We start from the raw sequence: 123977 nt of genomic DNA on the forward strand, positions 1-123977 counted from the left end.
GAATTCATTTCTGTGGTAGCCATATGCATATGCTGCTATAGTACCAATTCACCTAGGAGTATACGTCATAGGCACTGTCCTGTTAGCATGGGTTTGATCACCGACAAATAGATACATGGTTGCAATTCAGTTCCATGTGAACTCTGTTGTATTCTAGTTTGCTTGTACCAACTTTTGTGCATCCTACTTGTTAATTATGGTTTATCAGCTAATCCTACTTAATGCAGTATTACTATTTATCATATTTTGACCAAGTTAATTGATTTGGTTTCTGCATTTCCTGTATATAATGAAAATGTTCAAGTGTGGTTTGTTAGAAACTAAATAGATGCTAAAGTATATAGCTAAAGCCAAAATTAGAAGTCTTTTTGTCTTTCTTCATCTGGATCATGTTCTTATAATCAATACACTTTGGCGTGTGAATGTTGTCTTCCATGTTCTTTTACTCAAGTGGCTTCAATTAGCTTGCCACTTTCATTTGGAACAAACTTCCTTCTACAAATAGATTTAAAAAACCCAAACCACCACCATTGAATACAGAAATTACAAACGGTTTTTTACTCATGAAGAATGCATGTGTGTTTGAATATCAGTTGAACTCAATGCCATTCACGTTGAAGCTAAAGTGACAAAATTCTACATCGTTTTATGTGTTGGTATGTGTGTTTTTCTTTTGTATTAGACAAAAGGAAAACCAAACTCACATTTCATCATGGCTTGATGACTTGCATTACATTGATGTAAAGTGGAGTTTTTTTTTACTTCTTAGCTTGCCTCTATTCATTTGCATTATTGCCCTATTTTCTGCTCCTTTCTCCATTCCTGCCTCCACTTAACGCTTTCGATAATAACAAATTTCACTGCAATGAACATGAGACAGCGTTGTGATACTCCATGATTTCCTTTCTGGTAAGGTAAACAGAGAGAAGACGTATAAATAAGAACAATATTTTGTCTTATTTCTGGCATTTCCGTACACTGAAAATAATGCAGATGTTGGTGCTGATATAAATAATGGTTGGAATGGCAAGGAATTGTGTGGATAATGCTACTTTAATTTCGTGCTATGCACGGGTTTGTCAATTCTTAAGTATTTATCCAAGTTTATTTTGTAAACAATCTGTATTTCTAGTGTTTAAATTAGTTCTGCAAAATTTAGTCTTAACTAATTTCAAACTAGAATGATATTCATTCTATTATTTTTTTTGACAATGATATTGATACACAACATAAAAAAAGTGATATTTTGTACATAAGCTTACCAATATCACATGATGATCGAAAGGCATCTTATAAGTAACCAATTACTTAATTTACAAAATCTCTTCTTGCATGATGCTACTCAAGTCTCCCAAAAAAGAATGTAACCATTCTTTATCTTACTTCCTCAATTCACAGTAAAAAAAGTGGTCATTGAATCATTAACCGATCCGATTCAACCACCAAACATATAGATCAACTGATATAGGATTGTTCACCTCCCGCACTCTATAAAGAAACCTGACCGAGCTATCTTAGGAAAATAGTGGAACTACACTCTGTAAGAACTAGATTACTGGTGATGATTTATAAACAATTTATTGGGGTAGTGCATTCAACTTTGTGCACTATGCTAATGCTATGTATAGTTTTCCCTTTAAACAAGGCTCTTCACTCTTTTTATGAAGAGAATGTTAAACGTGAGGATTAGTTTGATAATACACATTGAATCTAGCATTATGGTGCATAAAATATTAACAAAGAATTGGGGAAAACAAATCATATTCCTGCCTGGTGCCGCATATGTTAATGCTATACATTGAGTTACTTTTTTGCCGCCTCTACTTTTTTTCATATAGCAATGAGGCTGTTCCAATGTGCTTACTTAGCACCATTTTTAGTTGCACCAAGTTATCTACACAATGACAATTTTGAGATTAATCCTCTTAAAGTTTTAAGATCACATTAAGTAAATAGACATTTTCAACGAATTCTTCTCCATACACACTATTTAGAAATTGAACATTTCACTAAATACTTGCAGCATTTTAGAATTAGCACTTTGTGCAGCCCCAAAAAATAAAAGCATTTTAACACTTCGCCACTAACTACAAAATACTGTTTTCCGCATGCAATTAAGCTGCTTACTGGTATGACTGCACTTTTTAGTTGATGAGTATCCCCCCACATTCTCTTTGTAAATTGGCGTGCTTGATATTTTAATTATCATGTAAAACACACTCATACTGATTATGATTATTGTGCATGTTTGAATCCATAGTGAAAAATTACGACTAAACTAAAATCACAATGGACAGTTACAAAAATTAATGGAAGTTGTTTCTATTCACCATAATTTTCCATTGTGTCCAAAGATGCACCTAAATGATCAAGGCCTTGTAAACAAAGGATTTACTAAGTGGATTGGGCTAAGCCTTATCTCTTGTTAACCGAACTTAATCAAAGTCTGAACTTGCACATGTGGCCTAGTTAATAAATCCACAAATCAGGATAGACTTGATATTTTGTCAGAATTTAGGCTAGACTTAACTCTATTCCAAAAGCTCAAGGTTCAGAATTGTTCTAGCTTTTATAACAAAACTTATATTTTACTCATATCTCTGTGGTTAATACGAGACTTTTAAAAAAACACAAGCCAAACAGAGGAATCATATGAACATTGCCAAGATGTCCCCTATACCAATACACTATAAACTCTTAATCGATTCAACTCTATACACATGACATGTATACTAGTTAAAATTATGTTTCAAGATTATCTGCAAAGGATAAAGGATGTGGCATTAATTGGATTCCTAAGAAGAAATTACCAACAAACCAGAATAGATCATCGGCAAAGATGTATACATATCTAAAAGTGTTTTATTAGATCAATTCTTCGGTTTCCAGAAGCAAAATCTTTCTTACAACTAAATATCAATAGTCTCTATTGACATCATGGTATACAGAAGATTCACTCAAACACTATATACTTTGTTACACAACACTGCTACATTCTGTTCTTTCAAATCATCAAGGTGCGCTTATTCAGAACATGTTGGCCTGAATGGAATGTCATATCCTGCATGAACACCAATGGAATTAAGTTGATTAATTACTTGGCTGGAAAATGATATTGATGACATTGAAGAATGAAGTAGAAGACATGCTTACTGAGTGTATTCAATGTTGATTTTTGCATTAGGGAAACGTGAGATGGCTGCAAAGGCATCATTTGACAAGAGCAGGGTGTTTGAGCATGACGACCCTGCAGCACAAGAATCAACCACTTTAACATCAACACTACCACCTTTGCATGGCTTGTTGTGTCCACTCACACACCTTACTCTGTATCTTCTTCCACATGCTGCCCCGTTATCCCACAATCCTTCATTTACAGCCGCAAAGATATTCCCTGGAGGAAACTGTTCTCTCCTATTTCCATCACAAGCAGTAGCTACATACCAAACCAAACAAACAGGAGAAATTAAGCAAATTAAGTGCACGTTCGAAAGTCCCTCAATCAAAATCAATTAAGGAATTTATGCGAGAGCCTGGATGTTAGAATTAATTCTGACCAAAGAAAAATTGATCCAAATATGCAACGCGTTCACTTTTGTACTTGAATCATGTCTTGTAATAATAATAATAATGATTTGTCTACACTGGTTTTTTGGAGACACCAACCCATGCAACTCTGCAGTTTGTAGCTCAAAAACTACTACAAACTGCAGATGTCGCTCAAAAACTCGTGTAAACGAATCAGTGCTCATGTAATGAGCATCTAAATAAGCAGAAATTCAGACACCCTTTTAACACATTAACAATAGTCTTTTATCTCCTTAAATGTGTGCATAGGTTAAAACCGATGCTAATGCGTATATCAGAACGATGTTCAAATAAAAGTGAATGTCCACGCATCATGTAAATTAATTGTACACTTACGTATGTAAGGGGGTCCATAAGCTGCAGCAGTGCCAACTTCTCCATGAACCTGCAGGCTCATTTGTTTGAGCAAAAGGCTAAATATGATAGCAAAGGTAAAGAGCCTTATCATTATTCCAGCCAAATGATGAGTTGCTAGATAGTAGATGGTTTTTTGGTTGATGGTACCAGACCTTTCGTGTTCTCACTTCTCAATTTATAACCATCAATTTGAAAGCCGGTAGCTAAATGTATCAAGCTGTCATGCTTATCTTTTTATAAATAATACTTAAATACTAATTAATTTTAGGGAATGCATATCATGTGTCATGTTCATCGTTAAGTTAAAAATATTGATTAAAGAAACTTTTTTTATGAGCTTAATGGGATTTTTATGGCTGAGAATTTTCTCTCATGACGCGCGTTACATTTTTAGCAAGAAGTGTTAGAGAGAATTTTGAACTACCTCAATATAAAAGGGCGGCAGACCTAGATCTTAATGGAATGTGACAAAGCAATACCCCTTTTTAGTGCAAGAACTCCATCGTGCGGTTTAGATTCAATTCTATGGATTGTACTATTGTAGCACCTTATGTTTAATTATCAAAGATATATATAGCTTTAGCCAGTTACTTTAACGTTTGATCATCATTTCTCTTGCAATAACGTAATTATGCGTCATCAATGACATTTTGGCGTTAGTAAGCCAACTAAATCACTCATGAGAGTGTTTTGATAAGTACAAAACAATGGTGAATGCAGTGACCCTTCGTGCTGATCAGGGTTGAGGCGTTGAACCTTTGTTGTGTAATGTGTTGGTGGTGGCACATGCAAAAACAATAAGACGCTCAAATTAAAACATGAGTGAGATGCGGAGAAGATGATATAAGAGTGTACCTTATAAGCTTTTTTTGCCTTTTCTATATAGGCTCGGGCCGTTTGAGGAATCCAAGGTAAGGTTTTTATCAGTCGGAGAACGAGGTACAACGTTAGTTTTGGGAGACCGTTCGATTATTGTAAAGGAAGTTGGCGGGGGAGGCAGGGGAGTTCATGGGTGAGAAGAAGACTTTATAAGAAATGTGACTCATAAACCTAATGCCTTAAAGTTTTGGGTTAAGATGTGGCGTTGATATCTCTTGGTGTCTTATTCCTCGACCAATAGACTCCCTTATCTCCCCCAACAAAAGTACATGACATCGTTGGTCAAACAATGTGTAGAGGCTTGCATGTTGCTTTGATTTCTTGTGCGTTGTGATCATTTCTACACGGAAGCGATTGTTGACCTTGGGAGCCCGCACTGAGGTGACACAATGGGAGCTAGAAAGACGCCAGACACGTTAAGTCCCTTCATGCAAGTTGATAGTAAGTGATCGTCCATGTGCTCAAATAAGTATGTTTCATCAGCCATGGTCGCGGGCAACATGTTGCCATCAACGTATGTTGAAGTCGGATTTTAGTAGTTGACCTATGGACGAGGTGTCAGACATGCTCGGTAATAGTCGAATATACATGTGCGGTCATGGTCAGATGTTATGCTTGAGGCAACCTGTGTAAACCATCTCGATAATCATGGAAATCAACGGTCATAGCCTGACAAGATCTCGGGAGCCATAAGTCATACCTCAGAGAGAGCTCAAAATTCGACAGGTTTGTGACTTCTTGATGAGATCTTGATCCTCAAAAGGGATTTTAAACTTGTTCGATGAGGATCATGTCCTTGGATGGATTTTTAGCCTTGTTCGACGAGGAACTCGACCCTCGTAGGATTTTTTTATACTTTCTCGACGAGGAACTTGGTCCTCATAAATTTTTTTAAACTTATTCGACAAGGAACTCAATCCTTATACTAATTTTCAAACTTGCTCGGCGAAAAACTTGATCCTTTGAGGATTTTTTCAAACTTGCTCGACGAAGAATTTGGTTCTCAAATTAATTTCAAACTTAGCTTAACGAAAAACTTCATCTTCTTCATAGGATTTGTTCTACTTTGATCAGTGAGGAATTTGATCCTCCAATGCTTTTTCAAACTTATGAATGCAAAGGAACAACAGAAGAAAAGAAGTCAAAGCACTTCAAAAATATGCAACACCTTTGATGAAAGTGAGGTTTTTATTTCATTATTTAATTGGGTAAATATTTAAAGTAGAAGATTTAGATTCGGTGGCACTGCAACAACGCTAAACAAAACAAGAGGAGAATACCTAACTTCTCACCACACCAAGAGGCAGCAGCAGCAACAGCAACAGCAACAGCAACAGCAACAACAACAACAACAGTTCCAAAACCATACCTTAAAATTTATGTTCGATTTCGTCTAGGTTCAGAATGACAACGTTGTTGTCTCCCTGAATCCATCACTGTAACATAGTAGTAGCTATGTGTGTTGTTATTCACTAAGCCAAGCTTTATCACACATCACAAGCTCACAAGCTCTATCTGGTTGATGGGTAGGAACAAAATCCAACTATTTGATGACAAACGAGATGGGTTTTTCTCTGTCTGCGATTTGGGGTACCATCATCCCGGAGGCTTGTTCGCCAGCGTTGGTCAAAGGGGAATGGGGTTCGGTGATGTGCAACCCAACAACCCTTCTGATTCCCGGAACAACAATGGTGGATTGAAACTTCCCTTTAACGATTTGTATGCAAAGTATGTTCAGTCACTGGGGAAAGTTGAGATTGTTGATGATGATGGAGTTAAGGTTAAGAAGAAAAAGGGTGGCTTTGCTCTCAGAATTAAGATCAGGAATCCTTCTATCAGGAGGTTGTTTAGTGGGGCCGTTGCTGGGGCGATTTCGCGGACCGCGGTGGCGCCTTTGGAGACTATAAGGACTCATTTGATGGTGGGAAGTAGTGGCAGTTCTACCTCTGAGGTGTTCCAGAATATTATGAAGATTGATGGTTGGAAGGGGTTGTTTAGGGGTAATCTTGTTAATGTCATTCGGGTTGCGCCTAGCAAGGCCATTGAGGTAATAGATTATACTGCTTCTCAAGCCTTTTTAGTTTCATTTATACTTGGTTGTTCTTCAAGTAATTTATCTCATTGGGTTTCTTTATTGCTTCCCTGATATCATTTTGTGCAAATTCTGCACTTATAAATCTATTTGCTTTTTGATGAATGATTTATTGGATAGGAGTAGATGATACCATATTTTCTAGACCATATACAGCTTTATATACAAATCTTTTTAGAAGAGGTCACTGGAATTAGTGAATTATATACTTTCTGTTCTGCATAACAGGAATTCAAATGAACATTTTGAAGTGCTAAAATGAATTTAGTGCATCATAAGTCATAACCGGGGATACTTTATAGTTTGGAGGTAGGAGAGAATCATTGATTTAAGCAGGCTTTGCTGGACGCTGATTGTCTTGTTGATTTAGAGATGATTGAACACGGGTTTGATGTTAATCACAGTTTTAATCTTCTTCTAGAGCCATTCACTACATCCTCGGGCAGTGATGGTGATGGTGTCTGGAGCTTTGTCATGCTATTAGAGAAGCAAATAGAGCTTCAGATTGGCTAGACCGATTCTCTCAATCTAAGGTACTTTGGTATCTACTTCACCAAGCTACTCCAAAGGGACTGTGTAAGATTCTGCTTGATGACCTTGCAAGAGTAGCATCTCCTACATTAGTTTCTGTTTCATTCACTTGATTTTTGAACCTTTTCATGTGAGCCAAAAAATTCAATATAATGCACATTCCTATATGAAGAGAGAAATTGGGTGTATGTGCTGATTAACTACGGTATATGATTGTGAAGTTTATCACGAAACAGAAGTACAATGCGTCTTGATTGCTAGTCTATGTCAATTCTGCGCTCACCCTTTTCTGTTATAATGTTTTCAGATTCAGGTAGTTATAGGTTCTCTGCGTGGAAACAACTGCCACTTTGTTGGAAGCCTCATCCTCTAGACCACCCTTATAACATTTTCATCAATAGATATACTCACAGAAAATTTGTGCTTCCATTTCTTTAGATGATATTGTCTACCTTTGACTGTTGACTCCAATATATTTTCTTGTCTTAGTCTGTTTTTTTTTTTTTTTCTTTATTGAAAAGATTTTTTTTAAGATAAAGTCCCTTCAAAATGAGCTTGTCCATAAAGTTCACATGGATGCTAGCTGGTTAATACCATGATGTACCTTATAATAAACCAAGGGTGGATATGCCTTACTTGTGCACTTTAAAGACAAGTTACTTTAGGTTTGGTACTTTATTCTACCATTTGGTCATGCTCCTTTCCCTGTAATGACAAATAGTTGGGTTTATTGCTTTCAGAACTCAATTACTTTTAAGTCTTAATTTGGAGTTTTCCACTTTCCTTAAAACTGTAGCCGTTTTAAGTCTTAAATTGCTTTAATTTTTGTATCTAATGAACGTTAATACAATAATAGTGTTTTGTTCTTATTTTCTTATTTTCTAGGTATTAGACTTAGTGCGTGTTTGGATACACTTTCAACCCACATTAGCACACATTCCAATGCAAACAAGTATGTTTTGTTCTAAGTTTCACAATTTTGTGCATGTGAATTCAGTTTCTATAAGTCAGCCAAATCTCTCTACTCAAATCAATTTGATTCCCAGACATAGTGTTTATAAGTTATAACATTTAAAAATAGGGAAAGATATGATTCAAATTAGAAATTGAATTCTATGTTTGAAACTATTATAAAACTGAAATATGAACGTATTTAGAAATCAAAACATACGTCTGGATCTCACTGAATGTGAAATTTGTTGGAGAATAATGTTTCTAAATGTGAAGAGCATTATTTTATGTGTCAGACGGTGATAAACTAAATGTAAACTGTAGATTTTATGTATCTCAATATATTTTCACCTGTTCCTGCAGCTATTTGCTTTCGATACAGTAAACAAGAACTTATCACCTAAGCTTGGGGAGCAGTCCAAATTCCCAATTCCTGCATCATTGATTGCAGGTGCCTGTGCTGGAGTGAGTTCAACTATATGCACATATCCTCTTGAATTACTTAAGACTCGACTAACTATCCAGGTATGTACGTTAAAAATATACAGAATTTTGCTCTCGCATACTTGTGTTTTAGCATTATACCTGAAAATTAAAGGGAAAACTCAGGCTTGATTATTGATTATTGATTATTTGATTCTGCAGAGAGATGTTTACAATGGTCTACTTGATGCCTTTGTGAAAATAATTCGAGAAGAGGGTCCTTCAGAACTTTACAGAGGCCTCACTCCTAGTCTTATTGGAGTCATTCCATATGCTGCCACCAATTACTTCGCGTACGACACTTTGCGAAAAACATACCGGAAAGTTTTCAAACAAGAGAAGATTGGTAACTTTGAGACCCTTTTGATTGGTTCAGCAGCTGGTGCTATTTCAAGCACTGCAACTTTTCCGCTCGAGGTGGCTCGCAAGCATATGCAAGTGGGAGCTCTCAGTGGAAGACAGATTTATAAAAATGTGGTTCATGCACTTGTAAGCATACTAGAACAAGAAGGGATCCAAGGGTTATATAGAGGGCTGGGACCTAGTTGCATGAAGTTGGTGCCGGCCGCCGGAATCTCTTTCATGTGTTATGAAGCATGCAAGAGCATTTTGATAGATGATGATGAGAAGCAATAGGATGATGAGTCAAGTGCTTGCTTTCCGATGAAGCCTGCTACATACTCTGTTTATTGATATTCTGTTAACTTATTTTGGAATTCTTTTATATTACTGGATTTTTGGCCCCCCACAAATCACATTTTGTTGGTATCAATTGTGAAAATATAATAATCTTATTTGCAATTAAATTTCAGATTGATTGAGAACTATACTTTGTAAAATGGTAGTTTGAGTGCTGGTTGATTCTTTTTGAAGAGTAATGTGTAGTAGTGAAAGATTTTGAATGCAGGTCCTTAAAGATGGCTGGCTTCCTTCTTCCCACTCTATTCATCCCTTTCCTTAGAATTTCTCTGCCGGCTTGATAACAAACCACAAGATAGACTCTATTTGAATTTCCGTGGGGATTTGCATCCTCTTCTTGAAACATAAAATAAAAAAAGGATTGTCCTCTCATCATGTTATTGGTTGGAGAGAATATCTATTCAAGAGGTACTAAATTTGTATTGACAAGATAACTCTATTTGAATTTCTGTTAAGAACGCCTCCAATGTACATTTACACAAATTACGTGGCAAAAAAAGCTAAGGAAATAAACAATTGGATTGAATGAATGTACTTACACTTCTTTCCAACTTTTAAATAAACATACTAAAAATGTTACGTTAATATGAAAAAATGTCAAACCCAATCCTCTAGATTTTTTAATTTATCATAAAAATAATTAAGTCAGTTTAATTCCAAGTATTTGAATTGAAAAAATTATTAAAAGTTTCTCTATGGAAAATAGTATATAAATACCAAAACATACAAAAAAGTTAGAAAAAATTGTATACGATATGTGATGTGATAGTAACAAAAAAAAGATAAGAATAAAAATTAAGTAAAAATGAGACCAAGATAAATTGATATGAGTTTGTCAAAATTGAATTTAGGGAATCCATAAATTCACACAACCAGGTGTTAAAATAAATTGTGATACCAAATCCCATCCATGTGTCAACTTAATTTAAGGGCTTAGATTTTTCATTTCCCCCCAAATCCTAATACTCTCAGGCACCGACCTGATGCTCTGTCTCATCTCTCGTTTTCGCTCTCATTGTTAATCACAGGTATGCATGCTTTGTTCTCTCATTATGCATTATAGTACAACAATGAAGCTGAGAATTTCCCATGAATTTACTACTGCCACTTCTCTGTATGATTAGGTTTGCTAGCTTCTACCTAGTCATAGGCATACAATTTTCAATTTTGTTTAGACTAGGTAATAGTTACCTTTGGTATATGATGTAGTGGGGTAGGGTTTTAAATCGCGGTTGTGGTCGCGGTTGCTGCTGCGTGGAATTTTGTACAAGGGTGATGCGACTACAATTGCGGCCGCGATGCCGATGCAGGCACTCCAAAAACTCGTTATGTTGCGGTCGCAATTGCGGTTTTGACTTTTGAAACCCTAGGTGCTATAATGAATTCTTTTGCTTTGACTCTAATATACCTTTTAAAAACTGTTTCAGGAAAAACTAGGACCGGACTTGTCTTTAGATCAAAGGAATGGTAATTCAGAAACCGGACTAGGTGAGTGTTGCTCATGTTTTTTTATTATGTTCTTACTTCTTAGTATAACTTATTGTGTGCATGATTTTGATGAGGAAGCCTCAGGTACTTATCACTCTAGCCGACAATCTCCTTCATATGTAGATTCAGCGAATGCAGTTGACCGAAGTTCCCTGACTAATTGAGAGCTCCATCTAAGAGGCAAGTCTCTCCCGAAAAGCTTCACCGCGCAGCCTTATTAAGAAGCAGATTTGCTGATACTTAAAGCTCAAGAAAAGGCACTTCAATCTATGATGGATGCAACACAAACCGCAGAAAATGAGATCCATAATATTGAGGTATTGTAATTATTTCCTAAGCTCTCTGACTTTGGTCTCTCTGACTTGCTTTAAAATCTTGTTGTATCATACCTTTTCATTTTAAATTTCTTTTTCTTGGGTGCACAGCATATGGGAAATTCTGAGAATAACGTCGTAGAAGATGCTAATCTAGAAACAAGCTTAGATAATGCTTCACCGGATGATGTTCCTAATGTGAATGAGCATCATGACCTTTATCCTCGTATTGGATTAGAATTCGACTCTCTTGATGATGTTAAAAAGTTCTACAAAGCATTTGCTAAGAAAGAGGGCTTTGGATTTCGTATCCGTTCAAGTAAGCCTAATTCATGCATACTTGTATGTTCTAATGAAGGTCAACATGTAAGCAAGAGTAATGATGCTGAAGAAAGTAATGCTACCATGAAGAAAGTCAGGAAAAGGTGCTCAACTTCAAGAACCGATTGTAAGGCTTCGCTTGTAGTTTCAAAGGCGAGAAAGAGACATAATTGGGCTATCGTTAGTTTTAATAATGATCATAATCATATTATGGTTAGCCCTAAGAGTGTGAAGTATCTGAGGTGTCATAAAGAAGGGATGAGTGTAGCGGCAAAGAACCTTGTTGAAAAGTTTCATCAAGATGGATTACCTACTGGGAAAGTTGCTACAATGTTTAACAATGGAAGCTCATCCTTTTCTAAAAGGGATTGTTGGAATCATCTTAGAAATGTTCGATCTCGGAAGCTAGAGGTTGGGGATGCTAATAAGAATGTTGGATTTGTTGGAGGTGAAACAAATCTTGTATCGGAGCGTGATGATTTAGCAACTTTGCGTGGTATGCATGTCCATAGGCTACTAATGTCATTAGCTGATCTTGCTGCAAAATCTGAAAAAATAGACAAGTTTATATCATCACAGTTAGAAGAAATTTACAAAAAGGCTTCAATGATGGTTTCTGAAATGCAAAGCAGTAAGGATATACTTCTTTCAGAAACAAGCTGTCAAGGTTTTATCATGGATGAGCAAGTAAATGAAGAGCCTGAGTTAAATATTAAAGATCCAATTATGTCACAAACCAGAAGAACCAAAAGTAGTCTAGAGTTGTCAATGAATCGACCATCAGTAAACAAAGATCATGCCAAATATGTGGAGAACATGGACACAATCGATGAAGTTGCAAGCAAAAGTTAAGTGATGAATCAAGCTATCAGATGGCTTAGTTGAGGTAAGAGCTATAAAGTGTTTCCGAATATATTTCACATTATTTTCTATTGATACAGATCTGTTTGATGATTATAGGTAGACTCTTACAAAAAAAAATTGAGGATGCTTGCTTTGGAACTGCTTTTGATAATTTCATTGTTCATTTTCATAGGTTAACTGGTTTTGTGGTGTACTTACATAAATTTTAAAGTATAGTTTTTTTTTTAAAATGTATTTTAAGTTATAGTTTATACTGCTGCATAATTTCCATGATGTCATGTTGTAATTTCTCAGTATATATACTGCTGCATAATTTCTGTGCATATATACTGAAACACTCTTCCCTTTCTTCCTTCTTGAGTGAACCAGCCTCTGACATGGTCTTTCTTCAATAGATTTGGCTTGCATCACTTAGAATTAGGTTGACCTGTTTTCTTTTAAATGTTGCTAATAATTCTACTTACATGATTTACTTTGTATCTGTGCTTTTAATTTTCAGATGCTGTTACAGGATTTAGTGCTTCTATTTTACTTAGGTGTTGTAAAGAGATGAGTGCAGCGGCGAAGAACTCGAGCAAAAAGGGGCTTGTTTCAAGTTTTTCTGCATAAGCTTCCAAGCCAGTTTCAATGCTGGCGGAATAATGCTCTTCAATTGTAAAATTGAAACTTATTTGTTTTGTTTTTCATTTCAACAAAAAAAAAATCCAATATTGTAATTTCACTGCATTTATATATTGCTGCCGTACTTTTAGTTTCTGTTGGCAAATAGTTAGTGCCAGAACCTTTGCCCATTAAGAGACATCAGATGAACACATAGGTTTGGTTTTTCATCTTTAGAATCCAATCAAACACAAATTTCAATTTTTTCAGAGTTTTTATTGACTTGAATCGGTATGAATATGATCACTCTTAGTCTAATAGATTAGAGGATATAAAAAATGACATATTCAGACAAAGTACATATATTATGCGGACAAAATTACATCGATTGACATACATCTCAACACAAGTATTCTTGTAGGACCAAAAAAAGGTACAAGTAAAATAAATAAATGAACAATAGAAACACAAATGGTACAAACAGGATTTTCTGTCATCTACTTCTTGCTTGTTTTCTAAAGGGGTCACCAATCCTCCACACTGAACTTTTGCTATATACACATGACTGCAATCTTGTGTCTCCAAGAGAAGTGGAAGGTAAAAAAGAAAATGAATCACTGAGAGAACTAACAGTTGATGCCACATTGACCATTGCTTTTGCTGGAATCTGTGGTGAAGGGGTCAATCCTCACCCACAGCAAGGAGAATATTGAAGCAAGAAGAATGGACCAAACAATAACAATGGTGGGGGTACGATTTTGCCTACCCAAGAGACCCTTCAAGAATGGGTATAAATGTGCAATGACCCAGATAGCAAAGAATAGCTTACCAAATAGTGGACCCCAAGATTGGTAACCACTGTTTATGGCAAAGGACACACCAGCCACTATCCCTACCAAATTCACAATAAGCACTGTTGTAGGAGGGATGAGAAGTGATGTCCATTTGAATATATATAGCTCTTGAAAGTCGCCATCTTCATCATTTGCCTTAGATGTAACAGTGAAATTTGTATCAATCCCAGCAAGCACTTTAAGAAGCCCTTGGAACACTGCAAAGAGATGTGCTGATGTTCCTCCAATAACCCAGAACTGTTCATTTCTCCACCAATCTTCTATACCGACCCCACTCCACCTGAGCTCAAGAATTGCAGTAGTGAAAATGGAGACGAAAAGGAGAATGAACCACATGCTGGCAAAGTTACTTATCTGCATAAGATTCAGAAACCTCAGATCCACTATCAGAAGCTATAGATTTATCAACAAGAAATGAGATAGAAGAAATCACTTACCTCTGGAATAATAAATTTATTTGTGATGAGACAAAAAGCAGGGAGTGTACAGTAAGCAAGCAATGGGATTGAGGTGAAGGGGTAGACAACAGTGTTAATATAAGCAAGCCTCTGGAGGCCCTTCAACTTCCCGTTGTAGCCATACCACAAGGGACAATGCCTGCTCATAAAGATTTCAATAGAACCCAAGGCCCAACGAAGCACCTGATTGAGACGGTCAGAAAGATTGATGGGAGCAGAACCCTTGAATGCTGGGCGGGGTGGCATGCAATAAATGGAAATCCAACCACGAGCATGCATCTTAAACCCAGTCAAGATATCTTCCGTCACAGAACCATAGATCCATCCGATCTGGCGAAGTCAGAAAATGTTTAATTAATAACTAAACAAGCTTCCTATTAATCTCATAATCTCATATTTCTTTATACAAATCTCACCTCTTTGCCCCATTCTGTCTTGTCTTCATAACCACAACTGATGACATGAATTGCTTCCTTAAGAAGAGTTGCAGGGTTGGTTGAAGGTGGAATGCCACCCTGTTCCATGAAGGTGGCAGCAATAAAAACTGGAGATTGCCCAAAACGCTTCTCCAAGCTTTTCTGAGACATGAGAAGTGACCTTTCATCATCATAACCTGAAAGAGGAGGATATACATATCAACAAGGATACAAGATATTGTCATCTCAGTTTCCAGACAACACTATAAATGCCTGGCAAACAAGCTATGGCTAGTATAAATTACATATGGATTTGATCAGTGAAATGGGGGCACAATGAATCATGAAATTACACGGTAATCAACATGCAAAATTCTACATGCATAAACATCCATAAATAAGGGAGTTACCAGAGACTTTTTCATAATTGCATACCTTCAACACCCTCCTCTATATCTTCCATATTAAATATGGGAATGGTGGATTCGGTTCTTTTAACTGCTCTCTTCTTGTCAATGTACTTCTTATTACCACCCCTGCCCTTCTTTCTAGAACCCCAGCAACTCTTGACAATAATATTAGGTTCCAAATCTTCCTCAGTCAAAACAGGATCATAACCATACAAAGCCTGCCTATTGAAACAGCAACCAGTTCCCACATAGACTGGGCCTTGAATACCATCCTGACCTTTCATGTTGATCTAACAGGTAGAAAAAAGAAATGAAATTTAGCCAACGCAGTGGAGAGCAACGCAACAAAATAATTATTTTCTCTGTTGCTACTTAGAAAAATTATTAAATAAAGTAAGACCTACATCGAAGAACACAATGTTACGATTGGCATATCGATCGTGCAAGTCAATGCCATCGAACCTCTGAGGGAATTGCACATAGCATGTCTTCTTTCCATAAGCAGGGTCCATCATGAAACACATCGCTTCTTTAAGAGCTTTGCTGTTATTGAAATAGTGATCACAATCAACATTCAAAAGATATGCACCATTGGTCAAGACAGCTGAAACTCGGATCTGCATAACACAAGATAAACCAAGGTTAGATATGCCCAAAATTGCTTACTAGTAAAAAAGTGCGTAGCTATTATACCAATTATGGCACAGCAAGGAAATGCTCGATTGGTTGGCAGAAAGGAAGAATAATAATTCTTACATACAAAAAATCCACATATGATCAACTAGCAACATCATTGACATCCTAAAAAAGCTTTAGAATTTGCTACACTGTCTATAACACATCGTTGATCTATGTTGAATCACAGCATATGAGCAAAACATACAGCGACATAATAGCCATAAACTTGAAAGAAGCAAATCAAGACACAGCTTTAAAGAAAAAGAAAAGCATTAATCAGTAAAGCCATAAAACAAATAAAATTAGAAGTTTCAGCTTGACAAACCAAAGCATTCATAGCTCCAGCCTTCTTGTGATGTTGGAAGCCTGGTCTCTTTTCACGAGAAACATAAACAAGCCTAGGAAGCTCATTTCCATCTGTATCAAGCCCACCGCTATGACCTAAAAACACCTGCATAAAACAAAATATTAAACTACCTAGACAACATTACAAATGGTAGAGACTATATAAACTACGGAAAAAATGGTAAGACCTGAATCATTCCAGGATGATCCCTAGGATTATTTCCAGGCCAAGGAGTTCCATCCTGCATTGTCCAGCCTTCCTCTGGCACCTTCTGAGCTTTTGCTACAAGGGCATTGATTCGTATTTTGAACTCTTCATATTCTCTCTGTTAAACATTAGAATCTATAGTTAAATTTCTGGACCCACATACCCCAACAGGCCACCATAGAAGACTTCACAAGCCTTATTTTTACAAAAAAAATATTGATTTGTCAACACTCAATAAAGTTTCCACTTGGCACATTAAAACATGATATCTAGATATATTGAATTGGAAACAGAAACAATGCTTCAAGAACAACCTTCATTGCCCGTCGCTCTTTTACAAAAGAGGGTTGAATCTTGTCTTTTAAGTAATCAATCTTCTGGGAAAAATAAAACTCGGGGGCTCTTGGCTCAATATTGTGCTTTTTGCAAAAAGGCACCCACTTCTTCGCAAACTCAGCTGTTTCTGATAGGGCTTCAAAGGTCAACATAGCAGAACCATCATCTGATACATAGCAGGAAACCTTGTCCACAGGGTAATCAACAGCAAGTATAGACAAAACAGTGTTTGCAGTAATAAGAGGCGGCTCTTTGAGAGGATCCACTGTACTAACAAAAACGTCAACAGGATCCAGCTGCGATGGCTCTCCTTCACGATCATATCTAAACAAGAGAAACTAGGATTAGTGAAATAAATAAAAATGACATATCATAGGTAAATAAAGAAGCTAGGCCCAATAGAACATGGATAAGGAACAATGTAAACCTTAGAGCAAGCCTCTCAAGATATGTTTCACGATTAATGGGAGACCATTTTGGAAACTGATCCAAGAGCCAGGAGAAGGCAAACCAAATCTCACAGATAACTGATGTCATCCACAGCGGATATGCATCTTTTACCGGGTGAGTTACACGATATTGTAAGAAAAAGCCAAGAATAATCAGCCGGAGTATGATAACAACACGATAAGGGGTTATCTGAGTTGAAGAAATAGGCACTATACGACTCATAGGTTGTCGAGCATCATCAACCCTGTCAAGAATAAAATCAATTGACCGCTTAACATCAAATAAAAGCAATGTAATTCAAACTTCATGAATATTGAAAGCTTCTATATTCTACCTGTAAGTTATGAACAAAAAAAATCTAGACTTAGGAAGCCCAAAAAATAAATCAACATGGTGCAATACAACCATGAGCAACTAATAATATATCTGTTCAATAAAACAAGGAGACATAATGCAAGTTAAAATGTCTAACTTGCATACACAAAGATTCCATTTTAAATTACATTTTGTCTCCCAGAACAACAACTTAATTGTCTAACTTGAATACACAAAGATTGCTGCAATAATTCCATTCAGGATCATCTAGTCATTAAGAATCATCAAAATTGCATAACTGGCTTACATCTGAAGTTCTTCTCCATTAGAACCAGTCCCTTCAATGTCTCCTCCCTTCCCTTCAGGGTATTTACCAGTCATTTGTACCATATTTTTCTCCTGCTTGAGCTTCCAACCTTCAACTCTTTCTTTCCAGTCAACATTTCCCAGACCGTAAGAATTTAAGTCCTTTGATGGGTCCACAATTCGTACTGGAACTGTAATAATGAAGACATAGTCAATCGAAAATCCGTAAGAACTATGAAATATCTCGTTACAGCATCGCTTCAAGCTAACTACATACCTGGTTGCCTTGGATCCGTATAGTGAAGTGAGTGAGCTTTATCACCTGGGCCTAACGGACCTGAAGTAGTTCGGACAGATTGAGTATCGGGTGTAGCACATGGAATCTCGCCAGACACCTGACAATATCAAGAAACAATTAGTTACAGTATTGAAAGTTGAAACATGGAGTAGAAAATAGAAAGAGCAGATTATCAGTGAACAACTGAGCACTGGCAGTCAGTGAAAGACAAAAATAAAATACATGCACTATTTCATGAAATATACTCCCAGATAGGAACATATATAACATTAATTACATTGCATAAAGAAGTTCATCATAAAATATTTTGCTGTTTGTCATTCACTTCATCACAGCTCAAGACTACAGGCAATAACTTAGTAACAAGAGAAAGTGATAGAGAGATCTAGTTTAGGAAATAACTTTCTATGTCTCCCTGTAAAAACACGCAGACAAAATCTAACTTAAGATCTATAAATAGAAACCACATTGCAAAGACAACAACAGTTCAATAGATTACCGTTTGGCCATTGGTGAGAAGCGGAATCGGCTGCTGAGGATCACGTCTCGAAGATAAAGAAAGGTCAGAACCTTCTTCCCACTGCCTGCTAGCTTTAGCATTCCCTTGAACATAATTGAACTCATTTTCTAGATCATCAACATCATCTTCATCTTCATCTCCATCCACTCGTGCACTCCCTGAAATCCAGATTCAACTACTCTAGTCAATTTCAAAATTAAGATACAAAATCTGATCAATCAAAATGAAACAAGCTAACTAACTAACCGACCTCTTTGCCTCTTATACCGCGTCTTGCACTGAGGACAAGACTGATTCCCATCCTTCCGTTCGTATTCATAACACGGACGGCAAACCGGGAATCCACACTCATTGCAAGCAACAAAGACATCACCAGTAGCGGAAATTCCAACATTATCACCACATATTTGACAGATTTGTCCATTCAAATTCTTCAACGGTTTCGGCTGCAGCGATGCATATGCATTACATTAAACCAAATTAGAATCAAAAAACCTATCTATATATAAATTGACAATTAAGAAAGAAAAATTGAAGATCAACAGTGACCACATAGATCTGATCTGAACTTGAAAAGGCAGTGTAAGAAGAAATCGTAATCGTAATCGTAATCGATGATTGAGATTTGGTTTGAAAGACTAACTAACCCCACTGTCAGAAGAATCGTGACGAATCCGAACAAGCTCGTTCCGCTTGTGGGATCCAGCAACCATTCCGGCGTTTGCTTCCATCTTGTCTGTAGTGTCGCAGACGGCGGTGCAGATCACCGGAGTTCAGGACCTGAGATCTGGAAGCGACGCAATGCCTCTGTGAAAATCTTCGCCCATTCAATACGCCATCTCTCTCTCTCTCTCTTCACTCTGGTTCACTCTTCTTGTAGCTGTTTGTTTCTGTCTGTTTATGGCTATTACTACTACTTTACCGGATGAACTGGTTAACGGTGGTACTTGTAAGCTTTACCAACTACGGGTTAGATCGCGATTTTTATTGACTTTTTTAACAAACGTCCATTTAGGGGTGGACACGTGTCGTTATGGAAGGCGCGTGAGGATTTGCAAGGGGAATGGTTCTTGGAGTGGCACCAGCTGTAACACGAAATTCCGGGTGCTACCGGTTTGCTTTTTCAGTGGCTGTCGGTGCAACTCAGTTTAGTTCAGAATGGACTCTATAGTTGAGTAAATTACAGATCTATCCTTTTGCTTACTTGTAAGTTGTAATAATTGCACCGTTACACCTAATGCTGATTAATTTGTAGTTGATTTTTTTTTATTATGTGATAGGTAATGTCTAGCTAACACAAAAGTCAAAACGTTAAGTAGATAATTTCCTGTTAAACTTGCGAGGTGGATGTAATTAGAGCTTTGATATAGAACTAATCATAATACCAAAGTATTTATTCATTAAATGAGATTGGTATGGACATAAACAATTACTCATACAGTAAATGCTTATTGGAGTTTATTACTCTATATCCAAATACTAGATATTATACTCGTGCGTTGCACGGGTTTACTTACAATATAATTTAATATTATATATAAATTAATACATTTTAAATAAATAAAAATTAAAAATTAATATTTGGTCCTCTTGAAGAGGGTTATATTTCATAGTCACTTTCCTATTAAAATATCTTTTGGTTTTAAATTAAATACATAAAAATTCAAATAGTTTATATTTATAAATATAAAAATGTGTGTTAATAAATATGATTAGAGTTCTTTTTAGTGTAAATAATTAATATTACTCAAATTTAATTATTGATATTTAATTATTAGCATAGAAATAATTTTAACAATTTAAAATTTATTTATTTTATAATACGTAAAATTATGAAGTTAAGTTTTAAATTAGGTAAATAAAATGTTAAGTAATAAGAGTTTAATATCGTGAAATAAGTTTTAGTATAATCTTTTATAATTTTTATCGTAAAAGTCATCTGTTGTGACCCTTCAAGACCAAGAAAAAATAAATTAATTTTAACTTTTGAAATTGTAATAAGTTTAAACTTAAATAGCGTAAAATATTATCTAGCGAAATTTAAATTTATTCAAGTTATTTGATTCATGAATGTTTTAGTCATGAGACTGATCCCTCGAGATTCTACGATCATATTAAGTTGATAGGTCTCTCACAACAAAAATTTATACATCTTTGGTTATTATTATTTTTAAAGTATTATGCTTCCTCGAGTAATTTTTACTAATATATCATGGATAGAAAATAAATATTTAAATATTCTTTCGATAATGCATATATATGTTATAGTTAATATTAAATACTTATTAGCGGCATTTCTTAATTTTAAAACTATTTTATCTAAATTATTTATGAAAATATTATTGGTTACAAAGAAAATTTATTATTTTTTAATGTATTTCAATACAAAGGTATGAGAATTTTATGGTTTAATGTATTTAATGTAATACTCAAGTCTCATTCACATATACTCGTGCGTTGCATAAGTTTATTTGTAGTATTTTTAAATATTATATAAAAATTACTATAGTGTAATTATATAAATAATAAGTATTAAAATTATTTTCATATCTTGAAGAACTCTCAAACTCCTTAATTACAAAGGAAATTGATATATACAGTTTTTAATTTTTTTTTTGTTATTTGTATTTTAATATAAAGGTATGAGAGTTTCATGGTTTAATGTATTTGATGTAAAAAATCAAGTTACCTTTACATATAAAATAGTTTTTTAATTTGAAAACTATTTTATCTAAATTATTTGTTAATAAATATTATTCGTATTGAATTTAATTTTTAATATTTGTGAAATACAAAGCTCAAGTAAATTTTAAGTTTATGAATGTTGTTATTTAATGTAAGTAGTTGAATAGTTTTTTACAATGTAATTTTTTTTCAATTTTTATTTTATTATTTTTTAATATATTTATTAAAATTATTTTTGTTTAAATGTATTTAATAAAATGCAACACTTGAGTTTTACTTAAGTATTTAATGCTAAAACTCAAGTGTGCTTTATATATATATATATATATAGAAGATATGTTATCACTTGATAGAAGATTCATAATATCTCGAATTGACCATTTAATTTGTCATTTTCGTGCAAGTTGTCCTGAGTATTATTGGCTTTACTTTTAAAAAAATCATAAATCTTTTGAAAATATTCAATTTAAAAAGCATCGGTCTTAAGATTTTAAGAAAATAACCAATTAAAAAGTTGCATTCCAGAGTGTCAAAAGAAAAATTGTGTTAATCCCTCGTGTAATTATTTGATCCCTTAACTATTTTTATAGGACAGGACAACTTTTCCTTATTTATTTTGCCCGTAACATCTCCCATTTGTTAATTGCTATACTAGATGAGAGGTAACAATTACAGTAAAACTGAAAATGTTACTCTTCTTTCTTCTTTTTTAACACTGAAAATGCCACAACAATAGATGTTTAGAAATCGATACAAATTTCTAAATACGCCAACACAACTTTTCCAATCTATACTACTGAATTGTGGGATGAGGACCTCTTTCACTTGGAAACTCTCATGTTTTTTCATATTGAAATATGTCCATCTCTCTTTCATATGTATTAAATAGGTAAAACATTTTAAATATTCACCAAAAGAATGATTAACACAATGTTTCAATAAACTATGTCTAGTCCAAAAAAAAAATTAAAAAAAAAACTATGTCATGCGACATGTTAATTTTACACATTTGAGTGGATGTATCATGTGCCCTTTTGCGACATTGCGCAAACTTTAAGATTAAACTATGTTGGCATATATGGCATTGCCAATTTGCACTAAGGACTGCAAATTGAGCATGTGAGTATGTGACATTGGATGCAACCGACCGAAAATCCACTCTGTCGTGACCAGAAGAATAATCACCTACATCACCACATGTAATCTAACTTTGTCTCATAAGTCACCCCAAAAAACATGACCACTTGTTGAAACATAACTTTTTATACAGTTCTAAGGTTTGCCACAGCTTACATCATTAAAAATATATTGAAGACAGTAAACTCTTACGCAGTTTCTTCGGCAGTGGAACGCTGGTAAGGAAGACGGCGATCAGGAACTCCATCCTCGGCGCGTTTGTCTTCAAACCACTTAACAACTTTTCTTCTGGGAATGTTTGTTACATGCACAATACTACTGATCATTGTATTCTGCATTGTGATCCATGGCAGACAGATAAGGGTATCAAGTTAACAACTTATGTTATTAGAAATGAATATATAGGATTTAATGACTTTAAATAGAATATACACAGATAAAGTGAATGTTAAGTGTTAACCATATAGTCATAGATCTAATCTTCACCGTTTTTATATAATTTCATAGTTAAAATTAAATCCAAAGACCCTAATATATAATTATATATATATGGCATCTCTCCCTTTCTCTTGAAGTCTCTGTCCTCTCCTCTCTCAGGCTAAAATGAAACATTTAGCTTGAGAACTGAAAATGAGAACCATTGATTAACCATAAATCAGGCAGTTATAGTACAGGTCATGCATGGTTTTCCAACCAAAAGTACAAGTACAGCACACACATAATCATGAAACACAGACAAATGGAAATGGATATAACTAATTAACTAAGCTGTAAGTATCTTAATTGTTACTAGAAGAGAAAAATGGAGGAAACAAAACCAGAAGAACAAGTCTAAAGAGCCAATGAACATTGTACTAGTAATGATCACAGATGATCTTCAACCATAGAATTCATAATGTTGAAGCATGGGAAACTTTACTTACAGTGGGCCGTTTCGATCTCCTATAAACTCTCTCCAAAGTGTCAACATGGGCTTTTTTCAATCTCTTTTGAGCAGACCAACTGCGCTGCATGGTATGAATAGGTACTTGAGCCTTGGGTTCAGATTCCCCACTGTCCAGACTTGTTTCATTAATAATAGTCTCTCCGAGTTTCGATTCAACTACGGTCGCTGGGGGTTCATCAGGTACTGATAGACTCATCATTAGAAGATTTGGAGGAGGGTTGCGGAGCAATTCAAGAACAAGAGCCCTATCAAGACAAAGCTCAGCAGCCAAACTTTTTATCTGCAACAAATAAAAATGATGAATTCGAGGAAGGGAGTCCTGAAGTTAATTATAGAGACTGGACTAGCATAGGTCTATAATGTTAAGCATGCATGTCAAAACAAAGACCCCCTTCTTTCATTAGCATATGAACACAAAAAGACCACCTTCAAATCAAAAGCACTTTCAATGAAAATCCTAACCAAGTTCTTAATCTCAACATTTCAAAAACAAATAAATAAACACAAGTTGAAGTTAATGTGTTTGCAAATTAACTGAACATTATCTGCAGCAACTAGAATGAATTGCTTCCAATCGCGACTCCAGGTTATTCAGGAAGGAAGAAATCCAACCTGGCTAGTCCATCAAGTTCTTGCATCTACTTAACAATCAATCAGGCTATAGGAAACTTCTCACTGCCAACTACCACAACAGGGCTAGGCTCCGAGGGAAGAGTCCGAAGCTTCATCCTATTACTAACAGTATCAGATTAAAAGCCTTAAACAAATGGTTGACATTTTTCCAAACTGATTTTGATTTCTCAAACTAGTGTCTACTCCGGTATTATTCAAATCAAATGCAATGTCATACAAGCACTCAATGCAAGGAAGAAACCAGAACACTCAACCTCTGAAAATACAAAGTATAACTAACAAAACAATCCCATCATCTGTTACGCTAAGTTATATGGTCCAAAAAACACTGAAGTAAGTTATCCCATTTAGGATAGATAACTAGTTTAGTAATGCAAATGGAACAAAGTGAAAGATAAAACTGCAACAAGTGAACAAACAAGTTCTGCGGAAAATTCATAAACTACACGCCAAAGACACTTACACTAGTTTTACGGCGTCCAGTTTTTAAAGCTCTAGCCAATTTCTTCATTTGCCAAGTTCTAAGCTTCAGGGGGCTTTCATCTCCATCCTCATTGTCATTTTCCGGATCATCACCAGCTTCTTCATCATCACCAGTTTCTACATCAATTGCATCTGAGTTTAACAGCTCAGCATCACCATCATCATCATCATCATCTCCTAATGCATCAGCAAACACACTTTCTAACAAGGCCAATTCTTCTTCAGGAATGTCATCAAAGCTACCATCATCATCATCATCATCATCATCATCAATTGACAAATCATCGTTTTTGAGATCCTCTTCAAGTAACTTGAAGAGCAGCTCAACCGCGTCCTCTTCCCCCTCTTTACCTTGATTCTGAGACTGCAAAAGACAAATTCATGAAATCAGATATAATTTTTCAGCTTTGAGTTCCCAAATATTATCAAATTCCATCATAAATTAGAAAACCTTAATGAAAATAGAGAAGTATATCAGAAAGTGCTGCATTGAATTCGGAGAAGGGAAAATTGAGATGACCTTGTTTTTCTTCTTTCTGGAAGCGGCGGCGACGATGGAAGAAGAGAGGTTTCGGGGCCGAGAAGAAATGACGACGGAGGAGAAGAGAGGTTTCCGTTGTAATGGAAGAGATTGGCCTCCTGCAAGGAATCGAGCACAGGATAAGCACTGAACTGTTGCACTCATTCTTCTACAATATCTTCTTTCACTGAGCACAGGGAGCCTGAGAAGTAGAGGGAGTGAGGGTTTTGTTACTAATTTTCAGCTAAATTTATCCACTAAAAAATTAAAATTAATTTATTTTAGTTAAGGGTTAATCAACATTTTGGTTGTCTTAAAAAAAATCAATATTTTGGTTCTTTGGGGAATAATATTTCTTCTAGTCTAATTGTTAGGAATATCATTTCCTGACTAAGACTTAAGGACTTAAGGTGTGTTCGGTTAGGATTTAGGATTCCCGAGAATATTTTTAAATTTTATTTAATTTAAAAATTCAAAATGATAAAAAAAAAATGATGGAATATGTGAGTAGTGGAAAGTTACATTCACTATCTCATGGGAATGCAAGATTCCCAACCCATTTCATGGGAATCAAATGATGAAAATTATGTCATTCCCGGGAATGTTTTATGCCCGGACATCCAATTTCCAACCTTATAACAAACATGGAAATATGATTCCCTACCTTCACATTCCCGGGAATGTATTTCTCAACCTTGTACCAAACACTAAGACAGTTCAATTTTTGTCATATATATTTAGAGAAATGTTGAGATTAGTCATCATTGGAAGGCTTGTCTCGGGCGACGTCTAATTTCATGTAAGAGCTGATGTGACACGCTTATGTGTGTTAATGAATGATATGTAACTTTTTGTTTGTGTTTTAACATTTTCCACATGTGTGATGAACTAATCAACTACCTAGAAAATATGATTTCTCCATACTTTATCACTCATTTAGTTTAATGGATGATCTACACTTGACTACACAACATTTTTTGCATCTCCAAACATGTATAAAATCTATCAAATATTGGTTGTAATATAGGGTGAGCCTCTTCCAAAGGCTTGCAAGTATTGAACTACTACACAACAAGTCTCTAAAATAAAGAGTATTGTATATTAGTAGTAATGCATGCTTGCTTACAGAGGAATGACCTTGGATGATATCTCTCATCGAGAGCTTGTTGAAGTCGTCTCATCTTTCAAGACCTGATTTCAACCTTTGCTTGTGTAGCTAGTATTTTTCTTGTTTCCACTAAGTTATTTGTTTTTATGCTCATAATAAGTTGGGCTTTTGTTGGATTTTATGACTTGTATTTTGGCTCACATAAGGCTTTTAGGATTGGGCTTTCACCTTCAAGTCCAATGGGTAGACGACGAGAAAGAATATAGTAAGAGTGTTGGGTACGTTAGGTTAGGTTTGAGTCACTTGGGCTTGGCCCATAGCTCTTTTATGTCATGGCTCTCTTTACCTATATAAGGGGGAAAACCTTCGTTTTTTCCCAAACATTTGATCATAATTCAAGTTGTGAGTTGTTGAGCTTAGAATCTCCTACAAATTCTCTTAGAAAATTCTCTTGAGAATTATCAAAGATGCACCCATCTTAGTGGCGGCTCTTCACTTTTGACTTATCAAAACTCTTTCCCATGAGTGTTTGTGACGCCTTCCTACACCTTCATCTGCTTGTCTTCCACAAATTTCACCTTGTTCTTGAAGATTCAAGTTGTTGGATCCTGCTTTTAGTTGAAGATTCACTGAGAAAGAGCATAGATCTACATCAAGCAGCACCCTCAACCTCAGATTTGGCCAATACTCTCGCTTTACAGGCTGTATACCAAGTGATACAAGTGAAGTATGTTAGTTGATTCAAGGATCATGTTAGTGAATCAGTTCATTACTAACGTAGAAATGTTAAAACACTAAAACAAAAAATAACATAAGATTCATTCAACACATAAGCGTATCATGTCAGCTCTCTAACTTGCCCCTAAACAATGCCACATGAGACAAGTCTTCCGTGAAGAATAGTCCTAGCATTTTCCTACAGAAGGCAAAAACAAGTTTCAATTAAGGACGAATATTGAGCCGCTTACATTTATACGGACTAAAATGATGATTAACCCTTTAGTTAAGTATGGTATTTTTATTTCTGCATTAAAGTAATAAAAAATAGATTGAAAAAGAATACAAACAAAAATATACAGTTGTGAAATGGTTACTGGGAAGAGGTAGCAACAGCAGGATCGTCGAGAAGCATCGGATCTTCCCTCCCTCTCCATGGCGACGACCTCCAAGACCACGGTTTCCAAGACCACGGTATCACCTTCTTCTTCATCATCGAAGAGTTGGACGAAGAATGTTTCATCAATTGCAGCTCGCATCTACTTCCTCCTCATCCTCTTCCAGATCCCTCTTTTCAGGTACTCTCATCGATTGTAAACTCGTTCTATCAATTTTCGTTTTCTTCTACTTCAGATTGGTGTTAGATGTGGAATTTAGGTTTGAAATTGTGGTTTGGTTTGGTTTGCTTGTACAGGGTGACTTGCAGATCTGGTGTGTGTACAAATCCTTTACATGTAACATCGTCACAGTTGATTGCGAGTGAGATCTTCCCTGTTCCTGTTGTCAAGGGCCTTCTGTACCCTGGTGCTGTTGTGCATGGCCTCATCCACAATATGAGTGTTCCAAGTTGGGGAAATTTGTTGGAGTCGTATAACTTGACCGCTGTCAAGAATGCTTCTGCAGTCACTGATCTTCAACGATTGGAGGTTTGATAATTTGATCTGAATCATGCACCTTCTGTTTTTTCACCATTGATGTCTCTTATATTAGCATGTTTGGTTTCAGTTTCACAGTGAAATGGTTTAGAATTAATTCTATATAAAAGCTACCAGTGTGCATGATTGGAAATTTTTCTACAATTGATTTTGAAGCCAAAATCAGTTTCGGGGAAAAGCTACTTAAAAGAAGCTCATCTAAACATGCAGTAATCAGTTTCACACACTCCGATGCACATTTCATCTTAAGCTATAGTAATTGTTAGATTATGCATAGTAAATGACCGTTTTTACGTGATTCCGAATGACCTGTTAGCTTATGAGTAACAATAATGCCTCTTGGTACGAAAACGTAAGTTGCGAATAGTTTTCAAAGTAAAATGATTGGTTAGTAGTTCCTTAATTATAGGCAATTGAATGTGTTTTCTGTCAAATAGAAATATGTTTTGAAAACAAACTCTCATTCTTATCATTCGTTGAATTTTGTCCCGTAACAAATAGCATCACTCTATGAGTAAATGCATTATGGATTTTGTGCAAATTGATAAACCAATGGTTCACTATAGTGTGTTTGGATTCTCTGATAAGGAAAACTTTAAGACGGTTTATTGAGTGTGTGTTTGTTTGAGTGGTGGCACAAAAGAGAATGCACTTCCCAATCAATGGTTGTGATGACTTATTTTACCCTATAATGTGAGTCTCTCACTTTAGATGAGCCAAATTCACACTTCTATCCCAGAGCTACGATAGATTTGATTTTGGAACCTAATTTGGTTTGTAAAAGCTAAACCAAACACTAGGAAAAGCTATGTTGTGTATCTTCAAGATTGACACGCGAGTATGTGGTTATGCAAACACACTTTTATATTGGCTTAAAGTTGAGACTTGAGATCCGCTTCTTTTCCTGTGCTAAGAGGTTTTTTTCTCATTTTTTGGAGTTATCTGCTCTTATCTGAGTTAAGCCTTTCAGTTCCATTGCACAGATCTTTTCTAATTCGAGCCTTAGTCGTGTCAAGGATTTTGTGTGGAATATTTACTTGAAATGGTCGGTGTCTATGCCAAGTTTAACAACTAGACAATTGAATACTGGAGATTTCTCATGAGGAAGGAAAAAAAGCCACGGACTAATGAGAATACTCTTCTGACAAATTAAAAGAGACATTAATTCCTTTAAGTCACATATATTTTGTGCTACATAATTATTCTTGCCTATTCTGCTCAATTAATGTCATTGTAGCACATGATACAGTTTCTGTTGATACTTCTCATCTAAATACACAACAATTTTTAACCAGGTTCTTGCGGGAAGCTACTTCGCAGTGGCAGGAGCACTTGTTGGTATTCTAAAACCCGGGAGAATGAGCATGTTCGGGTCACTTCTGATAATTTGGGGACTGGTCAAAGAAGGCATTCTAGGAAAGCCTGCAAATACTGATCCTTCAAAAGCTGTCTATGTCTACCCGACAATGGTGCTCGCCTTAATATGTGCCTTCTCATCTGTAAAATACGATGTGAAGAAGGCTGTGAGACCAGCCCCAATCCGGTCCACTGCTAAACCTCTTAAGAGCTCATCCAAGTCTAAGCTCAAATGAGTGATTCACATGTTGACTAGTTCAGATTGTAAGCGTTTCTCCCAATTTCATTTTGAACATATAGTTCAGTTTTTTCCAGAGTTATTACCATTTAATTTTTCAAATGTGTTTGTTGATGTTTGAGCTTGTTAATCTGTTGAAAGAAATGACTGCTTAGCAAACTTTTTTAAAAAATAACAGATATTATCATTTCATGCCACTAATGAAAAGATAAAAAGATCATTCAATCCTGTTATATTAGAATAAGAAACTGATGAAGTGTTTTTTTAGTCTTAATTATAAATTATAAATAGTTTTATTGTGTTATGTAGATGGGCACACATGTAAAAGAAAAAAGAGAGATAGAGAAATAGAGTACTATCTGTTGAAAGATATAGAAGTTTTCTTAAGCTCTTGACCCGAGGTTAGTCTAATAGAGGACCCAACTAAACAAGATGATAAGATTAAAGATAGCTTCATAAACAGATAAGATCATATAGTAAGGACATGTTTGTATTTACTCTCCTTGTTTAGAGAGTAAAAACATCTTTTTTCAGTTAGCCACTAACATGATCTACAACTTGGAATTATTCAGGAAAAAATCAAAATGTATTTGAAGAGATATATGTAAGCATTTAATAAAGACATGACTACCCAAAATCCTAATCATAGCATATGGTTAAACATGTTACATTTTGATAAAATTAGAAGAAACACATGATCTGAGACTGAAATAGTAGTCATAATAACCGTTACAAAGATAGTCTACACATGATTCAGAGCATAATATAAGCAAATTTTAAAGATAGTTCATAAGTCATAGCAAATATCAGGTTCGCAAGATTCTTCCATCATTTCCATCTCAAAGTCTAGTATGAGAAGCAATTCATGTTGTTATATGATAACAACAATCATTAAACACGTTAAGTACTCCTTTTTTTTCTTTTTTTGAGCATAACGTACTCCCTCAAGTCACGTTAAGGATCTTTAGGCTTTTTTTGTCAAGTGTATATTTAGGCAGGCTTAGCGTGTTACCACTTCTTTTTGGGCTGTATAGTAGCCCTTTTGTAGTGATCATTGGGCCTTTAAACCTTCGACCAAAATAAGATTTCACAGAAAATTATATGTTGATGATGACAAAAATAAAATTCATGTTTGTATCAAAAAAAAAGAAAAAGAGAGAATATTTTATGCTGACTTATTGTCTAGCTCGAAATAGAGATGTTTTTCTAATCAAATTGATTAGAAAAACTCAATAATCCAAATCAAATCAATAGAATTGGTTCAAGTTGATTTAACCAATTGATTCATTTCATTTTTAACTTGAATTAAACAAATTGCACACAAGTTTTTCATTTTTTAATCTGAATCAACCTGATCATCTCAGCTGATTTTTTTTTTGGTATATGCTTTTAAACTTTAATATTTATTTTTTAACTTTATTAAAATCATTTGACCTTGTCATCTAAAGTGCCCACTATGTTTAATTATATTTACTAACCACTTTTATTATTATATTTTATGTGAAAACATTATGAGTTACATAAAGTTATAATTATAAAATTAATTGAAATTAAGACTAATGTCTGAAAAAGCCTTTCCATAAAATAGTGAAGAGCTCTCAACTCTCACTATCGTTATCTTATCAACATCTACTTTAAACCCTACTTTCCCACTTCATCTCCTACATACATTTCAAGATATGGGCAAGTAAATTTTCTTTCTCTTTGCCGATAAAAAGATTGTGTGCAACTTTGGGCGAGATAGTGTGTTTTACCTGTAAACTAAAGCTAAAACCATTTATTTCGAAGGAGGGAAAAGGAAACCTTTAAACATGTTGCTTGGGTTAAAAAGAAAGGAAAAGAGAAACATAAAGCTTTTGAAAAGAGAAACATATATCTCAATTTTTTCGTGCATTGAATTGGATAGAAAGTCCTCTTGTCTTTGGCTCTTTGCTAACCTTGACTACCACAGTGTATTAATGGTTTCAACCCTAGCTGGTTTAGTTTTGATGGTATCTCTGGGACCCAACTGACATTACAAATCCTCATGATTAAAGATGTTTTTGTTATGCTCTCATGAGCAAGGGTCTTTGTAGGCCTTGGATTTTTTAGATCAGCCCCAATACATATACAATTAAATAATGACATATCACTCTCACGTTAATCGTTTTTTTACTGTCACAAAGTAATAAATAAAAATGAATGTAACTTTTCCTCTTTGTTACTGAAAAAAACCGCCACAAAAGTGGATGTCAAAATGGTATACAACTACTATTTGGTTGTACATGTATCTTTTTCATTTTTAGATTTATTGACATGAATTACCAACAAGCTCACACACACACTCATCACACACAAAAAGCAACTAACTATAAAGAGCATTTGCATGCACACCACTTAAATAATAAGAAATAAAACCCTTAAATATTGCAGGCTTTGAAATAAAAATAAATTATAAAAATGCTCAATTAAATCTTCTCCTTTATAAACTACATTGAATGAATTTTTTGTGAGAACCAATAGTATTCATCAACAGATAGCCAGAGACTAATCCATTTTAAGGTGTAGAAGTTATGAGTGCATGCAGTCCCACACCAAATAATGATGGGGAATATACAATGTACTGAAAATGGCTCAAACCTCATCAATTGCTAGTTAGAACTCCAAAGCACATGATTGAGCAAGGAGGAGGTACTTCACTAAAGCACATGATTGAACAAAGCATATGAAGTAACATAAAGCTTAGACTAAAGTGAATTTAAAGAATCTTGTTAAAAGCTATATAATGGAGTGTAGTAGCAGACACTAATTAAACTGAGGCTACTTTTTTGCCAATGAATGTTGCTGTTAAACGTAACCAGGAGGTCAATGAGGATTGAGGAAACCCATGAAATGTATCATAAGCTCGTAAAGTTTTGGAATCCTATGTCAATTAATACTTAAAAAATTATTGATAAGCCTGACTTTGATTAAGCAAAGTGATTGAACCTTCTCCATTTGATATTGTTTATAGTTAACAATACAGATAAGCATTTCTGGTTCCTCCAATCAAAGTTCCTATATGCCTTTCTCTAAGTGTCTTAAAATTGAATCCTTTTTCACAGGGCAAAAGAAACTTTGAAGTTATTTCTGATGGATCTGTTAGGCAATTAGATCAATAACTTGTATTTGTATTTTGAATAAGATGATTAAAAACAATTAACATTTGTTGTGTTAACATGCATGTTCAATATATGCCATGGTTACTCTCATCCTTTTGCTGCTTCATCAATTGTAAGGCAATATTAGTAAGAGAATCGAAGGGACTGAGTACTCTCCCGAAATACTTGGATTAAAGACAGGATTGTAACCAATGTGCTAAATTGAGTATGTTTCTGATCATTTCGAATTTCTCCTGACCCTGAGGCAAAACTTGATTTCTAGGTGAAACCGGTGACATCACAGGGTTTGAATACACCATCAGAGATGTCCCTAGACCAGCCGTAAGTTCAAATGTCATTCCATATGGAGGATTTTGAATAATCTTTGATTCCATTTCAGGCTGTGATAAACTTGACACTACTTGGCTCTTCACATTGCAGCCAATATACTCTTTCATGAGCAGACAAAGCATATTGAGATAGATTGTCATATTATTGGTGAAAATCTAAACACTAGTCTTCTAATTATCTAATATATATATATACACACACGAAGAAAATACTTTCTCCTGCCACTTTTCAAGCAATTTACTCCAAGCTGGGAATGTCTAACATCCAATTTTCTCAGCATGCAGGGGTGGGGGTTCTTAGGTGACATGACATACATACAGAACTTGGCTAGTTAGGTATAGTTGGCAATTCTGTAACACTTATGGTTGTAGAAGCAGATAGTATAGAACAATATATATATTTGTACATATATATACAGTTCATAATACCCTTTGCTGATCATATACATACTGATTCTCTCTCAGTGTGTCTGTTTCATTTGTTAATAAGGTCTCTAAACTGCTTTAATTTGTGAACTTTGTTATGATAATTTACCCCGAATTAAGTGGTCCTTATATTAAAGAAATGCTTTGCGGATAATAGGGGCTATACTGACTATTTGCCAGTTACCACTGTGTCATGAATCATTAGAGCATCTCCAATGAAGTCCTTATTTTGAGATCTTAAAATAAGATCCGGATCTTATTAGATCCCACCATTGGAGCTATCATACATGGCATGAGATCTTAGCAAAAGCTAAGATCCGTGCTTTAGCTCAGGTACTCTCAAATGTGGAATCTTAAATAAAATAATATTTTTTTCTCTCTCCTCCAATACAATAATCAAAGTGAAAAATAAGGAGGGAAATAAATAATATAAATATATTGGGTATTGTGGGCCCGGCCAAAAGTAAAATAAGATCTCAACCACTAGAGTGAAATGTGCATAGAGACCTTATGAGTGTCTTAAATTCTATGTGGCAATCTGGGCCCACAAAAAATGAGTAAAGTCCCAAAATAAGTTCCTACCATTGGAGACGCTCTTATATATTCCTTGGACCACGTCTCCACTGTAATTCTATAAAGTTATATGTATATGTGTAGCTTTGAGAGTGAAAGAGAGAAAGACAGTGAATGCAGAATCTTTTTCTGAACATATCTCGCGGGGAGTACTAGATAAAGAACACCTTTGCACGAAATCATATATAGTGATGAGGCTCAAAACACATACTTAACAGTACTACTGATCATTAAATTAATGTTGATACTTGAAAAAAGTTACTACATGGGGTACGTAGCTAGCTGCTGAGCTATCAAGAGCCAGAAACACTCACTCAGTGCCAACAAACTCAAAATCATAATTCACCTAAAGCTTCCTAACTGGAAAAAACAAGGAAATTAAATAAGCAAAATTAAATATCCTCCGCATGAGATGATGAAGAAAGTAGCATATCGGTAGACCAAAAACGGGTAACTGTCTCTAGGAAGAGTATAGTGATAGCCTCTCAATTCTCTGCTTAGACCGCGCGCAAACCTGAGAATGAAAAAAGACGTATATGTTTGGAAATTTTTCTACAACTTATTCTGAAATTTAAAATTGACTTTGGTGAAAGAGAAACTAATGCAAACATACTACGTCAATATGGAGACCTGCCGCCATTAGAGTCTCTTGGTGCACTGCATCGGTAGCACTCCATTCTATTAGCAAAGTTATGCTCGTTGCACCCAGACCTGCACATTTTAGTCAGACACCCCCTTCCCCATTACTGTTTTATTTACCAACAATCACTTAAAACAAGACTTTCTCTGCTGTGAACCAAGAAAAATCTGATTCATAAGTTAAAAGAGTTTCTCTGCAAGATGGAAATTGAGAGTGGAGCGAACCAATTAACTTGTCATAATTTTAAATATCTCAAAGTCATAAATGGTGAAGAACTTACCTGGAGCATATCCAATCACCGGATTTCCAGCCGGGGCGAGCGGAGGTGCCGCCAAAGCTGCCACCACCACCACCGTAGGATCTCATCATGTCATATCCACCAGAAGAGGAGTCCTCCTTGGGTGCACCGCACTTGAAGCAGCCAGAGCGGCTAGCAAAGTTGTGAGCTCCACAGTTTCCCACATTGCAGTACCAGTCACCAGGGCGGACATCAGGGCCAGTGGTGAAGCCAAAAGAGGAGGAGCCGCCTCTGCCACCGCCAAAGCCGCCACTGTAGTCACCTCCTCCACTGCCAAAGGCGCCACCGTAGTCACCTCCTGCTCCAGCTCTTGGCTCCCCACATCGTTGGCACGATTCTCTTCTTTGGAAGTTGAGGTGGCTGCATGTCCTGCAGTTCCAATCTCCTGGTCGGCTCATTTTCCCTTCACAGGTTCCAAAATGTATAGTAGGATTGATTAGTAGTACTACATTTTATTTTCTATGCAATAATGATGATATATATTAGTACATGGAAAATTTACTGCATGTTTGAAAATTTACATTAAACTCAACTCATGTATAGCCTATAATCGCATAAACTAGGTAGAAGCTTGTTTTCCTCGTAACTAACAGCAGAAGCTACTCAGAGAAACTTGTTTACATAATCAGATATGCATCTATAACACATTTGGATCAGCATTTTTTTTCCACAATGTAAGCATAAGCTAATCCCATAAGATTTGTCTCCGGAATTCATTCTAACTTTAGAATTGGTTGTAAAAGAATTTCAAAACACATGTTATTATTTGATATATGAGATAAAAAAATGTGTGCATGGGAAGTCAATGAGAAAGAATGAATCAATAGATTAAGGGAAAGAATGATGTATATTCACCTCTTGAGTTTGGGGGCTGAAAATTGATGGTATACACAGTTAAGTAGAACTAGTTTAGTGTGTTGCGATTGTGGTGAAGAGGTTGGGGTGGTTTATATACTGCCAATGAAGGCCTCGAAAATCTCACAGATGGAAGTAACTAGTTAGCCAGAGTCTAACCAGTGCGCCAGGTAGGGTAAGGGGTTGTTCTTTTTGGGTTCCTTCAACCCATGACAGTGTGATATCATCAAAAACTATATTTGGATAAAGGGTAAAAGGAATTTTTAAAGTGTCACTCCTTGCAAACCATGTTTATATATAATTAATTGATAATTAAATAAATTAATGGTATGCCAGTTTTTGGCTGTGGCAATTACACATTCCACTAATTAGTACTATCACATTTGATTTTATATGTAAGGCACTAGTAGAAAATGTGGGATTTAGAGCGGTTGAAAAGCGCCAATTATATATAACCACGACTAACATTTGAACTTCACGCGGTTGCTTAACCGATGTTAAATTCTGGAGGTTTGTTTAACTTATTGGCAGTTCTCACCGCCAGGACTACGCATAAATTATTTTGTTCTCTCCTTTCATTTGCGCTTAATGTTCTTAGAATATTTAAAAGATTCTCGTCGTTTTCATCCTATCTCTTAATATACAATCACCTAAGAATCATTCCTCATTTTCATTTAACCCCAAGTCACCGGTGAAAATGGTGTTGCACGTTGTAAGCCTTCTTCTTATTTAACCCCAGGGCTCTAAAGAAACTTTATATGCTTGCAATTAGAGGTGCACACAAGTCTGCTTGAATCTCCTGGCCATTTTAGAATCCAAACAAAACCAAAGAGGTCGAGTTGGTTAATATCGGATTTGATAATTTTTTTCTTCGAATCTGAACCCAACCAATCAATAATTGGTCGGACCGGGTGTTTGGGTTATGATACCAAAAATACTAGAAAAATAAAAACGAGAAAAGGGTTAACAAATTTCTCAAATGGCCTCTTTCTCCAGAACCTTCTATGGTTGAAATTTCACAGCATGCTGAGATGTGCTGGAAAAGGTCATAAGAGTATGAAGAAGATATGGCTTTGGTGTTGGTCTAAGAAATCTCATATATGGACTAGGACAGGAATGTGATGGGCTAACGATCGATGCAGGAATAAGTTAATGATGGTAGCGACATCACCTTCGTTGATGACAATTGCAGCAAGTTAACTATTGTAGAAGGTTTGATGTCGATCATCCTTGAATATCTTTGAATCTTGGCCATAACAACAACGAGGTGATTCTTAGTAGAAGGAACATATGCTAGTTGCAACAAAGAACATAAGAAGAAGTAGGGTAAGGATGATGCAAGGAAGATAGGGTAGTTCTTCGTCAAAGATCTTGCTTTCGCTAAGGCATTCACTGTGGATGTGGTGTTTCAAACAATGAGTGACCAAAGTTCTTGCTATGGCATTCCTAGGGTTTCTTGCTCCAACAATGCAATGTTTTGAACGAAGCGAGGAGGCGATCATCGCAGTGATGTCCATAGAAGAGGTGTGGCCGCAACAGATGATGGTGGGAGAAGATCACAATTGAAAGGAAAGGGTTGGAGGAAATGATGGATGTGTGATGAGGGTGTAAGGGTTTTTGCCTTTCTGGTGTAGGAAGAGAATGAAAGTTAAGAATTAGGGTTATTAAGTTAGTGGTCTGATTTTGGGTTGGTTTGAGTTTGAGTTCAAACTTTTGGAACTTGAGACCCAAATCATATACCTATCGGATCATAGAAAAACACATAGAACCAACCCACGAATCTGAAAACTAGAAATTTGGTGTTTTGATTGAATCGAGTCGACCTGGATGATCAGTTAGCCCAATCCATGTGCACCCCACCCCCCGCCCCTACTTGCAATTTTTCTAATCATGTATGTGAAAAGTAAAATTGATAATAGGAAACTTTGTATAGCTTAATTTAGGCTTTATAGACCCTAGATGAGAAAAATTAGGTGGACAAGTTAAAATGTCTTATCTGTAAATTAATTTTAGCGGATAAGAATCATATTGTAAATATGGAAATGATTTCTATATATATGTCCTCTAGCGACAATCGAGCAATACACGTGAATTGTAGATGTTTTGACCGCCACAATTTACAAAGTATCTAAAAGAACATTTTTTTGGTCGTGTGTTTATTTTACGAGGGTTTTAAAACCTCCACACTTTTTTTCTTAACAACTCTCTGGCCGTTTATGAACGTTTCTCACACGGCCACAAAATTACGTGTTCAGGGGTTTCAAAACTCTAATATTGTTTTTTACTCTTTGTGTTTAGTAACGGGGTCATAAACAGCTTTTAAATGCGTATATTGAAAGTATATATGTTGGAAGCAATCGAATGTCTAATTATCAAAACTCTAGTAAATATCACTTACTTAATAAAAATGCAGTTCATCATCAATTTTTAACATGGTCTTGTACCCTTGAATCTCCCCTAAATTAATTTGATCAACTTTGTCAAGCTGAGCATTTTTGTCCCCACATAAAGCAAATTAGCTTGGATTGTAACCTCTAATTAAACACCACAATGGCCATGCCCTTTTAAATGATAGCAGAAGACCTTTTTGACTGTGGATATGTCTTATTTGGACCCTCATTATTCATAGTGAAGTGGCGGGGAAAGAATCACATTAACCTTAAGACCACCACATACATGGCCTCCAAATGCATCTTTTTAATTGTTGACTCTCTTTTTTAGTATGTTATTGATCAATGAGAGAATTGGATAAGAAGAACCGAAATTTCTTTGTTTATTACCAGACAAAGTGAACATTCCTCACACAAAAACCTTAAGATCAGAGATTGTTGACCCCAGTTCCTAGTGTGTCATGTCTCACTTTCAAAAAATTATATGGGTCTTTGGCTCTTTGCAATATGGTAAAAATTGGTGCTGCTTTTCAATTTTGAATATTCCGCTTTTGTACTTGCAACTAATTTCTTTTGGGCGTAAGTCAAAATTATAATATCACATATTATGACATAATTTTTTTTCTAAAGTATTTCATAATTTATAGTTATGAGACCAAACTTTTGAAACTTTGATATTACGTTAAGTGAGTAAATCTTTGCCAACAAATATTATTCCATAATCCACACGCACCACCCAAAAATTAAAAAACTCAACTATTTACCCGTTGTACTAGACCTAATTGGGTATTACATAACCTTATTGTGTGATATTCTTTTCCAATATTATATGCATACGGTCACATCTGGTCAATTAACTACCCCTCTACCAACCTAATTAAATGAATTTTAGGTGTGTGTACCCATTGCTTGACGTATAAAGCCATTAAACATAAGGAAGATTGGGGGTAAACACACACACACATATATATATATATATATGTGTGTGCACGCGCTTAAATATGTACTATTTTGGTTCATGAAATTGTAAAGAGAATTAAGTCGGGTCCTAGTAAACTTTTTGCATTAAATTGGGTTTCTAATTTTTTTTTAATCTAATTGGGTCCAAATTGTGTCTAGGTCTGATGTGACTTATTTTTAATCTCACTCAGCTTTTCCACATGACTTTTTTTTAATATAATTAATTCCAGATGTTTTGATTAATTTTAAATCAAGCCTAAGCCCTAATTAATCATCTCAACCCCAATTAAGTCCCAATTTGAACCCTAGAGTGAAAGATCGATAGAATACAGACGATGAGAGAGAGATCGACGAAGAAGGCAATGGGCAGTAGAGGAAGAGAGAGCATGGATCCAAAATAGTAATTCATGTTTGGATTGAGTGACTTGAAACCCAACATTTGTGACATATGGATAGCACTCGTGTTTTGTAATGAGTTTTAAAAGGTAATTCTGATTATCTTAAACCATTACAAATTTCACATATGAGAACATATGTGAAATTTGTGGTTGCTTGAGAATACCATAATTAGTTAGGTTTCATGTTCTAGAACTCTTTCAACACTTAGAATTTTATGTCAATCATATATAGAATATGAAGAAGACATGTGTTTTCGTATGTAGGTGAGATAAGATTTTGAGCTGTGAACTCACATATCACTAGTGATATTATAATATGATGAAAATTAATATTTGCCATATCATCTCTAGGTGAAAAAAGTTTAGATCAATAGATGATGATCGAAATTCTCATATATGAAAACTTACTCTACATTCTAAAGTAAGTTCACTCATTTCAAAGAAGTTAAATTTATCTTGATCGTATCTACAGTAAATGAGATACTTATCAACCCTCTCACGCTCTTACACCACATCATAATATATGAGACCTGATAATTATACTTATAAGTTAGCTTAAGATGTGAGAATTATATTTTCATGTATGAGATTTTTTTATTATACAATCTCTAATCAATATTGTAGGACTTCTTAATTGATAGAAGATATTATCACTCGTGCATGTCAGAGGGTGAAGATGTAAAGGGTGAAATTGTGTATAGGTCCAAGACGTAAGCGAAGTTAAAGTAAAGTAAAAGTTGCATGGCCATTACTCCAATGAACGTTCAAATTAATAATTGCTCTACGATGCCATTTAGTGAAAGAGAAACCATTGATTCCCATTGATGACTAAACTTAACATTGATTGGAATGGAAGGAATAGTTCAAAAATCAAAGAATGGTGGAGTTTCGATAAAGATAGTTGAAGTTGATGATGATGGAAGAGAAGTCTTCGAGGTTCAAATTTTGACCATATATCTTTTCTTTTTCTCTTTTTTTTCATCTTCGTTACACTGGATATGGCTTTTTCGCTGTCATGTTCTTTTCCTTCTCACCTTTTTTTCCTTCTCTCTATCTCTGTGAGAAAGAAAGAGAGGATTTAGAAAGCTATATGGGAATATTAACAGAGAGGGAAAAGAAAGCACATAGCTAGCAATAAAACTTAAAAAACTAATAGCTAGAAATCACCCACCATTTTATTGGGGAATGGTAAAGAAGGCTGCAGCAAGCTGTGAAAGCAAAAAGAAAGGGGAAGGAGAGTACTGATTCGATTCTCTCATTGGGAAATGCTTCCATGCATCACCATTTCACCAAGCCCATGGATGCCTAACGTATATATATACCCTCTGCTTTATCTTTCTATCTACTCTTATCTTACTAATCAAATTAAAATAAATTTTCAGTGCTAACTTAGTATGGCACATCTGGTAACAGGTTCCGAGCTTAACTCTCACATTTCATAGATTGAGGGTTTAAATTTCCCGTGTTTAGTAATATCTCAGTTGATAAGGTAACTCTCCTTAGAAAGATCTTCTGGGAGTTGAGACTCTTATCTATGAGTGAGTTTATACTACGCCCTACCGGTAATCCAAATGTGTTTTCTCTCCACACTACCATTTTTTCAACCAAAAAAAAGTTTCATTCACAATCAAAAATCACTAAAACTACATAACTTAGCAGTATAAAGAGATGAGAGAGAAATGTGAAATATATTGTGCTCCCACAATATCAAATAGTGTGAAGAATAATTAATGAAGTACATAAGAGCAACTCCAACGCTGGTTTCTAAATCAAGCTGGAGTTGCTAAGAAACGTTTCTTATTTTGTGGCTGCATTGGAGTTTGCCTACTTAGCAGTTTTGGTTTCTTAGCAACAGTGGAACTCTGCTTTTTGTTTTCTTAGCATTAAAAACTTATATTTTCTCTCACTTGCTTCAACTGAATTCAGAGGGAAAGGCAACAGAATGAAAGAAAATGGAAGATGAACAGAACAACAAAATAGCATTTTTATTAGAAAAAAAATTCAAACTTTACAATAAAAATTCAAACTTTACACTCTGCATATTGATATTTACATCAAACAATTCCATCTTGAGCATGCTGTCCGATCCGGTTGAAAGGGAGAGAATCTGGAAGGTAGAGGAGAGGGATTCAGTGAGGTGCAAAAATTAAACGAAGATCCAGGTGCTTCGATACCTCAGAACCTTGCATGTATCAAATATCTCAGATCCAGGTGCTTGTTCACTCTGATTTGGTGAAAATTTGTGCTTCAGGACGTTGGGGGAGGGCTCGGTCCAGATTGTGACTTTTGGAGGGGTTGGTGCCGGTAGGGGGTTTTATGGTTGCTAACCGGGAAGGAGAGGTGAGGAAGAAGAAGAATAAGGGAAGAAGAAGAGCAGAAAAAGAAGAAAAACAGAGGAAGAAATCGAAATAGAGGAAGCAAAAGGAAGAGGAAGGGAGAATGAGAGGGAGGAGACGAATAGAGGAAGAGAGGAAGAAGAAGAAGTTCAGAAGGAAGACATGAAAAGAAGATGGAAGAAAGAAGAGAGCGTGAGAGCAGAGGAAGTGGGGAATGGAGGCTAGGGTTTCATCACCAGGTTGGGGGATTTGGTTTTATAAGGGGTGACCGGTTCATCCGGTCATCCACCCGTTGGGACCAGTTCCAGACCTGTTGGATCCGGTCCTTAAATTTGATTGTGAGGGATTAAGAGTTTACAATTATGTCCTTAAATTGAGCATTAAATGGGTTTGCTAACAAATTTGTAGTTCAGTAGTAAAATATTTTGTTGAGATCGTGATTAGGGGAAATTCCTCTGGTACAAGCAAAAAGTTCTTGGGTCAAATACAGGAGTGACATGTACCAGTAAGAAAATTACACTTGGATTATTTATTAATAATATTGTAGACTTCTTGAAACTCTGAATCAACCCTTTAAGTTTATTGTAATTATAAACTAACCCCATGTACCTTCTTTCACCTTCTTTACATTTTTCCTCTGGTTTTAGGGTTCTATCTCTTCTTCCAAATTCACCTCAGCTTCTGGGTTCGTTCTGTTCTTCGGTTTTTTGAATTGATCACAATATGTTGCTGAATCTGCATCAATCGTGGATTGGTGCCGAACAACGTTAAACTTATAAGATATTTATTTATTTCATTGCTTCTTATGTACGTGTTTTCGCAAGTGTGGAGATTTCCTCTCCTAATTAATTACCATCAGATATGATGAGTATGTGATAAGACAAAAAGAGGATAAAGTTGGTGAAAATTGGATGAAGAGTGATGCATGTGTGAGTAAATCACAACCCTTTATTAATATATGAATTCTCATAGGCTGACATAGACAATCATGCTACATACTTTTAACATGTCGGTTTTTAATCGTCACAAACGTTTGTCACAGTTAAAATACTCTCCTAAATGTTATTTCAGAAATATGTCGCTTAAAGTTTGTATGTAAAATTAATAGTATATATGATTAATTTTCCGATATAGAAAAAAATTGTATGCATGATTTCCATTTCCAACATACTCAACAAATTCAAAATTGCAAATTAATGGCTTTCCGAATTGTTAAATTTGTTATCAAGTCTTATCATTTAAATAAAAGTTTCTTTGCTTTTAAAAGAAAAAAGAAAGGCCGGCTTTACTAAATTAACCTTCTTATATATATCACCAAGTTAACCACATGGAGTAACTTATATATAAAATAAACAACCCGTTTTCATTTATTAAAAGTCTAATTTCCGGAATTGTGATATCATGTAAAGCAGTTAAGAAATTAGTTTTCTTGTGTTATATAGTTTTTTTTCATATATTAATTATTAACTGTTTCAGAATTTGTCTGCTTAGTAACACACATAACCAAATGCAATAAATGTATGTATACATGTCTTACTGACAATTTGTTTTTTATGGTTGCATGCACGTGAGTTAGTAGAAAGACGTGAGTGACGCCATCAGAAATGATAAAAGTTTTCTCTTTTCTTTTACTTTTTAGACCTCCAATATCTTTTATAATATGCTGAGAGTCCCCAAATGTCCATCTTCTTTGATTTTACACGGTTTTCTACCCAAATCACTGAAATATCTTTAGTGGCCAAGCTCCAGATAATACTCTCAATTCTCAAATGTTGTAAAAACTACCCAAATCTTTCCATCTTGATTTTTATGCTAAAGAAAATGAGTGTTTCAGTATTCATGTAGAAGCTAATAGAGGAGTTTCTGAAAATTCATTGCCCTAATTTTCATGTGCTTTAAAGTTTCTATTATTTTTAATCTCTGACTAATTTCACCATATAAAAGTTGTTTTTCTTATTTCAAAAAAGATTGAGGCTGGAAGCTCCAGGTGCAAATGTGAGGGATGTCAGTAGTAAACAGATAAAATTAAACCAATTAAATTGCAATAATTGGCTAACAAAAAACTCTTTGAACAAGAATATGTATATCTCTGCAAACAATTGATTTGGAAAGTCATTTGTTCGGAGAGACAACTATTTTGAGTGAGTTGACACCTCATGGTTAAAAATAAAGAAAACTAATTGGAATTTTAACAAGGAAAACGAATTCCCAATTAAAATATGTTTCTTGGACTGAAACATATTTTGGAATTTCAGGTCACCTTACAACCTAAGATACTTTGGGCCCAAAAAAGGACAATGGGCTGAAAAACCATGGCATTGTTACACAGGCTGTGTCACCTGCAACATCGTCTTTGCAATGTTCTAACTTCTAAGTAGATCAAAATCACTATAAGTAAACTTTGTGTAAAATATACTTAGACTTTTATTTTAGTTTCTCATTTTCAATATAGCTAATTATTTAACTTAAAATTCCATTTATCACTTTTCTGTTTTCTTTTTCTCAATACAACTAACTACCAACATGTTTGGCTTGAGGTTCAAACCATTCAAGTTAAACAATTCTCGCCTGGCTTATGAAAATTTGATTTGAAGACAGGATAGGAATATGGAAAGCAACATAATTAAACAAAATTTGCTGGAGGTAGAGGAACTTATCCATGTCCTCAAACCACACAGCATTCCAAAATCCAGAGCAATAACTTGGAGGAAGAAACAAAAAGGTTTATTTAGTACCATGAGAACACAACAAGATAGAGAATGAAGCTGCTATATAAGTATACATATAACCATTACCATTATACCCCACACCAACTATCTACTCTATAGCGCCTCTTTTTCATTGCCTAAAAGTATGCTTCTTCTATATTTGTGACCATTCTGCTTTTATTACTTCTCTAGTTCAATCTGAACCCCTCAAGTCCCAATTGTCCAGTTAGCCACCTGCAAACTTCATCAGTTTCTTCAGGGATTGTATAGTGACCCAACCTGCACAGCAACATCATTCATTAGACTAAAGTCATTCACAAATATGATAACATTTGCATAATTGCATAACAAACAAAGTTGAATACCCATTGTAGCTCCTAAATGTAAGATTCTGGAATCCAGCTAAGCTTAAGGTCCTTGCAGAATTCTCTCCGTGTTCATATGCAACCACATCATCACCTACAAGAACATTTCAAGACATATAGCACAATGATCAGGTATTGTTCCCAATCCCTACTTCATGATAAATACCAACCATGGAGTTTGAGCTACAACAGATAAGGCAAGCAAAGGTTATTGTTGTCATTAACCAACTATCCCAAAAGTTTAACCGGTTGGGTGAAGACTCGCGAATGGTTTTATATTATATTTCTAACATGTCCTCTCACGCAATAGCACATTAGGCTTGAAGCGTGGACAATGCACATGTCAACCTACCTTGTACTAAAACTCAGCTTTTAATTAGAATAATGGGGGCAACAAAGATCGGACACGAGACCACTTGGTTGTCGAGATTTTGATGTCATGACATGAACCAACTATTCCAAAAGCTTTAGTTGATGGGTGAAAAGATACATAAATTGATACAAAGTTATGTTTAAAGAAGGGAGTAAACTTATATTACAAGTTCTAGTCATTCACAGAAACCAGAAAGTGTTGAAAAGCCATAGCAAATGAAGATTTTGACATCTCATTAAAAGAATACGTTAATATAGACCGTAATTGCAACACATGATAAATTATTAAAAACTAACATAATTCCATCCATGTGAAAATTGTTCAACACTCCAAAGCATTTCTTTTTACCTTTGTGCACAGAAACTGTTATTATTATCAAGCACAAATATTATTACAGATCTAAAGATTATTGACCTGTGAAAGTATTAAGAAGTTATGTTAATATCAAAAAACTTAAGCAGTGTGCAGATATCTCTTGGAAGGGATTCAGAGTGAGGAACAGAGTAACAGACTGTTCCGGACAAATGAACCACTCATTGTTTTATATCCTAAATATTAGAAAAGGAAAAGATTCCCAACAATAACCATTTAAATGTTAAGCTATAATGAAAAATGATAGAATTTAGGAATACCTATTCCATGACAGAGAAATAAGGGCATTGAGGCTGCACGCCTTATGCCATCACGGGATCCTTCAATCCGGCTTTTCAAGGTCCTGCACTAATTTGCAGCTTCTGAGTGTTTTATATAATGCATAGCTTAAAGACAAGGAAGAAATTATTGCTGGATGTGCCTTATTCTTAGTGTATTTATCTATTCACTCATTTACAAATGGTAGAAACCAAACCTTGAACAAGGAAGCCAGCCACTTAAAGAAACAACTGCACATAAGTTGATAGGGTAAATGTTTCCATTCCCATAGTGCCCCAAAACATGGCATGTTGCTGAGTGAAGTGCAGTAGCAGCACCCATGCTGAAGCCTCCAATACCAAGTTTGACTGCAAGGTGAACAGTAACATTTAAGTCAATTTACAAGCTATTTAGATTTAATATTAAGGGTTCCATGTCAACTTCAGTCACTTTATTAAATAATAAGGTTATTTCCTTATTTCAAAGCCTCATATAGGCTTTTTTGACTGGTAAGCATGCACTTCTTTCTTCCCATACCAACATATCAAATATTGTTGCATCTAAGTAACAAATAAAGTAAAAAGAGAATACTTTCCTGCTGCTATATATAAGCAACATCTTCTTGCAGTGGTTATTGTTCTACTGACAAGGAAACAGTGAAAAAATAGCATAAGCTGTTTTTCTCATGAAAAATGCTCTCTCTCTCTTTTCCCCAAACAAACATACATGTAATTATACAGTATTGACAGCAATAACACTTGCTATGCAACTTTATCATAGAGTGAATCTCTATGGAACAATAATATTGAATTATGGAGTCTCTGAAATAATGTAGAAAGCATTAACTTGTTGAATACTTCAACAATCTCAATCATGTTGACAATATCATTGGACAGACCCCAATGCTGGAAAACTCTTTGCTTTCACTCTACATTACCAAGGGCAAAAGCTCAATTCATGTACCCTGCCATATATGGAAGTTTGCGAAAACTTACAATTAAAAACTAGCAGCTGCTTATAGAGAGATTTATTCTATATTTGTGGTGTTAGCAACTGCTATCACAGTTTCAATTACCGCACTTTTATTATAGACTTGGCTAATATAGTTAACCACATCTTTAACCAAGAAAAGTATGTTAGATCACATCAATGAGTTTCTTAAGGGATAATCGAAAACCTACTATTTGGAGGCTCTGTTGATAAAAGATTGGCAACGTGTGCTGCAGAAGCATCTAAACCCTCCAAATCATTTAGAGCATCAGCTGAAATCTCCTCAACATTAAACCCTGTAGAGATGCATCAATCAAATTAGACTGTTCTTTGGCAGTTAAAATGGAGCAGGCATTATAGTCTTACACTGATTATACAGTAAATAAAAAATTGTACTCAAAGGAAAATGGTGAAAGGCAATGGTGTTTTAAAGTGAACAATGTTGAGTGTTAAAAGCATTAAATCTTACAAGCAGTGCAAGAAAATCCACCGTATAAGGCTAGAGGCCGAGTAGGAGCAGTTGGGCAAATCCATTTAATCTGCAACATCAAATTCAACAAAACAAGTGCAATCTGCTTAACAAGGGCGCATCCTTTTGAAATATTGTAATTAGCATACAAATGTAACTGCAGATGTGTTGTATGCAGGCTTGTTAATAGCGCGCTATAGCGGCGCAATAGCAGTATTTGCGCTATTTGCCGCTATAGCGCCGCAATAGCGCTCGAAATAGCTTTTTTTGGCTTGCCGCTACACTACGCTATCCGCCATTAACAACCCTGGTTGTATGCCAATGTCAAGTATATGCTTATTCTTACATTTGGAAGAGGAAGAGTGTCCAAGAGTTGGGACCAGCTGCAAAACAAAATAAAGTCCATTTTAAATTTTAATACACCATAGGCTAATCTTGGACTCATCAACCAAATAAACAAAAAGACTAAAGTAGAAAAATGTCAAAACTATTCATAGGCTTAGAGCTCGGCCACTAAAGATGATATTTGAAACTATTATGAAGCTTCTTCAAGGAAAGGCACATCAATAGTATATCCCCCCTACTTAATTTTGGGACCACAATAAATACTAATAAATAGCTTAAATTGCATTATAAATATATGCACTAATCAACCTAATTTCAAAATTATGAAAGCCAAGACTTTTTACTTGCACAGGGACTATAGGTGTCCTTTTCTGAGTTTTGGGAATAAAATAGCTAGTGAAGAAGAGGTCCCCTTTCTATTATTTAGCTTATATAAATTTCAGAGCCAATCCTTGATTAAAATAAAATGATTATTAATAATACTCTTTTGGTTGAAAGTAACAAATCAACATGTAAGAAGTTTCCAAAAAGGATATGGAGCTTAAGAGTTTGTTTAATAGACAAACTTCACCAGAAGAGGACAAGATATTGACATTCCCTTACTCCCTTAAATTTATTAGAAGAAAACAAACCCACCCTTTCAAAAGACATATTCTGAAGCATAAGGAGAAGGTATCCACTAAATTAACCAACTCCAAATTGTTGAGCCATGCACATTGACAAGGACAGTCACTGAGAAAATGCACGGATGTCTATTGTTGTGAGTATATTGAGTTTCAAACTATATAACCTTTAATTCCATTTGCCAACCAGCTCAAAAAGAGAAACAGAACTTTTCCCTGAAATAAATTCCAGATGCATTCTAATTCTAATGCAACTGCGTTAAATGCTTGGTAGAGAAATATTTGCCACCCATAGTGGTCCTACCCGACTCGAACAGGATTGACCACAGTGGAGGATAACTGTGGTTCAAATTGAAAGATTACCAAAAAGAAATAGAGAGTATTCATCTATAAACCAAGACTATTCATGTTAACAACATACCTAGAGCCATTATCACCAAGGCCATGTAACCAAACTATAGTTGCCTGGTGCTTCCCTTTAGGTCTAACCACATGAGTCCTTCCAAACTCCAATATCCTTCTAGCAGTTCCACTACCTGATGAAACATGACAGAATAAAGTTCATTTAAAAAAATGTCATAATCCTAGATGACTTAGGGCCCATTTAGATACAGGCTTATTGGAGCTTATCTACTAAAAATGCACTAAATAAGCTCCAATTAGTGTTCTTTGGTTTGCAATTTTGCGTCTAAACGAGTACTTAATTACTATACTGTGTACAGCAATGGAGAAGGCATTGGATCAAAAGAACTAACCAGAACTCATTGAGGAGTTGTGGTAGCTCATATTTTCAAACCAAACAGGCTCAGTTCACTACCACAATGTTAATGATGAGCTTCTGCAATGAAGAACACCAGCATTAGCAATCTCTATTTATAGCCAAATGGAAAGGTGGCCAATGAAAATAATAATAACATCAATGAATCTGATTCAGCTTCCCTACACATTACGCGGCTTCAAACCTTGAAAACTGACAGAAATTGAAAGGGCACTCAAATAAATAAACAAATAAACTTTTTCATGAAAACAAAAATGTAATCCCTTTATGAGAAAGAATTCACAATAAAAATGAGCCACACCAAAAATAGCAGAGAAGGAGCCAAGGTAAGTATTTTACTCTGCATTACAGAAACAGAATAAGATTGGAGAATATATGCTTGTGAAAATTGAGTATAGCTAGTAAAGCACTTCACCTAAGACAATAAGAAGAATATTTTGGCTGTCATAAAAAAAAACCTCTTTTTCTTATTTTGACATTTGCTATCTTCCATTTTCAAAAAGAAAACAGAATGAAGTTGACATTCACTCCTGGAATGATGTCATTCATACTCAGTGATGGGAACTTGCTGCTCTATTTTCCTTTTTATATAATATATATACTAGAATCTTACATGAAAAAGAAAATTGAAAAAGGTAAATATTGAAGGGTGAGGAAGAAATGGAAACAAAAAGTGAGTGAAGTTTTGTTCTTTGCACCAACCTTAAGCTGAACCAGGTGAGAAAAGTATATGGGCTTTTCCCTTTTCTTCTTGATTTGCCTTGTTGGTTCGTTCCCACGACTTTCCCTCTGCTCTTTTTGTTTTGTTATTCCTCTCTTCACACTTAGCAAGCACCCAAAACAGATGACAGCAGAACACAACAAAAACTACAAACCCCAGCACTCTTACATTTCAACCTTTTTTTGACCTTTGTACCCCTATTCATAATCTATCTCATGTAGTAATAAATTTGAAAATGCTTGTTTTTTTTAAGATAGGATAGTCACTTTTTTTTGTCATCATCGCTGTTCTCGATATCTATTTGGTAATTTTCTTTCTTCACTTCCATGATCTCACCGGTGGTGTCTTTTTCACTTTTTCTTTTTCCTCATGAACACCATCACCATGGTTGAGACATCACCACCACCATAGATCTCCACTTTCCTTCGTGAAAACTCAAAAAAAAAAAAACGTCCACTTTTACTTTCCTTAGCGCCTTAGAAGCATCTCTCTTCCTTTTCCTCTCGTCACTTTCACTTTTTCTTCCTCATGATCGCTTCCTTCTATCATTAGATCACGGTGGTTCATGGCGAAGATGCGGCAACTCTCTCCCCAAAGCATAAATTAAGTAGTGAATCATCTTCCTCTCGTGGCCAGGAGAGCGGTGGTGGTGTTCGTTTTCCTTAAAACTATACGAGATGGTCGCAAACTCCATTTACATGTTGGAGTTGCTCACCGGCAAATTTTCATATTTAAATGGAAGTGCGTCGTTTGTGGTTTCTTGGTCGCTCACCTCCTTCTAGGATCTGAATAACATCATCCATAAGAAGCTTCACCGAAAAAATGGAAGGAGAATGGTGTTCGTTGAGTCCTCCCTCCCTTCCACGGTGGTGGCCTTTGACTCGTTGGTGGTGGTGGTTCGTCCAACAATAAGGGAAATGAGATGAATTTTGTGAGGCTTGCAAAGTCTTCCTCGTGAAGAAAGGGAACAAGAGCATGGTGAGAGGATTTGGAGAGAGAAGTGATGAGAGAATTCAAAAAATGATATATTACATTTTTACATTTTTATCTTTGTTTCAATTCTAACCATTCTTTCTTTTTTTGGTTACATACGGAACAATTCTAACCATTCTGACGTCAAACAAAAATTTCAACCACTAATCTAAGAAGTATTCCTATATTCCAATATCTAAGACACATGTTAAAATATTATTAAACCATTTAAATTATGATTATTACCTAAAGTAAATTTGTACAAATGAAAATTTTTAGTCCAATTCACATTTGATTTTAGAGTTAATGTAGTCATCAAGTACTACAAGCCTAGCGTATTAGAACCATCGCATTAACTTCATATATTTCGATAATGTGCAGCAAATTTCATTCCAGTTTTTACTAATCTATATTACTGAGTTTTGAAAAGAAATTAGAATCTTAACTTATATAACTTTGTATACCTTTTTTATATAGTCAACTCTTGCGTACAATCAGTAAACAGAGAATCATCAAGTTGGTAGAGTAATACCAAAGAAATCCAAATTTATTTTGAGTGAGTCGCATAGAGCGTAAAGCAAGGAATATATGCTTGCCATCTTCACAATGCATCATTTTTTTAAACCCAATATCTTGGTCGTGTAATTAATATTATTAAAATATAATCACTGTCCTGGAACCCTCTGAAAGCTAATTATATTTTAAAATGCTGTGTGTCGGGCATCTCAAGAAATTTAAAATTAACTATATATTATCACGTTGATGTATTCTGTACGTATGCCATGACTACACAAGTTCAAACACTATTTTAAGGTTTCAGAAGATTGAAACTGCTGTGATAATGAATATTTTATATTAAACTAATTAAGCTTGCTTTTTTCAGTGTGCTTAGGTTGAAAAACTGTTCTAAATTGTTATCACGGGATGCTGCTGCTTTCCTGTAGAATATTGGGCATTTTAAAAATAGTCTAATGCAAAGTGTAAGAAATTAATCTCTTCTTTAAAATTAACAATAGTATTTGATGGAAATTAAATCATGGGAAATAAGATGATTAACTATCATTTGTTGTATTTTGTATTATAATTTTGGCAAATTCTGTTACCTTGAAATTTTTTGGAGTGGTGCCCACATAATTGAATAAATTAATATCATGTTATTCAAGATAAATACTACATCTTTAAATTTTACTTTACTTCTCAATTACCTTTATCTCATGAAATTCATTTTTTAATGAAAAATAGATGACGGGTGGAAACGAATAACGATGATGATGATGGAGATGTGCGTAAAATCGTCATGATTGATAGATGAACAAAGAACATAAAACACAACTCGTAAATCTCACGTCCTTAAGAATGGAACGTTGCATTACTATGATAGAACAAAATCAAAATTTTAACAGGTACATAAGTCTTTATTATTGAACCAACTCATTTTAGGTACCACAGTTTAATCTAACTTAACGTACCATATTAATTTTATTGTCCGTTCTAAAATAAGTATAGATTAGAGAACGGTTGTGATATCAATTTTATTATTATTATTAAAGAGTAATTTCAATGTTTTTAATTTTAAAAGGGTAATTTTAGAATTGAGTGGTGGTAAGGTTATGAAGAAAAACCAAGAGAAATGGACGATTGGTAGGAAAAAAAGAAGTAGAGAAAATGGGTATTCATTTTTTTTTTGGTATACAGCTGCTAAAAGAAAAACAAAAGGACTACAACACTAGCGCCTCAAGAAGAAAGTGTCACGGAAATGGGTATACATCTAATTAAGTCTACATTAAGTGGTGTGAAGAAGTAAAAACGGAAATTTATTATAAATAGGTAAAGTTTCTTTTAAGTTTTACCACACCAACACTAGTCGGCTAGTCCTTTGAGAGTATTGGGTTTGGGTAGTTGTGTGTTATTGTGAGGTTTGTAATTTTATCCTTCAATTGCATTGAAAGTGTTTTATTTTCGTAAAAAATTGCAATTGAGTAATAAAATATTTTGCTTAGCTCATGGATTTAGGCAATGTGTTAAACCACATTAAATTTGTGAGTTGGTTATTTATCTTCTTTTTTTTTCTTCGAGTTCCCAACACATAATCATTACTCAGATATCTAAATTAAAAATAAAGTTTAATTCTCACTTTAAAAACATTTCCACGTAGTGAAAATATGAAGAAAAGAGAGAGGAATGAAAGATAACATGATTGATGTGATAGGAAAAGAAGAGATATGTAAGAAGATAAAAGAAGTGAAAATGAGATGGAACAAAAGTTCGGCGTGAATAAATCAAAACTCTAGCGTAGACATTGGAAAAAATGTGAAAGTTTTTTTTTTCTTAATAGAACAAATTTGGTGTTTTAAACAAATGTGCATGGAAAAGTATACTAACCATATTCAAACCACTTTCAAAGTTTAACCAAACACACTCTAAGAAACACTTTCTCTCAAAATTGATTTCAAACTTTATTTTACCCCATGTGTTATAGCCTCATGTATACACAATACATGAAACCAAATGTAACAACAAATTTTGGTCATGTAAGATTGAAACAAGAAAATTATTCTTATTCTCTATAGAATGGGTGTAAGTAAACAACTCTGAAGAAGGACATCATTCATTCAACTAATCGACTTGATTATCATAGCTAAACGTACAAGGAGCTAGCTTCCATGTTAGCATCTAAGCTCACCTTTGCAATCTTCTTCATTAGCAAATCAGCCTTGTCCCGAACCCTCGCCGAGCCCCTCACAGAAAGATTAGCTATAACAGTTGAGAATTCAGGTAACATCAGAGCCTCTGCAACACATTCTTCACTGTCATCAAAAAGGCGAAGAAGGATATCAGCTGCACCTTCCTTACTCAACAAGGACCTCCCTTTCAACACACTTAACATTGAACCAATTATCTGATTAGTTTTCTTCAGTGCATTCAACCCTTCATCAAACCTTGTAAGGAGACCAAGAACAGTGAGAGACGTCCCAACCAAGTCCTCATTATCAGCTCCCTGAACTAGTTGAAGGAGCACTGGAACTGCCCCGGCTCTCACAGCCAAAGTGCAGTTCCCGTGGAACAGAACAAGCTCAGCCAAAGAACTCAAAAGGTGATGGATATCAGATTCAGAGTCAACAGAGCTTTCAATTTTCTTAATAGCCATCACCACCAACTGAACAGTGCCCGCTACCCCAAATTTGGCCTTGTTTTTATCAAGCATGGCCAAGCTGCAAACCAATGAGGAGGCTAATTTGCAGGAATCATGAGAAGTTGATGAGGTAATAAGGGAGTTTAGGTAGTGAATTGTGTCCATGTCTGCTAGGGATTGCTTTAGATCAGGATTGAGGGAAAGGTTAAAGAGGATCAACAAGGAAAGGGTTTGGAGAATGGGGGAGGAAGCATTTGTCAGTGTAGCTAATGTTGGGATTACTCCTTCTGTTTGAGCAACCCAGGTTCTGTTTTGAGGACTGACCTTGGTTATTGCAGCCAGAGTTTGAAGACCTTTCTCCTGAGCTTCAGGGGAATCCGATTGTATCAAGGTCAGACATTCATTCATGGTGTCAAAAATACGAGACGCCGACATTTTTTCTATGCTTTTGATCAGTTTCAACCAGAAAAGTTGTGGTTTAGGAAGCTTACATAAACTTCACATCCTTGCTTATGAGGTAAACAACAAATAGGTTCCAAGAAGGAAAATGTCTGTAGATAGTTTCAATGTTTTATTAGCATTGGAGAATGCTCCACATCTTAAGATATTTGTTTTATGTGTGTGTTCAGGCATATTTTGCCCATCTTTGTCCCTTCCGCTGGTTGGGACGTGATTAAGGGGAAATAAGTGATCAATGATCAAAGGATTACATGATTGTTTTATTTTCGAAGAATTTTTAAAATACTTTCTATTCGAAAAACAAAAACGACTCTAAAGATTCATTTTCCGGCTATTGGGAATCAGCATGTTGCAAGGCACTTTTAAGGGGAAATAAGTGATCAATGTTAACGGTGTAAACAAGGCACTTTTATGGAAAACCTAAATCAAGTAAAGAAGAATAGCAATATCGAAAATACCATAATAAACTGATTATCCTAATTAAAAGTAGTAACCATCATCTGTAAGCTGGGTAGTATGGAACAAATCTACTGACACGAACCAAAAATTTATAAACTCAACTCATGCTTAACAGACAACTAAGCAACAACATCCAAAAGTCTCCAACTCCAACAAATACCGCAATAACTGCAATAACTCCACAACTAAGGCTGTGCCAAATGTTCATAAGTACCGCCTATAGCTTATTCTAGTCCTAGAATTGTTCAACAAGCCATCTCAGTCCATAGAAGTGACATTCACGGATTCCAGCATGCAACCAAAGTCGCAGGTGATGTTCAAAAATTGAAAGCCTCGAGCTCATTGAAGGTAACAACAGTATTTCACCAAATTGAAGTACCCTCTGGACAACAATTTCACCTCTGACCTGAGTAGGGAGAACCATCGCCATAGGATACCAGGCCTTTCTTTCCATCGGGGCTCCTGGATGATGATCCTGACCTGTCTCTACTTGCTTTACGTGGAGATTGTGATTCCACAGAAGACCTGGATTTTGATGGACTCCTGCTCCGGGAGTATGACGCACGCTTCTCCACACGAGGAGAGCGACGAACTGGGGAAGGACTGCGAACTGGGCTACGGGACCGACTATATCGTCGAGCTCGGTACCGTGGGCTTGGTGACACAGATGGTGTCCTGCTCCTCCTGCTTCGGTACCTGCATATAGACACAATGCACCAGGAACCAACAATGGGCATAAATAGTCTCAATAAATCAACTCATAAGTTATGCATCAAATACAATACTGCAATTTATGAAAAGCAAATGTTATAAGTAGCTAGAGCAAAACCTTGGCGGAGTTCTTCCACGTGGCGGTGGGCTCCTGTGACGCCTAGGGGAAAACCTTCTGTAACTAGAATATCTGAAGACAGAAAATGTGTAAATAGAATATCTAAATAGCAGAGCAGGATGACTAACTAGAAACTTCACACGACATTACCTATCACGGTCATATCTTCCATTGAACCGGTATGACCTCACAGGAGACCGAGAAGGGGTTCGATACCTTCTTGCATACGAGTATCGTTCGCTGAAACCTCTTCCCCTTCTGATTCGCTTTGGTGAAGCATCAGGTGAAACACTCCTCGACAAACTCCTCCGACGAGGCGTCCTTGCTCTACGAACAGGGCTAGGACTCCTAGAATAACTACGACGATTGCCTCTACTTGGTGCTCTGACAGGACTTCTGCTAATGCTTCTACTTGGTGCTCTGACAGGACTTCTGCTAATGCTTCTTGCTGGTGATCTAACTGGACTACGGCTAATGCTTCTCTTTGAGGGGACCCTACCAGTGCTTCTGCTTAAGCTTCTTGCAGGTGATCTAACTGGACTACGGCTGATGCTTCTCTTTGAGAGGACCCTACCAGTGCTTCTGCTTAAGGTTCTTTCAGGTGATCTAACTGGACTACGGCTAATGCTTCTCTTAGAGGGGACCCTGCCAGAGCTTCTGCTTAAGCTTCTTGCATTTGATCTCACAGGACTGCGGCTTACACTCTTCCTTGAGACTCTTACAGGGCTTCTGCTGATTGTTTTTCGAGATGATGCTCTGGGAGAACTCCTGCTCCGGCGGCTTCGAGAAAGGGACCTTACAGGACTCGCACTGACACTTCTACGAGAACGAGTTCTCACAGGGCTTCTACTAATACTTTTCCCCTTCCCGCCCCTTACTGGGCTTCTGCTGATGCTTCGGCTGGGACTCCTGCTGATGCTTCTAGCGGGACTCCTGCTGATGTTCCTTGATGGAGGAGGGCTTCTACCAGCACCTGGTGCTTTGTTCAATCTTCTTTTTGGTGTGACACTTGGGCTCTTGCTTTTACTCCTCCTAGGACTAATACTCATACTCTTACTCATGGCTCGCTTAGGACTCCTGCTTCGACTCCTGCTCATTAACTTTCAATAAAATACCAGATCTGGAAGAAATGGTAAGCATAAGAAGTAACTGAGGTGTGACAAGAGAGGAAAGTAGACCTAGATTTGCCCGGATGATCATCCATCACGTCAGGCTGCCTCTCTTCACTTCTGTCAGATCTGTAGCCAGCTCCAATGCCATTGCTGCGCCGCTCTCCATTTTCCTTCACGATTTTTTCATCATTCTCTAGCATACTGACTTCCGCCTCCTTATGATGGATGGTAGGTACACCTTTCTCCAACACTAAGGGAGGCTTTATTTCAGCCACTACAAAATATGGAAGAAATAGTAGTGAAAAACACAACACTATACGCATTACCCGAAGAGCTAAACTGAAAACAAAAATAACAAAACTCTTGCAAGACATTTCAAGATTCTGCCTAACTGAAGATAAATAGATGTCACAAAAGAGATTTATGGTGTCAAAAGTTACCTTTTTTCTGAGAATGATCTTTCCGCTTCAGCTCTTTCTGTTGAGCATCTAGACCTTCACCATCTGAGCTACTGTCACTGTCACTCTCACTAGCTGAATCACTGCCCGATTCCCTAAATATACAACATATTCAGTTCAGCCCTTGAACGATGTTTATAATAAGTATGACTTGTTACATGGGTCAAAATATGCACACTCACAATAATGTAATATTTTCTAAAAAACACCACAAATTAAGATGCTCTTTTTATTAATAAAACCAACGTCATCTTCCGATGTATCAAAAAAAAAAACCAACGCCCATGAACGCCAGTGGATAGGGAGAAGACGGTTAAAATCAGGATCAAATGGACATAGTTTCAACCACTGAATTTTTCTGACTGACAAGAATGAGAACATCATTTACATGGGAAGGTACAGAGACACTGAAAAAGAATCTACTACTGGTTCTTCAATATTGTGTTGATAAATAATAGCTGAAAGTTTAACCATATAATGTTTTGAGTACCTTCTTGATCTACGCTTCAATTTTTTATCCCGTCTCCTTCGTTTTTTGTCGCGGCGCTTATCTCTTCTTTTCCCACGTCTATGTTTATCTTTCTTAGATCTCTTTCTCTTCTTGCGCCTGTCATCACTAGAGGAACTTATGTCAGATGAGGACATATCTGACTCGGAATCACTATCAGTTTCTGAGGATTCAAAGTCTGAATCTGAAGAACTCCCAGAGTCAGATGAGTGGTATCTTCTCTTTCTCCTTCTGTCTTTTGAAGATTTTTTGTGCTTTCCCTTCCTCCGCATTTCATGGCTGTTGGCTTCAGAAGATCCATCCTTCCCTATTTTTGATTTATTTACTTTCTTTCCATCTACAAATATAAAAGTTCAAATCTAGAGTTAAATATAATAAAATATGAAGTGTTGGTCCATAACAAAGCATGTTGATCGGAAGAGGAAAAATAATCAGAAAAAAACAATGTTAGAAGTAAAACTGCATATTATCCAAAATAGGTGAAGTAAGTCTCACCCTCATTATATTCACCACAATAAATAATTTTAACAGTTACAGTTGGATGCCCTTCTTCATCACCCACATCTTCAATTTTCTTCAATACATTATGACCCTGCACAAGTTTCCCAAAGACTACATGCTTCCTGCAAGATTGCCCCATAACTATACAATCAGGCCAATTACCTTCACCTCACCCCCACAAACAAAATAGAATATTGGAATAAGAAGTAAACACCAAGAATATACAAGATACACACAAACCTATCAAGATGATGATCAGCTTTCAGAGTGATGATAAAATGAGAACCAAGAGTGTCACGGTCAGCAATTGCCATCGACAAAAGGCCAGAGGAATCATGCTTTAGCCTAGGGGACTCATCTAAAATAAATCACAAATATAAACGTCAATTTTGACACAACTCAGCACAACAAACCATGCTGCACAGAATGAGCCTAGGGGTTGTTGCATTCTAACCTGGAAACTTCGAACCATATATGCTTTCTCCACCAGTCCCTGAAAAACACAGGAAAATGTGATGCAGGGATTACAGGAAAATCAAGAAAGGAAAGGAAGGGAAACCAACAGCTCAATACAGCAATTAAAATTACCAAAAAACACTTAAACCTTGAATAAAATACCAGAAGTCAAGGAAATATTTAAGAGTTATGAAACACCAAATAGACACAGAATTTAATCAACTACAATGCTTTCAAGACTAAAATATAAGGAACACAATAATCCAATGAATATGCAAATTTACATATTCAAAAACAACAACAAAAACTTTATCCCACTAAGTGAGGTCGGCTATATGAATCACACTACACCATTGTGCTCGATCAAAAACCAGATTACAAGGGATGACATATTCAAAAACATAATAGCAATAAATTACAAAGCAAATAGCCTTTATACCCCCACTCAGTAACAAGCCAATCTGTGCTCAAGTTAAGGAACTGTGTTAATGATGTTCCTAATTGACTCAGAAAAGAAATTACCATTGTCAAAGGAAACATGCAAATGGAACAAGGCTGGCAACTCGGACAACTGAATGATCAAATAATAAAAACATAAAGAAAGTGACTACATATATTGTATCAAACTGCAACCTTCAAAAAATGGACAGGTAACTCATAATGAAATGCAATGTATCAATAAAATACTAACCATTTCGATTGACAAAATCACCACCCTGTAAAAGAAAAACCACCAGTTAATATCCATAAGAATACAACGAAAATGCATATAGAGTAGGCTGGGGCATCATGAAGCATATTAGAGTTATTACGATGAACAACTTAGTAAGTACAACCTTAAAACTATATCACAAGAAAAGCAGACGTGACCATCAGCCCTGTGTATCCTACAGCATAAACAAGGGTAACAGGGACCACTACTAAGCCATGTTCAACGACAATGAGAAGATATATATAGAACTCCCCTAGAGCAACCTAACTATAAGAACAAATAAAACAGCATACCTTCACAACGAAGCCTTTCGTTATGTGATGGAAGAAAGAACCCTTGTAGTGCAGTGATTTTCCAGTACTTGGACTGGCACCTCTTTCTCCTGAAAACAGAATGAAAATTACACACAAAGAGGGAAGAATAAGCACCGCACTGATTTGGTAGCCAATATTAAGCAAATGATCCAATTTAAACCGAAAGCATAAATAATATTTTCATGCAAGCAAAGCGCATCAACATGTCTAAAAACATGTTTGGTTGGTGGATAAGTGTAATTGTAATGGTAGGAAATGCAACTTCTGAAAGAAAAGGGAATAGTCAAATAAGCAATAGTTGAATTGAAGAAATTTCTCATGCGAATGAAATTTAAAATACCTGTACATAATGCACGGAAGTTTTCTGCAGTCTTGGGAGCAATATCATAGAAAAGCTGTCACAACATGATCACTCATTAGGTTGAATATTGCAAAAATTGCAGCATAAAAATAAAAATAAATATGAAGAACAAATTACCTCAAAAACCATCCTTTCTACAGGATCCCCATCAATGGACACGTCCATAAACACCAGGGAATTCTTCTTCTTCGTCATTGGCTTTGTCTTAAATTTATCAAAATTTAAAACAGCAGAACCATTGACCTAAATAACAAGAGGTTAAACAAACACCAACTGTTACTTGATTTGAACTACCAAACTAGCAATGCATCAACACGAGAACAAACATCAATTCAATTCTAATTTCACGTCAAAAGCATTAATTAGAAACCACAGGTATAACATAGAACATGGATACAATAAGACATGAACACAGCAATACAGCAGATTTTAGAATCATAGGACATGAAAGGCTACAATAGAATACACATAGTTAGTATAAAACAAGAAAACACAAATCTTAACTTTTAGAGAGAGAGTTGATATCTTAATAGATAGAAAGCCATTGTAGACATATTAGAATACTGTCACTTATCTAATTATGGCATTGTTCTCATATATATCTGTGCCGGCCACGTTTAATTGGCCACCAAATACGAACTTGAAGACCCAATACTGACTCACCCAGGATGAGTGCTGCTCAATCCCCGTGTTTTACTTAGTTACCAAAAACCAAGGCTCACTTAACCTAGTTCCGCACAAGGGCGAGACTTGAACTCAAAGACCAAAAAACCCAGCAATAACAGGGAATCAATATACCCGGGCTAAATTATAAACCCCAAATCCATCCCACACTTAAAACTAACCCCACTCCCAAAAAAATTGATACACTGGACATTTACTCGCATATAAACCAGAAAAAATGGAATAGAGGAACATCTTTCATGGACTCAAATAGACATTCATCTTGACCTGTTTCGACTTCAGAGGAATCATCATACTGAACAGTATCCACAGCCAAAGCTGAAGCAGTAATAAGGCTAGGGATTACCCTGGCACACTACTATCAGTGTGCTACCACACAACCTAGTTTTCTTCCAGATTCCAATATACACAGACAATGTTCAAGTAAACCCAGAAGATTCCTTAAGAAACAGTGCTTTTGAAAAACTAATTAGCGAAAATTTCACACAAAATCAAAAAACCAGATCGGCAAGTGAACATTGAATACAAACTCAAAATCAAAAGCGAAATTGATAAATCGAGCGCGTAACACAAACCAACGAACACGGAACAGGCATCGTGAATATTGCAAAAAAAGAGGAATCAAATTAAGCAGCAAAAGGTTAAACCCTAGCTAGATTCTCGGAAAAACCACAGAGGATAAGGGTTCTAGAAAGATCAGTGTTGAGCTTCGGTTACATCGATAATGGAGAATTTGAAGAAAACACAGAGTGTGCAGGAATTGCAAGGAGTGAGAAGAAGAGGTGAAGAAGAAGAACCCTAGAGCTCTTACCTGAGTCGATAGCCACTGAAAGTTTGCAACAGAGTTGTCTGTAGAAGCAGCTAAGGCTTATATAAAGGGAAGGTTTGTAAAGGAGCCGAGCCTAGCTTCTTCCATTATGCGTGAAGTTACTGAACTGTCCCTGCCCTCGATTTCTTTGTGTATTGGTGAGTGGTAGTTAGGGGTAGTAGGGTTAAAGTTTAGATTTTCAATTGTTTTTTTTTCGAAATGAAATATATATATATATATATATAAATATAATATTTGAGAAACATCTCCTCTCAACATGGGTACCGTAACCAAGGCAACCGAAAGCTCGTAAAACATATCAGCCCTACAACAACCTCCCAAACACCACAAAACCTCCCAAAAATCTCTAAACAACCCAACATCTACCCTGCAAGAATAGATCAAGACTCAATCAAGATGAGCGAACTAAAAACCCAGAACAAAACCCACGATTCATAGAGCCGAAACTCGGATCCTACAAAAAACATCAAACAGAGAAATAGATAAAAAGAAAAACTAGACATAATAAGAAGCCAACCGAGATCACAGCAAGCAAGCAAGCATCTCCAGCACAACTGTCAATAAAGACAATTGATTTTGTAAAAAAATATATAATAATTTTGTAACTAATATTTATATGCATACTTTTTTATTATTTCACAATTTTCACAAAACAAGGTGTCTTATTTTAAGAGATTGGTAATGGTTGTGATGTTCGTATTTGGGAAGACAATTGATCACCGCATCAACGTGGTTTCAAAATGTTGTCTCCTAAACCTTATAACAAGTGGTGTTTCTCGTGTTTCTGGTCTTATTAATTAATAGAGGCTATATGCGCTGGGACCATGAATTGGTGCATAGGTTTTTTTCTCCCCTTTGGAGTTGGTAAAATTCTTCGTATTTCGTTGCTGAACCTTGGAGGCATTGATTCTATGTTGCAGGTTCCTCAATCACACATGAAAAATGATTTTACTGATAAGGAAGAGATACAGGTCCTTCTTTGACAAGCTCATTTTTATGGCGCCTTCTGAAAGGTGTTGTATCAACAAGGAATAGATTATGTAATAGAAGAGTTGACTATCCTTTATGGTGTCTGAGGTATGATAGGTTGGAAAAAACGGTTGATCATCATTGCTTCTTGAGTACGAGGATATGGTTTATATTAGTCTTGAGTGTCATATGGGAGTCCTTATCATAGTATAGTTTTACCCAATGGATTACTGGAATGATTTTGAAATCCCCAACATAAATCGATGAGCTGGTTTGTTCTACTTGTTATATCATATATGGCATGCTTGAACCCGTCTTTGTTTTGAAAGACAATAGTATGAGGCTGATATTATCGTTGATAAGGTTGTGAGGGAGATGCATTAATATCAAGTGAGCCGTCAAGTTCAATTTGTAGAAGGGGCTGCTATTGAGGCGCAAGGTTCTCCAGATGTATCGCAACACTAGAAAGTTCGGCTTGTTGGTTTTCTAAAACTAAACTCTAATGTAGCACAAACTTCGTCTAGTTGGGGCGAAGAGGTGGTCATTCGTGATCAAGAGGGAGAAGTGGTTTCAGAAGCGATCTCTAAAGAAGATATTCATCACGGACCAAAATTTGCGGAAGCAATTTGCATCAGACAAGGCATGCAACTAGCTTCAAGCAGAAATTTTAGGAGCTTGGTGGTTAAATATGATTGCCAATATGTGAAGAATGCCTTCAATGAGAGAGCGAATTATAACTCTCAAGTGCATTAGCTCATGCTTTACATGTATTTATTATTTTTCCCATGTCTATAGAAAATTTAATGCCATAGCTTATTCTTTTGCTAGGTTTTCTACTTCTCATCCGGACTTTGCTTGGTTCGTTGATGTTTCTATTAATTTACACTCTTGTATCCATTTAGACATTTCGTATCAATTTTTTAATGAAATTCTAACTACACATAAAAAAATTAACATTATCTCATTATTTTCAAATATTGAAAAAATTATAACATTATCTCATCATATTTGATAAAATTATATCAAATATTGAATACGATAAGTGTTTATCTTCCGCTTTACTAATTTTTTTATCTAATCATTTATCTTCCTATTTAGAGGAGATTGTTGTTTTTAAAGAATCCAGAGGACATCATATTTTTTTAATTCAACAATATTTTAATAAAAGAAAGAACACTAAAATTCGTCAATCTCGCATAATAGAAGCAAACTAGGATGCACCGACGCCTAACCTATGCCAACCATTGAATAGAACCTGACAATCCATCTCAAACATTACACGCATGAAGCCAAGACTAATGGAAGTTCCAGGAGTCCATCGGAAATATATTACCTCAACCATATTAAGGGCTTATTTGGTATGTTGTATTGTACTAGACGTGATATTATCATATAATTTAAATTAGTGCAATCATATATTTTGTGGACGGTGGTGGATGATGGTGATAGAGATGACATTGATGATGGCAGGGTGTTGGGTGGTAGTTGTGGTCGTAATGGTGGTGGCAGTAGACTGGTGGTGGTGGTGGAGGGGATTGTGAGGCAGTGATGTAATTAGTTGTGGTGATGGTGGCAATGACAACACCAACAATGGTAATGACGACAACAACGGTGGTGGTGGTGGTTGTGGTAGTTGATTAAACAATTTAAAATAGCTTATATGTCATCATCATATTCGACATTATTCATCATCTATATAATGAATTAAATAATTCATCATTTTATTATATATGAGTTGATTGATGGATAAATTATACAATATACGATTATCACCAAACAATCAATAAATTTATAATGTATTACATAAGTTTATACTATCAATGTATAATACAGTCCTAATACAATAGGTCAGATTAGCTATGAGAGGAAAAGAGACTTAACCACCGTGCAACGGAAATTCAAATAAAAGATAAATATATTTCAACCTCTTAATTTTTTGGTCAAGAAACATATTTTTTGATTTTAAAATATTTTTATTTCAAAAATTGATTGGGATGGGCTTATAACCTATTACTTTGGCACCAAGGGTGCAATAGGCCCATCGCCCATGTAGCTGTTCACCAACGCCGCACTTCTTCTAATTATATTTATATTTATATTTATTTCCCCTTCAAATTGTTTTCTTCACCCGCAAACCAAAAATTCGGATTTCTCTTTTCACTCTTCTCTTGTTGTTGTTCATCGAGTCTCGGAAACCCTCATCGCTAGGTTGCTTGTGGTTGATCACCGAGTCTCGGAAACCCTCGTTCCTTTAAAACGAGGCAAAGAGACTCGCTGCGATTCTGCAATCGTTGATCACCGTCGAAAAGGTCAGTGTTCATCTTCTTCATCTGTTCTGTTTGATGCTATCTTTTGCGATTTACGTTTTCCAATTTCTTCAATTCGCGACGTGTTTGAATTTCGATTTCGATTTCGTTTTATCGCTTTCTAGTTCCTGATTCTATGCTTATTTTGATTCGTTTGCCTTTCTGTGTATTGTACCCGTTCTGGATTTTGAATCACCTTTCGAATAACCCTAGTTTCATTTGTATTTGGGGCAAAGAAATTCAGTATTTGTAGCTATTTACATTCAGTAGCCAATTTCCGTTGAGTTTTCCGCTCCAATAAATTATTGTTTTTGGTTAGTAAATTGTTCTCTTGTAAATTTTCATTCCATTAACACATGTTGATTTGAGTGATGATTGTTTTTTAGCTTCTAGGGTTATAGTTTACAATTGTACTGGAAGGATTTCTTGAAGTTGTGAAAACAAACAATAAATCTGTAACCCTATATGTGTACCGAATGTTAATAATTGTGAGATTTTGTTTCGTGGGGACTAATAATGTTCATGAATGTCACAGGTTGGAGTTTGAATTGATTTGAAGTAGTCACAATGAGATTCAAGAAGGGAAGTAAGGTGGAGATCCTAGGCAAAAACGAAGGGCTTCCTGTGGAATGGCGTTGTGCTCGAATTATTTCTGGTAATGGGCGCACTTACAGTATCCAGTATGACTGTTCTAGCATGACAAGTGAGGAGGCCAGTGTTGATAGGGTTCAAAGGAAGGCCATCAGACCATGCCCCCCTCTTATTCAAGGCACTGGGAGCTGGAAATCTAATGATTTTGCGGAGGTTTATGATGCTGGTTCATGGAGAGCTGCTACTGTTTTGAAGTCCATAGGCCAAGACTTTTACTTGGTTAGGTTGTGGTTGTCTTGCAAGGAGTTTAAGGTGCACAAAGTTGACATGAGGATACGCCAATTTTGGCAAGATGATCAATGGACCCAAGGGATCCTTAACCCAGTGGTAAATTTCGACTTTCTTTTATAAGTGTCAATCGTTGATTATTATCTTATTTTTATTTTATTCCTTTTATCAAGTATTGTTAAAGTTTTGGCATTTGTGTAGTGTTTGTTAGATTATAACCGAATTCCAACCCATTTATATCGTTTTACATGTTATTATTGATATTGCTAATTGCTTCTAAATGGAGAAAGTTTTTATTTGCCATGATTACTCTGAAATTTGTTTCCACTCCGTGTCCTTATATTTTCTGGTGCTTTTCACAGGCCCTAGGTGAATCTGCAGCAGGGAAGACTAGGCGGAATTTGATTTCAAACAACTATACGGTGATGCCTGAAGTGCAACAAGCTAGAAATTCTTGTTTACCAGGATCAGATGCCAGTGATCTCCTGGAGCCTCATCTAACCCCAACAGTGAAGAGAGTGTTCCCTTATGGCTCCTCTCTTGCTGAGGATTATCCCAGGAAAAGGAGGCTTGTTGTCAATATGGGTGAGTGTGACAGAATCAGAGCACCAACCACAGCCCCATTGCTGGAAAAGGTAGATGCTATTGCTTACCCACAAAATAATATGGGTGAAAAATACTTGCATTCTTCCTTTACTCATAATATCAAACAATATTATGAAATTAGGGAGGACACTCTTTTTGAAAGAATTGAAGAACCAGATTACTCTTGTGGTGGTCTGAGTTCAGTTGGCAGTTGTAGTGTGACAAGTTGTAGTTCAAATAAATTTTTCAGTGATACATTAGCAGGTCCTTCCCAGTATGAAGATGAACTTTGTAGTGATGCGGAATCTGTAGATGTTGGAAATGTGGATGGGGACAAAGGATGCACCGATTCTCCGAAAGAGGTTGTACCCGAAAGAATTCATAGGTTAGAGTTGCATGCTTATTACAGTACGTTAGAGGCAATGTATACTTCTGGTCCTTTAAGTTGGGAACAAGAAGGATTATTGACTAATCTTCGTATTTCACTCAATATTTCAAATGATGAGCATTTGATGGGGATAAAGAAATTAGTATCTAGTCAGCATTTCTAAATGTTTAGACAGGATAGGTTGTCGTACAATTGTTTAAAAAATTTATGTACAGCATTATTTGGTTTTGTGCTAGAGAAGATATTCTTCTGAGTCATCCTATGTTATTCATTCTGTATTATGGAAACTATGATGCTACAGTTATTATGAACTGATCAAGTTATATGGCACTTTGTTTATTTGTCTTCTTTTAGTTTATTAGGACTTGTAGTGTTAATTTATGTTTTTATGTCCTTTTCAATATTTAAAGTTTAGCTTGCATACCCCCAGTGATTCATAGCTATGAGAGATTCGTCTGCTTGTCTCTTTAATTTATTTATACTGCTTATGTTTATCATTTAATTTCCCAGCAATGATTAACAACTTGATGATTATGACTTTGACACCTACTTCACAAAACTACGATTAAAACTAAGATATTGTTTAATTTGGCAAAGTTTTATTAGCTGTCTAATTGTAGCATGAGCTTTTCCACCGTTTGATTGTTATTGATGAATCAACATAATTTTCCAGGGCCAGGGTAGGAGGCTTGCTTGCCTTGCTTCCAATGGCTAAATACAATGGCTAGGTTTGCCTCTTTTCTCTCCGCAAATTAATTGGTGACATCTACCAATGATTTTCTTGCAGAGATAAGAAATTTCTGACTACTGTTTGCTCTGTTTCCTAATAATATAGTTTGTTTCAGGTCTGCTTTGAACTCTCGTCATGTCATGTCAGAACATGAGCTTTTTTAAATCTGCGGACACAGCACTTACATGGAAGATCCTCTTTAGTACATATGATCAGATAACTGCTGTTTATTTCACTAGTTTGCATGCTGTGTCAATTATCTTCGTGTGACTATAACACTTTATCATGTAAGTTGAAAAGCAAGTTATGCTAGGATGTAACAGTGTTATTAGGGTTGTTAATTGTGCTGCCACATGGTGTCAGGTGATCTCCAAGTGATTTAAGGGCTGTACAGTGCGACTCTAAATCACTGTTACTTTGTTTGATGGGTAAAAACCATACTCCGTCCCCATTTTTGTGTGACCCACATAGTTCTTAAGGGTTCTTTGGTCATTTCTATAGTGCACCCACTCCTCTTAGGGTTTTTACCCTAAGTCTCCCACTCTCCTTTGTTCGTGAAATGCATCATCTTCACGAATGTTTTAAAAATTAGACCGGTGTTTGAATCGGAGAAGGCATTGATTTAGAGTTTTTTTGTTCGGCCACAGTTATCTGTTAATAATTAAATATATGTTTTTAATATCATAATATTTCAATTGACTAACCAACGTGAATTTAAAAATATCAAGATATATAAATCTTTAAATTAATATAAATAGGCCTTATTGTATTTTGTAAGAAAAAGAAATAATAATAGGTTAAATGGTGCTCACTTTTACAGAAATATTATATATTTGTTCTTTCTATTTCTTGAGAATTGTTTTGTATTGAATATAGATTTTGAAAAATTTAAAAAGACTACAATCCTGTTCTTTAGCGTTGTTTTTAATTGGTTTCAACCGTTTTTAGACTAGGTTGACCGGTTCTCTACTAATTTCTTTGCCATCTGAATTTTTGACCTGACTAGTTCACTGGTTGTCCAATGGAGTCGACAAGTCCGGTCCAATTTTTCAAACATCGGTCTTCATTTCCCAATCCATTATCCATTGGTTTGGTTGTCTCTCTTCTATCCCGTTCTTCCATTTTTTTTAATGTTTGTTTGTGTGGTGTATTACTGACTGTATTCTACCCTCCACAGCCCTCTGTTTTCGCATCTCTGTGACCTCTCTTGTTATGTTTTTTTCTTTTTTGTTGTATATTTTGGTGAATGTGCATTTGTTTCTATGACTTCTTATCATTATTGACTAATATGTCTTTAATTTATGGTAACTTTTTTTTTTTATCTATGTACAATTTAGAAAAAGGTTAGGGTAGCTCTTGTAAATAGTTAAGGCAATTGTATGTTAGATAGGTTGCGTGAGTAAGTGTTATTATACCTATGTCTTGCTATGGTAAATTATTTTGAAATTAAGGTTGAGTTTTTTTGAATTTTCTTTTGCTGCCATGTGTTCCGGTCCACAGGAAAAGGTGTACATGCTTCTGAAGCAAGCCCCCTTCGTGGCCTCACGATATTGTTGGCAGGTACTGGATGAAAATTGTTTAACACTTGTAGGATCAGTTTTGGATTTTATGTTGAAAATTTACCGCATCTAATTATTGTTTAAGAAACACAAATAAGCATGCACTTGTGTCTCCAAATATCTGCTTTTCATTTTTCTCGCTTGAGCAGTTTCTGTGCATGTAGATATCTCTTCAGATGCTCAAAATGTCTGACTTCACTTTTTTATTCCATTATCAAAGATTCTCAGTTTGTCTTTTTTCTATTGATTTGGATTCTGACACCGCATTATTTTGTTAATTTATTTTTTCATTGAGGCTGAGTTCATTCTGTTTTTCTCTCCAATTAATAATGATGCTTGTAGAGTTCACCACTGTCTAATTAGATGCCATTGCTTTCCTGGTAAGTAACTTTTTGCTATCAGATTTTTTTTTTAAACTTTAGCTTGTAGCCTCGATATTGATGAATAAAACCCTGTACTTGTAAATATATTCTAAAATTCATCTAGGTTAGTTATTCTTGTTACGCAGATTTTTTTTTCTGTTTATACTCTTAAGACTCTTTTTATTACTGCAGCTAATTAAGCTTTGACTTGCATATATCAAAAGGCTATTGGAAAGGTATCATAAGATGATACGAACAAGTAACTTAGATGCATACTGAATTTGTTTACCTGCATTTCACATATAAAGTCTGACTTGTTTTCTTAATATGAATCATGGCTCTCTATTTAGTATTTACAGTTCAAACATCAGTGCTAACCCTTCAATTGACATTATATAACAATGACGACAATAACAAAAACATAAACAAAGACCTTTTCCTACAAGGTAGGCCGGGTACATTAATCATAGTGTAATGCCTTGTCATGTAATAAGGCGCAAAAAATCCTCGTCATTGTCAAACAAATTTAACCATGCTGCTATATCATCTTTGGACCTGCTATATAATGCCAAAAAGGTATTTAAAATATACAACATTTGCATACAAATGCAGCTGCTAGCGTAAAAAAAGAGATTTACTCGTGTTATGAGAATGTTGATAGTATTATCCTAAGTTGATATAATTGCTGTCATCTATTTACTAAGAAATTTAGCGCTTAGTGCATGAGATTATCTTGTCCTAATTCATACAGATTTGCTCGTGTTTGTTCAGGGTGTCTGGAAACCCAATGTTTTTTTTCCTTCACGTTTAGGGATTTTGAGGATTGAAAGTGTATTCAAACATGTTATTTATCTCAGCTGGTTGTCAAGGGCACCTATCTGAGTTGGCTGTCAAGTGCACATGGGTTACAATTTTTGTTTTTTGATTTAGTACCAATATTTGGCTCGTAAGTTGAGTTTGTAATTTATTTGAGTTCATGTTCTGTATATCTTTAGAATAACGAAACCTTCTATTTCTAGTCACAACAATTATCATTATGCATTTTTTTTTTACTTGTTTCAAAGGTGTGCGAAGAGTAAAAGCTCTTTACTAATAAACTGGGAATATAACAGAACAAGAAGCCATGCAAACAATGATTTTTGTTATTGAAATTTCAGGTATTGAGAGAAATAGCAATTGAACTGAAGTATATTTACAAAATACGCATATTCATTTAATCTCAGGTCGTGATACAATTTCGGTAATAGATAGGCATGAACCCAAAGGGATATAACACCTTCAATGAAGTGCACATTTTTTTTTTGGGTTTAATGTCCTTGAACAATTAAAAAGCAAGATTACATTCCATGTGTATCAAACTGATTTAGTGAATTTGATAAAGACTTACTTTGGAAGATGGGAAGTCGAAATCAAATTTCATGATTTAAATTGAGCTATTTATTCTAAAGATGCAGTTCACTACATATCCCAATAAAAATACTTAGAGCATCTCCAATGGTAGTATCTAATGTTAATACATACTCATATGAGTATCTATTACCGTTGGAGTACATATTCAATTCCAACATGGCAAAGATGAGTATGTGGGAATAGATACTCCACACTAGACTTGAAAAGTGAGCTTGTATTTATTACAAGCACCTACCATTAAGAGCATCTACCTACATCATATTTAAGTTGCAAATATAATTAATTATAATGGATATAAATAATAAAATATATAAATGTGAAATTGATGGTGGGATCCACTATAGAAACTTTTAAAAGTTGTTGGGTTGAAGTAAAAAGTTAGTAAAATATTGTAGATGGATGTGGCTTATGGGAAATTGTAAAAAATGAAGTGTAGATATTTTAGTGAGTATGATGGATGTAGATGCTCTTACATCGGTCTAATTTTTCGATTTAATATTTCAATCTCATCATTCTAATTTTTTCTACTTTCGTATTTATTTAATTTAAACTTTACGTCTAAGAAATTTCATATATTTTTAATATTTATTGTAACATTATTATTTAATGGCTTTGGTGGTTGTTGAAAGACACTTTTACCAATCATATTTTCTTCAAGATTCAACTGTAGTAAAGGGTTCATCGTCCTCAGAGGATTGAAAATACAACGCCGTTCTCTAGTTGAATTACTTGAATAATGGATTAATAGTTGATTGAGGGTTGTTTTGATTATCGATCAACATAGAAAAGCAAAATAAACGATAGTAAAAAAGGAATGTAAACAAGTTGAGAAAACGGTTGAAATCGGGGTTCATCAATAAACTCCGCCGTATTCTATGATTTCACATACAAATCATGACTTATGATTGATTTTATAACACCATTTTTTAACTTCATCATAGTTCCCTAATGACAAAGATCATTGAATCACTTTCCAACCATCAATTCCTTGAATAAATTAGAAGGTAAGTAGCATTAAACTTATGTATTCTTTGACTCATGAACTAATTCTATTCCTAGAACTTAAATGCAAGAGATGAGTTTACCTATTTCAGATTCAAGAACAAAGTTTCCACTAAGAAATCAAATCAGAGATCAAGTTCTAGTTGATGAATCTAAAACTAGCATTAAGAGCAAGATAACCAATTGAAATCATCACATAAAACATAAATTCATATATGAGAATCAAGTTGAATACATAGAAGTCAAAAGATTGCATTCAATCCCAACACAAAAATGGTTTAGTTATCCATTTCCATGGAAGCTTTTAAGCTTATAAGAGTTGAAGAGAAGAAATGGATGATTCGTGCCGTTGTCGTATTCCCAGCTCGACAGAAGGTAACAAAGCTCTCAATCTCTCTATTCCTCCTTCTTTCTTCGAGTTTTCTTCTCTCTTATTCGTGATGCCATGTTTTTGTGGCTGAATTCGATTTTACAATGTTGCAGATTTGGACAGGGTGCTTAGCATCTTGTTTCTTCATGCTGAAGGACTTTTCACTGTCTTTGGGCTCTAGGCACGAAAATGGCAGCAATCATGATTTCTTTCTCTGTTGAAAAGGTGCTAAGTACATTTTTTTCCAGCAAGCTTCAAAACCTTCATTCTTCACCAAATCTTAGCTTATTTCCTTAGATCTTCATCCCTACAACACAAATTGAGATTGGATTCATGTATCAACACATTCTAACTTAAATATCACATTTCTACGTACTCCAATTAAAGAGAGTTAAATTGTAAGAAATTTCTCATAATTACAATAGACAAGTGCCTAAAAAATGATAGAAAACATGGTGAATTTAGCACTTATCGGTGGTATATATTATTCAATTGTTCTAGTAATGATCTTTTAAAACTTGTTAAAGGTATGAAAACTAATCCCTTAAAAAAATACTCCCTCCGTTCCTAAATAACTCCGTTCCTAAATAACTAATACTTTAAGGTTGTTGCACAAGTATTAAGAAATAACAATGTTTTTATTTTATTAAAATTTCAATCTAACTTCCTATTATATCATTTATCTCTCTTATTAATTCTAACTTTTCAGTTTTCCTACCATCAATAAATGAAGGGTACAATTGGTAAAGTATAATTAATGCTCTCTTGAACTTTGTAGAGTGACAGATAATTATGAACAAAATTCAGTTAGAAATAGTGTTAGTTATATAAGAACGGAGAGAGTACTAATAACTTCAATCTGGCAATTTCTTTGCTTGCGTGGGTATGTAGACATAAGTGGGGAAATTAAAAAGTAATAATTGGGATTGTTATTTGGACTACCTACTGGTAATTCTTGCAAGTAGCATTGTTTTCAAAATCATGAAACTTGTCACCATAATTTTTCTTTTATAAATTCTTAACGGTAGTAGGGACAACAGTGAGGCAAGCACGACTAGTAGTTACCTATCACCCACCTCGTGGGCTAATATTTGTGTTCGTGCCCGCCTTGTACACCCTCTATGGATGCTGAGAAAGGACACCATATTTGCAAGTTCACATCTTATTATTCATGCACAACTTTTTTGTGTGTGTGGAGCATAGTTAGATTTTGTGAACGGGATGCACTTGCACAAGTCAAGGCCTACTATGGGGAGAGCGGCACCCCAAGGCTAGGATTGGCTGTTTCGCGTGTCGATAATTAGGTCAATGGTTAGATAACGGATCTTGGAGTCAAAGCAGTGGTGAATCAACTAACTTGTCAAACATAATAGGTGTTGCCTCAAAGCAAAAAATCAAGCATTGGGGGGAAACTAGCTCAAATGTTGTGTATGAAGGAGATGCACAAGCAAACATAGGGTGCATATGTTCCACCACCAAAAAGTTATGACATATCTAAACAGGCAAACAGGGTGCATTTGTTACACCACCAAAAAGCAATGGGTCATCAACACAAGATGGCAAGAGTCGGTAAGTCAAGATGGCAAGTCTCAATATTCGATAGATTAGATACCTTTAAAGATGAGTTACATTCCAGGCTATGAAGACTTCATTTTCAAATCCTAACAGTTGATGATATCAATCCATTAAATATATCACCGTATGAGCTTAACTGACAGTTGATTATCAAAAACTATAATTTGAAAATTTATATCAGGAGTTCATTTATAAAAGAATGTGATTTTAGAGAATTATGTAAAACCGAGTTATAAAATCCATTATAAGATCTCACAAGTGTTAATCGTGAGAAGACCAAAAAACTAATTTCAACAATGGGAAACTGTGATACTTAAAAATATTAACCACTCGCTCTACAAAGATTTCATTAAACTGATGTTCAAATACGATTGAAATATTTAAACTAGTAAAGATAAACTCTCAAAAGGATCGGACTTGGCACAGCCTTCATACCCCAACTATTCAACAAACACAGTTCACAACCCAGAACATAATGAAACAACCAAACACACCCTGCTAAGAACGAAAGATGAGTTGCAACTACACACTAAACAATGCCCATGGCAAAATATCGATACGGCTTTCAATTCAATTGAGGTTTTCAAATAATGCAAAACACCTCCAAAATGATTGATTTCACATCCTCAAATCCACATCGAAAAATGTCAAATTAAACACCAAATACATAATGTAGCATAGCCAATACCCAGAACCTCAGATGACAATCCAGTCGCACCTGCTTTAATCAAATGCATCGTCATCATCATCAGGAAGGGGCTGACTAGCAGCTTGAGCAAGCTCAGCCTCATGCCTGAAAAAGCAACATTACATGAATTAGAAGAAATTACAAAGGAACAATTACAGTAAAATGAGAGGAGTAATACGTTGAGACATCAATGAAAAAAAATTAACAGATTCACAGACTTCATTCATTTCAAACATCACCAAATGTGGGTAAGGAATGAAAAGGGAAAGAATGGAGAGGAAGAGCAGGGGGATGCTAATTCTTCTGTTTGGATGTTTCAGTTGGAGGAGGAGAAGGAGGATGTCAGGTGAATTAGATTTCACTGTCTAAGACCAATTTAAAACAGCATATTCCCAATACGCCCCAAGTCACATTTACAGTCTCATGCCCCTCAGTTCACATGCCATACTATGAAGAAACTAAGATAATACAGTACTCAACCAACACTAAATCCATGATTTTTATGACAAGTGACTTTGACAAGACACCAAGTTAAAAAAGCAAGGCTAATTTTTAATCAGGAACATCATTGTTAGAGACAACATTAACCAAATTTATAGCAGATATCTTACTGTTGTTGTGCAGCTAAATCAATTTGAACTTCAGGTGGAGCCAATGCGGGAGATTCGACAAAGTGCAAGTTGGGATCGCTGCAGAATAGACAAGAATAGCAAAACATCAATTAATAAGCATATGAAGTTCAAAGTGCTCTGCTAATGTAGAAAGTAGAAACTAGCGGTACCAAATACCTACCCTGCAAGTTTCCTGGCAAGGTACAGGAAAGGCTTCTCAAAGTTATAGTTACTCTTAGCTGAGATCTCATAGTACTGCAAGTTCTTCTTCCGATGGAAAGTAACCTGCTTTGCCTTGACCTGCCTGTTCTTCACATCAACCTTGTTCCCACAGAGAACAATTGGGATGTTTTCACAGACCCTGAAAAGCAGTAGTGAAGAGAATGACTCTAATTTAGTATAAACAACTTAGCGCAGAATAATTAGAGAAAAACAGTTCAAAAGGTACCACATACAAACCTGCAAAGATCACGGTGCCAGGTAGGGACATTCTTGTATGTCAGCCGGGCAGTAACATCAAACATAATAATGGCACATTGCCCATGGATACTGCAGAAAATGATAGTGTTAGAAGCATTAAACAGGAAGTGAACAGATGTATAAACAAAAGTGAGTGAGTGAGTGATTAGTATCCTAGTCCCAGCATAAGAAAAGACTACACAAACATTTCCAATGCAATTACTTAAATACACTTCATTGCAGTTCACATGTGCTAGAATTCCTATTAAAAATCATCCAGTGTTCCCCATGAACGAAGATCTCCAAACTGGTTATGGCAAAGCAAAAGATAATGAAAAAATCTTCATACTAAACTATGAGTCCAGAGATGAAATATAAAGGCAAGTAAAAGATGTTGAGAATCAAATTATGTGTCCACACAGAAACATGGCAAAGGAACTTGAAACCTCATTGTCTCAAGTCATCATAGAATATAGGTATCCAAAAATAGGAACAGATAACTGATGAGCACCAAACCCATAATTCATCAAAAGAAATGCATGGGTGAAAACTCACAACTAGCAAACAGAAGAACCCCTCAAATCTTAATCTAAGCCCTAGATTTAATCATGCAAGAATTAGGGTTTCTCATAGTATATGGGCAAAGAAGATGACTCACTAGTAACCATCTCTGAGACCCCCAAACTTCTCTTGTCCAGCAGTATCCCAGCAGTAGAATCGGATCTTACCACAGTTTGTGAAGAAATCCAAAGGGTGAACCTCCACACCAATGGTAGCTGTTCCAAAACAACAAATCAGCTAATCAAGAACGAAGATACAGATGCACATCGTTAATCGCAATTGAACAAATCATACATACGTTCATATTTCTTCTCGAATTCACCGGTGAGATGCCTCTTCACGAAGGTTGTTTTTCCTGCAAATATTCAACGCAGAAAAAAGATTAAAATCAAACCCTAGATCGCATTTGGAAGGAGAGAAAGATTGAGAGAAAGGTGAAGAAGCTAACCTGTGCCACCGTCACCGACGATGACGAGCTTGAAATTAGGGTAATCAACGGTTTGCTGATTCGGAAGAGCCTGGTGGTAATCGAATCAAATGGAATCAGTAACAACAAGAGAAACTCACTCTGAAACAGTAACCAACAGAGAGAGAGAGAGAGAGAGAGCATACCATGGATACTGGTTCGGTTTGGAGAATGAGAGTGAAGGAGACAACGCTAACTAGCTAGGGTTTTATATTCTTCAAGTTTGTGTTTCGAAGCGTTAAACTGACGCAACTCTTTTCAATTTTTATTTATTATTTTTCAAAATTTTGGTCGACACTTGATAATACTCAATAACTATTGGGCTCGATAATACTTGTTTCTGATTGGGCTCGACCCACCTATTAGCCCACCACGCTCAATATATACAAAAACATATTTATTTATTTATTAGTTTTACACTATGTTTGTTTGTGGAGAGATAGAAGAGAGAGATGCAAGGGAGAGAGATAGAAGAGAGATTCATGATCCACCCTTGTTTGGTTGTCATCTACCGTTGGTGAGAGAGAGATAGAGGGTGTGATTTTTGCACTTTTTCTCCTCTTCTCAATTTGAGAAAAAATGCTGTCACAGGAATTTGAGTCGAAGAGCGTGCAAGTGGTCAGCTCCACCTGAAGACACTTGGAAGGTTAACACCGATGTTGTTTGGGAGTAGGAACCTCTCGTTCAACTCTATTGCAGGGATTGCTCGCGACGTAAACGGAAGAGTCTCCATAGGCTCTGCTTGTACAACCCCAGCTCCCACGCCCCTGGTTGGTGAAGCCCTGGTGATGAGAGACGCGGTAACCATGGCTAGGAGATTGCAGTGGAGTATAGTTATTTTTGATGCTGATAACTTAAAGCTGGTGAAAGCGTGTAGAGGTGAACACAGCATGGGAGGAATTAAAAGCGTGGTCCATGATATATGAAGTATGGCTAGGAGCTTTGAAGCTTGTCATTTCAATTGGACCCCAAGACTGGGTAACGCTGCAGCACATGAACTGGTGTGCCTACATCAACTAGGCTTTATGCAAAGAAACTAGGCAACAGCTCCACCCCAATCTAGGGGTGTACGAGGGACGGGTTGAGACGAGTTTTGGTTAACCCTAACACGTCCCTAAATATTGACCAGGTCAATTCATAAACCTTAATCCGTCCCTAGACCCGAAGTAACCCGACAATATGCGGGTCCAATTTAGGACGAGCCTATGTGGGACGAGACCGGGTTGGCCCGAGGAATTTGAAAGGATCTAATTCTTGCATAATCTATTGTACTTGAGAGGTTTGCATTTTGTTTGATCTATATGCACGCGTCACTCACTTTGTTTGATCTCTCTTCACTTGTCTCATATGTGCATAGTACACATGCATTATTTTCTCTTGTTAGAGCATGAAAGTGTCTATCTTTTGACCAACGTTTATTTAATTTATAAGGTAGATGTTAAACATTTTCATTTCATCCACATGGTAAGATAAATTTGAGCATCATCTATCACATTTTGATCATTATAACAAATTAAAATTTTATAAAATATAAATGTAGGACGGCCCGGGTGACCCGAGTGCCAACCCGAACTCGACCCTACCCAAAGTTGAACAACTCAATAATCAACCTGAACCCGGTCTCTTTTAATGATCGGACCGAGTTGAACTCGGCCCTAAAGGCTTGGGCCGAGACGAGTTGGCGGGTAGGGTCGGGTCTTGTACACCCCTACCCCAATCCCTTGGAACCATCCTCTTTACTGAACGACAGGCTCCTTCGAGTCTCTTTCCAGCGGTACAAGCCCCTGACCAAGTGCGGAGATAACGAGGCTTTCTTTGTTCACATCACCTCCACTGTAATGTCCCATCCTGGGTTTTCCTAGATAGATTACAGTTCTAGACTGTATGTTCATTGCAATGTTAGAATGTGTCACGAGTTTGGGTAGCAAATCACATTGGAACTCCATTCCCAACAACCAATGGTTAATCGTTTGTATTGAGAGCCATGTGTACTTTGCCATTGGGACCTTTTGGATGCCCTTAATTAAAGAATCAGATTTCCTATGACCCCAAAAAAAGTGGTTTGTCAACTTTACAAATCCATGGTATTCATTATCGTTGTAGGACATTTTCAACCAACATTACAACCCATTTGTATAGTACTGCAATTGTGTAGTAGTAGTAGAGGGTGGCGACCATGGTAGAGCATGTTAATGGTGGTGGTGGATGTTACATGACTTGACGATGTTGATGATTATGGTGGTGGTGGCAGTTAAAATGTTGGTGAGCGTAACCTGGTGAAGATAATAAATGGAGGTAGATGTTATCTCATGGTGATGATAATGGTGGTATGAGGGTAGTGATAGTAAATGACAATGATATGCTTTGCCCCGTGTCAAGAGATAAAGCTCTTGTGTATCATAGGATGAAACAAATCAAGAGATAAAGCTCCTCGGACGATATGATTTGCCCCGTGTCACTCCCCAAAATGAAAAAAGAAAATTACTATATACATTTCCTCAACCCAAGACAAATTAGAAATTAGACTAAGATACACAAAATAACTCCAAAAAGAAATTAAAATAATAGAGACATATATTAAGTTTCAAAAAATAAATCACCCCATTTGACATGTTGAAGTCCAACAGATTAATAAGAGAGCTTACCCCCCATTTGATATTGCTTTAGCAGACTGTGAATCCCTCCAAATGACCACATATGGATCACTTGTTCCCTGAAAATCATATAAAAAGAAAGCACATAAAAGATTGAATCACAACGAAAAATTTAATAAAAGGAAAATCCAGTAGTTATATAAATTAGTTAAAAGGGAGTGTCACCAAGTAGATCTATAAAGCATCCTAAGAGTGAAAAATCAGTAAAGCCTGAGAACATTTTACATGGATTATCATCATCTATCACACATAGAAAATGGGGGTTGGAAGAATAAACACCAATTAATGCATAAGAAGCAGTAGCATTATTGGTCGAAAAAAATCAAAATGTGCTAGAAAAATCTTCGGTAACTAATGCATGATGATAAAGCCTAAAAAAATCAGCAAACAAATATCAATATTAAGTAAATATGGTAGATGACAGGGAATATTTAAGATAGAGAATTATGCATCTTGATAACATAAACAATGGCCAACCTTCCTTGAACCATTCACTTTAAGCCAGTTATTGAAGCATTGCTATCCTTCAACAACGTCTTGCCAATCAAGACCAGTCATCAAATGCTCTACTTCTACAACATCAAGACCAACCTTTTCTGTGTACATACTAGGAAAAAGGCATAATACTCAATCATCCAAAAGTAGCACATGACATGCATATACACAAAGAATGAGAATTTTTAGTAAAACAAGTTTGTATCGTAAAAAAGAAAAGCAAAAAAAAAGCAGTTGGAAAAGATACAAAAAGCCATTTGATTCCGAGAAATAAAATAAAGAAAATGTATGCAGGGTGGAGTGTCTTCTCGTGGGTCAACAACCCAAAAATGAATTTTTTTCTCGTTTCACTTGGTATTTTCACATATTACTTCCCATGTGTGTACTTTCACCACTCAAATCCCCAACATTTCACAAGGTTCATTTTCTTCCACACAAATGTTCGTAAACATATTTCTCTATCCCATGGTTATTAGAGAGCATCACAAACCTTTTATATAGCATAGGGGTATTATATACTAAGTAACTACTTGATTCTACAAGTGTACATTATATACTCTAACTATTTGAGACAATCTTGACATACCTTCATGCGATTTCGGGAGCCTTTTTTGGTGAACAATTAATCTTCAATACTTGAAAAATATAATCCATGACCTTAACATGTCCAAAGGGTCTCACATCTGCAGCCAAACAAGAATTCTATAATTATTTTGACAATCGATAATGTGTAGTATGGAATAGAATAGAACTAACCTAAAACATTCAAAGAAAATCATTCCATTGTTAAGCGAAAGCTATGAACATATCTTGTAAGACATGTGCTCCCGGTCGAGCTGCACGGTTGAGCCACATGAAGAAAATCGAAAATTGTCTTAGTATTTTTCTCCGTTAAACTCTTTGGATCGAGATTAATCTACTCAACCATCTCAGAAGTGGCCTAAAAAACATGTCCTAGACACAAGACTGCCTCATTGTTTAATGGATATAACAGTGGTTCTGGGGTGTAAATAATGTTTCCCACGTTAGACAGCGGTTCGATCCTACCAGACACCAAGGGTGGTTCGCCATCTACCAGCTCCTGAGCAGAGAGATCTAAGGGTGGTGGCCGACACAGTTTATGGTTGATGCCTTCAATGACATCCACAACCATGTAAGCCCAACATCTTTCTGGAAAGATTGTAACAATTTTTTTTTAAGAAACAAGTATTCTCAACATAAAAATTTACTAAAAAAAAACCCTCACTCCAAACATAACTCACAGTCAAATTTATATATTTGAAAACTTACCACAATTTCCTTGTTTTTTAACAGAAACAACAGCACCATCTTCCCTCCGCTCAACCTTTTTGGTTTCGCAGGATCGTGGACCCTATGGATATAGATGAAGTTTTTATAAATCCATCAAGTCGGACTACAAAAAAGCCCAAAGAGCGAACTTTTTTCGGCTGGCGAGCTACCTATTCGAGATTCGACTTTCGGCATCTCAGTATTGGGGCCAAATTTTGCGGAATCAGGGTCGTCGGCCATATCTCAATGCTGCCTTGATGGTGTCTTGTTGGATAGGCTTATTGTACAGTTTGTCGGCTGTGTATCGTGATTCCCTACTCGTTCTAAGCTACTTTTCTGGCTCTGCTATCTTTGAGTTGGGCATTACGGTTTTCTTGCTTTATTTTTCCAATCCGGAAACCAAGATGCATACTGCCATACTTGTCACAGTTGGCATTTTTATGTTTGTGTTGGTTTTCTCTGGACCTTAATCGGATATCTTGACAAGTATGGCAGAGCTGTTATTGTGGCATTCTGCTCCTTGTCTTGGAACTTTGGTGTGACAATATTTGAGATGGTTGAAATTGTGTAAAAGGATAATAGATTGAACTGGCATCTGTGGATTTGCAAGTTTATCAGCCTGATATTGTACGCTACAATGCACTAGTTACACCTTTAGATTCTGGTGTGCCATGCAATGGGGATACTTCTCATTGCTGGAGGTTTCGAAGTTCATCTTCAACCTAATCATCAACAAGTGGTCTTGCAGGAAGATGGAGTAGTGAAGAACATGGAAGCTCTTTGTTTTTATGGTTAGGGATTAAATAGGTCTAGTGACCTAGCATTGAAAAAAGCTTTGTTATGTTTATGCTTGCATTGTACTGTTGATTTTGAATGTTATGTTCATCATGATGATTTTTTATGACTATTCTTATTATTGTATTGTTGGAACACTATAATTGCTTTTTAATCACTATTGTGCAAACTTGTCAAATGTCTCATTATGATAATATAGTGATAGCACTTCATTCTAAAGTTTAAAATTAAATTACAAGTGGTAAAAATGAAAGGGGAAAAATAACTAGTGATTAATGTCAGAAGCTATCTTAGCAGAAAATAATAAGTCATTATTTACCTCAGGAGTTTTTGCAAACAATAACATTTTTTAATCATATCATCTCTCATATCTATTACTTTTATTGTCATTCTATCTCTATAATGCAAAATATAAAAAATATGAATAAAAGAAATGACATATAATTTGGGAGTGTGATATATACATAAAAAAAACGTGATAGTCTTGAATCATACAAAATACTATAACAACCTCATTTCACAAACTTTTCACATACAAAAGCAAATTCTTATGACCTAAAATTGATTATCATACTATTTGGAGAAAAATATGTCACACAGTTAAACTTTGAAATTGGAATGTAAAATGCAAGCACATCACCTTGTGTGGGGATAATTGCATTCTAGCATTATCGAAAAGGTTGTTATTAAGGAGCGTTGAACGCGGCAACATGACGTAAATCTCCATTCGCTATTTGATAATTTTAATCAAAACCAAACATTGTTGAAAGGATAATATCAACATGCTCTAGCCTTTTCCTTGCAATGGCGGCTGAATTGTGCAAAGAGAAAAATATTGTAATGGCAAGAGGTGAAACTAAATGATGATGTGAAGGCAAAAAAATATTAACAACATCTTAACAACGACTACATGTAATGCTACAAAGCAACAAAACTTTATGTAAGAACTTAAGAAAATTTAAATTTAAACCCTTGAAAAAAAGACAAATCGGTAATATCCTTCATTGTTAACACTTGGTCACATTAAATAAAAGATATCGAATTTAACTGATCCTAACTGATTTTTTTTCTTTTATATTTATATTTAAAAGCCTAGAAAGGTGTGGATATTTAACAGAGTGTACCACAATGGGTCATCAGAGGGAGCTCAAACTTCTTTTGAACATAAAGTCCTAGTCCTGATAAGAAAAGATCATGGATTATATATAATCTCATGTTCAAAACTAAATTACCATTAAATTCCAAAGATATGAAGTTTATTATAATCTCCTATGTTGTGGGTGTGTATCATAGCCTTGGTGGGCTTTACATGTAAAAAAACAAAACTGCTTTTAAATCTCAAAACCTTAGAGAGGTGAACAGTTGCAGAAAATGCTTAGAGTAACATAACACAACACAATGTCTTATTGGCCTTTTAAAGGCTAAAAATATATTTTTTATATTTTTAAAAGAAAATTTTTTAAACTGGAGAGTTAATGTTTCTTTAATTTTAAGACATCTTAGATATTAAGTTTTGTGACTTATGACTTAGTATGCGTGTAAACAATAAAAGTTGTCATTTTCTGTCAATTTAAAGAACGAAAGACAAAGAAAAAAGTTTTCCAAGCAACTAGAAAATGAAGGGTAACAACCCGTTCAACAATATCAATCTTGAATAAACCTTAGTGAACCTTTATAGCTCTAAGAAACAAGGTTGTTAACATATTTGAAAAAAGGTCATTGAAAAAAGGTGTACATATTTGAAAAACACGGGTTTCGATTTCTTTAGCTTTAAGGCACATGTTGTTTATGCTATTCTTTTATCAAAACATAAAACAGGTTGAAAATGAGAAATATCATCACACAAACAAAGAAATAAAAAACAATATAATAAAATCAACATGATTAGCATTGTTAGGCCACTAGACTTGAAAATCAACTTAATTAATGCAGACAAAATAAGCTCAAGTTTTAAATGTTAGGTCACAACCTACTTATTCTACCACAATAACATCTACGATCAACTCTGCTTCACTGTCAGGTCCACATTCTTCCTCATACAACAAGATGAATCACCTAATAAAGAAAAAAGGAACAAAATTACAAAAAAAAAATAACATACGCTAAAATATAAATTTCAAAGACAATTATTTAATTTACCGTTTCGAATTATCTTGAAGGTGAACATCCCAACTTCCAACAAGACCAGAACAATTCCCAAGGCATTGCACACATATCAAAAGGAAGAAAATAAAACGGAATTAGAAAATGAGTAAAGAGAATCCAACTTGACCACAGTATCAAAAAAATAATAAAGCAGTATCACAAAAGATAATAAAAACACTTACTTTCAAGAATAGCAAAAATGATCCACAACGATTTGTGAAGGAGGAGACTCTTCCCCCTTAAGGAGGAGGCTAAGTTAGTTAAGGCCACACGCATAAAAAATGAACCACAACGATACGTAGACTATGTGATGCAAGGACTTGTATACATATATAAACTACTGTTCATTCGTGGGTTTTTCGCAAACATGAAAATAGGCATGTGCATGTTATGCTGGAAAACGGAAAAAATCTCAGTTAAATTAATGTTTCGTATCGCACTCAAAACCTTCTGGTCATGACACTTTTCCAATTTCTCACTTACATCGCAGAGAAAATCAAGCTTCTTTTTTGGTTTCCAAAAAAATGGGTGGAATTTGATTTTCTTTACCGGTATCCTTATCATAGGATCACCATTTAGTAACAGATGAAGTAAATGTGTTGCTTCTGGCTTAACCGGGAGTAAGCATACTCTGGAAGCCCTAATGTTAGCTTGGCGTTTGTAAGACTCAAATTTAAATGGATGAGCTCCACCAGTAAACCAATAATGCAGCAAACTAACATAGACTTCTGGACCTTGCCAAGTTACCGATACCGAAATTCTAGACATCAAACGGCTAGGCTAGCAAGGTCTAGAAGTCCACCTTAAGGAAAAGCTCACTGAAACAAGTGATTCATTTAACTATGACTGTTTGCTGCATTTTTGCATTACTGGCGGAGCTCATCCATTTGGATCCGAGTCTCACAAATGCCAAGCTAACATTAGGACTTCCAGAGTATGCTTACTCCTGGTTAAGCTAGAAGCAACACATTTACTTCATCTGTTAGTAAACGATGATCCTATGAAAAGGATACTTGTAAAGAAAATCCAAATGGACGAGCCTGACCAGTAATACAATAATGCAGCAAACAACCATAGCTAAATGAATCACTTGTTTCTTTGAGTTTTTTCTTAAGGTATACTTCTGGACCTTGCCAAGTTACCGATACCGAAATTCTAGACATTAAACGGCTAGACTAGCAAGGTCTAGAAGTCCACCTTAAGGAAAAGCTCACTGAAACAAGTAATTCATTTAGCTATGACTGTTTGCTGCATTTTTGTATTATTGGTGGAGCTCATCCATTTGGGTTCGAGTCTCACAAACGCAAAGCTAACATTAGGGCTTCCAGAGTATGCTTACTCCTGGTTAAGCTAGAAGCAACACATTTACTCCATCTGTTACTAAACGGTGATCCTATGATAAGGATACTTGTAAAGAAAATCAAATTCCACAGGGCACTTTTTACCAAAGGGGACACAAGTGAGAGAATTTTTTTGCCAAAGAAACCATAAAAAACCACATACTTTTACTACTCAATTTTTTTTTTCTAATGATTTTTTTCAAAATGAAGTAAGAGCCCTGCCCTCATATCCTTGTACCTCCATCCGTCATTGAATATAATCATGATTCCAACTCATAAATAACAACTCTGTTACTATAAGCATAACAATATTTGAAATGATGAGTACGTGAAAATGTAGAAAAATTAGCTCCTGATGTGAGGGCATTTCTTACCTGATGTGAAAACGTAGAAAAATTAACCCCTGACATCAATCACTTTGTGAGTGGTAAGGAACCTATCTAGCTTGAACTCCAATAGACCATGCCATAATGTGAGGGAATTTCTTACCTAATGGGGTAATAGAAATAATACACTCTTCATACAATTTTTTTCTAATGGGTTTTACCCAATTCAAGTGGGGGCAAATTCCCAATAGCATATAAGATGCATCCGCACTTGGGTACAAGTACTTGGTGGACATGCAATGATATGATTGATAAAGAAAGCGTTTGAGAAAACCCACCCGAGCTTAGCTCTCAAACTGCGCAAACTCAGGTAGTCTTGAATATGAGTGGAATTGCTTATGCAACTCTTCAAAAACTAACTATGGAGTTCTTACACCTAAGGGCCTAGAAGTTTGATTGTTTGGATCTATATATGTGAAGATATATATACACAAAATTTCAATAGGAAGAAGAGAAATTTCACATGAAAAAATTTTAAAGTGTGAATTGATCGGAAGTCCTGAGCTACACTAATACTCATGGACGGATTAGTTTACAAGAGCATGGGGTCACTTGCCGCCCACCTCCCCCCACAAAGTTTTTTACTAGTTTACAAATAATATACATATAGTTAGTATTGTCTTTATAATATACTACTATTATTTATGAAGTACAAGGATATGCCCCCACTTAGTTTTTTCGTAGCATACATATTAGAATTAGTGATATGTACACACCTTATTTTCTAAACACTTCATTTCTACCTATTTTTATTTTTATCTCATTCCTCTTATCATCTATCACATCTCATACTTTCTCTTTCTTACTTTTTCTTTTCTTCCTATCTCTCTCCTCATTCCACCTCTTTACACCTCTCCTCTCTTATCATCTATCAGAGCATCTACATCAATCATACTCACTAAAATATCTACACTTCATTTTTCACAATTTCCCATAATGTCACATCATCTACACCACTTTACTAACTTTTTACTCCAATCCAACAACTCTTAAAAGTTTCTATGAAGTTGAATATATATATTTATAATCTAATTATATTAAATTGTAAGTGCTTGTAATAAATACAAGCTCACTTTTCAAGTATAGTGTAGAATATCTATTCTCACATACTCATCTTTGTCATGTTGGAATTGAATATGTACTCATGTGGTAATAGATACTCATATAAGTATGTATTTAACATTAGATACTACCATTAGAGATGCTCTCACATCTCATATTTTATCTCTCTTACTTTTTCTTTTCTTCATATCTCTCTCCTCATTCCACCTCTCTTAGAGGTGTGAAAGAATCTATCTATCTATCTATCTATCTATCTATCTATCTATCTATCTATCTATCTATCTATCTATCTATCTATCTATCTATCTATCTATCTATCTATCTATCTATCTATCTATCTATCTATCTATCTATCTATCTATCTATCTATCTATCTATCTATCTATCTATCTATCTATCTATCTATCTATCTATCTATCTATCTATCTATCTATCTATCTATCTATCTATCTATCTATCTATCTATCTATCTATCTATCTATCTATCTATCTATCTATCTATCTATCTATCTATCTATCTATCTATCTATCTATCTATCTATCTATCTATCTATCTATCTATCTATCTATCTATCTATCTATCTATCTATCTATCTATCTATCTATCTATCTATCTATCTATCTATCTATCTATCTATCTATCTATCTATCTATCTATCTATCTATCTATCTATCTATCTATCTATCTATCTATCTATCTATCTATCTATCTATCTATCTATCTATCTATCTATCTATCTATCTATCTATCTATCTATCTATCTATCTATCTATCTATCTATCTATCTATCTATCTATCTATCTATCTATCTATCTATCTATCTATCTATCTATCTATCTATCTATCTATCTATCTATCTATCTATCTATCTATCTATCTATCTATCTATCTATCTATCTATCTATCTATCTATCTATCTATCTATCTATCTATCTATCTATCTATCTATCTATCTATCTATCTATCTATCTATCTATCTATCTATCTATCTATCTATCTATCTATCTATCTATCTATCTATCTATCTATCTATCTATCTATCTATCTATCTATCTATCTATCTATCTTTATCTTTATCTATCTATTTCTATCTATCTATCTATCTAGGCTTGGTGTTAGCCATTAAAAAGTTGTACATATCAAGGTAACCAACTAATTAAACTTTATGAACTCTCATATTTTATATAGTTTCTTTATATCTTTCTTCTTAGTTTGATTCAATCTTTCCATTGCCTATTTATCATCCTTGAAAAATTTGGTATGTGGCACTGAGAAGTTTTTGTGAACATCCTCAAGGGATTGACAACACCTGAAAAATTGCTTTTCAGTGGCGTAATTATTCATTCATATCATTTTTTTCTTGAGAACAATATTCATTCATATCATTTAACATCTAAATTATCATTGCATAATTTTTAAAGATTGTTTTGTAGGCTGGAAGCCCATTTAATTGGCTTTCTATGTCAATTTTGAAGGTATACTTCGTTGAGTGTGATAGATATATTTTTATGTCATATGTTGACTCTTTGTCAAACTAAGAAAGATTGTTTCTCAATTTTTATCTTCATAATGAATAAAAGTTTAGGATTTTGGAAAAAGCCCACTTAGAATGTAGATCTATCATGAAGACATTTTGTTTGAATGACTATATGACAAAAGAATTTCTAACCTTCAAGTTAGATTTTCATAATAAGTGATTTATCAATTTTTTTTTATTAGTGACATTTTCTAGACCAAAAATTAAAGGATAATGGTCTAATTTTATTTTCATGGTCAAATTCATATATTTACAAATAAAAACAGAATTAGATAAATGTTTTTATAATTGAAAAATAATCCATTGATATGCATGCTTAGTCTATCAGCAACTATTATTCAATAAAACAATCAAAAGTAAAATCTAAAGCACAGGGGAGAAAAACCCAGGTGAATATAAAGAAAACTCATTAGTATACTTCAGGGGTTATATAGAAGTTAGAAAATATAAGTTTTAAAGATTCAATTTAAATCTTCCTTAAGACATGATTAATTAGTTTATTTTTTAAAATATTTAAATATTTATGTAAAACATAATGTTGGATGTTTTAACATTAAATTTTATATGAATTAAAAAATTACTCACCAAGATAAAAATATCACTTTTTATATATTAGTTAATGTTTGTAACGCCCCGATTTTCGGGTGTCACTTTAGTAACCTATTAAATTAAATATGCAATATTTTTCAAATGAATTTATAAAGCGAGTAATTTTTTTCTTTTGAATTGTTTTCAAAACATGTAATGCCTACACCCAACAGTGAATAAAATCTACATCAAGCCTTGACCAAGGCAAGTTCCTGAATGTATGAACGAAAGAACATAACTACAAATCTAACGAATGAAATCAGATCCAACAAGGAATCTGTTATGCCACGACACCCTAATCCGACCTACTCCCTACGATCTCCACACCGGGGAACCGCAAGAAAGCAATGCATCGGAACCTACCCGAATCTCAAATGCAAATTCCTAAAAATTTTTAGGCAAGCTTAAACCAATAACGGTAAGCTCTCTAACCCAATGCTCTAACCTTAAACCCGACTCTACTCTTCATGTCTTCCACTAATCTTCAAGTCTTCAGCTCCGACTCGGGCAAAGGTCAAGTTTCATCGACAATCCTCCATCGCCTAATAGCGTTAAGCGCCCAAACAACAAATAGCAAATAGAAAGGGTTAACTCCATACAACTACCACATATAAAAGAGAAAATCATGTTATTCAAATTTGATTACTTAGCATGGTAAATAAACTAGCAATTTAACTCAAATTAGATGACAACTCATCCTATCGAATCATGAAATCAAATCATATATTTAACAGAATTAAACGATATGGTTTTAAAACAGATATTAACAAAACTTAACAACCTATATATTAACTCAGATATCAACAACTTAACAAGGTAACATTTATTCAGACATCAACTTAACAGCATATAACAACCCAGATATGCACAACTTCCACAGTATAGAATCAAATCATATGACAATAATCTCAACAATATAATATCAAATCAAATAACAACAACCTCAATCTATATCATCTAATCAGATGTCAACAACCCCAACAATATCACACCAAACGATATATCAACGACCTCAACAATATAACATCAAACCAGATATCAGTAACCTCATCAATATAATGTCAAATCAGATATCGACAATCCTCAACAATATCAATCAAACAATAACGTCTCGCAAGACGGGACAGTCATGTGAAAATATCCACTCCACTGTCACTAAGTAACGCCTCGAAGGACGGGATAGTCATGTGAAAATATCCACTTCACTACCACTTGATAACGTCTCGAAAGACGAGACGATCACGTGGGACAATATCCACCACATCGTCACTTCAAAAACTCCAAAACATTCCGATAAATAAGCTATCAATATATTTCAAGGCAGATATCAACAAAATCAACAACATATAATTGAATCAGATAATAACATAATTAACCACATAGAATTAAGGCAGATATAAACAAAATCAATTGTTAGTGTCCTATAATGCGACTATATGCTTCTACCAATATGGATCGATCAGCAACGTCTCTCAAGACGGGACGATCACATGGGACAATCACCACCACACCACCACTTAACGCCACAATGGACGGGACAATCACGTGGGACAATCACCACCACATTGCCACTTTAGGACATCTCGAAAGATGGGACGATCACGTGGGACAATATCCACCATATCGCCACTTTATAACGCCTTGGTAGACGGGACAATCACGTGGGACAAGCACCACCACATTGCCACTTCAAGTTCAAGCCCTAAATGTCAAGTTAGTCAACAACAATCCTCAACCTCAGTAATCACTCAATCAACAATTTAAAGTCTAATTTTTTAAGTCAAGTATCAACAATAACCATGTCTTATCCATTAGAAAGCAGTAATGACAGAAACCAGTAAACGGCCGAAGCCTCTCAGAAAACGGAGACACACGTCTCAATAACTTTACTCGACCGAAGCCTTTAGAAAACATTTGGCACAAGCCTCAGAAACAGTCAACATAAGCAAGCATACAACGTTGAAAGCATACTAACATTTCAATCAATTTCCAATCAAGTTTAAACAACTTCATCTCAAACGCATGCAGTGCGATAAAAGCATGCAAGACTCAAAGACGCGCTAAAACCGAGTTACCCTTACCTTAGCCAATTTCTCCATCCAAGCTCAACATCCCAGTCCAATCCAAAATAGAGCTCCCGAACTCAGCAAGTTCCCCGGGCGTCCTCCTCATTTGTGAAACCTCGCCAATTGCTCCAAAGTCTATTTCCTCAGCTCAACTCGTTCCAAACCTTAAGCAAAGTATCATTGCTTAGTCTCTAAGAAACAAAACAACTAATAACACTATCAAAACCCGAAAAGAAGCTTTCGAAGCTCTAGAGTTCGACATTTAGGCACGAATGGACAATAAGACATGTTTTCGCTAAAATGCGCATAACTCGAGCTACAGAACTCGGATTGACACGAAACCAACGCCAAAATTTTGACAATTGAAAGAGCTACGCAATGGCTTAGGTCATACAGACCCAAAAATTATTTTTGGACACGGTACCCTAATAAACAGGTTTTGGCCACTTTAGAAAATAGGGTTTCCGAACTTTTTCTTCGATCTAAATCAATTCCTAGGTATTCTTAGGCGATATCTAGGCCAGGGAAACTCTCAGAAAAATTATCGGATCGAAAACTAGAACAGGGGTATTTTGGTCAAGATTTTCAGCTCGGAAACTCAAAATCGGAATTTCGAAAAATAAATTGGATGGGGTCGATGCCCACGACGTTTATGACAACTAATCCTACTGACGCTAAGCTCAGTCGAGAGTTTATGATTCAAAAAGCGGAACCTCAGCATAAAAATGGGTATTTCTACAGAATTTGATCTCTGCGGAGATTTGGCGAGATTCAGCGGAAAACAACTGGATATTCATGTTCTTGGGCATGTAGGCAATAAGTTTAGACACTGAAATCAAGTTATTTGGACAGTTTTACAAAAAGCTCAAAACTTTGTGCAAAGAAAGACATAGAGAAAAGCGACAGAATTTACGATCAGAGGTAAGGAAAAACATCAGTACCTCGAGGCCTACGTATAGCAACTGTCAGTGCGACGATCAGGCAAGAAACGGCGAAAATATTCCTCCTCCTTCTCCTCTTGAAGCTCTCGGCCTCCATGGGTGAAAAATGGTGAGGATTTTGGTTTTTCAAGCTATTTATAGGAGAGGGAAAATGCGGAAAAATGAAAATTTCGCGATTCCGATTTCTCCTGTGCCATCCTCTGTGAATTCTAAGATTGGTTCTGGCGACAGAATTCCAGAACTCAAAATAAGTTTCTTGGACTTTAAGCTAACGACTCGCTAACGGTGTTAATCGATTTAACCCGAAAAGTTACTTTTTGCAGTCGATGTCGGAAGAGAAAACTTCCTTCTGAAGAAAGATTGGAAACATCGAAAGAAATGGGTGATTGCGTGTGGAATCTTCGTTTGAAGCTCCGAATAGAAAAAGTCTTCATCAACAGTTTACTTTAAGGTTCTTGAGCTATCAGGGATTTAGTTTCGGCAAACTTCCGAGAAACGAAATCGATCATTCGTACAATCCAGGGTTTCGTGTTGAAACACTCGTCAGGGAAAGGAATAAGAGAAATTCTTATAATCCTCTGAATATTTTTGAATTTCGCTTCTACAGTGCTTTAAGAGCGGATTAGCCTTTTACTAACGCTTTCGCCCTAAGGCGGAAGTGAATAAAGCTCGTGCTATAACCTATAGTGACTATAGTACTATTCTTAGTCATTTCCTGGACTTTCTCCTTCATAATACTAATCCAAACATCAACCACAAGTCAAGTTTCCTCTCACGCTGACACAAAATCCTATGCGTGAGTTGGAAATTAATTATTTATTTAATTCTAAAATCCTGGGTCTTACAATGTTAATCTTGAAAAGTGAATATCTGACAAAATTTCATAGAACATAATTAAATATTTTTTATTTATATAATATATTAATTAATATTAACATTAATATTATTAGTAATCTTTAGAAATTTCAAAAGATAAAGATGGTGGGTTTAATATTATATCAATACAGAAAATAATCTTCCCATTATCCCTATTTCCTGGAAGTATATAAGTATTAAATTAAATAATTTTTAAGTATATTAAAATTTTAATTATTTACCTCGAAATTTTTGTAATGAGGTTATTATTATTTAGCTCACTACTATTTAGTTCATATAATTTAGAGAATTTCGTAGGGCACAATTAATATGTTTTGATCTAGAGAATTCTTAATTAATATTGATATTAATACGTAAAATATAAAGGTGGTGGTTTTAATACTAAATATGACATCACTCCAAAAAATAAAATTTCCATCGTCCCTACAACTATATAAATTAGTAACACCGCTCATTCAAAACATGCACTTTGTATAGTCTGTGTTGACGTATTTACATTGAATTAAGGCTTGAACTTTTAGTCATTTTAGTTTATCCCAGAGGTTAAATATTGATGTTTTAGTTTAAAATATCTAAATGTGCTATAACTTGCTCTTTGATTTTGTAATGATTTCCTCTTGATTCCATCCTACTTTATATTGGACAGTCTCCATGGTTTACTAATAGGTTTTTTCATGGTTTACAAATAGGTTTTTTTTTCATGTTTTTTTTTTCACGGTAAAAGAAAATTTCAAATTTATGATTTCTTATATCTAAATTTAATTTTAAGCTTTTAATGCATAATTTTTTTTTGATAAACGTAACAAAAGTAACATAGATTTTGAGAAATTATAGGCTCTACAAAAGTGAGGTTGTTGCTAAATCTTACAAAGGGGCTCATTCCTTTCGAAACATAAGAAAAGTATATGAAGTTACATATGACACATTCAAGGACGCGTGCTATACGATGAGCTTACTTGAAGATGATAAAGAATACATCGATGAAGTAATAAAAGCTTTGCATCTCGGTACTGCAAAAAATCTTTTTTTATGGGGAGAGACTTAGATCAAACGGCAAGACGAAAACATTGACTAATTTGATGATTACGCCATACTATTACTATGATATGTTATTAGTATGCTAAATGAAAATGTCGTGGCGGCAATTGCCTCCGTCCTCTACCACATGAATTCGTCCTTGCCTATTACTATAGCGATGAATAATTGCTAAACTCAAAATAGGATTCTATGTGAATCATAGATGAAATATGATATATCATCTAAACTTAATAGAGACATATCCAACCATTGTCCCTTGTTATTGAGAAGTAGAATATGTGATTGGGGTCAAAAACCCTTCGGGTGATGAACTGTTGGCTCAAGGAACCAATATTTGAGGGTTTGTGAAGGAAGCATGGGAAGAGAAACAATTTTCAGGTTGGGGAGCATTTATCCTCAAGGAGAAATTGAAATATGTGAAAACAAGGCTGAAATGGTGGAATAAAGAAGTGTTTGGAGACCTCAAGAGCATAAGGAATGTGGCTGTACATAAATTAAATGATCTAGACAGGAAGGAGGAGGTTGATGGGTTGTCCATGGAGGAAATCCAAGAGAGGAGGACATTGCAGGAGGAATTCTGGTCAGTATTAAGGCTCCATGAATCTCTCCTATGCCAGAAGTCACGGTCAAAGTGGCTCAAGGAGGGTGATCAGAACACAAAATATTTCCATTCACTTATCAATTGGAGGAGACATTCAAACTCTATTGTGGGGCTAATGGTTGACGGAAATTGGGAGGAAGATCCACAAAAGATCAAAGCTGAGGCGAAGGACTATTTTGAGCGGCGGTTTACAGATACAAGGGGACCAGAACCATGTCTGGATGAGGTATCGTTTAGAGCAATAACAGATGTGGATAGTGAGATGTTGACAAGTCGCTTTGGGGCCGATGAAATAAAGGAGGCAATTTGGGAATGTGGGGGTGATAAAAGCCCGGGTCCTAACAGGTTTAACTTTAAATTCATTCAGAAATTTTGGGAGGTGATTAAAGGAGATTTCCACCAAGTGTTAGAAGATTTCTGGAATAGGGGAGTATGGCCCAAGGGAAGCAATGTATCTTTTATCGCACTAATTCCAAAGGAAAATGCTTATGAGGAGAGTGATACAGATTCGGATCCAGCTTTTGCCTCCATCTGGACTCTGTGTGCATCTTCAAATGTTAGAGCATTTGTGTGGAGACTACTCTTGGATCGTTTGCCTACAAGGGATAATTTGCGGAGAAGACACATATTAGGCGAAGATGATGATGCAAGGTGCCCCCTTTGTCAGCAAGCGTATGAGACAAGTGAGCATTTATTCTCATTATGCCCAGTAGCTACTCAACTGTGGAGCGCTTGTTTTGCTTGGCGTGGGATGCAATCAGTAATGCCAGCTTCTGTACGAGAGCACTTCCTCCAATTTCCAATGATTGGGCGGTCAAAGAAGCAACAAGGAGGGGAATGAGCTATTTGGATGTCCCTTGTTTGGACTGTGTGGATGCTGCGAAACAAAGTTGTCTTCCAGGGAGCAAATGAAGAGCTGGAAAATATTTTGGAATTGGTTCAAGTTAAGGCATGGCAGTGGGTGAAAGCAAAAGTGGATGGGTTTAGTTACTGGTGGTTTGAGTGGAGGTCCAATGCAAGTGCATGCGTGGACTTGTTATAATAGAATCAATGAATTATTTTGTGGTATATGAAGAATGTGGGGCAACCGTGCTTTTGGGATTGTTGTAGGAGGAATATTGCAGGGTCTGTTGCATGTGTTGCTATAGTCTTGGGTTACATGTTGCTATAGTCTTGGGGTGGAATGTTTTGTACTCCCTCCGGTCCTATTTATAAGCAACAAAAAAAAATTCACATAGTTTAAGAAATATAGTTAAACTAGATAAAATGCATTAAATTTGTCTTGAATCAAAATAAACTTTCAAAATTATCTTTTGTTATTAGTGTTAGAAAGTGGGAAAGCGAGAGAAAATTAATGAGACACATTTTACGAGTAAGAGTTAATAAGGCATCATTGGAAAAAAATTAATTAATATAGCTCAAACTTTCATTTGATTCTTATAAAAAGGACCAAAATTTTTCTTCTCTTTCATGCTTATAAATAGGACCGGAGGGTTAGGCATCCTTGGAGGTTACTCTTAGACTTAGAAAATATTTTACTCTTTTTCCTTGATAGGATTTTTCCCTATTAAGGTTTTAATGAGACATGTTTTCTTTGTCTTTCCTCCAAAGTTGGGTTTTAGGTTCTAGGTTTGTTCATGTTCTTACCTTTATTTCTTACCTCTATTTCTTTGTAAAATTCCTTCTTATTCTTGTATTGGGTTGAAGTACCCATTGAACTTCATTTCAATATATTTTGCCTTATAAAAAAAATTTAAACCTATTACTATAGTCTATAGCCATGAATGATCGGTTGAAAGCCAAATTAGACTTTTTACATTGTATTGATTCCATGTGAAACAATAAATTTGAGGCCTACCCTACAATAGCATATGAAAGAAAAGAAAAAAGTGCATATGAGAAAGAATTTAAAAATCTTATCAACAATTCACCGTGAGTTTCACACAAACAGTGGATAGTTTTTTCTTTGAAAAGTATTCACGCAAGGATTGAACTTCATCATTTTTTGAAAGAAACAATTAAATTTTGAATTGTATCATCGGAGGAGGAGGAATAGGTCTTTTTTTTATATTTTGGACAATGGAATAGGTCTTTCAGAGGACTAGCGAAGGTAAAAAAAAAGGCTTAAAGATTAAATTGGTCTGTGTTTGTAGTTAATTTTGATTTTATTTTCTCCTCGCTCCATATTGGACCGCATGTTCATCACATCCCAGCACAATGTCTGAGAATATTTTTCAGATACGTCATGTTTTAATCTCCAGTATTTAATATTTAACAGATGCTTAATGCTCCTCATCGTTAGGGAGATTATTACTCGCTCCATATTGTACCGCTTCCTTTATAGATACCAAAACGAAATCAAATAACCAACACAAATCACTTCAATAGACCCTTGTAAGTTGTAACACAGACGGTAAACATAAACAATGCCCACAGCTACATCCATGTGTTCTAACCATAAAGTGAGGCTTCCAATTTTAAGTAAAACATCTTATAAATGATTAAATTTCAGATACTCAAATCCACACCAAAAATGCCATAATACAACCCCACAACATAGTGTAGCTTAGCTTAGCTTAAGACAGAAGAAGCAACTCAGAAAGATGATCAACAGACACGCAGATTTTTAATCAAATGCATCATCATCATCATCAGGAAGGGGCTGACTAGCAGCCGCAGCAAGCTCAGCCTCATGCCTGCAAAATACACCAAAACATGAGTTTTAAGAGAAATAACAAGTGCAAGGACACAGTAACACTCCAAGATCACAATGAAACAATAATATATCACTCTATACACCCCCTACATCCATTTTCATTGTGACAATGATTTATATAAGACAACTTCAAATTTAAAACGGAACATTGAATTCCCACACACTACATGTTTTTGCCAAGTTGGCCGGGCATACAATTGTTAGAGATAGAGTTAATTAAGTTCATGACAGATATCTTACTGTTGTTGTGCAGCTAAATCAATTTGAACTTCAGGTGGAGCCAATGCAGGAGATTCAACAAAGTGCAAGTTAGGATCACTGCAAGATTGACACAAGAAGGTAAAACATCAATTAAAATACATTTAGTTCAATGTGCTTTTCAGATGTAAAAAGTAAAAACTCGCGGCACCTAATACATACCCTGCAAGTTTCCTGGCAAGATAAAGGAAAGGCTTCTCAAAGTTATAGTTACTCTTGGCTGAGATCTCATAGTACTGCAGATTCTTCTTCCTGTGGAAAGTAACCTGCTTTGCCTTCACCTGTCTGTTCTTCACATCAACCTTGTTGCCACAAAGAACAATGGGGATGTTCTCGCAGACCCTGAAAATCAGAAATTGAGAGTGACTCTAATGTTAGTATAAAAAACTTAGTGCAGAATAGTTAGAGAAAAAAACAGGTTCAAAAGGTTGCATATATACTAACCGGCAAAGATCACGGTGCCAGGTAGGGACATTCTTGTATGTCAGTCGGGCAGTAACATCAAACATTATAATGGCGCATTGCCCATGGATACTGCAGAACAAAATTCCATGTTAAAAACAGGAAGTGAACAAATGCTAAATCAAAACATGAATCGGATTAATATCCTCACATAAGTCAAAGCTTAAACAATCATTTCCAGTGCAAAAACTTGAGTTCACTCTATAGCAGAGTGTTAGAACTCCTACAAAATCACACAGCATTTCAGCATTTTGTAGGGGAGCAAAAACTGCAAACCCGGTTATGGACATGCAAAACTATTCTAACAAGAAAACCTAGGCCTCATAGCCAATGAATAGCAACAACAATTGAACAAAAACTACAATTAACACCAGCGTAGAGGGTGGCGAGAATGTAAAACAACTATCAGGTCTTCTTCATATAAAATATAGACAGATAAACACAAAGCAAACAGAAGAACCCTTCAAAATTTATTCCCATGCTTAAATTTAAAAACAAAAATTTAAGCTATCACTTATCAGCATTAGGTGAAAACCATCAAGCTAGCCATGCATAAATAAACATTAAAACAACAGAGGAAATTTCCAATTGATAGTCACACAAGAAATATGAACACACAAAATTTGACCACACAATCAGAGAGCAAAGTAACTAGGGTTTTGTCATACTATATAGGTAGGAAAAGAGGACTCACTAGTAACCATCTCTGAGACCCCCAAACTTCTCTTGTCCAGCAGTATCCCAGCAGTAGAATCGGATCTTGCCACAGTTTGTGAAGAAATCCAAAGGATGGACCTCCACACCAATGGTAGCTGTTCCAAATCAAATCAAAAAACACGAATCAGTCAATCGCAAACGAAGATACAGATGAACACAAGCATGTCGTGAACTGAAACTAAATAAATCACACATACGTTCATATTTCTTCTCGAATTCACCGGTAAGATGCCTCTTCACGAAGGTTGTCTTTCCTGCAAATTTTGGGCAGAAAAAAGTAAAACCCTAAATCGCAGCATTTTGAAGGAGAGAAAGATCGGAAGAGAAGGTGAGGTGAGTAACCTGTGCCACCATCACCGACGATGACGAGCTTGAAATTAGGGTAATCAACGGTTTGCTGATTCGGAAGAGCCTGGTGGTAATCGAATCAAATCAAATCACATCAGTAACAGCAAGATTGATTGAAACAGTAACAAACAGAGAAACAGAGAGCGAGAGAGAGTGTGTACCATGGGTAGAGCGGTGTTGATCGGAGAGGAGAATGAGTGTGTGTGTGTGTGTGTGTGTGTGAAGGATACAGCAACGAGCGAGGGTTTATATTTGGAGGGTTTTCGAGTTTCCTAGCGTCACCTGAACGCGGCTTTCTACACCCTTCGATTAAATAACACAGATTCAATCTCAAATCATTTTATTTTTTTGGTCAAGGAATCACTATCACTATTCATGCGACTGCAACTGCAATTGGGCCCAACCTTTTTCTTCTTTTGGCCCAACAAAGCTATTTATTCTGGAAACTGAAAATTGATTCAATAAATCACTTTTGACTAAAAGTTATTATAAATTAGATTTTGTACCATGATAAATTACGAGAAAATAAGTTAGTGATGTGATTTCTTCAGCGCAACACAAATGTGATTTCACGTATATTAAAATATCAACCGAAAAAAACTAAATTTTTTCACATTGAGTTTAATGTGGAACGAAGAAGAATGATTTTGACACGTTGGTTTCAACGTGGATTCTCGTTGTGTTCAACAGAAATTCAAACGGACACTTATATTTCTGTCAATCTAAAAGATATTAGGTCCTGTAATGTCTTGGACAACTCGAATGTTTCACAACTAAGTAAGTACCATGTTGGTCAGTCAAGGTGGTCAAATTTGAGACTATCCTAGTCTAACCATCAGTCGAGTGGAATCAAGCTGTCACATTTATAAGACAATTGCAAGGTTGCTTAAGGGTAGCCTCATCTTGGAAGTCATACTCAAAGACTTCATTTAGGCTTTGTGTCTCGAATATGTCTCTTACCATGCACATAAGTACCCGTTTGAACATTTATTTACATATGCATTACTTATTTTGCTAACTAATTGTTCTTTTATGACTAAGTTTCTTTCTATATGCTCTCATATTGACTTGAGCACCAGAGTGTCTTTGGATGTACTTCTTTCCGCCGTATCAACATCACACTATCATGTCAGAAGATTCATCCAGAACCGTGCACCACTACTGAAGATCAAGAGTATCCACTAACTCATTACTCATTTTGAAATTAAACACCCATCATCTTCTTCGTACACTAACTCCATGCAAGTAGTGAAACCAAACATCTATTATCAATGATTCTTTTCACTTATTCCCATTAACATCTATGAATTTCAATAACTTTTTGTATACTATGTGTTTTATCTGTCCAAACCACTAAATTGAAACTTTCCATTTTAAAATTAACATCAAGTCCACAAGTTTTCATCTAATTTAAAAATACATAACTAAACAATTCATGTTTGATTTTCTATAAAGAATGTGTAATACATAACTAAATACATACATGCATACACATATTTGTGGCTCTCATGAAAAAAACTGTACAAAACAAATCAGAAATGATTAAATGAACGAGGCCTATAACCTAGGAGAAATCAGAGCTTGTAATGGATGTTTCATGACCATTGTAAACTCCTGTCTTTCTGACATATCAACATCACCTCCAAGTGAAGAAGCCTTCCATTCAAAATTCCATATTAAATTTGCCACAAAGTACTCCAAATGCAGCATTGCCAAGTTATAAGCTGGACAAATCCTCCTCCCTGCACCAAATGGCATAATCTTTATCTCTTTAATCCCACTAATATCAAACAATCCCTTCTGATCATCATCACTCAAAAATCTCTCTGGCTTGAACTCAATAGCATCCTCCCACACCTTCGGATCCCTCCCCATCTCCGCCACCAAAAAATTCACTGTCCCCTTTCTTGGCACCAAGAAACCATTCAAAACAACATCCTCAGTTACCCGATGTGGGATTGCAAAGTGTGAGGGAGGGTGAAGCCTCAGAACTTCTAAAATCACAGCCTTCAAATATGGCAACTTCACCAAATCTTCCTCTGTCACTTCCCTTTTTCCTCTTTCACCTACAACCCCTTCAATCTCCTCAACAACCCTTTCTTGCACATGAGAGTGTTTCACCAAATTCGCCATCACCCACTCCATTGCTGTTGAAGTTGTATCTGTTCCAGCATTGAGAAACTCTGAACATAGACTCAAAATTTCACCTTCATTCAGCTTGCGTTTCTCCTCAGGTAATTGAAAATCTAACAAAGTATCCACATAGCAACCAACAAATTCATCATCATCATCATCATCAGTGTCATTGTCCTTCATGTTTCTACTGACTCTGTCTTCGAAACTCTGTTTTCTTGCTTCAATTAATTCAGACAAAACATCTTTCTGGGCCTTCCGAAGGTGCAACAGCTCCTGCCAGCGTTTTCGGAACAAGACGCGAGCAACCATTGATGGAAAGAAATTGAGTAGATTGAATCTGCCAGTGTTGACAATCAAACTACGCTGGATGGACTCGATGTGTCTAATGTAATGCTCATCAACTCTTTCACCGAAACACATGAACACCAGCAAGCTGAACATGGCATGTTGCACATGGTCCATGACTTTAATGGGATGACATGATTCTGCATCCAGGGCCGGTCCAACACCAAATGAGGCTTAAAGCGAATTTTAATTTTGGGGGCCTTGAAACATGTTTGATCTAATATAAAATTTTGTTAATTTTAATTTTGAGGGCCTTTTTTACTTAATAAAAATAAAATTGGAGGCCTTTTTTACTTAAGAAAAAACAAAAAAAATTGGAGGCCTAAAGCCCTTGCTTGGGTGGCTTTACCCTTGGGCCGGCCCTGTCTGCATCCGATTTCAACCTATTCAGAAGATTATTCAGGACCCGCTTGCGGGTGCTAGAGAAGGATTTGGATCGTGATGGGTGAAGCAAGGAGGTGAGGTTGCGGCGGAGGACACGCCAATTTGGGCCATAGAAGGAGGAGGCGATGTTAAATTGTTCATTGTTAGAAAGGTATTTGGGGCGGTCGGCGAAGATTGTTCCTTTCTGAATTAAGGCTTGGTGGGCAAGGGAGGGATCAACTATGAAAATATGTGGACCATTCCAGAAGTTGAATGTGATTATAGGACCATGTTTTGCATGGAGGTTTAGAAGAATTGTCTCTAGTTCTGAAAATGATTTTCGTAGCAAGAGAATGTTGGAGATGAAGGGAATGTGGAAAGGCCCAGGAGGGAGGGGATGTGAGTGGAAAGCTCTCATTATGAGCATCAAAAGACAGAGAAAGGCAAGGACAATGAGCCAGAACTCCATGTGTTTAGTCTTGGATGTTTATCTAATGGTTGCAATTGATGTTGATCTTTGTGAAATGTGAATGACTAGTGAGTTACCTTTGTGTTTATATACATTTTGTGAATCTTCAATACTCCAAATTCATTTTAAATTTCAACTTAATTATTTCCCTCATCTATAAACATTGACTAGATTTTGATGAATACGATTGATTGACATGCAAGAAAATTGCCCATTTTGGTAGCATGGGGCAAAATGTGTTTGCTCCTTCTTGCTTTAATTAGTAGTTTTAGTATTTATCTTAGAGTGAAAGGCTTGCATAGACAGAACTCAATACGTCATTGGTGGTTACAAACCAGTTAAAAATTGACACTACATTAAAATAAGAATTAAAAAGTAATTACAAGCCATCATGTCTTGCAAACCATGTCACGTAAGCGTAAGTACCTCTTCTTTCTTGTTTGAGCTCTTTCCATTTGCAATTTGCACACATTTTACTCCTTACGTCTTCTCCTCTAGCATCCCTGGGTTCTTGTAAATTAAGCAAACCAATTTTAGCAAACAACTCTGTTTTCCGTGAAAGAGATTACTCCATCTTGGTCGGCCATCTCGATTGACTTTGTTGGCGCAACAAAGCTACACGGACACAACAAGGGTGCATCAGAGTCCAGTATTGGCATTTTAGGGTGTACGGCGAAAATGCTAAAGTGATTTTTTTACAAGAATCTTATTATATAAATTATCAATTTTTATATTAATCTTCTAGTTTTATAATCATTTTCTCTTCAAAGAATAAGAATAAAAAAATAATATGAAATATAGATAGAATAGTACTAAATAAAAAATTATGAATAGAACCTAGAATAAAAGAAAAGAAATAATGAGAGATTTGCAACCCTTAGATATCAAGGTAAGGTAAAAAAAAATTAACAGTTATCAGTAAACACAAATTATTTTTTCAATTTTAGGAGTGTAAAAATAATATATATTTTATAAATTAGTTTTTTAATAGATGTAAATTTGTTAATACAAAACACTACTAATAATAACTGTCAAAGTTGCACTTCTCGCTTCTCATGTTACATGGGTCATGTTGTAATTAATATGACATTATTTCTCCAAACTTAAGGTTGTGTTTGGATGAGGGATTGTAGAAATTCAAGGGATTTTGAATGCTAGGGATTCAATTGAATTCCCTTGAATTTCAAATTTTATTGTTTGGATAAAATGGTGAAATTTCCTCAATTGTAAAATTCTTTGTTTGGGTAATATAATTGAATTTCCTTTTTTTTCATCTTAATATAATCGGCCGAAAACCCGAAAGTCGGCCGAAAACCCTAAAAATCAGCCCAACTCTCAAAAATCAACCAAACCTTAAAAGTCGACACAAAACCCTAAAAGTGGCCGAAAAAGCGAAAGTCGGCCGAAAACCCAAAAATCGGTCCAAAACTCAAAAATCGGCCCAAAACCCAAAAAATCGGCCCGACTCTCAAATATCGGCCGAAAACTCAGAAGTCGGCCGAAAACCCTAAAAATTGACCCGACACTAAAAAATTGATCGAAAACCCAAAATCGGCCCATAACCCTAAAAAGCAACCCGACTCTCAAAAGTCGACCGAAAACCCAAAAAATCGACCGGAAACTCAAAAGTCGGCACAAAACCCTAAAAATCGGCACGACACTAAAAAATTAACCGAAAAACCCAAAACCCAACGACCGATTTTGAGTTTTCAGCCGAATTTCGAGTTTTCGGCTGATTTTTGAGTTTTTGGCTGATTTTAGAGTTTTGGGTTGATTTTTGAGTTTGGGGCCGTCATTCACGTTTTCGGCCGATTTTTAGGGTTTTGTGCCGACTTTCGAGTTGTCGGCCGATTTTTTAGAGTCGGGCCCATTCTTAGGGTTTTGGGCCGACTTTCACGTTTTCGCCCGATTTTTAGGATTACCTGCCGATTTTTAGGCTTTTGTGCCCTTTTATTTTTGTTTTCGGCCGACTTTCGAGTTTTCGGCCCATTTTTAGTTTTCGGCCCATTTTTAGGATTATTGGCTGATTTTTAGGGTTTTGTGCCAATTTTTGAGTTTTCGGTCGACTTTCGAGTTTTCGGCTGATTTTATGGTTTTGGGTCGATTTTTGAGTTTCGGGCCGACTTTCACGTTTTCAGTCAATTCTTAGGGTTATTGGCCAATTTTTAGGGTTTTGTGCCGACTTTCGAGTTTTCGACCGATTTTTGAGAGTCGTGCCGATTTTTAGGGTTTTGCACCAACTTTCAGATTTTCTGCCCATTTTTGAGTGTCGGGCCAATTTTTTGTGTTTTGAGCCGATTTTTGAGTTTTTGGCCGACTTTCGAGTTTATGGCCGATTTTAGGGTTTTGAGCCGAGATTAATTTTTTTGACTGAATTTAGATAGGGTTAAGGTAGAGATGAAGAATTTGAAATTCCTTCCTATTTTGAGGTGATTTCAATTACCCTAAATCCTATTGAGTAAAATACCTCATTTAATTACTAGTACTTTGAGAATTCCCCACATTAGATATCCAAACAGGGTATTTTAATTGAAGGGATTTCAAATACCCTCTAGAATTACATTCCCCTCAAATATTCCCTCATCCAAACACAACCTAATTGTATACAAAATATATATACTAAATTTTTGGGGCCTTAGGCCATACACAGCCCTGAGTGCATGTACGTGAGGACATTTTGACAGTAGTCGATGAGAGAGAAAATATGAAAAGAAGAAGTTAGAGTATTGCAAAATGAGCAAAGTGTTGTTCAAATAAAGATTGCTCCTAAATTTGTGGACTCTGAGTTTGCTATCACTGTCTTTACAAGTCTCTAGGAAGCCATGTAAATGGTCTTTTGAGTGTAAGGATGACCTTGGGCAGCCTTGCGGTTTAGCTCGGACGAGACGTTTTGTAACAAAGTCATATAATCTACCCGTATATATGATACTTACTTAATTGTGAGACATTTTGGGTTGACTGAGGTACTATTGAGATTTTTAGACGTGGCCCTAAGTTGACGGTTTGATATGGAATAACGTTGCTTTCACACCCCTTTCTCGGGTGGAAAGAGGTGAAAAGAGAAGATAGATAGGAAGAAAAGAAAAAGTAAGAAAGAGAAAGTATGAGATGTGATATATGATAAGATTAGAGAAATAAAAATAAAAATGAGTGAAAATGAGGTGTGTATATATCACTATTTTTTTTAAAGGTATATATCATTATTGATGACTTCCGGCCATCGATATTTGTTCGGAAGGTGTTCTTTATCATGGTAAAAAAACCCTGAAAATTGTGGTCCTTATATTGCAACGGCTTTGGAAAGTATTGTGGCGATTTTCTTGTTCTATAATAGTGATTTTAACTTTTAACCCCACAATTTAATTTATTTGTGGTTCCGTTTGGAAAAACAACTTAATTAAGCACTTATGGTCATAAACGTTTATGACATAAGTGCTTATTTATAAGCTATTTTAAAAAATTTATTGAAATAAATTAAAAATTAGCTATATATAAGTATAAACTTTTTTTCATAAGTTATCATGAGTAGCTTATGAAAATAAGCTCAAAATCACTATGGTACTGTCAAACATTGGCATAAACGCTTATTCCAAACATGACACTACCTCACCTGCACTACTACCACCACCACCACCAAGCCCTCGTTCTTCCGATCCGATCCCAACAGCAATGTCTGCGGCGTATTCACCCTCAACTCGATGCTGCCGCCCGTCGGAACAAGCTCTTCTTCTCTGACTTTGAAAAACCCGAATCCAATCTGATCCTGATTCGCTTTCCATGTCGTCAGGGTTGCTGAAGTTCGGAACTGGAAGAGGAATAGCGGTGATTGGGCGCATAGGAGCAAACGTGAAGCTGCAATTGTATGTTCTAACACTAAATTTAATCACTTATTTTGTTTTACTTCTATTTTTCCAGCTTAATTGTATTGAATTTTAGTTAGGGATTGTGTTTTCTCTATGAATTTATGTGGTATTTGCCAAAGATTAGAAATCATCTCTAATAGTGACAGTGTTTGCAACAGAATTTGGTTTCCTCTATGTTTTATATTCAACATGCTGAGAAGCACAGGTAGAAATTGTTGACAATGTTACAATTTTTGAATAGTGCTCAACTGCTCATGGTAGACTTGAATAACTTTGTTGTCTAATAAGTTACTTGATATTGCCATGGCAAGGTACCAGATACTGAGATGTGTTTAAACTTGCACATCTTGCTATATATGTGGTTTTAAAATATCACTTGTATATTACTATGGGGTAACTAAATTTCTGAAGGAGATATGTTTCACTTAATGCAGCTTGCTTCAAAGAAAAGGGAAGAAAATGACTCATAGAGTCCTAGTGAGTGATGCGTACCCACAGTCAGGTGCGAGTTAGATGAACTTGAATCCTAGAAGGAAACTATCAGATTGAAATCCTCAAGAATCCATATGTTATTTTATAGCTTCATTTAAGTAGATTGCAAGTGTTGAGAAATTCACTTAATTTTTGAGTGTATTAGGCTTTATGCTAGCATTTTAATTTTGAAGAAAAGAACAGATCACTTGCACTTAGAATTACAAATAGCAAAGCCTAACCTTTTTTCACAGAAAATCTATATTTCTTATGGGTATCCGTTTGGATGTCTTATTGATAGAGTCAATTCCATACCCTTTCTCACTTGTAGTCTTTGGACATGATCACATTTTGATATTGATATAGAGTTGGGAACTTATTCATCCTATATATGCCATTTCGCTTTGTGGTTTGTGAAAGTGAAACTTCTGTTGTCTTTTTATTAGGGAGCCATAATAATACACCAGATTGTGAGTGTAACTCCAACTGAGAACTATGTACCAAATCGTGAGATGCTGGTAACTATACCAATAACTCTTCTATTAATGTGCACATATTGATGTGAAATTCGAAACTTATCAAAATCGACTTGTGCAGGAAGTAAGGGTGGTGGAAGATGCTATGAGTGTTGCTTCTGAACATGTCTCGTTGAATATTGAGGTAAATACCAAAATCATAATATAAGGTTTTAAATCTTGATTTTTTCCTGATGAGCTATTCTTCATGGGCATATGGAATAGGCTTAAAAAGTATTGAAGTTATTTTACTATAAGGGCTTTATTGGTACATTTGAGTGCGTTTTAAACATACCAGATTAATTTGACATTGCGATTCTGACAACTTTCAAAGAAGATAGTCCAATGATTATATCTTTATGTTATGTCAGTAAAAATGTAACTAATTATTGGCATTTTCACATTGGATTTGGCCTGCATTATTTTATTTCATAGCTTGGCAATAATTACTAGAACTCTTCCCGAGTTCCCGCTGTGTTGTTATGAGCCATATTGCATCTCTTTCAGGAGGAGAAACCCAGCTCCGTCAATGGAAGAATGTATCTTAGTAGAGCATAAGTCGCAGTTAGTAGTATGCTGGCAAAATGTTCCGCAATAAGGCAAGATGCTGTAAACAAAGCTAAAGCATTTGATGAGAAGCATCAGTTGACTTCTAATGCATATGCAAAGGTTTGGTAGAATATGATACTTATGTGCATTGCAGCCTCTGCACTTTTGACAAGAGAGTTGGATTGACCGAGAAATTGACAGTTGGCCTTTCTATAATGAATGAGAAGGTGAAGTCTGGATCAGAGGCTTCATGTTTTTCATCAAACAATGGCAGCAATTTTTGATGCTGAAAGGAAGTTGAATGATACTGTATCAGCTGTCAAAACAAGCAGGTATGGTAGAATATGATGCTAATGTCCATTGCAGCCTCTGAACTTTGTGTTCTATATTAAATTGTCATGATTTTGTAGGAGGACTAGGATCCCTTAGGGAAATATGAAGTATTAAGAAAAAGGAAATTTAGATGTTTGTAGAGAAATGACATAAAATACATGATGCTCTTTAGATAAAGAGAAATGCTACCAACACACTTTTTTAATCACACTTAGACGTGGTTGACTTGATTTTTAAATACTCAATGCATTTTTTATTAAGTTAGAGAAATATGTTGAAGCTGCGATTTCTTGGCATGACATTGCGCATTGTGTTTGAAGCTCTGTTCAGTTCACACTTGTAAGTTGTAACACTAGATATTCTTTAAAGACTTGCTCTGATCTAGAAGTTGATCTGAGCATCCGAGTGCTTTATGCTAGTATATCCCCTTACGTGCTCCACGTGGACATTCTCTGCACCACCATGCACTAAGTCTGTGTCCACTACGCCAAGATCGAATGTTCGATGAGCTCTACTTTGAAAGAACAATTTTCCTTGAACAATAAGAAAGATGCTATACAGATTTCAAAGTAAACCTCTATTGATAAATTTCCAATCAGTAAAAAGTTATTAAACATGTAGGTATATCAAGATTTAAAAATACATAACTAAATATTCATGTTTGATTTTCCTTAAAGAATGTGTGTTACATAACTAAATACATACATACACATATTTATGGCCTCTTATGAAAAGTTTTACAAACAGGAGAAACCAGAGATGAGGCCTAGAACCTAGGAGAAACCAGAGCTTGCACTGGATGTTTTATGACCATAGTAAACTCCTGTTTTTCTGACAGATCAACATCAAGTGAAGTCTTCTTCCATTCAAAATTCCAGACCAAATTTGCCACAAAGTACTCCAAATGCAGCATTGCCAAGTTATAAGCTGGACAAATCCTCCTCCCTGCACCAAACGGCATAATCTTTATCTCTTTACGTCCACTGATATCAAACAATGCCTTCTGATCACCTCTTGAAAATCTCTCTGGCTTGAACGCCATAGGATCCTCCCACACCTTCGGATCCCACCCCATCTCCGCCAGCAAAAAATTCACCGTCCCTTTCTTCGGCACCAAGAAACCATTCAAAACCACATCCTCTGTTACTCCATGTGGAATTGCAAAGTGTGTGGGAGGGTGAAGCCTTAAAACTTCTAAAATCACAGCCTTCAGATATGGCAATTTCATCACATCTTCTTCTGTCACTTCCCTTTTTCCTCTTCCACCTACAACCCCTTCAATCTCCTCCACAACCCTTTGTTGCTCATGTGTGTTCTTCACCATATTCGCCATAACCCACTCCAATGTCGTCGAAGTTGTATCTGTGCCCGCACTCAAAAACTCTGAACATAGATTAACAATTTCACCTTCATTCAGCTTGCGTTTCTCCTCAGGCAATTGCAAATCTAACAAAGTATCCACATAACAAACAGCACATTCATCATTATCAATATCATTGTTCTTCCTGCTTTCTAAATTTTGTTTTCTTGCTTCTATTAATTCAGACAAAACATGTTTTTGGGCCTTCCGAAGATGCCAAAACTCCTGCCAGCGTTTTCGGAACAAGACGCGAGCCACCGGTGTTGGAAAGAAATTCAGTATAGTGAATCTGCTAGAGTTTAAAATCAAACGACGCTGGATGCCTTTTATGTGTGTGATGTAATGCTCATCAACTCTTTCACCGAAACACATGAAAACAAGCAAGCTGAACATGGCATGTTGCAAATGGTCCATGACTTTAATGGCATTACATGATTCTGCATCATATTTCAACTGATTCAGGAGATCATTTAAGACCCGCTTGCGGGTATTTGAAAAGGATTTCAACCGTGACGGGTGAAGCATCACGGAGGCCAGGTTACGGCGGAGGACACGCCATGTGGGGCCGTAGGAGGAGGAGGAGATGTTGAGTTGGTCACTGTTACATAGGATTTTGGGGCGGTCTGCGAAGATTGCACCTTTCTGAATTAAGGCTTGGTGGGCAATGGATGGATCAACTATGAAAATGTGTGGACCATTCCAGAAGTTGAATGTGATTATAGGACCGTGTTTGGCATGGAGGTTTCTAAGAATTGGCTCTAGTTCTGAAAATGGTTTTCGCAGCAAGAGGATGTTGGAGATGATGGGAAGGTGGAAAGGTCCAGGAGGGAGAGGAATATTTGAGGGGAAAGCTCTCATTATGATGAGCATGCAAAAACAGAGAAAGGCAATGAGGATGAACCAGAACTCCATTTGGTGTTAGTCTTAGTGGTTTACGTAGTTTTAATGACAATGTAGAGTAATAGTATGGAATAATAGGAATGTAGGATCTAACATTACATTACTCTGTATTTATAGCATGTGCAAATGCACGGATATTTAGAAAAAAATTAATATTTTAATTCTTTTTAAAGTAACCGTAAGAAATTGATAAATATTTGGAAATATTTGGAACTAGTTAGTAGCCCGTGCATTGCACGGGTTTTTTATGTATTTTAAATTTAATGTATTTCAATTACTTTTTTATTTATTTGTGTGAGAACCTCTACATTAAAAATTAAATTGATATTTAGAAAATTATTATATTCAATGATATATTAATTTGTCATCTAATTAAATTTCATTAATTTGTCATGCCATGATTAATTAAATTTAAATTTAAAAATATTTAAAATAAAAAGGAAGAGATGTGATTGAATGCATATGTAAAACTACACTATCAATACATCTAAATTAAATTCTAAAACAAATTAAACCGCATACTCGAACAAAAGTTGAATAGATGACATTAGAAGACACCGTTAATCAGTAACACATATCTCACAACATTGTCACATTGATGCAAATTGATGGTTAGTTAAACTTTTAGTATTGAGTATTGACTCTATTGAGACACTTGTCCATTATTTAGAGCTAAAGGGTATGCAAATATGCTTAAATGCTTAAGCATATAACTATCAAGCTCTAATTAATGATAAGAGTTACTGAATGTGTTGAATCCATCATTATGCTCATGATGTAGATTTAACTTGAAAAGCATTGCAGTGAAAGCTACAGATAACTGATTGTTCTGAATTTTAATAACACATTCCTCCTCTGGTTAGCTTGCTGCAAAAAACAGGTAGATGATTTATGTTATAAGCAAGCAAAATATTGTTTAACAGTTGGAAATAGAGTTAGATACTGCAAGTCTCTAGGCTAAATGATGTATACAGTAGAGCGATCCATTTTCTATATAACCCATTAAGCATAGATTAGCTTGAAAAGCTCATTTGAAGAAATCTCATATATTTACCAAATCATACCCTCTTAGCTAACACCTTCTTTGACAATCATTGCATTTGTAAAAACAACCAAAGCCTATAAATTTATGTTATCCAATACCCAGATCTTGAAAATTATTGAAACTAAGAATTTATAGACCACCATATTCAGCACATAACTAAAACACTACAAATTTCTTCACCTGCAGAAAAACGTCGCCACATGACATTAAAACAAAATAATACAAATACTAACAACTAAGTGATCCACAATTCCACATACAAGCACATAGCAAGCTAAACACCACCTTAATAGATATAAGAATCAATTTCTTTGTAAAGGCCAACACCTGAAGTTTTAAAAGACAGCAATGTCACATGAAAAGTAGTGAACTTCATGTCATTTAATGATTGTATTTTCCATTTTATGCATTAAGTAAAAGAGAAAGAAGACAGTCACAGACTCACAGGAACAATGCAAGCAAATCAAGTATCCAAGATATCATAGAATAAATTTGCTCTGGCCTTAAATTCATCCTTAAAAAACAATTTTTCTTTTTGTCAGACCCCGTCCAACTGAAAATGGTTCTAAATATGCAACATATAATTGCATATCAGAAATTTGATAGAACATAAGAAAATAGATGAGTCATAATAACGTTTGTCGCCAAAGCATATAATTCCACACCCAAACATCAACCCAAGTAAATATCACCCTGCAGAAGCAAAATCAGTTGTTCCAGAGATGAAATCCCGAATACAAACTCTACGAAATCCCCAAAATTTGCCTCGACGACATCGCAATGACAGTGACGAATGGATCTATGAAATCTCGCATGGGAGAATAAAAACCCATTATCGTATTGCTGAAATTCGAAATTGAAAGTTAAAAAATCAAAATTGCATTAGAAATAAAGATTGAGATTTGATTTTAGAGAGTGAAAGAGTTGATAAAAATGAAAAAAAAAAGTAACAGAGGAATGAACGAAAGTTACGGAACTGAGTGAGGGAAATGAAAAAACACCAAGAGATGAGGAATGGGTGCGTGAGTAACACGAACACAAGTTATGGAGAGAGAAGGAGTGTTTTTAATTAAAAAGATGACGTGTCTTTTTGTGATAGAGAGTATTTCATTAGAGTGTCTCACTCTCCAGAATGAGGTCTTAAAATTATTAGATAACATGGTGGATATGTTAGGAAAAAAAGTGAATGATGCGAGATACACAAACAAATTGATGTGAGATTTGGAGAGAGCTTGAGTGGCTGCGAGATACAGGGAAGGGAAGTGAATGAATAAAAACTTGTTTCTTAGAGCATCTCCAATGCATTGTTGCTTAATGAGTTGCTTAAATGCTATTCTGGTGGGCCCAGACTGCCACATAGGATTTAAGCAACTCATAAGCAACCCATGCAGAATTCACTCCAGTGCATGATTGCTTATTTTACTTTTAGTTGGACCCCACTGTATCTCATATGTTCATATTTTTATTTCCAACTAAGCATGACTTAAATTTAAATATTAATTAATATTTATAACAATATAAATATATTTAAAATTGGACATGATATTTAAAACAAAATTCAAACAAAATGCATTACATTATATTATATAATTAAATTCGAAATAAGATACAATTCATTGCAAAATAAATAATAATGAAAACTCTCTCAAAGATTAAATTTCATTATTCCTACTTTCGGAGAGCTCCCAAATATGCTCGACCAAGTCTGCTTGAAGTTGGCGATGGATTTCTCTTTGACTCATATGACCTCTTCTTTCTAATAATGAAAACTCTCTCAAAGATTAAATTGCATTACAAGTGCTCTAACCAATTACATTTATTTTTCTTGTTGGCCAACAAATGCTCTTTAATGAAAATCAATAACTACCAACTAGTTTTATTTTTCTTGTTGGCCAACCAATGCTATTTAATTCCAAACAAGTACTCCTAGTTTATCAACATGTTCCTGCTCGTGCAAGTTAGCTGATTACATTTTAAAAACAATAATAAGAAACATAATAAAAATTGGCTTTTAACTATTGGCTTTTCTAGTAACAATACATGCGTGAACTCAAATAACTGGTGCCAAAACGACAGCACTCTTTCTCTGAAACGACATCACCCTCTCATTCTCACTCACCCAAAAGGCCAAAACGACATCACCCTCTCATTCTCGAAGCTTCTCCACTCTTGACCATTGTGGATACCCCTTTTTGTCCGGGTTAATAGTTTGAATTTAAAAATTATTAATAACTTAATTAGGGATATAAAGTTAGAGTGAACTCTTTAGTATTAGTGATCAAGTGAGTTAATTTATTTTTGATTTCTTAACCATGTAACAATAATTAAAAAAAAGAGAATGTCTGGTTAGTGGGTCTTTGGCCCATATTTTTTTTGCCAAAAATGCTTTGCCAATTAAAAAAAAGAGTGTGTGGTTAGTGGGCCTTTGGCCCATTTTCGACCAAAAAAATGCTCATAAGAAGAAAATGATAAAATTGATATAAAAACAAAAAGAAAAGAAAAATAATGGGATAAAGATGATCAGCACAGCAAGTGGGTTCCGGATCCTTCTGAAGTAAGTATAGCCATCCCCTATAAATAGAAAGTTTTTTTTTTTACTTTCTGGGGGACCTAAAGATTGAATACACAAACCATTATTAAAAAATAGAAACTTGGTCTGATAGGGGGGAAGCATTAAGATAAAAAAAAACGTAAGATTGAGTCTGAAACTGAAAAGTGAACAAAGCTTTCACTAAGGTATTTTTCTTTCTTCCTTAAGACTTTATTATATCAGTTGCTGTTCTGTAAATCCATTTCCTTTTCACTTTTGTGTTGTTCCTGTTACATCCTTTGTAATAAAAAAGGAAATAAGAAACCAGACTAAAATAGATACATGAGGATTAAAAAAAAACTAAGAAATACTTAAACCAACAAAACAGAAATACAGTGATAAACAAGTCAAGAACAGTGCAGGAAAGGGGGAGGCCAAGTCCTTCACGCCCTCACTGAGTCACCGCCAGAGGATGGTGGCTCGAAGTTGTGGCGGTGTGTTTTCGGATCACCTTCACTAACCCTCGTCGGAGCATCGTCGAAAGGTGGTGGCTGCATTGTGGTTGTGTTGCTGCTCTGATTTTCCTCTTTCCCCACTCAAGACAGATCTGAGTGTTTTGACCCCCCTCTCAGATTCGCGTTGCTCTCGCCGGACCGCCGCCGAAAGGCGGCGGCTTCGATGTTGTAGCGGCCCTCATCAGCCTCACTGTGCCCTGCCATGGCTGCGACCACCGTGGCCATGCGCGCATAAGAGAAGGCCGGCGTAGGCTAGGGTTTTAAAAAAAAACAGAGAAAGGAAGAAGAAGAGAAACAGGAACGAAACAGAAGAGAGAGAGAGAGATAACGTAAAAACAAGAAAAAATATGAGAAAGGAACCGTTTGGAAAGGATTGGGATTTATTCCCTTTTATGTCTCAATCGGTTATCTTACTTTCTTTTATTTTTTTTACCCAATGAACTCATCTGATTTCACCATGGCCAAAGGCCCGTTCCTTTTCTTTCTCTAGTTTGTTTCTAATTATTATTTTTTTCCTTTCTTTCCACACTTCTTTTTGGGCTAGTCCGCTGCTCCCTTTCTTGGTCTCTTCATAGCATATTTTTATATGTATATAATGGGCTTTGTTTTTGAATCATGGCCTAGTTTCGGTTTTTTGATACCATTATAGGGATATATTGCTCTTAACCATTAAAATGTGAATAATTAGGGGCTGTATTTGCTTTTTTTGTTTTTTTTTCTAATTAATTATTTTCTTAAGAAAAATCCCAAAATATGTTTTCTTCAATGATGTCAAGAACTCATAATGAAATGTTAAGGTTAAACCCTCTTTGCAAATAAAATCATAAAAACAAATCATTATTTTTTTTTCAAATGAATTAATCTTTTGAAAACTAAAAAATATCATAACCAACTCATGTTTTTTTACCAAGAACTACGTAGCCTTGATTTTCTCTGTTGATAGAGAATACGTAGGCCCGGGGTCACTCCCGCCAGGCACTCCAAACAAAAATCTAAATTTTGTTCTTCTTTGTAAAATAATCTTTTCATCACACTAGCAACTTGTAAATATTCTTTTTTTTAAATAAAATACAAGACGTTTTCTTAAGGGTAAAAATAAATGATTTAGAAAGCTAAGAAATCTTGCATAATTAACCATAGGTAACTGTCTTATGACAGACGTTGTAGGATGCTAACACCTCCCTATACGTAATCGACTCCCGAATCTAGATTTGGTTTCTTTTATTATTTGGGTTCTCTGATGTTCTCCCTAAAAACATTAGTGGCGACTCTTCTGATACATTGATTTAGTTTTAGCGCGCCGTCCCGCCGCGACCCCTGGTTGCGACAACCATGAAACCCAAATTCTCTGAAACCCTCTCAACCCACTTTCTCGAAGCTTCCTCACACACTCAACCCTCTCAACCCTCTTTCTTTCTTGCTCCGTCTCACTCAATCGAAGCTTCCTCTCACTCAATCGAAGCCCAGATGTTGCTGAAACCCAGATCACCCAGATCACCCATGCTGCTCTCTCTCGCTCTCTCTCGTTCTCTCTCACTCTCAATCGAAGCCCATGCAAGTTTCAGATCGGAGGACATGCGGTGAGAGACACAATCGGAGGACATGCGGAGGACATGCGGTTGAGATCGACGGTTGAGATCGGAGGACATGCAAGTTTCAGAGGTTCAGAGGACATGCAAGGTTACAGATCGGAGATCCTTGTGTAATTTTTTGATTTGTTTCAAAAATGTGTATTTTAATTGTTTAATCTGTGTTCATCTCTTTTCTGGGTTGCTTTGTATTGTTGCTTCTGCTTATCCATTGATCGGTTCTTCCCTCCCCTTTTAACGATTTTCTATTGCTGAATGAAAAGAGAAAAAACCATTTTTTACTGCCCTCAGCAAGCTAAGGAGCGTTGCTTAGCTTTGAGCTCTAAGCAACGCCACCTCAGCAAGCTCCAATGGAGCAGAAAAATAAAGAACGTTCTTTAGTTTTAGCAACCATGCTAAGCAACTCCCGTTGGAGTTGCTCTTAGGAGCTTAGTAACTATGTTTAATTAAGTTTTTTTTGGTGAAATGTGTGATTGTGAATAAGGCATGTTTGGTAAAAAAAAATTTGTTTTTTGAAAACGGTTTTATGTTTTTAGAAAAAATAATTGTTTGTTTTTAAAAACTATTTTTAAAAACAATTCTTAATTTCAATTTTTAATACTAAATAATTAGAACAGCTAAAATATGTTTTCTGTTTCAGTTTTTATTTTTTAAATTAATTTATTTAATATTAAAAAACATCTCATTTAAATAGTTTTTTTTTTCTTGAAAAACATTTTTCAGAAATAATATCTAAAAACAATTTTTGAATACTGTTTTTAAAAACTGCAATCAAACCGAAATATGTGGACCATGTTTGGCATCTTTGGCGGGCAATGGAGCTATCAGCTATGGAAATATGTGGACCATGTTTGGCATGGATATTTAGAAGAGAAGGTAGGAGGAAGTATTTTCATATTTTGTTTTGTTTGTCGTTTTTAGCATTGGATAAAATTTGTTTGCTATGCTTTTAAGTTTTAAGAATATACATATGGTGGTGAATGGACTGGAAATTTAATAAGGTGCTTGCTGTGGTACCTTAAGACAGATTAAGGCGTGGTACCTAGAATGATATAAATTAATAGGAAAATAATACAATTTGAACTTAAAATAAAATGATGGATGTAGATTTGCAAGGTTCAACATAGATGAGGCATGGAGAAAGAAGATCCTGACAAGAAAGGATCTTAGATGATCTCTCAAATTTGAAAGTTAAACATAAAACCGTAGTTTTTCAAATTGTGCATTGAACAGTATAAACAAACTTAAATATAATATGTTATTAGTTCATTGAGTCATTGAACTTAAATTCTTAAAAAATGCAACAATAAATCATCCATTTTTTTTAAGAAAATAACAAAATTATAACTTAAAGTACTATACGAGGTACCATACCCGAAAAAAAATATGGGTACCACAAAATTCACCATTTAATAATCCTTCTCGCTTTTATTAGTAGTTGGAGGAGGTACTTATCATAGAAACGTTTCTGTAGTTGGGGAGAAGAGCGTGTGCTAAGAGCATTTTCAATGCAAGGTTGCTAGTTGGGTTGTTTAAACACTATTCTGGTGAGCCCAAACTGCCACATAGAATTTAAGTAACCAAAACAAAATTCGCTCCAACCACAGTTGCTTATTTTACTTTTGTTTGGGTCCCACTATACCTCATCCTGTCTTTGCATCTTTAGAATCAGGTTTGATTTTTTTTCTTCTAAACATCTCGATCCGACGACTGACCTCACGCTAACAACACAACCCACTTTGTCATCACTCGCACACTTCCAATCGTCAGATCAGGATGCTACACCATTTCTCACACTCTAATGAAAACTAAGACTTTTGTCTATTTTTTTTTGTCTCTGTCAATTTCTATTAGTAAGAGCTAATATCACTTTTCACACAAATTCTTTTTTTTGGTACATCGGAAAGATAAATTGCACCCGTCAGGAATTGATTCCTAAACCTCCCCTACCCAACTCATATGTCTCCCTAGCTCTTACTAGTTCAGCTATCCTACGAGGACTTTCACACAAATTCTTATCTTACAATATATTGAAAAGGCAAACTTTTGCATGTTGTTTGGTGAGGGAGGGTTATAATGTTGTTTCTCTCATAGCAAATAAATGAATGTCAAGTGGATGTTTATGCCATGTTATTCAAACTTATAAAATTCTTAAATTGGTCCTCCAACTATTTGTATTATAAATTTTACAGAAGATGTTTATTTTCTGACTTACAAATTGATATGGGGAAAATCTCTTTAACCTACTCCTTCCTCCACTCCTTTCCTCCTCCGCCGTGTTTCATCTTTCAGCCGTGTTTCATATAAAATTCAACATTATAAATAAAGTGACCATTACGTGAGTGTTCTGGTTAAAAGAATCAATCATGATTAAAATTATTAACCTGATGGTGTTTTTCCATATGCCAGGCGTAACCTTTTCACATTGATAAATATGAATTAGGAGATGAAAAGGGAATTCATAAAACCCGTACAAAAACATGATAACGAGATTCAAATACATAATAGCCTGTACAAATTCATCTTTATGATTACGGGATTCATAAACTTGATTACGAGATCATACATGTCAATAAAAAGAATTGAATCAATAGAAGTAATCTACAAAAACAGAACCAGGAATAAAGGTTTTGGGTTAATGAATGTGTGTAGGTTTAATTTGATTTTTTTAAGTTCAAAAATAATTAAAAAATGTAAATAGTTGGAGGAGAAAATGTAAGACTTAAGAAGTTTAAAGACCCAAATTAAAAATATTAAAATTACTAGTCAAATGGATGACATGGCAGTTCAGTACACTAGGCATCTTGCTATTGGCCAATAAATGGGGGACATGACTGTTGTTTAAAACATAAACATCATTTTTAAGTTTGCCTATTGAAAAATGTATGTTCTTTTATAAATGTGATTAAAATTCAAAAACACACTAGGAATTTTCCTTCCTTTTTTTTATGATGTCGGCATCCATGTAGAAAATTGTTAGCAAGACTTATTAATTTTCATTTATATTTTTATTAATGGAACATCAAATAAAAATAAAAGATGAAAACAACTAATTTTCTATAGTTTACGAAGACTAAGCAATTTGATATCATCAATCACAGGCCCACACAGCGAAGAGAAATCGTCACTTCTCATGGCATAGAAAGTGCTAAGGAACACGATCCGTGTACTGGTGCTAACCGCCACAAACTTGAGGCTTGCACGCTTAAATCCACCTTTGCCTATAGACTCATAACGCACTGTTACATGATCTTTGCCTGCAAACGCTTCAACGCTCATCAACCCTTCACAAGAATTTCCAGCGTCTCCAACTGCAAAGGAGAGAATGTATGTTTTGCCAAGAACAGTTCTGGCGACTTGTGCGATGGCACTTTCTTTTCCAGCTACTAGCTCCACGGCTCTTTTGCCTTGTGGAACATAGAAATGCTCTGAATCAATGTATTTCACTGCTTTCAAGGACTCCACTATCCATCCTGGGAGAGGAGAGTGTTCATCGAGGTCTATGATGTTGGGTGGGATGAGCACACCCCATGATGTGTTTGGGAACACATATGGTCCTTCTTCAAAACCACCATTCTTCAAAACATTCTCTGTCCACGATCACAAAATTAGAAGAGTGAGTATACATAACATACATAATTGGGGTGACATCTTTTAGACATACATATTTCTCCACAATCCATTCCCACATAAACACAAAGTGTGAGTGAAACTTTTTTCCTATGCACAAAATGAAACATTTCTTTTGAACATCATTCAGTAAAGTTCATTAATTAATGAAGGAGTAATGATACACAGACATACATAATTACCGTGAGACACACACGTTAGAGGCAAATTTTAACTTTTACAAACCGTCAACTAATGTGTGTTAGGTCAATGTATGTGAATTTCGCATGTCTGAGAATCTTTTATGTTAATGAGAAACTAGAGTAATCTAATTAAGATTAAACGATCATGGATCCCGACTTCAGAGAACGCGGGATCCTTGACTGCAGGGAATCTGAATCCCGAAAACAGTTCCTAACTGAGAGTACGACACTCGTGCAATCAGACCTTTCTAAAATCAGACGATGTGCTTCGGTAGTCCCCAAATTTTAATTTAATGATATGAGGAAATCCAAATCCATTAATTGAAGAGATATTTAAACTTACTGTTAGTTGGTCTTGGAGGATAAAGAGGTTTGAGGGCAATAGAATCAATTAGAGGCCCACAAGCAGCATCTTCAACCACACCAGGGTTATGGAAAACCATTTCCACCTCTTGGTATTCTGCTAGAAAGGACCATGCATATGCATCCCAACCATTGCTGCTATACAGTGTTTGCATTGGGAGCACCACCCAATCTGGAGCCACAGACACGTTGAGTCGCTCCTCTTGCGCACAAGTGCGTGCCACCAGAAATGTGATGGAATAGTACATTCCCTTGATCACTTTTATGTTTTGTTTGATAGAAGCCTCGTTGCCAAGCCTCACTGCATAAGCTCCCTCTGGCACTGCCAGCAACATGTCACCCTGTTTCTGCCCTGATTTTATGTATTCAATGAAGCCGGAGATCTCCCACCCTGGTATCGCGTGGCTGCCGCCCGTCACCACCGTGCCTTTCAATTCTGAAGGCTTTGGACCCGCCTCAAAATTCCCATTTGCCACCACTGCTGCATCAATTAATAAGAGCCAAAAAAAAATTCGAATAAGAAAATGCTAAAAGTTACAGTCAGAAATACAATAAGCTGAAGTTAATCCCACCCCCAATATGATTTCCACCAAATAGCACTATTAGTTCTTTCTTACATTTTCATTCTTAACATATATGGATGGCATTGCTGTTTCAAAATAAGAAAAATGTTAAATATATAATAAGATGATGTTAAATGTGAACATGGGAAAGTTTACTTTTGTGCATTAATGCATACTCTTGGATCGAGATTTTTAACTAAATTGATCTATCAATTCTGATCATGTTGTGGTGAAAGGCCAATAGGTTAATGGTGTCCAAGTATAGCTTTTAACGATCAAACTTTTCAACTAGGATTCATATAACTACTCATAACATTACACATGAGTTAAAAAATGAAAAAAATTTCACATTAACAAATTAAGAAAGTGCATAGTTGAGCTTTTCATTGGACAACAACATATAAACAATACCTAAAGGACTGTATCTAAGTTTTACCCTTTGGTTAATACAAAAAAGCCATGTATATGTCTAGTTTGCAACTTGGAAAATAATTCATACCCACCCCAATTCCACATAAAATATGAATAGAAGAGATAAAATTGAGAGATATGATAGGTAAAGAAGAAAAAAATGGATGTGAATGTATAAAAGTTGTTTGTTACCGTCATTGTCGGAGAAGGCGACATTGAATGTGGTACATAAGAGCAGCAACAGAAATGAGAGCCTTCCCATGATAGCTGGGCTGTGAAACTCCACAATTTCAATAGGAATAATAAACTTATATGAGTTATATGCAGGGTAGAAAACAGGGAGAATAGAATGTATTAATTCAGGGGAGGGAGTGAGCATGGCCTTATATGCATGCTTTGTTACGAAAAGGCACTAAGATTTGCAGCAAAATAGCAAATATGCCATTCACGTGTTAATCTTCAATTAATTGATCTCAATCTTCTTTTGGATGTTATCTGGTGACTGGTGTAGGTCGTAGGTACACTAAGCCAGTTCACATGCTCTTCTTCCTTGGACCTTCATCATAGTTATTGGAATTATTGTAATTTAAATTAGCAATTTGACTCACAAGTCAAGTCAGTTAGAGTTTGTTAGTTTGTTAGCAGTTAGTTAGAGTTCAGTTAGTTAGTTTTTCTTTATCTTTCACTGATTAGGAACTTGTATAAAAACTGTAATCTTCAAGCATTGAATCTAAGAAGAATCATTCAATCAATTCATTGTTTCTAACATGGTATCATGAGCTTTTAGCTTCCGCTTTCTCTCTTCGTCTCTGATTTTCTCGGGAAAATTCCTTTTCTGTTGGAATTTTCTTGGTGACGGTTACCTATCTTTTTTTTTTTCTTTTCTTCTCAGACATTTTCTCGAACACTTTCTTGGCATTCTCTTAGCTATTGTTTCTACTTTCTCAGAGATTTTCTCAAGCTTCTTCTACTTTCTCAGAGATTTTCTCGAGCACTTTCTCGGCATTCTCTTTGCCGTTTCTTCACTTCTCTTCACTGATTCTTCTGCATAAAGCTTTGAAGCTTCTTCTACCTTCAACAATGGCTCCGATTACTCGAGCAAATTTGACAGACTCGACTCACGATTACTACATTCATCCAAACGAGAATCCCTCACTTGTTCTCGTTTCTCCAGTTCTTGATGGGAGCAATTACCATGGCTGGGCTCGTGCAATGGCGATGTCATTGCAGATGAAGAATAAGTTTGGTTTCGCTGATGGTTCGATTGCAAAGCTCTCCGATGATGATCCTATGCTTTCAGCTTGGAAGCGCTGCAATAATCTTGTGCTTTCGTGGATTAATCATTCGGTTTCTCCAGAGATAGCAACTAGCATCATCTGGATTGACACAGCTTCTGGAGCTTGGCAAGATCTGAAAGATCGTTTCTCGCAGGGAGATTCGGTAAGAATTTCTCACCTGCATCATGAATTGTATTCTCTAAATCAAGGTGATTTGTCTATTACTGCTTACTACACCAAGATGAAGATTCTGTGGGATGAACTATGCAATTATCGGCCAATTCCTGTTTGTGTTTCCCCTCATGCGTGCTGTTGTGAGGCTGTGAAAATCTTCAAGCAATATAGGGAAAATGATTGTGTGCTGTGTTTCCTTAGAGGTTTGAATGATAATTTTGCTGCTGCTAGATCTCAGATTTTGTTGATGGAACCTTTGCCAACTTTGTCTAAGATTTTCTCTATGATAATACAACAAGAAAGACACTTAGGCATTGGAGTACTTCCTGAGCCAGCAGCTATGGCAGTTCATACTGGGAATACACAAGGCACATATTCTAATTCCAACAGGGGAAGGTCGAATTCTCAGTATTCTTCAAGTAAATCCAATGTGCAGAGGTTGTGCACACACTGTGGAAGGCAGAATCACACTGTTGAAACATGCTTCCTTAAGCATGGCTATCCTTCCAACTTTCCAAATGGTTATAAGCCAAAGAAGGCTTACATTACAACTTCAGGAGGTGATTCACATTCTTCTTCAGATCAAGATGAACCTCCTTCTTCAAGTCTTGAGCTGACAAGAGAGCAACTTCAAGGTTTACTGGCATTACTTCCTCAATCTAAGCCCACTGCAGTTTCACAAGCCCCCAACCTTAAGCCTATTGCTGCTTCCAACCTTGTCAGTAGTCACAATGTTATTGCTAATAACATAGGTATGGTCAATTCTCAATGGATCATGGATTCAGGTGCCACTGATCACATTGCTTCTTCCTTATCTTTCTTTTCTTCTTACTACTCAATCAAACCTGTACCTGTATCTTTGCCTAATGGAGCTCATGCTATTGCAAACCATTTAGGGACAGTATTTCTTTCACCTACCCTGACTTTACATAATGTTCTCTATGTACCTGAATTTTCTGTCAATCTTGTTTCTATACACAAGCTTACCAAAGTACTAAATCACAGATTGATTTTCACTGATTCCTTGTGTTTGATTCAGGACAAGACCACTTTGAAGATGATTGGGAGAGCTGAGATCAAGGATGGGCTATACATCATGGAGCTTCCACCTATTACTAGTTTCAAACCACTTCATACTTTCCATTCTGTAAACATGAGTACTGTTTCGTCTTCTAATAAGTTGCCAAATATATGGCATCATAGGTTAGGACATCCATCTCAGCCTTGTTATATTTCTTTGCAACAAATGTACCCTGCTATTACTACTTCTCCATGTAAGAATTGTGATACTTGTCATTTTGCTAAACAAAAAAGATTATCTTTTTCTTTGAGCCATACTATTTCTGGAACTGTTTTGGAATTGTTGCATGTAGATATTTGGGGACCATACAGTGTTGCATCTATTACAGGAGCCCAATATTTCCTCACAATTGTAGATGATAAGTCTAGGTTTACTTGGATAAAATTAATGAAAGCAAAATCAGAGGCTCGGGCTGCATTACAAA

The 123977-nt window shown here is 35.6% G+C and overlaps 16 protein-coding genes, 1 long non-coding RNA gene and 1 pseudogene across 40 annotated transcripts; 6 read left to right on the top strand and 12 right to left on the bottom strand.

Moving 5' to 3' along the window:
• Window positions 1-2844: 2844 nt before the first annotated feature.
• On the bottom strand, window positions 2845-4113 carry LOC130727391 (EG45-like domain containing protein). Its single transcript, XM_057578507.1, has 3 exons — window positions 3925-4113; window positions 3154-3436; window positions 2845-3061 (listed from the first exon to the last, which is right to left on the bottom strand). The coding sequence occupies exons 1-3, from the start codon at window positions 4034-4036 to the stop codon at window positions 3055-3057; spliced, it is 402 nt and encodes a 133-aa protein (XP_057434490.1). The 5' UTR covers window positions 4037-4113; the 3' UTR covers window positions 2845-3054.
• A 1945-nt stretch (window positions 4114-6058) lies between these two features.
• Window positions 6059-9797, top strand: LOC130727392 (adenine nucleotide transporter BT1, chloroplastic/mitochondrial). Its single transcript, XM_057578508.1, has 3 exons — window positions 6059-6871; window positions 8762-8923; window positions 9044-9797. The coding sequence occupies exons 1-3, from the start codon at window positions 6347-6349 to the stop codon at window positions 9515-9517; spliced, it is 1161 nt and encodes a 386-aa protein (XP_057434491.1). The 5' UTR covers window positions 6059-6346; the 3' UTR covers window positions 9518-9797.
• A 679-nt stretch (window positions 9798-10476) lies between these two features.
• On the top strand, window positions 10477-13482 carry LOC130727394 (protein FAR1-RELATED SEQUENCE 5-like). 2 transcript variants are annotated; one of them, XM_057578510.1, is made up of 5 exons: window positions 10477-10608; window positions 11008-11068; window positions 11147-11385; window positions 11494-12589; window positions 13067-13482. In XM_057578510.1, the coding sequence occupies exons 3-4, from the start codon at window positions 11338-11340 to the stop codon at window positions 12553-12555; spliced, it is 1110 nt and encodes a 369-aa protein (XP_057434493.1). In that variant the 5' UTR covers window positions 10477-10608; window positions 11008-11068; window positions 11147-11337; the 3' UTR covers window positions 12556-12589; window positions 13067-13482. The 2 variants fall into 2 exon arrangements, with proteins under 2 accessions (XP_057434493.1, XP_057434494.1); XM_057578511.1 differs by having other exon boundaries at window positions 11192-11385.
• A 31-nt stretch (window positions 13483-13513) lies between these two features.
• Window positions 13514-19649, bottom strand: LOC130727393 (cellulose synthase A catalytic subunit 1 [UDP-forming]). The gene is made up of 14 exons (XM_057578509.1): window positions 19409-19649; window positions 19012-19207; window positions 18741-18919; window positions 18221-18338; window positions 17945-18134; window positions 17300-17566; window positions 16851-17196; window positions 16517-16654; window positions 16309-16434; window positions 15710-15922; window positions 15331-15595; window positions 14896-15092; window positions 14459-14809; window positions 13514-14375 (listed from the first exon to the last, which is right to left on the bottom strand). Exons 1-14 carry the CDS (start codon window positions 19490-19492, stop codon window positions 13794-13796), a joined length of 3252 nt encoding a protein of 1083 aa, XP_057434492.1. The 5' UTR covers window positions 19493-19649; the 3' UTR covers window positions 13514-13793.
• Window positions 19650-22332: 2683 nt separating this feature from the next.
• LOC130727395 (protein OVEREXPRESSOR OF CATIONIC PEROXIDASE 3) lies at window positions 22333-25383 on the bottom strand. Of its 2 annotated transcripts, XM_057578513.1 has the most exons (5): window positions 25166-25383; window positions 24626-25009; window positions 23507-23809; window positions 22776-22915; window positions 22333-22631 (listed from the first exon to the last, which is right to left on the bottom strand). In XM_057578513.1, exons 1-5 carry the CDS (start codon window positions 25328-25330, stop codon window positions 22628-22630), a joined length of 996 nt encoding a protein of 331 aa, XP_057434496.1. In that variant the 5' UTR covers window positions 25331-25383; the 3' UTR covers window positions 22333-22627. The 2 variants fall into 2 exon arrangements, with proteins under 2 accessions (XP_057434496.1, XP_057434495.1); XM_057578512.1 differs by having other exon boundaries at window positions 22333-22915; window positions 25166-25382.
• A 1304-nt stretch (window positions 25384-26687) lies between these two features.
• On the top strand, window positions 26688-29621 carry LOC130727396 (uncharacterized). The gene is made up of 3 exons (XM_057578514.1): window positions 26688-27568; window positions 27685-27916; window positions 29221-29621. Exons 1-3 carry the CDS (start codon window positions 27426-27428, stop codon window positions 29515-29517), a joined length of 672 nt encoding a protein of 223 aa, XP_057434497.1. The 5' UTR covers window positions 26688-27425; the 3' UTR covers window positions 29518-29621.
• A 1425-nt stretch (window positions 29622-31046) lies between these two features.
• LOC130727398 (uncharacterized) lies at window positions 31047-33430 on the top strand. The gene is made up of 2 exons (XR_009015260.1): window positions 31047-33136; window positions 33267-33430. It is a non-coding gene; the product is annotated as an uncharacterized LOC130727398 (long non-coding RNA).
• A 765-nt stretch (window positions 33431-34195) lies between these two features.
• Window positions 34196-35935, bottom strand: LOC130727397 (uncharacterized). Its single transcript, XM_057578515.1, has 4 exons — window positions 35781-35935; window positions 34908-35328; window positions 34601-34698; window positions 34196-34501 (listed from the first exon to the last, which is right to left on the bottom strand). Exons 2-3 carry the CDS (start codon window positions 35321-35323, stop codon window positions 34605-34607), a joined length of 510 nt encoding a protein of 169 aa, XP_057434498.1. The 5' UTR covers window positions 35324-35328; window positions 35781-35935; the 3' UTR covers window positions 34196-34501; window positions 34601-34604.
• An 8535-nt stretch (window positions 35936-44470) lies between these two features.
• On the bottom strand, window positions 44471-50864 carry LOC130727399 (uncharacterized). The gene is made up of 10 exons (XM_057578516.1): window positions 49848-50864; window positions 49123-49205; window positions 48789-48903; window positions 47746-47782; window positions 47400-47469; window positions 47122-47226; window positions 46158-46308; window positions 45943-46025; window positions 44938-45031; window positions 44471-44851 (listed from the first exon to the last, which is right to left on the bottom strand). Exons 2-10 carry the CDS (start codon window positions 49151-49153, stop codon window positions 44761-44763), a joined length of 777 nt encoding a protein of 258 aa, XP_057434499.1. The 5' UTR covers window positions 49154-49205; window positions 49848-50864; the 3' UTR covers window positions 44471-44760.
• Window positions 50865-53476: 2612 nt separating this feature from the next.
• On the bottom strand, window positions 53477-54406 carry LOC130710228 (U-box domain-containing protein 11-like). The gene has a single exon (XM_057559424.1). It carries the CDS (start codon window positions 54404-54406, stop codon window positions 53477-53479), a length of 930 nt encoding a protein of 309 aa, XP_057415407.1.
• A 472-nt stretch (window positions 54407-54878) lies between these two features.
• LOC130727400 (peptidyl-prolyl cis-trans isomerase CYP95) lies at window positions 54879-61711 on the bottom strand. Of its 4 annotated transcripts, none has more exons than XM_057578518.1 (14): window positions 61636-61711; window positions 60258-60383; window positions 60120-60174; window positions 59759-59847; window positions 59445-59469; window positions 58752-58790; window positions 58538-58655; window positions 58292-58419; window positions 57779-58133; window positions 57271-57383; window positions 56897-57104; window positions 55869-56795; window positions 55719-55790; window positions 54879-55585 (listed from the first exon to the last, which is right to left on the bottom strand). In XM_057578518.1, exons 2-14 carry the CDS (start codon window positions 60333-60335, stop codon window positions 55285-55287), a joined length of 2508 nt encoding a protein of 835 aa, XP_057434501.1. In that variant the 5' UTR covers window positions 60336-60383; window positions 61636-61711; the 3' UTR covers window positions 54879-55284. The 4 variants fall into 4 exon arrangements, with proteins under 4 accessions (XP_057434501.1, XP_057434500.1, XP_057434502.1 ...); XM_057578517.1 differs by having other exon boundaries at window positions 55869-56807; XM_057578519.1 differs by lacking the exons at window positions 60120-60174; window positions 60258-60383; window positions 61636-61711 and adding an exon at window positions 59276-59324 and having other exon boundaries at window positions 55869-56807.
• Window positions 61712-64745: 3034 nt separating this feature from the next.
• Window positions 64746-70468, top strand: LOC130727401 (uncharacterized). Of its 18 annotated transcripts, none has more exons than XR_009015270.1 (7): window positions 64746-64931; window positions 65464-65906; window positions 66170-66777; window positions 67454-69070; window positions 69412-69449; window positions 69624-69667; window positions 70203-70468. XR_009015270.1 is itself a non-coding variant. In XM_057578523.1 (5 exons), the coding sequence occupies exons 2-4, from the start codon at window positions 65496-65498 to the stop codon at window positions 67506-67508; spliced, it is 1074 nt and encodes a 357-aa protein (XP_057434506.1). In that variant the 5' UTR covers window positions 64746-64931; window positions 65464-65495; the 3' UTR covers window positions 67616-70468. The 18 variants fall into 18 exon arrangements, 6 of the variants coding, with proteins under 6 accessions (XP_057434506.1, XP_057434505.1, XP_057434511.1 ...); XR_009015269.1 differs by having other exon boundaries at window positions 67454-67797; window positions 69011-69070; window positions 69624-70468; XR_009015272.1 differs by lacking the exon at window positions 69624-69667 and having other exon boundaries at window positions 67454-67797; window positions 69011-69070.
• A 3850-nt stretch (window positions 70469-74318) lies between these two features.
• LOC130727403 (GTP-binding nuclear protein Ran1A) lies at window positions 74319-76833 on the bottom strand. Its single transcript, XM_057578529.1, has 8 exons — window positions 76720-76833; window positions 76556-76625; window positions 76406-76462; window positions 76205-76322; window positions 75547-75636; window positions 75269-75448; window positions 75088-75165; window positions 74319-74581 (listed from the first exon to the last, which is right to left on the bottom strand). Exons 1-8 carry the CDS (start codon window positions 76720-76722, stop codon window positions 74512-74514), a joined length of 666 nt encoding a protein of 221 aa, XP_057434512.1. The 5' UTR covers window positions 76723-76833; the 3' UTR covers window positions 74319-74511.
• Window positions 76834-96751: 19918 nt separating this feature from the next.
• On the bottom strand, window positions 96752-99207 carry LOC130727404 (GTP-binding nuclear protein Ran1B). Its single transcript, XM_057578530.1, has 8 exons — window positions 99051-99207; window positions 98884-98953; window positions 98739-98795; window positions 98519-98636; window positions 97807-97896; window positions 97525-97704; window positions 97345-97422; window positions 96752-97084 (listed from the first exon to the last, which is right to left on the bottom strand). Exons 1-8 carry the CDS (start codon window positions 99051-99053, stop codon window positions 97015-97017), a joined length of 666 nt encoding a protein of 221 aa, XP_057434513.1. The 5' UTR covers window positions 99054-99207; the 3' UTR covers window positions 96752-97014.
• Window positions 99208-100281: 1074 nt separating this feature from the next.
• LOC130732172 (cytochrome P450 89A2-like) lies at window positions 100282-102241 on the bottom strand. Its single transcript, XM_057584280.1, has 2 exons — window positions 101728-102241; window positions 100282-101510 (listed from the first exon to the last, which is right to left on the bottom strand). The coding sequence occupies exons 1-2, from the start codon at window positions 102200-102202 to the stop codon at window positions 100447-100449; spliced, it is 1539 nt and encodes a 512-aa protein (XP_057440263.1). The 5' UTR covers window positions 102203-102241; the 3' UTR covers window positions 100282-100446.
• A 3515-nt stretch (window positions 102242-105756) lies between these two features.
• Window positions 105757-107932, top strand: LOC130727405 (binding partner of ACD11 1-like; annotated as a pseudogene).
• Window positions 107933-108699: 767 nt separating this feature from the next.
• On the bottom strand, window positions 108700-110205 carry LOC130710267 (cytochrome P450 89A2-like). Its single transcript, XM_057559472.1, has one exon. It carries the CDS (start codon window positions 110203-110205, stop codon window positions 108700-108702), a length of 1506 nt encoding a protein of 501 aa, XP_057415455.1.
• An 8538-nt stretch (window positions 110206-118743) lies between these two features.
• Window positions 118744-121646, bottom strand: LOC130727406 (protein DUF642 L-GALACTONO-1,4-LACTONE-RESPONSIVE GENE 2-like). Of its 2 annotated transcripts, none has more exons than XM_057578532.1 (3): window positions 121214-121646; window positions 120028-120525; window positions 118744-119462 (listed from the first exon to the last, which is right to left on the bottom strand). In XM_057578532.1, the coding sequence occupies exons 1-3, from the start codon at window positions 121398-121400 to the stop codon at window positions 118930-118932; spliced, it is 1218 nt and encodes a 405-aa protein (XP_057434515.1). In that variant the 5' UTR covers window positions 121401-121646; the 3' UTR covers window positions 118744-118929. The 2 variants fall into 2 exon arrangements, with proteins under 2 accessions (XP_057434515.1, XP_057434514.1); XM_057578531.1 differs by having other exon boundaries at window positions 118745-119462; window positions 120028-120528; window positions 121214-121645.
• Window positions 121647-123977: the final 2331 nt, after the last annotated feature.

The sequence above is a fragment of the Lotus japonicus genome, chromosome 1, assembly GCF_012489685.1.
Source record: "Lotus japonicus ecotype B-129 chromosome 1, LjGifu_v1.2".
Taxonomy (NCBI): domain Eukaryota; kingdom Viridiplantae; phylum Streptophyta; class Magnoliopsida; order Fabales; family Fabaceae; genus Lotus; species Lotus japonicus.

What these genes read in the sequence shown, in the direction of transcription:
- LOC130727401 (XM_057578521.1), top strand. Translation starts at nt 65,496, where the DNA reads ATGAGATTCAAGAAGGGAAGTAAGGTGGAGATCCTAGGCAAAAACGAA. An exon ending in AAGGGATCCTTAACCCAGTG is followed by an intron (nt 65,907 to 66,169) that starts GTAAATTTCGAC and finishes TGCTTTTCACAG; the next exon opens with GCCCTAGGTGAATCTGCAGC.
- LOC130727392 (XM_057578508.1), top strand. Translation starts at nt 6,347, where the DNA reads ATGGGTAGGAACAAAATCCAACTATTTGATGACAAACGAGATGGGTTT. An exon ending in CGCCTAGCAAGGCCATTGAG is followed by an intron (nt 6,872 to 8,761) that starts GTAATAGATTAT and finishes CTGTTCCTGCAG; the next exon opens with CTATTTGCTTTCGATACAGT. An exon ending in AGACTCGACTAACTATCCAG is followed by an intron (nt 8,924 to 9,043) that starts GTATGTACGTTA and finishes TTGATTCTGCAG; the next exon opens with AGAGATGTTTACAATGGTCT.
- LOC130727404 (XM_057578530.1), bottom strand. An exon ending in CGTCGGTGATGGTGGCACAG is followed by an intron (nt 98,796 to 98,883) that starts GTTACTCACCTC and finishes CAAAATTTGCAG; the next exon opens with GAAAGACAACCTTCGTGAAG. An exon ending in TGGCACCGTGATCTTTGCCG is followed by an intron (nt 97,705 to 97,806) that starts GTTAGTATATAT and finishes TCTGATTTTCAG; the next exon opens with GGTCTGCGAGAACATCCCCA.
- LOC130727406 (XM_057578531.1), bottom strand. Translation starts at nt 121,400, where the DNA reads ATGCTCACTCCCTCCCCTGAATTAATACATTCTATTCTCCCTGTTTTC. An exon ending in CGCCTTCTCCGACAATGACG is followed by an intron (nt 120,529 to 121,213) that starts GTAACAAACAAC and finishes TAATTGATGCAG; the next exon opens with CAGTGGTGGCAAATGGGAAT. An exon ending in TCCTCCAAGACCAACTAACA is followed by an intron (nt 119,463 to 120,027) that starts GTAAGTTTAAAT and finishes GATCGTGGACAG; the next exon opens with AGAATGTTTTGAAGAATGGT.
- LOC130710267 (XM_057559472.1), bottom strand. Translation starts at nt 110,205, where the DNA reads ATGGAGTTCTGGTTCATCCTCATTGCCTTTCTCTGTTTTTGCATGCTC.
- LOC130727403 (XM_057578529.1), bottom strand. An exon ending in CGTCGGTGACGGTGGCACAG is followed by an intron (nt 76,463 to 76,555) that starts GTTAGCTTCTTC and finishes GAATATTTGCAG; the next exon opens with GAAAAACAACCTTCGTGAAG. An exon ending in ATTCGAGAAGAAATATGAAC is followed by an intron (nt 76,323 to 76,405) that starts GTATGTATGATT and finishes GTTTTGGAACAG; the next exon opens with CTACCATTGGTGTGGAGGTT.
- LOC130727396 (XM_057578514.1), top strand. Translation starts at nt 27,426, where the DNA reads ATGGCGACGACCTCCAAGACCACGGTTTCCAAGACCACGGTATCACCT. An exon ending in TTCCAGATCCCTCTTTTCAG is followed by an intron (nt 27,569 to 27,684) that starts GTACTCTCATCG and finishes TTGCTTGTACAG; the next exon opens with GGTGACTTGCAGATCTGGTG. An exon ending in CTGATCTTCAACGATTGGAG is followed by an intron (nt 27,917 to 29,220) that starts GTTTGATAATTT and finishes ATTTTTAACCAG; the next exon opens with GTTCTTGCGGGAAGCTACTT.
- LOC130727395 (XM_057578513.1), bottom strand. Translation starts at nt 25,330, where the DNA reads ATGAGTGCAACAGTTCAGTGCTTATCCTGTGCTCGATTCCTTGCAGGA. An exon ending in CCAGAAAGAAGAAAAACAAG is followed by an intron (nt 25,010 to 25,165) that starts GTCATCTCAATT and finishes TGTCTTTTGCAG; the next exon opens with TCTCAGAATCAAGGTAAAGA. An exon ending in CTGGACGCCGTAAAACTAGT is followed by an intron (nt 23,810 to 24,625) that starts GTAAGTGTCTTT and finishes TATTTGTTGCAG; the next exon opens with ATAAAAAGTTTGGCTGCTGA.
- LOC130727399 (XM_057578516.1), bottom strand. Translation starts at nt 49,153, where the DNA reads ATGAGCTACCACAACTCCTCAATGAGTTCTG. An exon ending in ATCAACAGAGCCTCCAAATA is followed by an intron (nt 46,309 to 47,121) that starts GTAGGTTTTCGA and finishes TTCACCTTGCAG; the next exon opens with TCAAACTTGGTATTGGAGGC. An exon ending in ATTTCTCTGTCATGGAATAG is followed by an intron (nt 45,032 to 45,942) that starts GTATTCCTAAAT and finishes ATGTTCTTGTAG; the next exon opens with GTGATGATGTGGTTGCATAT.
- LOC130727391 (XM_057578507.1), bottom strand. Translation starts at nt 4,036, where the DNA reads ATGATAAGGCTCTTTACCTTTGCTATCATATTTAGCCTTTTGCTCAAA. An exon ending in TTATGGACCCCCTTACATAC is followed by an intron (nt 3,437 to 3,924) that starts GTAAGTGTACAA and finishes TTTGGTATGTAG; the next exon opens with CTACTGCTTGTGATGGAAAT.
- LOC130727394 (XM_057578510.1), top strand. Translation starts at nt 11,338, where the DNA reads ATGATGGATGCAACACAAACCGCAGAAAATGAGATCCATAATATTGAG. An exon ending in ATGAGATCCATAATATTGAG is followed by an intron (nt 11,386 to 11,493) that starts GTATTGTAATTA and finishes TTGGGTGCACAG; the next exon opens with CATATGGGAAATTCTGAGAA.
- LOC130732172 (XM_057584280.1), bottom strand. Translation starts at nt 102,202, where the DNA reads ATGGAGTTCTGGCTCATTGTCCTTGCCTTTCTCTGTCTTTTGATGCTC. An exon ending in ATCGGATGCAGACAGGGCCG is followed by an intron (nt 101,511 to 101,727) that starts GCCCAAGGGTAA and finishes CCCTGGATGCAG; the next exon opens with AATCATGTCATCCCATTAAA.
- LOC130727393 (XM_057578509.1), bottom strand. Translation starts at nt 19,492, where the DNA reads ATGGAAGCAAACGCCGGAATGGTTGCTGGATCCCACAAGCGGAACGAG. An exon ending in TACGGATCCAAGGCAACCAG is followed by an intron (nt 18,135 to 18,220) that starts GTATGTAGTTAG and finishes TCATTATTACAG; the next exon opens with TTCCAGTACGAATTGTGGAC. An exon ending in TATAGAGGAGGGTGTTGAAG is followed by an intron (nt 15,093 to 15,330) that starts GTATGCAATTAT and finishes CTCCTCTTTCAG; the next exon opens with GTTATGATGATGAAAGGTCA.
- LOC130727400 (XM_057578517.1), bottom strand. Translation starts at nt 60,335, where the DNA reads ATGACGAAGAAGAAGAATTCCCTGGTGTTTATGGACGTGTCCATTGAT. An exon ending in GCTGATCATCATCTTGATAG is followed by an intron (nt 58,420 to 58,537) that starts GTTTGTGTGTAT and finishes GCAATCTTGCAG; the next exon opens with GAAGCATGTAGTCTTTGGGA. An exon ending in GGAAGATATGACCGTGATAG is followed by an intron (nt 55,791 to 55,868) that starts GTAATGTCGTGT and finishes TTCTGTCTTCAG; the next exon opens with ATATTCTAGTTACAGAAGGT.
- LOC130727397 (XM_057578515.1), bottom strand. Translation starts at nt 35,323, where the DNA reads ATGAGCCGACCAGGAGATTGGAACTGCAGGACATGCAGCCACCTCAAC. An exon ending in GGTGATTGGATATGCTCCAG is followed by an intron (nt 34,699 to 34,907) that starts GTAAGTTCTTCA and finishes TAAAATGTGCAG; the next exon opens with GTCTGGGTGCAACGAGCATA.
- LOC130710228 (XM_057559424.1), bottom strand. Translation starts at nt 54,406, where the DNA reads ATGTCGGCGTCTCGTATTTTTGACACCATGAATGAATGTCTGACCTTG.